The sequence below is a fragment of the Amblyomma mixtum genome, chromosome 2 (assembly GCF_055824585.1).
Source record: "Amblyomma mixtum isolate Tamu chromosome 2, ASM5582458v1, whole genome shotgun sequence".
NCBI classification, from domain to species: Eukaryota; Metazoa; Arthropoda; class Arachnida; order Ixodida; family Ixodidae; genus Amblyomma; species Amblyomma mixtum.
In genome coordinates, this window is record NC_143013.1 from 189,674,004 (window position 1) to 189,818,182 (window position 144,179).

The 144,179-nt window shown below is 49.8% G+C and overlaps 1 protein-coding gene and 1 long non-coding RNA gene across 5 annotated transcripts; both read right to left on the bottom strand.

The window, feature by feature from the left end:
- Positions 1–248: 248 nt before the first annotated feature.
- On the bottom strand, positions 249–109,614 carry LOC149361869 (uncharacterized). Of its 2 annotated transcripts, none has more exons than XM_089569606.1 (6): positions 109,469–109,614; positions 64,291–64,400; positions 64,036–64,101; positions 61,914–61,955; positions 57,851–57,904; positions 249–438 (listed from the first exon to the last, which is right to left on the bottom strand). In XM_089569606.1, exons 1-6 carry the CDS (start codon positions 109,554–109,556, stop codon positions 361–363), a joined length of 438 nt encoding a protein of 145 aa, XP_089425732.1. In that variant the 5' UTR covers positions 109,557–109,614; the 3' UTR covers positions 249–360. The 2 variants fall into 2 exon arrangements, with proteins under 2 accessions (XP_089425732.1, XP_089425733.1); XM_089569607.1 differs by lacking the exon at positions 249–438 and adding an exon at positions 53,329–53,465.
- A 7,076-nt stretch (positions 109,615–116,690) lies between these two features.
- LOC149361870 (uncharacterized) lies at positions 116,691–127,665 on the bottom strand. Of its 3 annotated transcripts, XR_016288453.1 has the most exons (5): positions 127,405–127,665; positions 126,277–126,370; positions 125,660–125,735; positions 123,789–123,957; positions 116,691–116,945 (listed from the first exon to the last, which is right to left on the bottom strand). It is a non-coding gene; the product is annotated as an uncharacterized LOC149361870 (long non-coding RNA). The 3 variants fall into 3 exon arrangements; XR_016288454.1 differs by lacking the exon at positions 123,789–123,957; XR_016288452.1 differs by lacking the exon at positions 116,691–116,945 and having other exon boundaries at positions 123,526–123,957.
- Positions 127,666–144,179: the final 16,514 nt, after the last annotated feature.

The window sequence follows — 144,179 nt, forward strand, 5'->3', positions numbered from 1 at the left end:
CAATGTAAGACCATATTTACTTCATTTCTGCAGGTAAAGCTGGCTTGAGACAAACAAACAATGGTTTTTTTTCGAGATTGAAATCCTTAGTGCTCGCGCATTAATATTTAACTCTTAAACATATTAGTCCACGGTCAGCATTCCTGAAATTGCGGTATTACTGGACGCAACACTAGGTGGTTAATCATGCGGCCTAGCGCTCACACACTCCGCTTTGCTTAAGAAAAAGGTATCTTCATTACCACCTGTTATTTTCTAAGATTCCACTTTATTTATTGCATTCTATGAAGGTTTCAGCTGAAGATAGAAATATATTTGAACCAATATGCCATTCGCGGTACTAAACGGAAATAGCTTCCGTCAACCGGCGATCTTCAAGCCGTATGCCAGTATGTGCTTCGCAACTCTGGTCGTTGACACCGCCGAAGCTCCACATTCCTGCAGAACAAATGTGAACAAGAGTGCAGTACTTGGAGGTGACTCTTTTTACATATAAATCAATCACTGTGACGTAATCAAACGGTGTGCACTGGCTGTGCCGCCATGAAGCCGAAGTAGCCTGTTAAGTACAGCCGATCGAATCTTTAGCTGGAGTATGCGATGGCCGCCTTTTCTGCGCTACTGCGCTTTGCAATGAAGCAAACTTGCGATAATTCAATATTAGGCGCGGGCTAAGTGAGCCTGTGCTGAGATGAGATATTTTGGCAAGTTTGCTCAGTCATGATCTGCGGGAGCAAAACGTGGCCGTCAGCAAGCCACCGAAACGTTTTTCCGGCTGTGTGTTTTTGTACGGTGTCTTTTTGATGATGGCATTTCTCCGGCGGATGCATTGAAACACTGGGTATATTATACATAGAATTCAGTGAGAACAGACAGTTGCAGCGGTGGCATAGCGGTACGGCATCCGCCTCGCGTGGAACGGAAATGGCGCTCGAATCCCGATGCCGCGCAATTCACCAACTGATAGGACGCCTTGCCCATGAAGCCAAGGCTCAGCGCACAACCACGCTGACCTCGCGAAGAGCCTGGCGTAGTGTAGCTCTCGCTACAGGTTTGGACGCTACATGGCGGTTCAGGTAAGCGGGCCCGCGTCGCATCGGTGCTGCAAATTTTGACCAAATTCGACCGGATCATTGTCGCCACCGAATTTTAATCGGAATGGAAACAAATCAAGTGGTAGATCCCCTGTATACAAATTTCAAGTGGTAAGACCATTTTTCGGCTTTCTACCGGACTTGAAAGTTAGTTAGCGGACGCCGGCCCGCCCGCGAACTCTGACGGGTCACCGAGCTCGAAATCGGGAGAGCATGGGTCGCTAACCCTGTCGGCGACGCCGACGCCTAGAATCGACGCCGCTTCAAAGACGAACCATATGACGGAGCCCAGCCAAGCCAAGGGTGCTCCACTACAACCTCCAAACGTCTTTCTCAACGAATTCCAAGATATGGATGAAGATGACTTCGGAGACGCCGACTCGGGAAGTAAGGACGGGATCCCGTCCGACTCATCGTCGGTGCCAGCCGGGTACAACAATGATGCCAGCTGGGAGCTTGCACAATAAAAGCGCCAGAGAAAACTTCAAAGGTGAGGACAACGCTAAGGCACGGGAACTGGCCCGGCCGCCGAGCCTCACGATGGTGAATTACCGGGTAATGCGACCGGCCGCAACAAGAATGGACCGAGGGAGCAGAGTAAGCCTAGGCGGAGAATGCCGCCACTCCCCAGTGGTGACTACAAGATCATTATTAGGCCTAAGAAAGGTCTCATGGTGAAGTCACCACCTACCAAGTAGCGCGCGCCATTGTCATGGCGTGCGGCCAGCAATTCAAGGACCAGGACCTACTTGCAAGGCTTCGCACCGGATCCCACATTATTATCGTTAGTACCCCGCATGAGCAAACGGCTCAGCTAGTGCGGCACATTACCGTCTCAAATTCGACGGAAAGGCTTACTATAGAAACGCTTACGTGGCAGCTCCAGAACACGTCTTCCGCGGCGTGATCCATGGTGTAGACCCAGGTACGCCTCCCGAAGAACCCAATCACACATACGAATCAGAACTAAAGGAGTGATCATACTTCAGTCAAGGATGCTCGGAAAATCCAAGACGGCAGTGCTCAGGTTTGACGGCCCGGTCTTGGCGAAATTCGCCATATATACTACGGAGGTGAAGTACCATGCTACCATTACCGCCCCACTAGGCCAGTGTGCTACGTCTGCTTCCAGCAAGGACACCGCTCCGACGTGTGCCCCACACCGAAGATTATTGTTTGTGGAATGTGCGGAGTGCACGACCCGCTAGACGACAACGTATGCGCTCCCAAGAGCGTAATTTACGGCGAGGCACACCGTACCGAATCCATGGAGTGCCGGGACAGACTAAAAAAAGCAAAGCCAAAACCCAGAAGAGGAAAAGGACGGGGCGGCCAACACGGCCGACCACCCGAGCAATGGCTCAGCTGGGAGGGAGAGACATCGAGGAGCCTATTGAGGTCCAACTGCTACCCGCCTCTACCACCAGCCGGCCTACAGGAGGGAAAGAAGCAAGAGAAAAAGAAAGCAGGTTTCCCAGAAAAGCGGCTGGAAGGTGAGCTGGGCTTCTGCCACTGCTTTGCAGTGGCAGAAGCCCAGAAACAGCAAAGGCAATCGCGTCACAGAACCGAAGGACGCGAATAGCGATGCTCTGAGACACGAGCTAGAACTCGCTCGAATGAAACAAAACTAGCTAGAAAAAAAAGTTGAGGAGCTCACAAAAGCGCTAAAAGAACAACAGCGGGAACTCGACACGACTGGAGCCCTTCCAAGACGACAACCAAAAGCATCATACGAGGGAGACTTTCCAATACGAATGCAACTGTTGTTGCAGCAGATGATGCAGGATATGATGCAGCAAATCCAATCGAAAATGCAACAGATGCAAGCACACTTCGAAAGGCAGGTCTGATATATGAGAAGCTCTTTAAGAAAAGAAAGACATACCGAAAACATTAGAGAAAGTGCTTACAACTGTAAGGAGATAGCGCCACCCAGCGTCGTTTGTGAGGAGTAGACGAAAAAATGGCTGAGGCTTAACTTGGTTAACCCTTGTCAGATGCGAAGCATATTGATGGCTAGGCTTGGTAATACATGGCTTTCCTTGGTTGAATACTTGGTCATTTTAATACAAGCACTAGAAGCCTTCGTCGTGGGGGAAGACAACGGCATGGCTACAGCGGAACGCCGACTAATCCCGAGACGCGCGTTGGGTGGGCGCCTGGATTGCCACGGAAGCCGCGTCCGCCTGCCCGGTGGAGCGAGCGTTTCACCTACACCGAGTGTGAACGCGCGTTCGAAATGCGCGGGAATGCCGCTCGAGGACATTCCGGTGTCTGCGCGATGGCATCGTTCTCCCTCTCCCAGCGCGTGACGGCGATCTGTCGTGACGTCATGTGTCACGTGGTATGTCACGTGGTGTGTCGTCACTGTACCACGTGGTCTGCACGGCGTGCAATCACAGCGACGGCGCGAGGTGGACCCCCATCTTCCTCTGTCGTGACATCATGTGTCTCGTGGTATGTCACGTGGTGGGACGTCACTGTACCACGTGGTGTGCACGGCGTGTAACCACGGCGAAGGGCTGTAGTGTACCTCCGTCTTCCTCTATCGTGACGTCATGTGTCACGTGGTATGTCACGTGGTGTGACGTCGCTGTACCACGTGGTGTGCACGGCGTGTAACCACGGCGAAGGGCTGTAGTGTACCTCCGTCTTCATCTGTCGTGACGTCATGTGTGACGTGGTATGTCACGTGGTGTGACGTCACTGTACCACGTGGTGTGCACGGCGCGTAACCACGGCGAAGCGATGTAGTGTACCTCCGTCTTCCTCTGTAGTGACGTCATGTGTCACGTGGTATGTCCCGTGGTGTGACGTCACTGTACCACGTGGTGTTCACGGCGCGTAACCACGGTGAAGGGCTGTAGTGTACCTCTAGTAATATGCTTCGCATAAAAGCACGAGGAGCGCGTGCGGAGGGGAACGCCGGGACAGGTAGAAGAGGATTACGTGGCAGAGAAGAGAAGAGCGCGGTGGGCGACGGACGTGGACGAGTTCTGCTGGCTCCCCGAGTTCCGGGCTTGGGCCTCAGCCGCAGACATCCATCGGCGAGAGCCTCAACCACCAGGAAGGGAAAACTTTATTTACAGTAATGGTTTTTCCTGTGGTTTGGGGGCTTCTTCAGAGACGTCTTGGTTCCACCCCCAGGAGCCTTCTCTGTTGAAGTCGTCCGCCTCTAATCAGTGGTCGGTTGCCCTCAGTCCAGGGCTCCGCTGGCCACTGCCGCCCGTTGAGCTCGCTGTACCAGACCTTGTTGGTCTTCGCAGCGGTCGCTGGACAGCAGAGTCTCCCACTGCTCCGCACTCGGGTTTTGTATTTTGGGGACCACGTCTATGTTTTGGCAGGCCCATGTGATGTGGTATAGTGTAGGTTTTTCGTCGCACCAGGGACATTTGTTCGTGTATATCGTAGGGTGCATTTTGTTCAGTATATGTAGGTTTGGGAAAGAGCCTGTTTGTAATTGTCTCCAAGTGACAGCTTCCTCTCTGCTGAGAGATTTGTGCGGTGGGGGATATCGCATTCTTCTGCCTCTATCTATAGTTTTGTAGTATGGCCGAGTATTCCCTGGGTGCTGGCGCGAGTTTCGCGGTCTCGTCGGAAGCTCGGAAAGTAATGTATCCTCGAGCTATCCTGTCGGCCTCTCGGTTCCCTGCAACCCCCGTGTGCCCCGGTACCCACACAATTTTGTGTAGGATTTTGTCGTTTTGTTCTTCCCGGTTTTTAATTCTGTCACTCGCTGCGAGGAGTATACGGAGCGCGTGACGACCTATCCTGCCATTCATGTAATTTCGGCAGGCTGTTTGAGAGTCCGTAAGTATTGTTAGTGACCGCCCGGTTCTATAGCCCTCTGCCACCGCTAGAGCAACGGCTACTTCCTCGGACTCTGCAGCTGTGCAGCCTCGGAGAGACGCGCTGGTCATTTCGCGTAAAGACGAATCGACCACCGTCGCTACAGCGATTTTGGTATCTCCTCCTCTCCAAGACGCATCTGTATACACGGTCGTGGCTTGAGGAGCGTATGTTTTCTCGATGAATTCGGCCCTCGCTTCTCTTCTGCCTCGATGGAGGTTGGGATCCATGTTTTTTGGTATTGGCGCTACTTTGAGGGTCTTGCGAAGCTCGTCGGGGATCGTTGCCGTCCTCGACATTTCTCGCATCTGCTCGCGGTATCCGAGCCTCTGCAGGAGCGCTCTTCCTGTCGTTGTTTGCAACAGCCTGAGTTTTTGCGACTCAAGCTGCGCCTCTCGTAGCTCCTCAAAGGTGTTGTGTAATCCCAGGGCCATGAGTTTTTCTGTAGACGTGTTGCGTGCTAGTCGGAGCGCTGTCTTATACGCTTTGCGTAGCAGGGCATCCGCTTGTTGTATTTCATTTTTGTTGAGGCACTGGTAGGGTAGGCTGTACGTGATTCGACTAACTACTAGGCTTCTGACTAGTTTTAGTGTGTCTTCTTCACGCATGCCATGTCGCCTGTTGATGATGCGGGTGATCATGCGTGCGACTTGTGGCGTTGTTGCTTTCAGTAGGGTAAAAGTGTGAGTACTGCGCTTGTTGGATTGAACCCACATGCCCAAAATTCTTATTGTTGTCTTTTCGGGTATGGGCGTCCCATCTAGGTAGACGTTGAGTTTTAGGTCCTCGTTGGTTCGGACGGTCCGGTTTTGCTTGCCTCTCCAGACTCTCAGCAGTTCCGATTTCTCGGTCGAGCATGCGAGTCCTCTTTCTGCGAGGTATTGCTCTACACAAGAGGCCGCTTGCTGTAGCCTTTCTTCCTTCTCTCCGAGACAGCCCGTGTTTGTCCAGACTGTTATATCGTCAGCATACATTGCATGCCTGATGCCTTCGATGTTCTGTAGTTTTCGAGCTAGGCCTATCATAGCTATGTTGAAGAGTAGGGGTGAGATAACTGACCCTTGGGGTGTTCCTTTGTTTGGAGTGCGAATTTTTTCCGATCGAAGGTCTCCTATGCCGATGGTGGCAGTTCTATCGGACAGGAAGGCTTTGACGAAGCCGTGGATTCTGCGTCCGCAATCCAGGTTGTCTAGGCCCTGTTGGGACTTTGGCATCCCACCGCTGCCACCACTGTTGGGACTGAGTGTCCGAGCCAGGAAACGGTCGAGGCGACGGTGAGTCAAATGAACTTTATGTACAGTATGTACAAGGGCTTTTACATGATACAAGGGCCAAGAGCACCACGGGCTAGCACAAAGAAGAAGAGCGGCCCCGGCGGCGAGCGTAGCTCCGGCGTGATGGCTCTTCTGCTGCCCGTCTGCTGCTCGGGTTCAGCGCGGCTCCGCTTTTAAAGCCGCTGGAAACGGTTACGGCAGCCAGCCGTTCAAATCCTCCAATCACTGGCCACCGTTCAAATTAGACCAATGGTCGAGAGCCGGCGAGCGTCTGAGGAGTTCGCACCGACGGAGAGGAGGAGAGGAGGAAGGGTCCGTGTCGGCGCCGCGGTGTCGGGATGAGTCACGCTGCATGTCGCGACTTGTCCGAGAAAGTCTGGGCCTGCTTTGAGCGTCGGCGAGCGCGCAGCGCTTGTTTAGACAGGCCCGCCAGCGAAATGTGGGCGCCGGCACGACAGCACCACCGCCGCCAGACAATGCGCCACGAAGACGAGCTACTTCCGCGTGGCTCGGATGCGGGGCGCGCTCGTACGCCAGGCTCCTCCAAGTTGTCGTCCGGTGTTCAGCCGCAGGTAGCTCCAGGCTCCTTTCCATGAACAGGTCCGGCTCGTCAGGACAGGATCACTGCTCCGCAGCTTTGGGGCCCAGGTGACTGGATCAGCTTCGCTCAGTCCTTCGGAAGTGCTTGCTTCACAGCATCGGTCGTTGATCGTTCTGCAGGTTGCCAAGAACCGACCGACAACAGGCAACACCCAACACGAGCAAGTGCCCTCCGTCACCCGTCAAAACGCCAGACTTAAAGTCTCAAATCTCTGTTGGCTACATTTCTGTCCCCTTTTTGTTCCCTCTCCAACAAGAGACGCATGTGGGATACGAGAACTTGAAAGTAATTAACTCAAACAAAGTGTCAAACACGTAACACGGAATAGAATGAATGCAAAATAAATTCGCTCTCTTGAGATCACTCGGCCAGAACACACAGCTGAGGCCACAAATGAGGACAAATTTTTCCCCGATCTACGAGCGAACTTAAAACAGCTGTTCGCGAAGAGACAAAATGTAGGTCACGAGGAGGCGAAGCCAGCCTTGCTTAGAACACACGGCTTAGTGCGTCTACGTTCGCGTTTTCCTCGCTTCTAACGGACGGTAAACGACACCCGCTACAGCGGAAACTAGTGACTCTGCCTCTTTCGCTGTGCTGCGCTTTTCTCTCTCTCTTTCCCTACTACCGTGGTAGCTAACGTCTCTGCCTCTTTCGCGGTAGACGCGCTTTTCTTTCTCTCTCTACTACCGCGGTAGCTAATGTCTCTGCCTCTTTCGCGGTATACGCGCTTTTCTTTCTCTCTGTACTTGTCTTTCCAGTTTCTATGGGAGCTACAGTACGAGAGCGATTCGCTTTCATAGACTGGCAACTTGTCCCTTTCTTTGCGCTTCGCGCGCCAGTCGCGACGTCCCATAGCAAGTGCGCAACGCTTCCGATGGGACCGTTCTTTCTTTCTCTCTGTTCGTGGGGGCAAGTCAGACCTCCCACGAGTCGTCCATTTCTCGCGCAACTTTTTGCCTCTCCAATGAATGTGAAGTTCGCCTCTACCTAGCCTTTTGATTTTGCGCCTACTAAGTGGCGTCATCTCGAATCGCGGCTTTCTATCGCGATAACTGTGCTTGGCCGAGCGCTTCGACGGTTTCTTGGCAATTTTCTTGCCCCTGTCACTGCGGCCTCGTACTATCTTTCGCTCTTTGAGCCGCACACGCGCTTTCCTTCCGCGCGCGTGCCGCTCTCTGTGGGAGCGCGGTTTCTCCCGTGAATACAGCGGAAAGCGAGAGCCCGCATGAGAGCACGTGCCTTTGCGCGTCTCGCTCTCTCTGTGCTGGCGGCAAGATTCACACTTGTCCCGCTCATTAATTTTTCGCCTCCCGGGCAGCGCTCTCTTGAATCTCGGTTTGCTGCTTTGGTGCACTTTTCCGCGCGAATGTTTGCACGATTTCTTTTTGCAGTTTATTCGACTGCTCAGATCGATGTGCCTTGACACACTGATGCGCTTCCTTTTTCGCGATAGCGACGCCTCGAACACTTCTTTAGCTCTGATTCTGACTCTAGTTTCAGGGCTGACAACGTAACTGACTTTACTGAAGTCATTTTGCCGGCGACGCTGGCGCTTCCGATGGTGGAAACCCGTTTTCGCGCGTTTGCCCTTTCTCTCTTTTGGGCGGCGCCTGTCTTTCTTATACCTGCCTTTCATCTTTCGGCGGCACCACTCTTTCTTTTGCCTGCCTTTCATCGTCTTTCGGTGACAGCTCTCTCTCTCGAGCTTGCCTTTACTGTCCTTTCGGCGGCAGCACTGTTTGTCGGTCACCTTGTGGTGATAGCTCACTTTTCGGAACTGGCTGTTACTTTCCTTCCGGTTGCAGCTTTCTTTCTCGTGCTTTCCTATCATTTTCTCCTGAGGAAGCACATGCTGCTTTCGTCGCCTAGGTTCCTGTTCTCTGACAATGTCACTGTGATACTCAGCCGATTCACGTGCGCTACCTAGATCAGACCTGTCTTTGGCGCCTTTACTAGCCTCCTCCAAACTGCGTTCTTCCTTGTCAGCGTCACTGAGTGCGCATTCGTCCTCATCTTTCTCGGACGGGCTGACGTCTACCGCCCCTATGTCGTCTGGAACGTTCTGTTCTCCACTGTCGTCCAGCACCTTAGTTTCTTCAGGCGCAGACGAACCAGTGTTTTCTGTCGACATTACTGCTGACACGCAGCTCTCGTCATGCTCCTGACGCGTTTCAGCCAATTTCGGTTGAGGGTCGGCTGTGCACTCAGTCGCGGTGTTCCCGCTACTGCAGCTGCTTTCTGGAATGTCGCAAAGCTCAGAGCAGTGCGAAAGCACGGGACTCGTTTTGCATTCCTCGCCAGAGACACTAACGCACAACTCAGCGTCCGCAAACTCTCCATGCGCCTGCTTCCGTTGATCGTAAGTTTCGGGTTTCTGCATCTCTGCCGAACGCGCTGAACAACACGGTGTGCCGTCCTCATCTACATCGCTTGCGTCGGCGCAAGTGTTTTCACTAATGTCCAGACGGACGTCATCTCCGCCCTGTTCGGCAACTTCTCCTGCTTTGGACACGCAAGGAGATTCGCTTTCCGGTAACTCCACCACAATTTCAATGGGCGAGACCTCTGTAAATGCATCGTCCGATGCTGTGACTACCTTATCCGATGGTGTAGAGGCTTTCTCAGTTGGCGAATGCGGGGCAATTCGCACTGTTACAGCAGCAGTTACATCTGCCACGTACGGACTACCTTCCTCTGTGCCGCACTGGGAGCTCTGCTCTACAGCTACGCACTCTACCTCTGCGTCACGATCTTCCGACCCTTCAGCATTTTCGAGCCACTCTAAAATGTCGGCTTTAAACTGGTACGGAAAATCGTTAAACGATGGGGTGCTATTCTCTCGCAGGTACCTTTGGCGAAGGTCCAGCGGTGACACGTTATATCTCGCCAGTAAGAAGCTTTTCAGCTCATCGTAATCCGCCAAGCCACCGTCCAACAGGCGCTTGACAACGTCATACGCTTCGCTGGAAAGCAGGGCTACCAACTTCTGTGCCCAATCATTCCGCTTAACGCGCTTTCTCTCGCAGACGCGCTCGAACTCCGCCAAATATTTCGCCATATCTTCGGCGATCACGAAGGGCTGTGGCCTGTCTCTCAGCTGCTGACCGTTGGTCTCATGCAGAGCGGACAATGTTTTATATCTTTCGAAATCGGTCTCATGCGCTTCAAGCTCTAGATCCATCAGTTTCTTAGCGCGAGCATACCGTTTTATCTCAAGCTGCCTCCGTTTTTCTGCCTCTTCGAGCTCAAGCTGCTTCTGTTTTTCTGCCTCCTCGCGCTCACGTTCTGCCTGTTCGCGCTCAAGCTGCTTCTGTTTTTGAGCCTCTTCGTACTCAAGCTGCTTCTGTTTTTCTGCCTCCTCGCGCTCACGGCGTTCTGTGATCTCTTCCCAGGCCTCATTGGCTTCCTCAGCCGTTACGTTCTCCTTTCGCATGATCTCAAGAATCGCATGCTTTCGTTTTGCGGGGCCCAAATCAATGCCCAACTCTTCACAAATTTCGATGAGTTCCTTCACTTTGAAGTTCTCCATCGCTCACAATAGCCTCTTGTAGTTTGCCCTTTCCTTAGAATTCCCTTGCCGTTCACTACTATAGCGCTACTAGTATGACACGCGCAAGTAATTCTTTCCAAAACGCCTCGTTTACTCCCTCTGCACCAGCTTTCGTTTCAAAGCGCTCCGACTTGGCTCGAAACAGCAAAGCTCTCTACAGTGCTACACACACAGCCCTACTCTAAACTACAATCACGTGTGCTAGAGCAGTCTGGCGAATTGAGGGGAAAACATCAGGCACTCACCGCGCCGAGGTAGCTGACGCCGGTCGATCCCGCAGCTGCCATCCACTGTTGGGGCTTTGCATCCCACCGCTGCCACCACTGTTGGGACTGGGGCATCCCACTGTTGTCACCACTGTTGGGACTGGGCATCCGAGCCAGGAAACGGTCGAGGCGACGGTGAGTCAAATGAACTTTATGTACAGTATGTACAAGGGCTTTTACATGATACAAGGGCCAAGAGCACCACGGGCAGCACAAAGACGAAGGGCGGCCCCGGCGGCGAGCGTAGCTCCGGCGTGATGGCTCTTCTGCTGCCCGTCTGCTGCTCGGGTTCAGCGCGGCTCCGCTTTTAAAGCCGCTGGAAACGGTTACGGCAGCCAGCCGTTCAAATCCTCCAATCACTGGCCACCTTTCAAATTAGACCAATGGTCGAGAGCCAGCGAGCGGCGGAGGAGTTCGCACCGACGGAGAGGAGGACAGGAGGAAGGGTCCGTGTCGGCGCCGCGGCGTCGGGATGAGTCACGCTGCATGTCGCGACTTGTCCGAGAAAGTCTGGGCCTGCTTTGAGCGTCGGCGAGCGCGCAGCGCTTGTTTAGACAGGCCCGCCAGCGAAATGTGGGCGCCGGCACGACAGCCCGTAAGGATCGCTTCGTGGCTGACGTTATCGAATGCCCCCTTGATGTCCAGGGCCATTATGACATTTTCTCCCGTCCGAGGTACGTTTCGCAGGACATCTTCTTGTATTTGGAGGAGAACCAGGCCCAGGCGCCACTCTTCTCCGTCCATCCGTCAGCTGCTCCAAACAGGCCGCCTCTGGCGTCTACGTGGCCTTTCCGGGATACCAGACTTGGGAACCGTGCTGGGAGCCCACAGACGCTGACGCTGCGGTAGCGCCGAAGGCGAACGGAGAAACGCCGGCAACAGTGCATCGACACTGGAACGCCCAGAGACTCTCTGACTGCCCGACACCCAGCCAGTCCTCCCCGCTCGTTGCTCGAACGAGAGACAAGTAGTGTGACTTTCCTTTTTGACTTTCTTTTTCCTGTATTTTTCGTAAGCACTTTGTTCTGTTCCCTCGTGTGTTTTTCCCGTGTGTTGTTGCGTTGCTCTCTTGTTCCTTTCCTTTTTTCACGCCCATACTGAAATTGGTTTCCTTTCCTATAAAAGCCGCCTCGTTTATAGTTTGTACCTTTGTGTTTGTGTAAAATACAACCTGCAATCTCCCACTGTCCTCACAAATTTGGCGTCCACTACGACAGGACGAGGTCTGTTTTTATTTCTTTGCCTGTTGTGTTAATTTAGGAACAGTATGAGCGCTTCAGATTTGGTTGCTTTAGGCGAGCGCATGGGCTTGTGCGGCGCGGAGTTGCGAGCGTGGGTGGAGGACGAGCTTCGTAAGGCACGGGAAGAGAGAGCCGCTGAGCGTGAAGCTGCGAAGCAGAAATTGGAGTTAGAGCGAGAAGCTACGAAGCCGAAATTGGAGTTAGAGGCACGGAATTTAGAGACGGAGAAGCGGAGATTGGAGTTAGAGGCACGGAATTTAGAGACGGAGCGTGAAGCTGCGAAGCAGAAATTGTAGTTAGAGGCACGGAATTTAGAGACCGGGCGTGAGGCTGCGAAGGAACGCTTGGATTTAGAGGCGCGGAACTTGCAGCTACAAATAAGGCTCATGGAGGGTGGCGCGAATCCTCTGAGTGACCGTGGAGAGCGTAGCGTATCACCGGCCAGCTCCATTAACCCGCATAGCCTCATACCACAGTTCAATGAAGCGCGGGATGACCTCGATGCCTACTTAAAGAGGTTTGAGCATGTGGCCACGGGGCAGGGTTGGCCAAAAGAAAAGTGGGCAACGGCGTTTAGCTTGTGCCTTGGTGGCGAAGCACTTAGGGTCTTCGGTCGGCTCTCGCCTGAGGATTCAGTGGACTATGACAAAGCGAAGCTTGCCTTGCTTCAGAGGTTTAGGTTCACCACGGAAGTGTACCGAGAAAAGTTTCGCCAAAGCAAGCCCCAGGATGGCGAAACGGCCTCGCAATATGCTGCCAGGTTGTTTAGCTTTTTTTTTTGACCGTTGGTTCGAGATGCGGGGAGAAGGCCGCACTTTTGAGGTAGTTGGCGAGATGGTCGTGAGCGAGCAATTCCTGAACAACTGTCATTCACGTTTAGCCCTTTTCTTACGTGAGCGGTAGGGAAAGACAGTTGGCAAGCTAGCGGAGGCTGCTGATCATTTTCTCGAATCACAGCGGCAAAATAACTTGTTGTTCTTTAAAGAGCAGGTGGAACATACGTTAAATAAGGCCAAGGACGAGGTTTCGGGTTCACAATCCCGCCTTCGGTGTTTTCTTTGCGAGAAGACTGGGCACAAGGCGTCGGATTGTCGGGCGAGGCCGAAGCAATTGTATTGCACCTGGTGCCGCGAGGTTGGACATGATGCCCAGTCATGCAAAGCTAAGAGACCAGGAGACCGTGAGGAGGCCGCCTCTTGCATGACACCTCGATATTCCCATCCCGATAACCCTGCAGAGGTAACGCGCGTAGAGGGCCAGTTGGGGGAGATGGTCTGTCCTTCCAACCCGGTGGAAACTGCTATGCCCGTGGGGCACGGTGAGGTGTTCGGCCAGCCTGGTTCGGTATTACGGGATACGGGCAGCACCGGCATTGTTGTGCGTGAGTCCCTTGTACCGGCAGCGGCACTTACAGGGAAACAGGCTACATTATTCTTGACCAATGGGACCCGTGTAGAAGTTCCGGAAGCGGAGGTGGTGATTTCCTCACCATACTTTTCGGGTAAGGCCATCGCGCGGTGCTTGTCTACACCCCTGTACCACATCATAATAGGCAATGTCCCTGGCGCTAAACCTCCATTCTCGGTTTACCCGCCAGTTCACACTGATCAGGCTGTTTCCCTTGCCATTACGGGTGCGGTCGATGTTCCTTCCCTTACGGTGACAGCAAAGGTTTCAGAGAGTAGTAAAAGCCCCACTCTGAACACACTCCACTTGTCACGGCCGGAGTTTCGCCTCAAACAGGAAGAAGACCCGACCTTAGAGGTGTGTCGCAGGAAGTTGGGGCAAATATTTCGTGGCAAGGGACAGACCGCCCACTCTTTTGATACAGATGACGGTGTTCTTTTCCCAACATACCAAGTGTGTCCCGGCCGAGTAGTTGAGCAAGCGGTGGTACCGAAGGGCTTACGCACGCAAGTCCTTATGTTGGCGCATAAGAGTGCATTATCCGGCCATCAAGGAATACGGAAAACAATAGCTAGGGTGCTCAGTGAGTGTTACTGGCCCGGTGTACAGGCTGACATTAAGAGTTATGTCAGATCGTGTGATAAGTGTCAACGGACTGTGTCGAAGGAAAGGGAGAACAAAATAAATGACGCCGTTGTTCCATCGGTACCGGCGGACAACGACCGGCACAGAGTGTATAACATCGTAGGACGGGAACATTTAAAATCACGGTGGAGACCGAGGTCGGTTTGGAGAAACCGGGTTCACAAAGGAAAACGGAAGTACTAGCTGAAAGAGTTCTCGGGGCGGTGAAGTGATTTTGATGTGAAGAATGGAATACGGAAGAATGTAGCCCACACCTGTTCTTGTTCGCATTGTCTTTGTTTGTTCATGTTTCTTTTTGAGTGTCGGGTATCTACTTTTTATGCCTTCCGTGTTTCTTCGCCTTCTATGGACGCTTTACATTTCCTTTTCATGTACGCTCTTTGCTGTGTGTGCGAATGTCTGTGTATCGAACATTGACGACCGTCGTATCGTGTGTGGCGTGTAGTGTGCGCGCTGTGGTGTGGTGTTCTGTGGTGCGATCGTCGAACGCGTCTGGGGTCGCTCTCCTGAAGAGGAGTTCTTTCCCTTGGAAAAAACTTCCGAAGAAGGGGCGTTCTGTAAGGAGATAGCGCCACCCAGCGTCGTTTGTGAGGAGAAGAAAAAGCACGAGGAGCGCGTGCGGAGGGGAACGCCGGGACAGGAAGAAGAGGATTACGTGGCAGAGAAGAGAAGAGCGCGGTGGGCGACGGACGTGGACGAGTTCTGCTGGCTCCCCGAGTGCCGGGCTTGGGTCTCAGCCGCAGACGTCCGGGCCACCAGACCTGGGCATCCATCGTCGAGAGCCTCAACCACCAGGCCCAGGCGCCACTCTTCTCCGTCCATCCGTCAGCTGCTCCAAACAGGCCGCCTCTGGCGTCTACGTGGCCTTTCCGGGATACCAGACCTGGGAACCGTGCTGGGAGCCCACAGACGCTGACGCTGCGGTAGCGCCGAAGGCCAACGGAGAAACGCCGGCAACAGTGCATCGACACTGGAACGCCCAGAGACTCCTTGACTGCCCGACACCCAGCCAGTCCTCCCCGCTCGTTGCTCGAATGAGAGACAAGTAGTGTGACTTTCCTTTTATGCGAAGCATACTACTTTAGCTACCACTTCAGCCCTTCACCGTGGTTATGCGCCTCCAAATCACGTGATACATGACGTCACACCACGTGACATGATGACGTCACGACAGTGGAGAAACGGGGGCCCACCTCGCGCCGTCGCTGTGGTTGTGAGCCTCCATCATCATCATTAGAACGTTTATTTCCACCGAAATGAGACTCCTTTTTGGACCCCCCGGCACGCAGGCCTAAGGGAGCCCTACTTAGGAGCCTCGCAAACTAAGGTCTGGTGAAGACACATTGTCTCTTCACGGCCTCAGGTGGATGGCTTGTTGCTGCTTAGCGGGGTCCTCGCTCCGCAGCAAGGTCTCCCAGGCTTCTCTATCTTCTATGTTTTGCTCGGCGCCCGGGCTTCCAGCACATTCCCATATGACATTGTCGAGAGTGCCCCTCTCCCCGCACGTTATACAATATTGGTCTTTCTCCTCTTTGGAGATTGTTATGTATACCCAGAAGGGGCTTATATGATTCCCCCTTGCAATCTTCTCCACGCAATTGCCTCCTCTTTTGCGAGGGAACGGTGGGGCGGCGGATAGACCCTCCTGCTCAGCTTATAATGTTCCGTGATCTCGTGGTATGAAATTAGGCTATCTTTCATGTCTATGCGGGTGGGCTGCTCTGCGGCCGCCCGGTGATAGAGAGCTCGGGCAAGCTCGTGTGCAGCCTCATTTCCTGCAATAGACTCATGCGCTGGGATCCATATTATCTCTATGTTACGTTCTATCGGCCTCGCCTCGAGGACGTGTTTGGCCTCTTCCGAGATTCTTCCTTTCGCGAAGTTTCTTACTGCAGTTTTGCTGTCACTTAAAATCGTCGTGGCCTTGGTACCGACGCAAGCGAGCGCTATCGCCAACTCTTCCGCCGCATTGGGATCTCTCGTGCGGCTCGAAGCCGCTACCGTTGGTACTCCTGCCCCGTCGACCACAGCGGATACAGCCGCGCCGTGCTGTCCGCACGCCGCGTCTACGTTCGCCATCTGGTCTGCCGGTCGCTCCTTCATCTTCCTCTCGTAGGTCTTAGCCCTATGTTCTCGCCTTTCCTTGTTATACACGGGGTGCATGTTCCGCGGCATAGGTGGGACGCATATCTTGGCCCTGATTCCTGCCGGGATGTTTACCATCTTGTGCGTGCTACTTTCTGGCCGGATTCCTACCCATTCGAGTATTCGAGTATTACGTCACACCACGTGACACGATGACGTCACGACAGTGGAGAAACGGGGGCCCACCTCGCGCCGTCGCTGTGGTTGTGCGCCTCCAAATTACGCGACACGATGATGCTTGGTATTCTCCAGGCTAAACCAAGTTAAGCCTCAGCCATTTTTTTTTACTTTCTTTTTCCTGTATTTTTCGTAAGCACTTTGTTCTGTTCCCCCGTGTGTTTTTCCCGTGTGTTGTTGCGTAGCTCTCTTGTTCCTTTCCTTTTTTTCACGCCCATACTGAAATTGGTTTCCTTTCCTATAAAAGCCGCCTCGTTTATTGTTTGTACCTTTGTGTTTGTGTAAAATACAACCTGCAATCTCCCACAGTCCTCACAACAACCATCCAGCGCTAGCGGCTTTCGTTAGCGAAGAAAGCAACATGAAAAAGCGCGACATGATCGAAGAAGGCAACATGAGCAACACGTATCAGCAAGAACAAGATATACTTAGATATTTGACAATAAACGGGCAGAGGCTACCGCAAAAAGCAGGCTCTCATGAAACAACATATAAACACACAACTCACAGCCCCTGATGTAATTGCGCTCCGAGACTGGAAACGAGCCCACCTTACAGGGATACGTGGTTTACGAGAGTCAAAACGAAGGTAAAGCGGCCGTCCTAGTACGCAAAGCCATCACCGCCATAAGGCATGATACCCTCGCCGACACTGACATAGAGCACGCGCTTGCAGAAATTATTCCGAAAAAAAAACGAAAAGGAGGGAGCACGTTCTTGCTGAACGTGCCCAGCCCGCCGCGACAAAGAAAAGCCAAATTCTTCGAACCGTTTCATAGAGCGCACAAGCTGGCCAAAGAAATGCACTCATCATTGTAGGAGATTCAACTCCATGGACAGGAGTTGGGGATACCAGAAACAATACATCAAGGAAGGAACATTAGTGGAGGTAGTGGTATACTTTGGCGAAGAGAATCGTCAACGCCCTGATTCGCAGCCTAAGCGATGACCTCATACAATGTTAACAAACATTGTCATGCGGAGACGGTTCCCGAAGACTGGAAACACGCCGAAGTAATAACGATACCTAAACCTGGTAAAAATCTCCATATTGAAAATATCCGGCCCATATCGCGCACGTCGTGCCTTGGCAAGCTTTACGAACGGGTGGTTACTCTAAGACTGCAAAATTATATGTAAGATTACGAGAGTGTCCCCCATACCATGTTCGGCTTCAGAGCAAAACTCTCGACGCAGGACGTTCTCCTCCGAACATAAGATGTGCCCCAAACGGGTAAAAATGTCCTAATGGCCCTGGACATCAAGGGGCATTCGATAACGTCAGCCACGAAGCAATCCTTACTGGCCTAGTCGACCTGGACTGCGGACGCAGAATCCATGGCTTCGTCAAAGCCTTCCTGTCTGATAGAACTGCCACCATCGGCATAGGAGACCTTCGATCGGACAAAATTCGTACTGCAAACAAGAGAACACCCCAAGGGCCAGTTGTCTCACCCGTACTCTTCAACATAGTTATGATACGCCTAGCTCGAAAACTAGAGAAGACCGAAGGCATCAGGCATGCCATGTATGCCGACGACATAACAGTCTGGACGAACACGGGCTCCCTCGGAGAGAAGGAAGAAAGACTACAGGAAGCGGCCCCTTGTGTAGAGTAATAATACCTGGGAGAAAGAGAACTGCTGCAAGTCTAGAGAGGCAAGCGAAACCCGACCGTCCCAACCAACATGCACCTGGAACTGAATATCTACCTGGAAGGGACGCCCATACCCGAAAGGACAACAATAATGATCTTAGGCATGTGGGTTCAATCCAAACGGCGCACTACTCGCAATTTCAGCCTGTTCAAAGCAGCAACGCTACAAGTCGCACGCATGATCACCCGCATCACCAACAGGCGACATTAAATGCGTGAAGAGGACACACTAAAACTACTCAGAAACCTAGTAGTTCGCCCAATCACGTACAGCCTACCCTACCAGCGCCTCAACCAAAGCGAAATACAACAAGCGGATGCCCTGCTACGCAAAGCGTATACGACAGCACTCCGACTACCGCGCAACACGTCTACTGAAAATCTCATGGCCCTGGGATTGCATAAAACCTTTGAGGAGTTACGAGAGGCGCAGCTTGAGTCGCGAAAACTCATGCTGTTGCAGACAACGACTGGAAGAGCGCTCCTACAGAGGCTCGGATACCGCGAGCAGATGCGAGATATGACGAGGACGGGAACGATCCCCGACGAGCTTCACAAGTCCCTGAAGGTTGCGCCAATACTATGGACTCCAACCTCCATCGAGGCAGAAGAGAAGCGAGGGCCGAATTCATCGAGAAGACATACGCTCCTCAAGACACGACCGTTTCTGCCGAGAAGGAGACACCAAAATCGCAGTGGTGGCGGTGGTCGGTTCGTCTCTACGCGAAATGATCAGCGCGTCTATGCGAGACTGCACAGGTGCAGAGGCCGAGGGAGTAGCCGTTGCTCTAGCGGTGGCAGAGAACTCTTTAACCAGGCGGTCCCGAGCAATACTCACGGACTCGCAAACAGTCTGTCGAAATTAGACGAATGGCAGGATAGGTCGGCAATCACTCCGTATACTCCTCGCAGCGGGAGACAGAATTAAAACCACGAAGAGGAAAATGACAAGACCACACACAAAATTGTGCGGGTAATGAGGCACACGAGGGTGGCAGGTAACCAAGAGACCGACAGGATAGCTCGAGGCTTCATTACTTTCCGAGCCTCCGACGAGACCGCGGAACTCGCACCAGCTGTCGCCCAGACTTCGCGCGCTTTTAGCGTGAGAAGCTCCCAGACACCCTTAGAGCGTGTGGGGGTAGCGGTCTCGGACTCGAAGGAGATGCCCTCGACTCAGCGTGGCAAACTCAGCGGAGACCAGCTACCAAGTGACAAGAGGTTTTTGGGCGTTCGGTGCCCAGCTTTCGCTGGTCGCAAGCCAGAGAATGGGTCGGAGCCAAAGGTTCACAAAACAAAACAAAGTTTATACAGCAATTGAGACGATACAGAGGATTACACAATCACTAGTACAAACACATACAAAGTGATTAACAGAACAATGCAATTCGTGCAAAGTTAAACTCGAGAGAGAATACAATACAAAGGCAATATTGCACCTAAAGTGCACTTACACAAGAGAGAGAGTTAACAAACAAAACACAATTTGTTCACCGGGCACTGCGGCAGTCCGACGACCCGAGTTCCACGACGATGCCGTCCCGCAGACTGGCGACCGTTGCCTCGTTGGTCCGATGCTGGCCGAGTGGTGTTTTCCCGGGAGTCGAACGGGCGCGCTTCGATGAAGCTTAAACGGCGGTCCGGACTGACTGATAGCGGTCAACGTCCTTCTTTATAGGCTCGCTCTCCCGTCTGTTTGTTGTTCGCGCCCGAGTAGGCGCGCACATACACGTAGCATTGGCAGCGCTGTCTCCCTTTCCTCTTCTCACCGGCCGGGCGTCCCCATTGGTCAGAGGTCGGGGGTCGCATCTCGAAGTTTCGAGCGTGTTCTTGAGCGGCGCCGACGCCTACGGGCGAGGGGGACGTGTCTTAGTGCACGCAAGGCTACGCCCTTCCCCCCCCCGTCAGCTGTAGAACCGACTCGTCTGTTCCAGAGAATTCGGTGGGGATGACTCATTTCCTCGGCGCACGCCGCGGTGGTGGAGAGAGAGGCACGCGCTCGGCGGGGGCTTTCCCTCTCCCCCGTCGGGCTCGCGCCGGCGAGACGCCGTGCGCGCGGCTGTTTTTCTTTGTTCCTAAAATGCGCCGAATTTTGTGACACTGCCCCTTCCTTTAAGAATATTGTGTAACAATATTCACAAACCACAAAATTCGCGCGCACATGCATGCGCTCACAAAGTCAGTGGCGAATGCCAAAATACATACATCAATACTTGATGCTTTAAGATACATAATACAGTACAATAGACAGAGTGCACTCCAAAACTTCACAACACTTCAAAACACGCCGCGTTTCGGCGGTACAATTCGCGCGCACATGCATGCGCTCACAAACTGCATGTGAAAATACATACATCAATACCATGATGTTTGTACATGCACAACAAAATGCAGTGTTCCCAATGCGTGCTTTGAAAAGTACGCCGCGATACGGGCAGTACATTGACACAACATTACAAACAGGAGGCACACAAGTATGAGGCATATACTTTCGCCTATACTTCCAAATTCGGCCTACACAGCGGGCTCGGAACAGGGTTGTTTCGCTCAAGGTTTCAGTCGCGCTTTTAGTTCTCTTACGCACGCGACTCTGACCTTTCTTTCTGTCGCGAGCTCTGCTCTTCTTTCGCCTTGTGTTGAGGCTTCTCTTCCGAACGCGGTTATGGCTCCGCTTCCTACTCGTACTCCTGTCTGGTTTCGTGCCCAGACTTCGAGTCCTTCTTTCTTTCCTGTGGTTAGCGCGTCTGATCCGAAAAAATTTAACGCCAGTTCGCTTACGACGGCTGCGCTTCAGGTGTTTGCTCTCTTTTCCGTGTGCGCTCTTCTGTTTCCGTTTGCGCCTCCACACTGAGTCCTTGCTGTAGGCTGGGCTCGTTCCTCTGAGCTTCTTTCGCACTTTGCTGCGATGTTCCCGCAGTTCAGTTGGACTTGACTCAGCTGTCTTCAGCTTAGTTCGGTCTCTGCTCATTTTCTTCCTGAATTTCCTCCAGGGCTTCTGGTTTTCGGCTTCAGCTGCTTTGGTGGTGTACAACTCATTTCTCTTTCTTTTTTCCTTCTTCCAAGCTCTTCTACGGAGCACACCTGCTTCAATGTTAGTTGCGTCATCCGAGTTCTTATCTCGCGATGAAGCCATTGGTCCAGCTCTCTCTTCTTCTTCGTGGACTGAACTATCCTCTCTTTCCAAGTCCTTTTTCTTCTTTCGGAGCCTTTCTTGTGAGGGGCATTCAGAGCATGGCTCATTAGCCCTTGATGACTTATTCTCCTCGCTTTCGCTCAGGGTTGCTTCCTCAGCTTTCTCCGATACTCTTCTGAGCTCCTCAGTTTCAGTGCAGTGGTGCTCCATTCCTTGTACTGCACTTTCTCCTTCCTCAGCGGGAAGAATTTCCTCGTCTTCCTCATAGGCAGAAATATCCTCGCCTTCCTCATCGGGAAAGCTCTCCTCGCTGCTCGAGGGTTCACTCGGAACGGTTTCCGTCTTTTCTCTGAGTGCGCTCTCCTCAGCTAAGACTATGTCGGAGCATTCGTTCTCTACGACATTTGACCGCTCTTCCTCACGGTCCCTACTTCCACCCTCAGGAGTGCAGCTCAGTGATTTGTCGCTAGAGCTCGAACTTCTTTCGTCGTCTTCAGGCGACTTCTTTAAGGTGCACTCCGAATGAAGCGTCAGAATGGCCTTGTCCTCAGTGCTTACTACCTCGGTAGTAGCTACACATTCAGTTTCCTGGGGAAGCGACACTCCGGCCTGTTCTTCACTCTCGGTAGTTTCAGTTGCAGGAACAGGCTGTTCCACAACCTCACTGTCCCTAGTGGAGCTAGTTACAACCTCTTCCGTGGTTGCCAACAAATTAGACTCGTTAGTCTTCCACCCGGCCTCTCCGGGGTTAGGCTCCACTGGATCCCTGACGTTCCTCAAACGCCGAATTGCGCAATCTTCCCCTGAATGATTGCCATCTCTCTTTCAAAAGGCCTTTCGGCCTCTTCCTCTCTCTTTTTACGTTCTCTCTGTTCCTCTTCTCGTTTCTTTTGCCTCTCTTTCTCAGCGGCTTCTCTAGCGCGCTGTCTTTCTTCTTGTTGTTTCTGCCATTCTCTCTCTCGTTCCAAAGAGAGCTTCTCCGCCGCTTCTTGTCTCTTCTGCCATTCTCTCTCTTTCTCTTCCTCTCTCCTTTGCCATTCTCTTTCTCTTTCTCTCTCTTCTCGAGCTCTCTCTCTTTCTTTCTCAGCTCTGTCTCTTTCCTGGTCCACCCATTCTCGCAGTTCGGCTCCAGTCATCCCCATCTGGAGACCGGCCTCTACTAGCTCCTTTAGCTCCTTGAAGCTCATGTTTGGAGACCGAACTCTACATTCAAGGCAATGAATACCTCTCCACGGTGAACCTCACTAACCGCTTCGGCGCGGCACCTCAGAATATCGCTCTGCTGCTAACACTCGTTTACGATTCGTAAACTCCTTCTGACTCTTTCTCCGTTCTCTGTGCTTGCAACACCAAACGTCCTGTGGCGGACGCCAGAATATATTGTCACCCAGACTTCGCGCACTTTTAGCGTGAGAAGCTCCCAGACACCCTTAGAGCGTGTGGGGGTAGCGGTCTCGGACTCGAACGAGATGCCCTCGACTCAGCGTGGCAAACTCAGCGGAGACCAGCTACCAAGTGACAAGAGGTTTTTGGGCGTTCGGTGCCCAGCTTTCGCTGGTCGCAAGCCAGAGAATGGGTCAGAGCCAAAGGTTCACAAAACAAAACAAAGTTTATACAGCAATTGAGACGATACAGAGGATTACACAATCACTAGTACAAACACATACAAAGTGATTAACAGAACAATGCAATTCGTGCAAAGTTAAACTCGAGAGAGAATACAATACAAAGGCAATATTGCACCTAAAGTGCACTTACACAAGAGAGAGAGTTAACAAACAAAACACAATTTGTTCACCGGGCACTCCGGCAGTCCGACGACCCGAGTTCCACGACGATGCCGTCCCGCAGACTGGCGACCGTTGCCTCGTTGGTCCGATGCTGGCCGAGTGGTGTTTTCCCGGGAGTCGAACGGGCGCGCTTCGATGAAGCTTAAACGGCGGTCCGGACTGACTGATAGCGGTCAACGTCCTTCTTTATAGGCTCGCTCTCCCGTCTGTTTGTTGTTCGCGCCCGAGTAGGCGCGCACATACACGTAGCATTGGCAGCGCTGTCTCCCTTTCCTCTTCTCACCGGCCGCGCGTCCCCATTGGTCAGAGGTCGGGGGTCGCATCTCGAAGTTTCGAGCGTGTTCTTGAGCGGCGCCGACGCCTACGGGCGAGGGGGACGTGTCTTAGTGCACGCAAGGCTACGCCCTTCCCCCCCCCCCCCGTCAGCTGTAGAACCGACTCGTCTGTTCCAGAGAATTCGGTGGGGATGACTCATTTCCTCGGCGCACGCCGCGGCGGTGGAGAGAGAGGCACGCGCTCGGCGGGGGCTTTCCCTCTCCCCCGTCGGGCTCGCGCCGGCGAGACGCCGTGCGCGCGGCTGTATTTCTTTGTTTGTTCCTAAAATGCGCCGAATTTTGTGACACCAGCACCCAAGGAATACTCGGCCATACTAGAAAACTATAGAGGCAGAAGAATGCGATATCCCCCGCCACACAAATCTCTATGTGGAGAGGAAGCTGTCACTTGGAAACAATTACAAGCAGGCTTTTACCCAAACCTATATATACTAAACAAAATGCACCCTACGATATACGCGGACAAATGTCACTGGTGCGCCGAAAAACCCACTCTATACCACGTCGCATGGGCTTGCCAAAACATAGACGTGGACCCCAAACTACAATACCCGTGTACGGAGCAATGGGAGGCTCTGCTGTCCAGCGACCGCTGTGAAGACCCAGAAGGTCTGGTACAGCGAACTCAATGGGAGGCAGTGGCCAGCATAACCCTGGGCTGAGGGCAACCGACCACTGATTAGAGGTGGACGACGTCGACAGAGAAGACCCCTGGGGGTCGAACCAAGGAGAGCACGTCTCTGAAGATGCTCCTAAGCCGCAGGAAAAATCACTAGAGTAAACTAAAATTTTCCTTTCACCAATGGATAAAAAAAAAACCCGCGAGTCGATGGAATTCTGCAGCCACCGCGTTCCCTTACCTCAGTGCGATTTGCCCACTATTGTGCAGTACTTGGCCACAACTTTCCGTATGATTACATCAACTATCCTCTGCGCTCTTTTCCCGGCGGCTGTGGAGCAAAAGACCGTGGCGGTGGTTGGACCTATGACGCAGCGGTTGCACTAGTGACGCAGCGGAGGGTCCTTACAATCTTGGGCTCCGGAGAGGCTGCCGTCGGAAATAGGACCTGGCAGCGTTTAATGCCACAACCTTACCCAGTGTGGCTTGTCTGGCAGTGTTATGCGAGGAACTAGCGGGTAATGATTGGGACATTATAAGGATTAGCAGGTTGCGAGGACAAATGAAGGGTGTACAGTGCTGAAAGGTTGACACGTACTATGCTATTCCCATTAACGAACCGTCGAGAAGTAGGTGAGGGGTTCCTTACCAATAATATAAAGATGGCAACATAGAGGAATTCAATTCATTCAACCATAGAATAGTGTGATAAAGATGAAGTGTGGCATGTGCGCTGCACGCACTCGCGCGCACGGCAGAAGACGAGGAAGTGGAGAGAATACAGAGCGGCTTGACCGTATGCTGCGTGTACTTTTTAATTTCTAATTAACCACTCTTACGATGCAACATATTTTGGCGACTAGGGTGCTGTTTTAATTCATGACCTTGACCTGGACCGCTCAAAGTCTGTCATGAGCTTTTCTCGGCTTCAGCCGCCGCCACCCTTCCTGCCGACTCCTGGTAGTGCAGCCCTTCCATGGGAGCAATGGGAGCTGGCGTTCCGGAATTACATGCTGGCCTCTGGTGCCTCTACTCTGGGCGCGGACAGGCGGAAGGCTATCCTGCTGAACTGCATCGGGCTGGTAGGTCAGAGCATTTTTTATACATTGGCGCCGCCGTCGTACACTCCAGCTCCTACAGCTGCTGCATCGCACTCCGCTGACGAGGTGCGCCGCCTTGACGAATTTGATGCGGCGATGTCAATCCTGGCGGAGCATTACAAATCGTTCGTGATTGTAATCGCCGCAGGTCATTGCTTTCGCCGTCGAGCAAAGGCTCCAGGAGAGACAACCGATGAGTACGTCGCTGTCCTTCGCAGCCTTGTCGGCTACTGCGGGTTTGGGAACATGGCGGACGATATGATCAGGGACCAGCTGGTGGAGAAGACCACGAGGTGCCGTCTGCGTAAGCGCCTACTCATAAAAGGCTCCTTCTTGACTTTGTCGCGCGCCGTGCTCCTTGCTCGACAGTGCGAGCAAGCTTCCCGTGAAGCCAGGGAATTCAATGAGGAGGCCGCCCCAATACAGCGTGATCAAGTGCCAGAGTCACCCATCGCAACCTTCTTTTGTAATAGCAGAGCGAATGTGCTATCCTTGCGGGTCGACGGCACACGTGGCGATCAACCCCGCGTGCCGTGCCCGCAACCGCGATTGTCGCCGGTGCGGTAAGATTGGCCATTTAGACTCTATCTGCAAGTCGTCGGACCGTCCCGTTCAAGTTCAGCAAGTCGCAGATACTGCTGACACATCGTCGATGCCGGATGACTCCAGCAGATCGTCTATTCTCAATGTTGAAGGTTTAAAAAAACGGAATTTTTGCCTCGGTCTTCATTGAAAGCAAGTCCATCTGCTTCCTGATTGACACTTGCTCATCCGTGTCTATTCTTTCTGAAGACCTATACCACCGATTCTTCGCTAATATTTTTCCGCTTAAATCAACCGCAGTTCAACTCTTGGACTATTCTAAGCCTCGAATTATAGTGCAAGGGTGTTTTGTTGCCAGAGCAAAGTTCCACGACCGTATCGCCTGCATCCTGTTGTACGTTGTCTCTGGAGGAACAACGCTGCTGGATCTGGATTCCATTGCAGCTCTACAAATGAAGATCAAAGGCGCATTGTTGGAATGTCTTTCCATGACACCTCATACACCTCTGTTACCTCCTGAGCTACGCCCACACTTCGAACATCTCTTTTCCAAGGAACTCGGAGTTGCCCGCGGCTACGTGCACAAAGTCAGAGTGCAGGATTCCATTTCTCCTGTTGCTTGCAAGCTCCGACGGTTGCCGTTAGCCATTCGACAGCAAGTGACCGAGGAACTCCAGAAGCTTGAGTCTCAAGACATCACTGAATGGGTCGACGCTCCCAAGTGACTTTCTCCGATAGTCGTTGCTCGGAACAAGGACGGCTCCATCCAAATATGCGTCGATTTGCGTGAGCCAAACAAGGCTATTGTGGTTGACAGTTTTCCCTTGCCTCAAACGGAAAAACTTCTACCTAACTTGGCCGGGTCACAGAGCTTTTCGAATTTGGACCTCGCCTCGGCTTACCATCAAGCACCGCTCAGCCCTGTGAGTCGGGAATTGACCCCATTCATTACCCATGATGGCCTCTGCCGCTTCAAGCGAGTTCGTTTCGGCCTTGCTTCGGCGCCTTGGGCTTTTCAGAAGATGATAAACTTAATTCTATAAAGGTGCAGGGGTGTTCTCTTCTACACCGACGACATCATAGTCCATGGCACCACCCGGCAGGAGCACCTGACCTACCTTCGTGCTGTTCTCGAGCGCCTGTCCAAAGCCGGAGCCAAGCTCAACCACAAATCTATCTTCGATGTTCCGAAGCTCACATTCTTGGGGCACGTTGTAAGCTGTGAAGGACTTTTTCCACTTTCTTCTGCCATCCAGGCGATTACGAAGGCTCCGGCTTCATCTAGCATCGGTGAGCTTCGCTCCGTCCTTGGTTTATACTCCAAGTTTATCCTGCATTACTCCGACGTCGTTTAGCCTATGCGCGCCCTACTTCGTGGAAGCGACTCATCCTTCGCTTGGACCGCTGCTGCGAATTCAAGGTTCAAACTGCTGAAGTCCATGTTGACGTCATGCGACATGTTGCATTTTTTTACCCGGCCCTTCTCGTGGTTCTAACGACTGACGCTTCCGGATATGGCCTAGGGGCAGTGCTTCAAGAAGACAATCGCTATTCCCTGCAAACTGTTGCGTTCGCCCCCCATACCTTGACACCCCAAGAAAGAAAGTACTCTCTGTATTTGTGGGGCCGGCCTTTTGTTCTACGGAGCGAGCACAGTGCACTGGTGAATTTGCTGTCGACGAAAGGAACAGGACATCAGCCGTTGCGAATTTCCCGTTGGTTGGCTCGCCTGTGGTGCTGCAATTATACTGTAGAGTACCGCGTAGACAATGACAACTCTGTTGCGGATGCTCTGTCTCGCCTTCCCTAACCGACCACCTCATGCAGTGGGCCAAGTGCGTTCGACGCAAGTGACAACGTTTTCGTCTGCCTGCTATCACAAGCTGCGACTTTAGAAGACCTACAAGAGGCAACCATCAGCGACGCGGCAGTTACTCATGCCATTCACATTACATCTGCGACATGGCCGGACAAGAAATCCCTTCCGGAGATTCTCAGGCTGTACTAACTCCTCCGCTCGGAGTTGTCCGTCGTGCAAGGCGTCTTTTACCGAGGTGACAGACTCGTCCTTCCCGAAAGTTTCCGACGACGCTTCATGGACATCGCGCACGAGTCACACCCCGGAATCAGTCGCACGAAGAGTCGGCTGAGAGTGCTCTGCTGGTGGCCGCGAATGGACAAGCACATCGAAGAATTAGGACGGACATGCGTCGTGTGCCAGTCCTGTGATAAGTCGGCTTAGACTCGAAGAGGAAACGAAACTGACTAATGAGTCAGAAGCCCTTCAAGGAGTTAGAGGTAATACGGAAAGTAAAGGAATTCAAGATCTTGCCGCATAACTGGTATTGAGTCTGAAAATAGGACAACGACCTTAATGTTGAAGCACTGACGGATCATCTCACAGGCGTCGTTACGGAGTATAGAGTAGAAGTTGGCGGAAGGATGGCTGGACAGGATACTTGCACTCTCTCTCATGAGACGAAATATCAAATTAAGAAACACGAAAGCATGAGGCTCTAACCACACAGACATCACAGAACTCGGAGAGCCATCAAAGCTAATCAATAAGCTCAAGTTAACCGAGCTAAGGAAACTTAAAATGAGGGCAATCGAGCATGAGCTACTGATTGGAGTTAGTCTGAAAGCGGTGAAACGGAAAATAGGCATAGGCAAAAGTGAAATGCATGAGCTAATATGTAAGGAGGGAAATGTCGTTAACATTATGAGTATGCAAGCTAAAGTAGGCGAAGAGTACTATTCAGATCTATACAGTAGTAAACGTAATCAGGGCGTTAAATACAGCATTGAACAGCAATTCATCCTCCGGGCAGTAACGAAAGAGGAAGTAAATAAAGCCTTAGGAGCCATGCAAATGGGTAGAGCAGCTGGTTAGGTTCAGGTAGCAGCAGATCTATTGAGGACGGTCGGGAGAATGCGCTTGAATAACTAACCACCCTGCATACGAAATATCCTATGACCTCGAGCATACTGGAATTCTGGAGAACGCTAACATCATCTTCATTCAAAAGAAAGGAGACGTAAAACACTTGAAAAAGTACAGACCGACTAGCTGCAAAGTGTTTACTAAAGTAAACGCTCATGGATTCAGGACATTAAAGTTCAATCAACCAAATGTCTAGGCAGGATTTTGTAAAGGCTTCTCGGAAGCAGACCATATTAACACCATCAATGAGGTGATAGAGAAATGCGTAGAATATAAACAACCTCTATATATATACCAGGTGTCCCAGCTAAATGTAACCAAGCTTTTATAAAACACGGGATGTCCTAGCCGTCTCAAACCAAATGAGGGTTGTTAAGAGTCGCGTGACCTAGTCTCCAGCATTCCTTTCCTTCTTCAAGGTTGAATAGTTAGTAAAGCTTAATTAGCTAACTTTTTAATTATTGACTTGAGGAACAAAGTGTCAATGGAAAAGTTGTAGATCACTTTGAGAAGCAGCTTACTGAGACATTTGCAGCAATATAATATTTACGTAAATTAGTTTTTTTACCGGCCTTTAACCCTAACCCGCACAATAAGAAAAAGCTTCCACATGACAACTGAGCCACTTCAACGTCCTAAGACGCGCCTTAAAGAATAAAATATGTTTTTTTCTGAAGTCCTCTCCTCGATGAGACTTTGGGTGCATATTGGGGCAGAGAAGTGAGCGAGCAGCTGGTCACGTGATAACTTTCTTTTAATGCCAATAAATGAAGCTACGTTAATCGTAACTTGACGGAAACAGCTCTACTAGCGGTTTTTCGAGGCGATATAAAACTTTTTCATTGACACTTTCTTCCTGAAGTCAGTAATTAAAAAGTTAGCTAATTAAACTAAACTAATTAATTAACTTTGTAGAGCGAAAAAAAATACTCAAGAACAGAACCAATTGTTACAAGCGCAAGTTAAGGCGCTGCAGGAACAGGTTAGGGCGATAGGCACGGCTTCGCAGCCGATGAATAGCGAAACGCCGCCGGCGGCGGCGCCGCAGAGGGAACACGCAGAGATCTCTAGGGAAAATCCTCCTGCAACAAAAAAGAAAAGAGGTCCCGAGCAGGACCTTGAAACCCGCATGCAAGGTTTCGAAAGACGATTCAATAAGAAGGAACAGGACGATAAAAGTTTCCAGCAGCAAGTTATGGCCGCTTTAGAACACCTGAACGTTGCTATGGAAGAGAGGCGCGCCGAAATGGCGAGGAGAGATGAGAGAATTCAGTGGGTGTATCAAGAGATTCATAACCTTCAAAATGGCTCTGCGTCCCAGTAGAAATACTATTTGGCAGTGGAACTGTAGGGGCTTCGGTCGCAAACGCGCGGTACTCCAAACGTTTCTGACGAACATCGACAAACCCGAAGTAATCGCGTTGCAGGAGTGCGGTAAGAACGCCAAGCTAGCGAGTTACAAATCGTACGCGGGGCGAGGTGACAACACGCGAGTGGTCACCCTTGTCAAAAGAAATTTAACAGTGCTGCAGCACGATACCGGGACTACAAATCTAGACCATATATTCATCGAGATAATCCCGCAAAAGAAAAAATTCAGAAGTCTATTCGTTCTTAATGTATACGAGGTCTGTTAGAAAAATATCCGACTTTTTTTTTTGCGAACACCTGATGGATATGAAACAAGCGCGCTTACAGCAGCCGACCTTGAACCCTCGTGCGCATGCACGAATTTTTTCCCGCCTGCCGATAGCGTCAGTCGCTGGGAAGCAGCGTTTGAGTGAGGCAGTGCGTAGTGCTCTCGTCGGTTTTTTGTTGCAAGGAAAATGGCGGCGCGAGAGGAGCAGCGCTACTACCTCAAATTTGGCCAGAAACATGGCGATAGCCAAGTGTAAACCATTCGGCTTTCGGTGATGATGCTATGAGCAGCACACAGATTAAGCAGTGGTGCAACTGGTTTAAAGACGGCCGCACATCCGTGGAGAGAGAGCCACGCTCCGGTCGGCCATCAAGATGCCGAAATGACCAGGTAATTGCCGAAGTGAACGCTGTGGTGATGCGGGAATGTTGTGTGACTATCCGAGAAATTGCGGAAGAGGTGGACATCAGCAATATTTCTGCACATTCCATTATCACCGAAGATTTGGCCATGGAGAGAGTTGCGGCGAAGTTCGTGCCGAAGCTGCTGACGGTGGAGAAAAAGCAGCTTCGTGTTGAAGTCTCACAGGAGATGCTGGATTTCACAAACAGTTACCTTGACTTTACCGACGCCGTAATCACTAAGGACGAGTCTTGGGTGTACGGGTACGACCCGGAAACCAAATCCCAGTCGTGACAGAGGACGCATTCCACGTCACCAAGACCAAACAAGGCCCGCCAAGTGCGCAGCAATGTCAAAGTGATGCTGAATGCTTTTTTGACTCCCTCTGTGTGGCACACCACGAGTACGCACCCCACAGGGTCAAAGAATGACTAAAGAGTACTACAGGAATGTCCTCCATCGCCTACGAGGTGCTGTGCGGCGCAAGAGACCGGAATTGAGGTCAACAAGAAATTGGCGCATCCCTCGCGGCATTGCTCCTGCACATTCCTTGCATTTGATTCAGACTTTTATGACGAAAAACCTGACTCCTGTAGTTCAACAGGCTCCTTACTCTCCTGATATGTCCCCCTACGACTTCTGGCTGTTTCCTAAAATCAAGATGCCATTGAAAGGAGCGCGATTTCAGAAAAGAATGGACATTATGGCTGCAATGACAGCAGAACTAAATTCCATTACAAAAAGGGCCTTTTCGGAATACTTCCAACAATGGCAGCACCGCTGGGAGATATATATGGAGCACCAAGGAGACTACTTTGATGGTTATTAGGTTTTTAATGCTCCAGATATGCCAGTTTTTTTTCTTCGGGCAAAGGTCGGATACTTTTCTAACAGACCTCGTATAGCCCGCCACGCCAAAAGCGTCAATGCGGCTTCGATGAGCTCTTTGCAAAAGCGCGAGTGATCGCGAAGGGAGGACCCCTATTGATAGTCGGGGACTTTAACGTGCATCACTCGGCATGGGGGTACAGATACACGCAGGTAAAAGGACGCGAACTATGGACCAGTATTCAACACAATGGCCTAGTGCTTCTGACGGATCCCCTGAAACCAACCCAGGATAACAGAGTTTGGATGGACACTTCTCCGGACTTAACTCTCACCGGAGGCCGCATCTCCGCCACATGGTGCAACACGGGCGAAGACTTGGGCAGCGAGCATAAGATTATTGAAATTGTAGTAGACAACGGCCCACCGGTCGTTCGCTACAAGAAGCTAGCGTCGGTGAACTGGGAGGATTTCCGAAATGGCCGCACGGGTCAGGAGGAGGGCATCAGTAACATTGACGATTGGAGTAAAAATGTCATTCAATCGGTCCGCGAAGCAACGGAGGAGGTGGAGGTTGACGAGGACGTCGAAGGAGTAGATAGTCACATGGTCAGTCTCTGGCGTAAGAAGAAGGATCTCGAAAAACGACTCACGCAGAAAAGAGGGCACAGGAACTTGCGAAGGCAATTGGCCGTGCTTAACAAAGAAATCGAAGAGTACGCACTCGCTTTAACGAGGCAAAACTGGGGCAACATATGTGACAAACTGGACCGAAACATCGGGAAGGCACGTACATGGCACTTGCTTCGGCATCTTCTAGATCCGGACAATTCCAAACTGGAGGCCAGACAACAACTTCATAAGCTAGTACATACATTTGACGGGACCACGGCTACTCTCATATCTCAAGTTCGGGACCGGTATTTGAGCTGCGCAAACGTTACAGGACAGCCACTACCGGATTACGGGGGCCAGGAAAACCCGGACCTAGATAGCCCGATAACGGTTGCTGAAGTCCGAGCACAAATAAACAGATTGAGAACACAAGACTGCAGCGGATTGTCACAAAATTCGGCGCATTTTAGAAACAAACAAAGAAAAACCGCCGCGCGCACGGCGTCTCGCCGGCGCAAGCCCAACAGGAGAGAGGGAAAGCCCCCGCCGAGCGCGTGCCTCTCTCTCCACCGCCACAGCGTGCGCCGAAGGAATGAGTCATCCACGCCGAATTCTCTGGAGCATAGAGTTGCTTCTGCAGCTGACGGGGGGAAAGGGCGTAGCCTTGCGTGCACTAAGACACGTCACCCTCGCCCGTCGGCGACGGCGCCACTCAAGAACACGCTCGAAACTTCGAGATGCGACCCCCGACCTCTGACCAATGGGGACGCGCGGCCAGTGAGAAGAGGGAAGGGAGACAGCACTGCAAATGCTGCGTGTATGTGCGCGCTTATTTTGGCGCCTAGAACAAACAGACGTGGAAGCGAGCCTATAAAAGAAGGGCGTTGACCGCTGTCAAGTCAGTCCGGACCGCCGTTTAAGCTTCATCGAAGCGCGCCCGTTCGACTCCCGGGAAAACACCACTCGGCCAGCATCGGACCAACGAGGCAACGTTCGCCAGTCTGCGGGACGGCGTCGTCGTGGAACTCTGGTCGTCGGACTGCCGCAGTGCCCGGTGAACAAATTGTGTTTTGTTTGTTTACCTCTCTCTCTTGTGTTAGTGCACTTTAGGTGCAATATTGCCTCTGTATTGTATTCTCTCTCGAGTTTAACATTGCACGAGTTGCATTGTTTCGTTAATCACTTTCTATGTGTTTGTACTAGTGATTGTGTAATCCTCTGTATCGTCTCAATTGCTGTATAAACTTTGTTTTGTTTTGTGAACCTTTGGCTCCGACCCATTCTCTGGCTTGCGACCAGCGAAAGCTGGGCACCGAACGCCCAAAAACCTCTTGTCACTTGGTGGCTGGTCTCCGCTGAGCTTGCCACGCTGAGTCGAGGGCAGCTCCTTCGAGTCCGAGACCGCTACCCCCACACGCTCTAAGGGTGTCTGGGAGCTTCCCACTAAAAGTGCGCGAAGTCTGGGTGACACGGGTCCAGACGGGACCAGCAACCGAATTCTAAGAAACCTGGATGACGCGTCGATCCAACATCTCGCAGCCTACATGCAGGAGTGTTGGGAGGCCGGTCGGCTGCCGGCGGCATGGAAGGACGCAAACCTCGTGTTCATCCCGAAGCCGGGGAAACGGCCCGGTTTCGAGCACTTGCGTCCCATCTCTCTCACGTCGTGTGTGGGCAAGCTGATGGAGCATGTGATTCAGGCCCGGCTGAACCGGTTTTTGGAGGACAATAGTATCTATCCGAATACCATGATCGGATTTAGACCGCATTTGTCTGCATGCGATGTCATGTTGCATCTAAAAGAACACATCATATACAATACAGCAGTAGACACCAGGGTGGTCGTTGGTCTAGATGTGGCGAAAGCTTTCGATAACGTGAAGCACTCGGCCATTCTGGAGAATCTGGGTGCGTTAGACGTAGGAGTTCGCACCTACAACTACATACGTGATTTCCTCACAGACAGAACGGCAACTATCAGTATGGGGGGACACACAGTGGAGGGTATTCGACTGGGCAACAAAGCTACACCGCAGGGATCGGTGTTATCCCCGACCTTGTTTAATATCGCATGCTTGGCCTCCCCGCACAACTCAACGAAATCCCGGGGCTGAACCACACATTATACGCAGATGATCTGACTCTGTGGATGTGCAGGGGCATTGACGGCCAAATTGAACAGACGCTCCAGCGAGCAGTCGATGTTACAGAAGGGTACTTAGAACCGATCGGGCTAAGGTGTTCAGCCGAAAAATCGGAAGCGCTCTTCCTCCCCCAATGCGATCGCCCCAACGTCCGCGTATAAAGCAGGACGGACCATATAACCCGGGAATCACACTCAGGGTCAACGGTAACATTATACCAACGATGGCAAGCATTAGAGTTCTTGGACTACGAATTCAGGCCAACGGCAGGAACTCGGAAACTATTCAGAGGCTAGAGGCCAGCACAAGTCAAACTTGTAGACTCCTGAAACGGATTGCAAACAAACATGCAGGCATGAAAGAAGCTAACCTCCTCAGGCTAGTCGAATCTTTCGTAATCAGTAGGATAGTCTACGTGGAGCCATATCTGCGGCTTCACAAGGCAGAAAAAGACAAACTCGACATTCTCATTTGTAAAGGGATAAAAACGGCACTAGGTTTACCACCCAATACATCGACGAACAGGATTATGAGACTGGGTGTTTCCAATACCCTCGAAGAGCTCATTGAGGCTGCAACAACCTCGCAATACCAGAGACTGTTGCGCAGCCGTACCGGTCGCACCATTCTGGAGAAGCTAGGGCATGAGCCACGAGCATGCTCCAGACGTACTGAAAAGGTTCCTACACAGCTTAGAGACAAATTAAAGATACCTCCACTCCCAAAAAACATGCATCCCATCTACCATGAGAGCCGGAGGAGGGATAGAGCAGTAGCTTTGCAAGCCCGATTTGATGGCAGACAGGACGTCTTGTATACAGATGCCGCAGAAGGTACCAGGTGCGTTTCGGTAACAACCAGGGAAAACGAGGGCCCGGTAGCGTGCTGCAGCACCCGAAACTCGACCGCAACGAAGGCGGAAGAGCTGGCCATTGCGCTGGCTCTAACTCAAAAACAGGTCAAAATTATTGTCAGTGACTCAAAGTCAGCCATCAGAAACTTTGACGCGGGCTGCATATCAGCTGTAGCAGCACGAGTGCTGGCCGCTGCTCCACCACCGGCAGAACAGGCCGCGCTCATTTGGACACCGGCGCACCAGGGGTTGAGGGGGAACGAGAAAGCGCACACACTGGCCCGAGGATTAGCTACCTTCCGGGATCCCAGGAGCGACTCATACGCAACACCATCCCCCTCGCGAGATGAAGAGCCCCTACGGTTCGATAAGATTCTTAATACATACCAAGAAATTCTAAATCATTACAAATTAGGCAGAGCGACATTTCCGAAACCGAATAGACAACTCACTAAAAGCGTAGAGGTCGTGCGGCGCAAGCTTCAAACTGTAGTTTTCATGAATCCGCAGCTCTATAGCAAGTGGCACCCGGAGATTTTCAGCCCCAGGTGCAAGCGTTGCGAGGGCATAGCGGACATGGTCCATATGAATGGACATGTCCTAGCTTTGGAGAGCCTTACAGAACTACTGAGTCCTGGGAGGCACTGCTTCTGAAAGAGGACGAAAAAGAACAACGCACTGTCATCCGTCTCGCCCTGGCCGCTGCCGAGATCCAGGAGATTCCGGTCGACGGTTAAGGGGGAGGACATGGCTGGGACCGTGCTGCGACTCGGATCCGGGTCAACCTTTTGACGGGTGTCAATAAATGTTATTTCTCTCTCTCTCTCTCTCAAGACTAGGCCACGCAACTATGAACAACCCTCAGTTGGTTTCACTGGACTAGGACACTTCGCCTTTTTTAAAAGTTTCGTTACATTTAGCTGGGACACCCGGTATGTATGTGTGTATCTATATGTATATATATATATATATATATATATATATATATATATATATATATATATATATATATATATATATATATATATGTACACAGGATAGCAACAAACCCGACTTTTTTTAACGTTCATTTTGCCAGGAGATTCAGGACTGGTATTCCCTTCGTCAACGCAGGCTTACCATGAATCGGTTTCGCCAACATAAGGACACAGAACACGCGAGGAGGTATAATATCCGCCAATGAAACAAACTTGAGAATGAGGGCAAGGGACCGTATAATAGACAGCACGACAGGTCTCACACGGGCCGCGGCTGAACAACAACAACCAAAAAACAAACGGGGAGGCGGAAATGGTAAAGTACTAGCAAAGAACGAGTTTGAACAGCACAGAGATAGAAGGGGCAAAACAGCGCTAAGCTTGGCTCACGGCGCACATGGGAGAACGTGCCGAACTTGTAATTGAAGTATGATTCCCTTTGTTCCCAGTAATAGGTTTTGGGGATCTCGGACTGGAGAAGGAATACACGGATATTTTCGAAACTGTGGAGTGGCAGACTCAGGTGCCTGTAAAGGGGTAAATTGGGTAAGGATGACACATGGGCTTTGTGGTTGTTGAAGCGGAAACGAATTGGTCGTACTAATGTACTCCTCCCCACACACCTCGCACTAAAGTTTGTAAATAACATGGCTTGAATCGCAGTCGAGGTCTTCATTTATGTGAAACAGAAAGCAATTGGACTTGAATGTTGCCAGTTTGGTATCTGAAATGTGTGGACATACCTTGCAACGGGGTTTTCCGCATGGGTGGAATACACATCGGGTAGCATTTTTCTTTGTTTTCGCATTGACAAGCTAGTCTCTCAAGTTCTTGACCCTGCGGTACACCACTCGGGGTGGTTCCTTGAATATTAGTGACGACCTATTACTCTGTGCGATTAAACTAAAATGACGGCTTAGAATGTTGTTTACCCTGGGAGCCGTTGCGGAGTAGGTGAGGATTAGGTTTGTTTTGCTGTCTTTTTTTCCTTGTTCTCTGCCAATATGGAAGAACGGTCTAGGTTGCGAGCGCGTTGAGTCGCGTCATCGACTATTTCTCCCGGGTATTTCTGTCGTGACAAAGCGGCCTTGAAAGTACGCGTATGGTGGTCAAATTCCTGTGTTGTTGAACATATTCTTCGGTATCTCTGCGCCCGAGAATATGGAATCCTTGTATTGCAGTGCCTCAGGTGGCTACTGTGAAAATGGAGATACTGCTGTCTGTATGTGGGCTTTTTTGTGGCTTTTTTGGCTGTTCCTCAAGGAAGGGAATTTCTAGTGACGCCATAAAGGTGCTGGCATAGCTAGGTGCCATTTTTGTGCCCATCGCAGTACCGCTTATTTGGAGGTAGTGCTCGCCATCAAACCCAAAATTGTTCGAATATAGGACCAGTTCAAGAGGGACGGAGAGGGTTCCACCGTCCAAATCAACCGAAGAGGTTGAGCTTTCGAAGGCTGCTAGCGTTGCTGCTATGTCGTCTGCGTGTGGGATATTTGTATACAGGGAGCAAACATCCACGGTCGCCAAGAAGGCCTCCTGTGGGGATGGTCAAATTTGAAATCTCCCGAAGAAAATGTCTTCTGTCTTCGATGTACGAAGGAAAACGGGGAGGGAGGTCCTTCATGAGAAAATCAATAAAATTAGAAATGTTCTTCGTCACTGCCCCGTTGCTGGACACAATTGGATTGCCAGGATGGTTAGCATTATGTGTTTTAGGGAGGAGATAAAACCGGCCTGGAGCTAGATTGTTCGGCGACATTCATTTTAACATTGCCTCAGTTATTCTACCGCCCTTAGCGAGTCCAGCAAGAAAGTCCTCTATTTGTGTCACTAATTGACGTGTGGGGTCGTTCGGAAGCTTTCCGTAAAAGTGAGGATCATTAAGCTGGCGGTGGCCTTCTTTTGAAATATTCGGATTTGTCCAGGATTAGTGTAGCTTCGCCCTTAACAGCCGGTTTTATTACGATGTTTTGTTCTTTACGCAATGTTTTCAAAGCCTGCCGTTCTTCATTTTGGTTTGGTTTGTGGGGTTCAACATCCCAAAGGGACTCAGGCTATGAGAGATACTGTAGTGGAGGACTCCGGAAATTTCGACCGCCTGGGGTTCCTTAACGTGCACTCACATCGCACAGTACACGGGCCACTAAAATTTCGCCTCCATCGAAATTTTACAGTCGTTCTTCGTTCAAAAGGTTGTTGCGGACCGGAAGTTCTTTTCAGTATGCCCTAATTATATGCCTCCTGCACCGCAGATATATACATATCAAGGTGTCTATCACGTTGTTCGTTCGGTGTCCACAACTTCTCTGACAGGGGGGTATCGGTTGTTGACTGTCGCTGGTGTGTTCGTGGAAATACTCCCTAAGGCGGTGGTTTCGCGCAAAATTGTCCAGATCTTCAAAAGATTTGAAACCCATTGAACCTACCAGAAGCTGGACAAAAGAGTCAAATCTTTGGAACGGAGGCCTAGCTCGGCAGGTGTGAGAATCTTTTGTGGAAAATTTACCAAGTTTGTGTTTCCACCAGCTGTTTCATAGTTCTCAGGTGCGGACCTCGTATTGACAACACCGCGAGAAATACGAGCAGTTGTGTCATTCTCTGGAGCTGGGACAACCGCATCACGGCCGAGAGCTGCCAACCAAGTATTTTACCCGACGGATGCTGCTTTTTCACGGGAAGCGCACTGCGGGATACGGGTTGAGACAGCCTAGTATAAATAGGGGACGAAGGGCGCCAAGTTGTCTCGTAGAAAAGCCCGACAGGAGAGCAAAGCGAAGAAATGAAGCAAAAATACGCAGATGGCACAGTCGCAGGTTGCCGTTGCGGCGGTTAACAGGTGAGTGTTGGCCGTCTCTCGAACGCGTCCCGTGCAAGCGTCCCAGGATACCTGGTATGAACCGCCCGCTCGGACCCGGCGGTGTCTTGCGGAGGTGCGTGCGTGTGTGTGTGTGCGTGTGCGGGGGGGGGGGGGGTGGAGCGGTATCCGTGTGCGCCGTGAGCCAGGCTTAACGCTCTTTTGCCCCTTCTATCTCTGTGCTGTTCAAACTCGTTCTTTGCTACTGCTTTACCATTTTCGGCTCCCCGTTTGTTCTTCTGGTTGTTGTTGTTCAGCCGCGTCCCGTATGAGACCTGTCGTGCTGTCTGTTATACGGTCCCTTGCCCTCATTCTCAAGTTTGTTTCGAGGGCGGAGATTATACCTCCTCCCTTGTTCTGTGTCCTCATTTTGACGAAACCGATTCATTGCAAGCCTGCCATGACGAAGGGAATACCATTCTCGAAACTGGTGGCAAAACTGCTGGCAAAAGAACAGTCGCGTTTGTCGTTAACCGTACTTAAACTAGTAACCTGGGCCATTGGACCCATACAGAATTATATATATATATATATATATATATATATATATATATATATTGTATTCAGTAGGGGTTCCAATGGCCCAGTTTACTAGTTTAGGCACAGTATTACGACAAACGCGACTGTTCTTTTAACGTTTATTTTGCCAACAGTTTCGGGAATGGTATTCCCTTCGTCAGGGCAGGCTTACAGTGAATCCGTTTCGTCAATATAAGGACACAGAACAAGCGAGGAGGTATAATCTCCGCCCTCTAAACAAACTTGAGAATGAGGGCAGGGGACCGTATAATAGGCAGCACGACAAGTCTCAAACGGGCCGCGGCTGAACAACAACCAGAAAAAACAAACGGGGAGGTGGAAATGGTAAAGTAGTAGCAAAGAACGAGCCTGAACAGCACAGCGATAGAAGGGGCAAAAGAGCGTTAGACCCGGCTCTCGGCGCACACGGAAGCCGCTACCCCCCCCCCCCCCCCCCCCTCCAAATACGCGCACACCCCCGCAAGACGCCGCCGGGTCCGAGCGGGCGGCCCGTATCAGGTATCCTGAGACGCTTGCAAGGGACGCGTTCGAGAGACGGCCAACACACACTTGTTAACCGCTGCAACGGCAACTGAGGGCACAGTAGCAAGTTGCCGTTACAGCGGTTAACAAGTGAGTGTTGGCCGTCTCTCGAACGCGACCCTTGCAAGCGTCTCAGGATACCTGATACGGGCCGCCCGCTCGGACCCGGCGGCGTCTTGCGGGGGTGTGCGCGTATTTGGAGGGGGGGGGGGGGTAGCGGCTTCCGTGTGCGCCGAGAGCCGGGTCTAACGCTCTTTTGCCCCTTCTATCGCTGTGCTGTTCAGGCTCGTTCTTTGCTACTACTTTACCATTTCCACCTCCCCGTTTGTTTTTTCTGGTTGTTGTTCAGCCGCGGCCCGTTTGAGACTTGTCGTGCTGCCTATTATACGGTCCCCTGCCCTCATTCTCAAGTTTGTTTAGAGGGCGGAGATTATACCTCCTCGCTTGTTCTGTGTCCTTATATTGACGAAACGGATTCATTGTAAGCCTGCCCTGACGAAGGGAATACCATTCCCGAAACTGTTGGCAAAATAAACGTTAAAAGAACAGTCGCGTTTGTCGGAATACTGTGCCTATATATATATATATATATATATATGGTTGGTTTGGTTTGGTTGGTTTATGGCGTTTAACGTCCCAAAGCGACTAAGGCTATGAGAGACGCCGTAGTGGAGGGCTCCGGAAATTTCGACTACCTGGAGTTCTTTTATGTGCACTGACATCGCGCAATACACGGGCCTCTAGAATTTCTCCTGCAAAGAAATTCAACCGCCGCGGCCGGGATCGAACCCGCGTCTTTTGGGTCAGCAGCCGGGCTATATATATATCAGAGAAGTCAACTTATAACGAGCCCCTCATTCCTCTTCCCCTCACACACACACACACACACACACACACACACACACACACACACACACACACACACACACACACACACACACACACACACACACACACACACACACACACACACACACACACACACACACACATATAGCCTTCATAGATTACAAGAAACCAAATGATTTAGTACAACCCTCAACAGCCATGCAGCCATTACGGAATATGAGTGTAGATGGAATTATATTGAGTTAATTTTAAAGTGCGTTTTAGGAAAGGATGGCGCATGGTCCTGGGAGAGTGTTAGAAGAGCAGGCAGAGTGATCAATGTTTGCACAGTCGTCAGTCACATCACATTCCTCTGATCAGGCTTCTAGTAAAGGTATATCATGCAAACACGGCTTCGGCATTAGAGTCAGTTGCTAGAAGGGAGCGGTAGTTTAGTGAGCCTTATGTGAAAATTCTGGAATGTCTATGAAGGCTGCATGGCAACCATAGCACTACAGAAAATCAGCGAAAATTTGGTAACGAAGAGTGTCAGGCAGAGAATTACGATCTCTGCAATGCTATTCACCGCCTATTTACTGAGCGTACTAAGGGGTCTTGATTGGGAACTGTTGGCGACAAGAGTTTGTAAAGAATACTTTAGTACTCCACGATTCACTGATGACATTGCCTTGCTATGGTGTTATGGGTATGAATTACAAACCATCATCAATGTCTAAGGCAGGCAGGTCAGAGCGTTGGGACAAAAAATAAGTATGCAGAAAACCAAACTAATGCTCTACAAACTCTGAAAGGAGCAGCAGTTTAGGATTGCTAGAGAGGTTGAGAGGACGTGTATGGACCACAGATCCGCACCACGAGAGTGAAATCTCTAGAAAGCTCAGAATGGGTTGGAGGGAATTTTTGGTAAGTTCAATCAGATTACGAATGGCAGTTTACCAATCTTCCTGAAGAGAAATGTATACAACACCTGTATATTCGGGGTACTCCTTTATGGGGAAGAAACAGGTAGGCTAACGAAAAGTGTTAAACTTAAACTGAAGACAACACAGCGACCTAGGGAAGTGGAAATGATAGCTGTAGCGTTAAGGGAGAGGAGTAGGGCAGAGTAGGACAGGAAACATACGCTGGTTAATGACAGCCTACTCGAAATCAAGAAGAAATGAGCTACGGCACGACTTGTAATGCGAAGGAAAGATAACCGATGTTCGTTTAGGATAACGGACTGGATACCAAGAGAAGGAAAGTGTGGTAGTGAGCGGCAATAAGTTAGGCGGGCTGATCAGATTAAGAAGTTTTCTGGTGTAAGGTTGGCCGCATCATGCACAGGACAGGGTTATTTGGAGATATATGGGATAGTCATTTGCATCACAAACAAAGCGATAAAAGAGCGTGCCGGAAGCTTTGAAGATTAAACAAACAAACGAACACTACAAGATTCGCGTCATTGCTCCCCTTTCAAGGAAGCATCACCCGGCTATTTAAAAACAGGATGACTACAAACAAATAACACGGATTTCGCAAAAAATGAACACTGAGTGTGGAAACACAGCGTCCCTTAGCGCTCATAATTTGGCTTTAGACGAACGACGTGGACAACTCCTGGTAGCATGCAGCGTCGCTGAGATGCAGTCATTTCGTCAGGGATGGCTTCGTAGACCAGTTCACCTAGCCGACCACCTGTAATCCGCGGCCGCGTATAGGTGCCCAAACCCAAACACGGTCTCCTGGCTTGTATTCCGCGTTGAGTCTTCGTAGGCTGTAGCGTCTGGCGTCGGTACGCTTCTGGTCTATGGTCCATAATCGGGCACGTTGAACATAGGCGGCGGCGTCGACCCTATCTTCTTCGGTAACGTTGGGGAGCATGGCGTCTAGCGTGGTCGTCGCCTCCCTGGCATGGATGAGCGTAAATGGCGTCATTTGGGTGGTCTCCTCCACTGCGCTGCTGTAGGCGAAGGCGATGCAAGACAAGATGTTCGAGGTCTTGAGTTCGGCATCGACATACATAGTGTGCACATGGGCGATAGTTTTGTTCAGGCGCTCGGTCCGTCCATTGGTGTGCGGGTGGCATGCAGTTCACCTCCGGTGGCTAGTTTGGTTGTAGCGCAGGACGCCTTGCGTCAGTTCCGCCGTGAATACTGTTTCTCTGTCAGTGATGAGCAGATCAGGTACGCCGTGTAGCAGAAAAATGCACTCCACAAAAAATTTGGCGACTTCTGCAGCTGTTCCGTTCGGCAGGGCGTTTGGCTACGCGCAGTGGGTCAGGCAGTCGGTCACTGTGATGATCCACTTATTTCCAGACGTTCACCTCGGGAAAGGGCCAAGCGAGCTCGTGCCGAGCTCCTGAAGCGGCCTTGAGAGGGGAAGGGGGTCAATGGGTTTTAGTAATCCTGCTGGCCTGGTGGGAGGGGTCGTTCGTCGATGACAATGTCTGCAGGTTTTCACTTAATGTGCGACATCGGCAGACAGTCGAGGCCAGTAGTAATACTTGTCTTAAATGTGGTGGAGGGTGTCGAGAAAACTCGAGATGTCCAGCTGTCGGCTCGTCGTGCGAAGCCTGCAGAGCTTGTTTGCGCAGACCTTCCGCAGACATCTAGGAGGTAGGCTGTTTTGTTCGCAGCGAAGTTCTTCACGAGGGCATAATTCTGTTCACCGAACGAAGAAAATCCTCGCTTGAACGAGGCGGCGGGGTGAAGAAACCTTCGTTTCCAAGTATTCAGTGAGCGGTCTTAGGTCGGGGTCTGGACGATGCTACTGTGCAAAGAGCTAGAGCTGATGGGTCCGAGGCGGCTGGAGGGGTCCTTCAAACTCGCAAGCCAGCACAGTTCGTGGAGATCGCTGTCCACCTTGCACGGTCGTTCGTACAGATAGGAGAGAAATTTCGACGAAGCCCACATGATGGCAAGGCACTCCTTCTCAGTTGTCGAATAGTTAGCCTCGGCCTTGGACAATAAACGGCTAGCGCATGTGATTACTTTCTCCAGTCCATCGGTGTTTTGATCGAGGACGCCGCCTAGACTAAAGCTGCTTGCGACGGTGTGAATTTCAGTCTCGGCTTTTTCATCGAAGTCCCCAAGGATCAGTGGGGACTATAAACAACGCTGAAGTTCTTTGAAGCTTCCACTAGCGGCGCTTTCCTTTTAAACAGCACGTCTGCCTTTCTCAGTTGGGTCAGAGGCTCGGCGATGCGCGAAAAGTTCTTCACAAATCGTCGGTAATACACGCTCAGCCCGATAAATATGCGTACAGCTTTCTTATCTGCCGGTGGTGGAAACAGTGCGATAGCTGGCGTTTTCTGCGGGTCTGGGCGTAGTCCCCCTTTGCTAACGATTTGACCTAGAAACAGCAGCTCTTCACAGGCAAAGTGGCACTTCTCTGCTATCAAGGTTAGGCCGGAAAACTTCATTGTGGCTAGTACTGTTCGGAGGCAAGACAACGACATCACCTAAATATACTAAATTTACCACTGCAGGCCTGCCAGCACTCTATCCATCACTCGCTGAAACTTCGCTGGTGCGGAACAAAGACCAGGTGGCATCATCCGTAACTCTAAGAGGCCATCCAGAGTGATGAATGCGTTCTTATCGTGATCCATTTCATTGACCACAGTTTGCGAATAGTCGCTCTTGAGGTCGATCGATGCGAAATACTTGGCGTTACAGAGCCGGTGTAGTGTCTTGCCGATGCGGGGGAGGAGGGCGTAGAGGACCTTCTTAGTTGTGTTGTTCAAGCGGCGGTAACCAGCGAAGAACCGATGTGCGCCGTCTTTCTTTCTCACTAAAAGAACTGGTGCCACCAAAGGGCTCTTTGAAGGCTGGGAGACGTCGTCGGGAATTTATTTCTTCCACATGGTTTTGGATGGCTTCTTGTTCTCGCGTTGACACTCGGTAGGGGCTCTGGCGGAGTAGTCTGGCGTGCTGGTCGGTTATGATGCGATGCTTTGCTAGCGGCATTTGCCGGACCTACGGCGATGACGAGAATCACTCGCTATGGCTTCAAAGCAGATTGCAGTTCAGGCCTTGTCTGTTTCGGGGGAGGGCTGGGTTGTTATCGAAAGTGCGCGAGTTCTCTTGGTCGGCGAATCTTCTGCGGATGAGCTGACGAGGGCGAAAAAATCTCGTACGTCGGATATTTCGCCGAAGAAAGCTTTTGTCGTTACTCTGTTACGGGTCGGTATTCTTCGCTGAAGTTATTCAGCAGTGCAACAGTTGGCCATTGCTGAAATATGCGATGCCTGTTGCGATGCCAATTCCTCGGTCTAGGAGCAACTGCATGTTCCATTCAATATTGGCTTTAGTCTTATTGGCTTTCTTAACGCCAGTTATGACGATGACGCTTGAGCGGGGTGGGACACTCACGTGTTCCTCCAGGACATTCAGGGAAACGTGATGTTCCTTAATTCTCATAGCAGGGATGACCTCACCTGTCGAAAGCATGATCAGCTTGGATCGTATGTCGATGATCACCTGATTCTCATTAAGAAAATTTAGGCCGAAGATCACTTCGCGGGAAGACTGCCGCAGCACAACGAAGTTTGCTGGATAGAGCCACTCGCGCTCTGCGTCACCCTGATGGCATTATGAGGTCGCCCCTTGCAGTGCGAATTTGTGCGCCGTCCCAACCAGTCGTGTCTTTCTTCAGCTGCGCAGCGAATGTTTCATTCATCAGCGAGTAATGTGCTCCTGCGTCGACTACAGCGGCAAATTTCCGGCCATTGTTAACCACTTCTAAGTCGGATGTCCTTGCTCTTGCGCTGCACGTCGTTACCGACATTGTGTCATGCCTTTGTCGTGTAGGCTTTTTGGGTGGCGGCGCGGTTCTGAAGATTGTTAGTGTCGTGGTCGAGGTAGTCATTGCATGCGGCGTCGGCATGCCGGGGTCTGCGTATTCATGCGGTATGGTCGTTGGAGGAACTGCGGCTTTTCGCTCGTGAACAACCTCACCTGCAGAAATGGCTGTCTTTAGTTGTCCCTGCGGGGGCTGAGAGACCTTCCTCTTATCGCGGCTGCGTAGCTGCGGTGTGGCGACGCGAAACGCGAGTCTTATGGCGATGGTGAGCACGAAAGACGGTTCCGCGCGTACTCTTCTCGACGCAGGTACTCGTCGATTTCTTGCGGATGTTGGCCTAAGCGTGGTCCTGGTGCGTCAGTGGCAAAGCCACGAAGACCGATACGGCGGTATGGGCAGTCATGGAGTATATGGCCGGCTCCACCGTAATGGAAGAAGAGGGGGCGGTTGTCTGATGTACTCCAGGCGTGGAATTTTCTGGAGCTTGGGCGTCATTCATAGGGAGGGCAGGCCAGGGCAGGGGGCGGGTTTCGGGAACGGCTTGGTCACGTCGAAAAGGTGGGCTTAGGGTATGTCGCTGGGACTCAGGACTGCGCACTGGAGCGGCGTAGGTCAAGGCTGGAGCTTCAGCTGGAGGCGTCGATGACGGGGAGTCAAGCGCATGCTGCACTTATCTGCGCACGATTTCTTCGAGCGTCGCTACTTGAGGCTGAATGGAAGATGGTAACAGGCAGCGCAGCTCTTTGCGTACAATTTCGCGAATGACATCCTTCAGGCTTCCTTCGAAGGCTGTGCCATCCGAGAGGGTTGTTGAAGTCACTTGGAGCTATCGAGGGAAATGGGGGTCTCGTGCTTCCAAAGTTTTGTCAATGATGGCTGCTTCGCTGGTGAATTCAGTGATGGTCTTCGGGGGAATACGGATCAGACCAACGAAAAGTATCTCTTTGGCGCCACGCATCGAAAGCTCCTCCTTCTTATCTTCCGTCATGTCAGGATCGGCACGTCGAAAAAGGCGCTTCATGTTTTCTACGTACTCGGTACTGTCTCATTACAGAGCTGGATGCGTGACTGTAGGAGGAGCTGAGCCCTTTCTTTACTGATGATGCTTATCAATGCCAAGGAAGACAGCAAAATAGGCTTCTAAACAAAACTTTTTATTTGGGGTGACTTGCGGTTGCAATGAACTGAATGAGTCGGCGGCGGCGTAGTAATAAGCGTGCTCGGCGGTCGTAGAACTGAATCTCCGCCACTCTCGGCCGCGTTCTTTTTAAATGTGATGCGAAGTTTCGAGCTAGAACGTAGAAAGTTACTAGAAGATTTTGGAAGAACGTTGAATCGGCTCCGCATGTATCCGATCAGTCGAGATAAATATGGGCGTGTCTTAAATCGCAAACAAAGCGGTAAAGCGGCGTGCCGGAAGCTTTGAAGAGTGAACGAACACAAGAAAGATTCGGTGCAATATGAATGTTTGTGCGGGCACCAAGGGATCGTTCATGTCCTCATTTATTTTCGCTGCCCTCTAGTGCTATAAATTACCTTATGCGAGCAATGATCCCTCACTGTTGAATTTTTGTTGTCCGTCATTGAGTGATGAAAGAAAAAAGAATAAAAAGTGAGGCAATACCTGCATAACCACGCTGTCACAGGCCAAAACCAATTAAAATAAATGCTGAATCTTTATGGCCCAAGGGCATCAGTCGCCAAAGAGAGCCATGACAAAAAGTTTTTTCTTCTACTCAAGGGGAGGTCAAAGGCCCATTTCTCAATGATTTCACCCTGAAGACGCCGAGCACCATTGAGGAGAAAGCGTGTACCTCTGAAGGTGACCGAGAAGGTGACCGCGGCCACATTGATTTGAGGGCTGCCTTAAAGGAGATAGCGGCGGAGCGGCGGCATCAGCATCCGGCCGGGGCCAAGGTCCCAGGGTATTCTCTAGCGCATGCCTCGACACTCGTCCTCTTTAGCATTTTGCCACTGCCGGCCGCGCGGGACGCTGCAGAGCTCCCCCCCCCCCTTTTAGTCGATACGTGGAGCAGGAATGGGCATCAGCGCTGCACAAAGTGGTTGCCACAAATCGCTGGCCAGTTTGTCAAAAGAATCGTGCCAGGCGTCCGGGGTCCGGAGTGGTTCAGGCGGGCGACACTGGCTGTGGCGCTGTGGCTGATCTTTGAGTGGGGGTCAAGAGACGCGCAGTGGCAGGTGAGGGATGTGGATCAGCGGGCTATGTGGACCCAGTACTGGAGGTTCTGTTGCAGTAGTGGTTGCTAGGCGTGTTGCAGGCCGCGAGATTCGCGCAAGGGTCGCTGGCTCGAGCTGCCCGGTAACCCGGCAGGCGGCTACTGGCGTCGAGCCGTTCATAAAGAAAGACACCGACGAGGTAGTGGCAATCGGGAGCGGCCTCGGCACCGTGGCAGCAGCTGGGGGAACGCCCGCGGGATTAGTGAGCCTGGGGATCTTGCTAGACGACTGTTGATGAAGGTATAGCGGTGTCCGAACCTGAATCTGCTGTGCGCGAGAGGTGCTGGGCGGTGGTCTCCCTTGGAAAGCGCGTTTGGTGGCGGCTAAGCCACCAGTGTCAGGCTTCTTTGAAGATGCTAACACTGGTGGGCAGTAAGAAGGGCCCAAATCAGTGAAGTGGTTGGGCTTGAGAGCAGGAGCTGGCACCGGTTCAGGACCCGCTTCAGGAAAAGTAGGACGGGTGACAATAAAAGACCTTGTTTTGCAGGGCTCCCTGGACTACGACGTCATGGCTCTCCAGGAGACCCGGATCCCTGCAGAATCCTCCCGTCTCCCAGGGTACACTGGGTACTCGGGCTGCTCCTGCTGCTCCCTCCAGGACTGCAGTGACGCCCCCTGCCTGGACGACGCCCACCCCCAGGAGAGACCCCGCACGGCCATCTATGCCAGGAATGGGATCCCCCATACTGTCCTGGCAGCCAGTGACCCTGACCTGGGTCACCTGGAGATCTGTGCTGTGCGCGTCCGCATGGGCAGCACGGACACCACAGTGGCCTCAGTCTACCTCCCACCCAGTGTGCCTTGGGACCCTTCCTGCCTCACGGCCCTTCATGCACGACTTGGTAAGGACGTTCTAATCTGTGGAGATTTTAATTCCCACCACAGGGATTGGGACAGCCGTACCACGTCCGCCAGAGGCAGGAAGCTTCTGGATGCCATCACTGCAGCCAGTCTCCGGGTCCTGCAGCCCAGGGCCCCTACCTTCATCCGACCGGGCCGTTCGTCCATCATCGACCTAGCCTTGCTGTCGGATGCCTGCCACTACACCTGGGATAGAGCTCCGGATTCCCTGGGCTCGGACCACTTCCCCATCCTTCTGAACCCTTCCTCCCGAAGGCGCAGGAAGAAAAAAGTGTACAAAATCACTAAGTGGCCCGTGTTCAGGGACAAAGGACATCCCCCATGCAGAGGACTTCCTGACCCTGCTGGGCAAGTGTGCACAAAGTGCTACTGTGTCATGCTCTACCTCAGTGCAGGCCCCTGTCCCCGACCTTCGCCTCCTGGGACTCCGAGCTGCCAGGAGACGAGCCGAGCGGAAGGCGGAGAGCACGTCGCTCCCAGAGGACTGGACGGCCTAACGGCGGATTGATGCTGTCTGCCGTCGCCAGGCGAACCGCCGGGGTAGGGAGGGCTGGGCTGGCGTCTGCCAGTCAATCCGCTCGGCACGGCAGTCGGCGACAGCCTGGCGACTCCTGCGGTCCCTCCTCCAGGTCGCAGCAAACCGACACCCAGTCCTCGGTGCCGCCATTGCCCGGGGGGTGTCGTACCAGGCACTGGCGGAGCAGCTGGCCGACCACCTCACCAAGGCTGCCCACCCGAGTCTAGCCCCACTGGGACCTCCATCCCAGTGTCCAACCCAACTTCCGCCTGTCCTTGCAGGTACTGTTGGCGTGGCCTCCCTCTGCACTGATCCGATCACCCCACACGAGCTGCACAGGGCCCTCCATCGGTCCAAAAAGAAGAGCGCTCCTGGGGCAGACGGGCTCACATTGCAGATGCTGCGGAACTTGGATGCCCCGGAAAAGGCCCGCCTGCTGACCGTGTTTAACGACATCTGGTCGAGCGGCATCCTCCCGGAGAGCTGGACCACGGCCATCGTGGTCCCTATCCTCAAACCCCGCAAGCCCTCCAAGGAGCTGTCGTCCTACCGACCCGTCTCGCTGACCTCAGCTGCCTGTAAGACCATGGAGTCGGTGGCACTCCAACGCCTCACCTGGATTTCTGAGGCTACTAACTTTCTCCCCGAGAACTTGACAGGTTTTCGCAGGCACCGCTGTACCGCAGACTCCATCGCGGACGTGGTGTCATCCCTCGAGGAAACGAAGTTCCACGGAGACGTTGCCATCCTTGTCCTCCTGGACGTCCAGTCGGCCTTCGACGGTCTACCCCATAGCACCATCGAGATGGCCTTGGACGAGCTGGGGGTGACAGGTAACCTCCGGCGGTTTATAACCTCCTTCCTGTCCAACCGTTCTATGCAGGTTCGGGTTGGCCGCACTCTGAGCAGTCCTCGCCCCATCACCACCGGGGTCCCTCAGGGGTCTGTCCTCAGCCCTTTCCTCTTCAACCTGGTCATGGCAGGCCTCCCTCGCTCCATCCAGCAGGACCGCCGCCACAGAGTTCTCTGCTCTGTATACGCGGACGATGTCGCCCTCTGGGTCCGAGCTCCGAGGAGGCAGATCACCTCTGCCAGACAGGCCCTCCAGCGTGCCCTCAACGGGGTGCAGCAGTTCCTGGCGACCAAGGGGCGGTCTCTCTCAGCCACGAAATCTGAGGCTTTGTTTATTCATCCGAGGGGAGCACGAGCCACGGCTCAGATTGCTACCCTCAAGATTGACGGCACTAAGCTCCCTTCGAAATCGCAGGTGAAGTACCTTGGTCTCACCATCGACCACCGGCTCTCCTGGATTCCTGCTGACAAGGCCCTCCTGTCCCACATGGAGCGAGTCGGCCGAGCAGTACTTTCCATCGTCGCCCGAGGCAACGGCTGCACCCCCACCTGGGCCATCCGACTCTTCGAGGCAGCGGCGACATCAGCCATCCTTTACGCCCTCCCCTAGGTACGCTCCGGAGCACCCGCCTTAATCGCATGGAACTCTCTCGCAGGAAATGGATCCGCCGCTTCCTGGGGGTTCCACCGCGATCGCAGGTCCCGGCCACGCTGGCAGAGGCGGGCATCTTCCCGCTGGACCTTTTGCTCCTGCAGATGGGCCTGACCCACACGGACCGGCTCGCCCACGTTCGTGATGGTGGTGCCCTCCGTGCTCGCCTGCAGGCCAATGCCAACTCTAGGATGGGGAAGCTCCACGCACTCTACGTGGAGACACTTGGCCCTCCCCAGGGCCTCCCAGTCCTCCCCCCCCTTCCAACCCGACCTCCTCTGCAGGTCACCCTGGACCTTGACGGTGTGACCAAGCGCCACTCCCCTGCTGCAGCACTCCGCCAGACCCCTGCTGCCTTCCTGGAAGAGTGCAAAGGGACCACCCTCCTCTTCACCAATGGCTCGGTCCTGCCAGCCACAGGGCAAGCAGCAGCGGCTCTGGCAGTGCCTCAACTGCAGCAGACCCGGTCCTGCAGACTTTCCTTCCAGGGCAGCTCCACGGCAGCTGAGCTGGCAGGTCTCCACCTGGCAGCAGAATTCATCGGGTCCACCACACCACATGGCCCTGTCGCTGTGCTGTGTGACTCCCGGCCTGCCCTCCAGCTCCTGAGCAGGCCCCACATCTCGCAGACATCGGCGAGTGTTCTGCGTGCCCACCTGCATGCACTTGAGGATGCAGGCTACCAGGTGTCCCTTCACTGGGTACCCTGGCCACACCGGCGTTCAGGGCAACGAGGACGCCGACTCCCTCGCCAAGGCTGCCCACAACGATGGGTCGCCAGTGACAACCAAAGTGGCCCCGCATGACTTTGCCCGGCTGCTACTAAAGCGAGCGGTAAGGGCAAAGCACCCTGACAGGCGTATCTCTGCGTGCAGGCCCTTCCACCGGCTCCCAGACAAGATCCCCCGCAGAGAACGTGCCCTCCTGCTCCGACTTCGGATCGGATGCTCATGGACGCCGACACGCAAGTTCGTAGTTGGTATGGCCTCCTCCCCTGCCTGTACATCGTGCGGGGATACAGGCACCCTGGGTCACCTGTTGGGTGCATGTCCTACTTTTGCTCTGCCTCGTAGCCGTCTCTTTGCAGGCTACCGTGCCCTCGGCCTGCCAGCAGACACGGAGGACCAGCTGCTGTTCCCGGCCCGGAACCCCCTGCCCGCCTGCCTGCTCCTGCTGGCCTACATCAAGGAGACCGGCCTGGACATCCTTCTGTAGCCCGAGGAGCCTGGACCTGCAGCCCAAGGACTGCGGCCTCCTGGACCTGCAGCCTTGGACCTGGACCCTTCTAGACCTTCGGCTCCTCCCAGCCACATGAAAGTCTAGGAATCTGCCTCCCCAGCCCGGTGCTTGCACACTATCCCAGTGCGCCGAGGCTTCCCCCGCGAGCTGTTGTTGCGGCGGCGGCGCTACTCCAAGATCCCTCCCCCTGCACGGACATGGACCGCTCCCGTCGCGGCGACGACCATACCCCCTCCCCTCTCCCCTCCCTACATCCCCCTACCCCTTCCCCTGGTCCCCAAGAGTGGTGCCACCAACTGGCCAACATACGTCGGGACCAGTATCCCCTCCCAAGAATACCCCAAAGTAATCAATCAATCAATTACCGTGCTTAGAACTGCTGTCACCGGTTTGGCCTTCTTATCTTGCTCAGTGGGACTTGCAGTGCGGTTGCGACCTTTGCAGGGGCTGGAGTTGTGGCTAGCAGGCTAGCCGGAGAGTTCTGTAGCATAAGCCAAAGCAATACGTGTGGCAAACTCCTACTGAGCTTACCTGGTGCATCGTGGAGAAGGACGGGCGGGCAGGATACGCTGGGCAGGAGTGGCGGGGAGGCGGCCAGAGGCCATAGAGTTTCTTACTATTACCTAGAGGCGAAAGCTGGCGGCGCTGCACTTCAGCCAACATGGACGCTCAAAGCATCATGGGGCGGTGAGCTACTTGTTGCGGCACAGTCGTAGTTTTTCGGGAACACGGAGTGGCACTACTGAGACGTTTCATTCCGAAAACGCTGTTCATGTGTGCGCAGACGACTTTCGCGCGAACGCAGTGTGCAAAAAACAGTAGTAAAAACGCATAGACACACGACGCCAATAAAAAGTTTCACTTTTCCTTAATGCCATTAAAAACTTTTTTAAAGTATCTAAGCAACAACATTTTTTTAAGAAACATATTTACTTTTAAAAATGCGTTTGTTAATTACGAAATATTAGTTTTTATAGTGTTCATTACTTGGCCAATAGGAGAGCGAGTAGTCTCTTATTTTGGGCAAACTTCGCAGTTAAATGCTTTTCTGCTTGTTTGTTGCAATCATTAGACAAGATATTGAATGTTAGGACGTTTGTAGTTATCAAACAGCCTTATTTTTCTATTATTTTTTGGCCAAAAGTTGCAGTTCCGCAACAAGTAGCTCACCGCCCCATGATGCTTCGAGCGCCCATGGTGGCTGAAGTGGTCACGAGGGGTCTCCATGCAAACTCCCATAGACGGGCTGCCAGCTTTCCCTCTAGGTAATAGTAAGAGACTCTATGCCAGAGGCGGCCGAGGCCAACATTGTGCTGACAAAGGGTGCGTTGGCGAGGGTGAGGCTGGTGCGGGGCCGGATGCTTGCGGCGGCGAAAGTGGGTTTGCAGTGTCGTTGTGCAGTAGCGCGACGTAGCAGGAGGTCCGCGAAAACAACCGCGCGAGCTCATCATACGGCCGACAACCCAAGGCATAGCAGGTGAGTCGACGCAGAAGGGCGGGCGAGAGGATATCGCAGACGAATGCGCGTTTGAACATGTACAGCGCACATGTAACATGTACATTCATGTACAGCGCTGCCTCGAACTGAGCGGACCATCCGGGGATGCCTTGGGGCCGGAACGCCGGAAACGGCGGGTCGAAGTCGTAGTCCTGCTAGCCCGTCATCCTGGAACGCCGCTGAGGGAGAAGATGCGGCTCGTCGGGGCACCAGGATATGGAGGTCGCCTAGAAGACGACCGTGGCGACATTTATTAGACGGCTGCCGTAAAGGAGTTAGCGGCAGCGGCAGTGTCCAGCTAGGCCAAAGTTGTTAATGGCGCGCACCCACTGCGGAGGTTTGGCCAAGACACAGGCGGCGACTGACAGGTGTTCAGAAGTTTAAAAAATGAAATTAAATGAAATAAAAAATAATAAATGGATAATGAAAACAACAATAATGATAAGTAATTAAGTAAAAAGAATTCAATTTGTTAATTTAAATGACCAAATCAAACACTGAGATCTGTGGCTGAAAGAGGTAACGGGGCTTAACGTGTCGTCTTCGAGAAGCTTTGGATAGAGACAAATTTGAAACATGAGAAAGAGTTTAGGACAGCAGCCGTTTTGTGTCTAAAATGAAGTTCGAATGGCGGAGAGCACATTCCAGTTACTGTGCCCAAGGCAGGCATCTTCAAACACAATCTGAATAGATGTATAATTTGCACACAGCGGAAAGATGTCCGAAAGGCGGATGTTTAAGAGGTCAAGGAGCGGTTGCACAAAGGAAATCAGTGGAGTATGAAAACGAGACCAGCTGTCGTTGAAAAGTGGCCTAGGCTGACGAAGGAAGATCAAATTTGAGGCATGAAGCGATGAATCGCACATTTTTGCAAATATTTGGACTGTTAAGAGCCGAAATCTTGAAGGCAATGATTGAATACGCGCTTCCAGGTACAAAACTGAATTGGCTACAAATTTTGGAAGGCCCAGACAAGGGCGCAACGCAGCCCGCTCCAGAAGAAGGGGGCGAAGTTCATACGCAGGAGCTCCAGAGAATAAGACAGAGCTGAACTCTAATACTGGACGGACATATATTCTATAAATCATCGGAAGCGAGTGTTTCCTTATGCCGGAACGAACGTTGCTCAGTCTGCGCAGCATACCGACTGCTCGGACTCCTTTCGCACTGACCTGATCTATATGGGCCCGACAGGAAAGTGTAGGATCGTAAATTGCTCCGAGGTGCTTGATAGTTTGAACTTGAGGACTAACAGGGTTCCGATGGACAACATAGATATTACCTGGATAAGAGAGCGAAAACATCAATAAAGCGCATTTGCTGACAATAAGACACAGGTCAGTGTCCCTGACCATTGGTCCAGGACAATGAGTTAAGACTGTAAGGACTGATACATAGAGTATATGTCATTCTCGGGAGCAAAAAAGGCGATGTCATCAGCATACAAAACGCCCCACGACGTTCTCTAGCCCGTGCCAGTGACACCTCGTCCTCTTCGGCATTTCGCCCCTGCCGGCCGCGCGGGTCGCTACATACCAATTTCCCTCACCGGTGTCCCCCCGACGGCACTGGGTATTGTTAAAGATGAGGTAGCATGGCCGTGCGCCGGAGAGGGAATGAAGGACGTCGGAGACGAGGATGCGGGAAAAGACATGGAGAGAAGACTTTATACAAGAGAATTTACACTATTTACAAGTGAGCTCGGTAACGAGACGCTCACTGCTGGAACGCTGCATGGGGACAGCACATGTTGAGACCATCAGATGAAAAAGAGCCCGATGAAAAAGCCCCTCGGCCGTACCGCTGCCGAGGTTTTAAAGAGTTCCCTTTCTCTCGGTTCCCTACATGGGGGCCGGCCTGCCGAGGAAGGACGTTCTCAGTGGCACCAATCACAAACACACACACACACTCCCGAGGGATAACCGCCGTCACGCGCTGGGAGAGGGGGAACGATGCCATCCACGTAGTACAGACGCCGGAATGTCCACGAGCGGCGTTCCCGCGCATTTCATGCCTCCGAACGTGCGTTCGCAGTCGGTGTAAGGGAAACGCTCGCTCAACCAGGCAGACGGACGCGGCTTCCGTGGCAATCCAGGCGCTCACCCAACGCGCGTCTCGGGGTTAGTCGGCGTTCCGCTGCAGCCATGCCGTTTGCTTCCCCACGACGAAAGCGAAACGTAAGACTGCCCCGCCGGGGGAAGGAGAATCCTATGGACAGAGGACAGCATCCGCGGTCCGGAGGGATGTCACCTGAGGCTGGTCTTAACCGGAGTCGGTGGTCTCTCGGCGGTTCTCGAGCTCAGCGCACCCTGAAGGCTTCCTTTGGACGTGCAGGCTCACAAAGGGCACTGCAAAGTGACTCGTGCTCCGCTAGCGTTAGAACCTCGCCGAAAACCCAACCGCTCAGTCAGCAAGCACGACACAATCCCCACTAAGCAATGCCAGGCTCATTCCCTCTCACAAAGCCAATTAATCCCTGGGAGTAGTCCAGCAGCACTTAGGAAGTGTCCACAAATTTGCACATTGCACAAGAAAGCGCATCTCAATTTAAAACAATAAACAAAACCAATAGGTTCAAAATCCTACATCAGGAAAAAAATCACCAGCAAACAGCAACTATGATGCTGACTCTTGCGTTAGGGACCTCAACTTAAGCTATCGGCATTACCTTTGAGGCTCCCCTTTTTGTGATGTCTTCCGATTCGTAATGACCACGACAATTACGAACGCGCTTGTTTCCACTTCATTCTGCATGGCAGGATACTGCCGTCACCTTGCATAACCGTGCAAAGCTTAGCTCAACATCGGAGCCATTCCCCACGACGAAGGCGAAACGTAACAATATTGAACCACGCATCTACCGCATGCGAAGCTGATGCTCAAACGTCTGGGCTACCGCTGCTATCAATGAATCTAAACAAGAACGGCTAAAGAAAAAATAAAAGAGAATTTGAAATCAAATGCCCCTTAGAAAATGAGGCACGACATGCCTTGGGCGGACATCCAAAGCGTGGGCCAGGAGAAGAGCACAATATGTTGGCTAATGCGAGGAATGAAAGCTATGGGTGGCAGGTGGCAGGCACACAAAAAAAATGAGATGACAGGTTAAGTTGTGAAAATGCAAGAACAACTCAAGCCACGCGAAAAACGAAATTACCAAAGAGGGCAGGAGAAGGAACGGAGGGAGGAAGGAAAGAACAAGGATGGAAAACAGCGAATATAGGCAGTGAGCCATTCTGTTTCACGAAAAAACTAGCTTTAAGCCCCCCCCCCCCCCCCCCCTCCTCATTTTGTCGGCGCCGGCCACAGGACCAATAACCTTACAGAGTTGTGAAGGAAGCAAATGAATCAGAGAAAAAAAGTGACTGCCAAATATGAAGTAGGAGCGCTAGCAGTTTGGTTTCGACTTCGTTTCCGGTGTTCGGATCTTTTGCTCACGCGTGCAAGCTCGAAGTTGTTCGAATGCGGGAAATAGAAGCGAGCAAGGACAGGTAGTCAAAGGATAGAAAAACGCAAAAAGATGGACGAAGATGCAGAATGTATTGGAATGCCGAGAGCTGCTTGGTCGCGACATATGAGGGTGCCAGGCATCTGTTTCACATTGTGACTCGGGGATTGGATCGGGAGACTGCAGCGGGCCTGCGGCATGTCGCACGTTGATTTTGACGGACTGGATGGCGCAACCCGCTAGCATGGTCTGAACCCGTCCCTGCCAGCGGCCGCTCCGCATACTATGTCACGTCAATCTAATTGATCGCCTACAATTTTCCCGTGCCGGCCTCTTCCCCGGCTTAACGAGATATACTCGCGCAGCAACCGTCTCCGGGCCATGCCTTTCGCTTTGACTGCTCCCGATAACTCTGTTGTGCTAACGCGATCCCACGAATCCTTCACATTCTGCCACTTCACCACCAGTCACAATCTTGAGAGACGTTTGAACACCTGCTATATGCTGTTTCTGTAGAACAGATACAGGCTGAAAGCATGTTGTGCACTTATTGGATAACATTTTGGTCACCCAAATTTCTGTGAATAAGCCGCCCTGAGTAAGTTGAAGCCAGTCGTCCTGTCTAAGCTTTCGCTACTCTCAGCCTGATCATATTGACCAATGCGAATATTTCTAGCGTATAACGGGGGTATATAATGAAGTTGAGCAATTTAAAATGCTGCAGAAATGTAGGCCACTAGATTGCATCTCTACTGAACTTGAACTTGATTCCTATGGTTCTACTAAAGATACCGTACACTTGAGCCTTTCATAGAAAGCTGAAGAGTTTCTGTGCTTCGTTTTTTAACTGAATTTTGTCTGAATAATTATGTTGCTCCAGAAAGGCAGTCAAAAAGTGCCCACTGCCGCCAGAAGTATTTCAAAATTTCTATTTTCTTGGGAGAGAAAGAAACCGGTCCACTCTTTTCTCCAAAGCAGCGTCTTACGAGGCTATAACGCGAGAATACAACATCATTAAGTTGGGGTAGTTAATCACACATCGTACTAAGAAAACAGCGCGGTGACATCACTTAGGAGGAGAGTGAAGTACTCTCATTAGTATTCGCCACACAATTATCAAGAAAGGAGGTTGAAGAGAAAATAAAGCCATAATGGATTACGCACCGCTGCTTCTTCAACTATTTTCATTTGCTCAATGGGGACCATCTTTGTTCCAAGCTGAAATAAAGAAAATACCATTCATTCTGTAGCAAAAACTGCACGCTGTCAATGTAATTTTCTTAATTTTATTCTACTCAAGTCTAAATTGACCTTTGAAAGTGATAGTGTAGTGAGCGTGAGAAAAGAAGCGTTCATGGCTTGGGTTGTCAACGCCATTACTAACCGAGAACTGTTAATAATTTTCAGAATTGCGCACCAGATTTCGGCGAGCAGACTGCTATTCAGCTTCTCAAAAATCAAGAGCATATACATCAGGAGATAACATTCATATAAAAAGCGTAAGTTCGGAATGCACAATAGGCTCAAATTTATACAATAAGGTTTTCGCGCTCCAGGCAGAGTGTTGTTTGGACGCGCCGGGATTCGGGGCAGATTGTTCAATTTGACAGGCTAGCTTTTTCCAGATTATAGGTGGCAGGGTTTGCTTAATGCCCCAAAGATTTAAGTACCACCACGGGGGTTTCCAGTCTGTCCCGATATACAACCGCGATACACTTTTGGCGCAGGAGAGGCATTATCCATGTTTCCTTAGCGACTAAATTAGAATCCGTCATGCGGCACAAGTGGTGTTGGTGAGGCTTCCATCTATGAGCCAAAATCTACGCTCTCTCGCTCATTATTCGCACAGCCCTTCATTTTAGACTTTTATTTTTTACGGAATTGGGAAAGTAAAAGTCAGACAATATTTTCTTGGGTGAAATGCCGGTATAAATTGAGTTATTGAGCAAACAGTATCCTTATCACGAGTTTTTCGTGTCCTTTTTGCTGCAGAAAGCTATGTATTGAGAGCTATTTTCAGTACAAGATCAATGCCGCATGTTTTGCTAAAACCTCATCAAACAATGGAAATGACAAGTTGAGAAAAAACTGTTTACTAATATATATTTTAACTCATATATGGCAATTATTTCATCGTGTACATTACCAGTGTCCTACATTGCTCTTAGACTACACTGCAATCTCCTACAGTGCTCTGCCTTTACACTGTGAAAATATGCATACAGGACCACAGCGGCCGCTTTAAATGAACAAAAGCATCGGAGAAGGACGACTTTAGCCGGGATAGCGCTTGATGCAGAGAGACTGTCGGTATATGCTAATAGGCTTCGCCCGCATCAGCAACGCCAGGTCAGTCTCTCTGTCTTGATCTCACGTCTCCAAAACTCACCTTTAGAACTTATCTCCAAATTAAGCGAAGACTCAGATAAAAAGCATTAAAAGAAGCTTACAATCACCAGTTGCCCGAAAATACCGCTCCTAATTAAGTACAAGATATCGGATCATTTTTGTGCGATGCCTGCCGCGTTATGAAAAAAAAAAATGTGCGTTCTCTAGATGTCGCATTTTCGGCTAGAATGCAGATTTGGCCAGATTTTTAGGAAACCTCTCATGGATGGAAGAATCAGGCGATATGGGGCGTCACCAGAAAACAAACGCCCCTAATTAAAGAGGAGCGCGCGTACTTCTTAGAGCTCACATTATAATTTTTGATGACTGAGCCTCTGACGATTTTGTTTCGCTTCGGGGTGCTACAACGAGTTCTTTATGGTATAATAAAGCTATAGGTATTTATTTGAGCACCTTGTGTGCAGCTGCTTTGCGGGCAGCGTCTCAAAAGTGTTCTTCCTGTCTTTCACCCGTTGCAAGTTTTTAGCCGCGGCTTTGTGCTTACATGCTGCGCTCAAAATCACGAGGCTCCACCGGGGAGCATCTCTGGCCCTGCCGTAATGCGAGTAATACTCGGCGTCACCGCTGGCGGCCGGTTCATAACAGCGGCGGCTGATAATGCGCCGGCCAGTAGTTGCACCCTACACCGATCACTGCAGGCTGTTTTCATAACAAGCGTTTAAAGGAATTTAAGCGGTGTCCTTCTTCTAGAACACATACCTTTGGGCTAGTGTGTTCATAGCAGAGACGTAGAAGTGCAAAAAAACACGGACAGAGAAGGAGACTTGGACCGCATGAGCGCTCGTGTTGTTCAAGTCTCTTTCTCTGTCCGTGTTTTTATGCGCTTGTTCGTGTCTCCTTCTACTTTGACGAAATGTCTCGAGCCGCAGGCTGTGGGCACGAGGTGGTAAGGTGATCGGAGACACATGATAGTGGGTGTCGATAAAATTGGTTTAGCACCTCACATTGCCAATGCTGATGGGAGATTCAGTCTTGCTTTTGTTGTCTGAGTCGCCTGAGTCACTTTGGGACTTTAAACCCCCCCCAAACCATAAACCGTATGGCAAATAATCGTGTGGCGAATTTTGGTCGGGGTCATGTGCAAACGGTTTGATCACACGACCGATCATGATGGGCCACGGCACCTTTCTTTGTTACCACTTCGTGCGGATGACTACCACTAAGTAAGATATAGGGATTATTGTGAAAACAGCTCAAGCTGCAAACCGCACCTTCACCTATCTCTGCAGGTATATCGAAATGCTGTATTGAATCTGGACTTACCAGAAAATAGTTCCAAAATACACTGGTGGCAAGTAAACCCTCAATTTCAAGTAAAAAAAAAACATAACCATAGCATAAAATAACATAAATAACATAAACATATGCCAACTACAGTAGCATGGTGTTATGGGCCAGTTTGTTGCTATCCATGGTATGAAAAACGTTTTCACCACCAATTAAATGCACACACAAGACCAGAAACAAACAAAAGAGGACAGGGTAGCACTTTCAACTCATTTTATCTGAAAAGATTAGATGTTTAAATACATCGGTAAGAATGTTGTGCTCTGTGTGTGCGTTTTATTTCTGCTGCCAAATTTTCCAACAGCGTGAATGTACAAACTGCTAGACATCACATTTAGGTAAACGGCGGGCACATGTTGGATAGTGCCGCTGCCTTTTATTGCGTGGTTGTCCTAGATGAGAAAGCCCTTTCATGCAGCGCGTAACCGAGGAGTCCAGCGTTCTCTTAATTTGGGGATTTCATCTGCGTTATAATGTCACTTTAAAATAATCCCACTGTCGTGGTGCTTCGCTTTTAACGCGGTAACTTTAGAGGTCCCGTCGCATAAAAAATCCGGTGGTGTCAAGAAATTCTCAATGGTACACAGTGTCGTGGTGGCCCGGGTAAGTTCAACGTCCCACAACTATAACACAGTACTACGGGTATGACGTGAACAAACAATTCATCATTGCTCAGCAGGGTCGTGACATCATGCAATCACAATTTTTTACTGCCTCCATGGAAAGAAAAGAAACTGTGTTGAAGAGGAATACGGTCGAGCCTGGACTCTAATAGCTCTCTAGTGAATCGTGAGCCGGAAGCGCTACCCCATGACCACCGAGGAACTTTTTCTTTCTGTACTTCACGGAAGTACACCCACCCTAACAGGCTTCAAGTCCGACTTAACAAGGTCGCATCTCGCAACACGTCATATGCAATCACACCAGCATCCTGGTCTCACTCTGCCCGCACTTCAAAATTCCGGGAGACACACACGTGCATCGAGTAAAAGCAACTAGACAGGATGTCGACTCTGCACAGCATATACCCCCCGCACCATAGCATGCTGTGCTCTGAATGCAGACTTTGATGAACGTGGCGGTTCTGAGTGGCGATCTGTCATGCAGCTCTTCCACAATCTAAACAGCACCATGAGCACTAAAAGACCACATGGAACCTAAGAACCTTCCACTCTGAGCAAAAATCTGATCGTATACGGTGTAATCTTTTGGGGCTACCTTTTGACAGGTAAGGTTGACTTGTGATGTTTAAAAAACGTTCCTCGCTGGTCGATCGGCCGTAACGGCCACTGAGGAACGTTCGTTCAGTACGGTAGTTGAGCGGCTTTATTCGAACACCTCATACCGCATAACAATGCTATAGCGCTATACTGTTAAGGCTGCTTAAACGCACACAGAAATTTTATTTCTCGCTTCCATAGAGATGTACAATTCTAAACCTTGCGGTCTGGAATGAGATAAGCTGCGCAAAATGAACGGCAGGTTCCCCCATGGAACTCAAGGACTATTTTCAGAGATTTTGGCAACTTACCCATCGTGCCCACAGCCACTGCCGTGCGCAGGGTATGATGGTCTGATGAGAAGAAAAATATTTTTGATATTTTCATTCAAAGTGCAGAGAAGACGCAGTGCCGCTTCGGTGCAGCTTACTTAAAACAGATTGCACTGTAGAGAGACAACGATATTATATCTGAGTTCATCAAATTAAACTTTTTTAAAAGCACAAACAATTTCTGAGGAGGTTGGTGGCACGGCCATGCCAGACTTTATGCACAATACCAGCGAATGCACATCAACATATTAAGCCGCAATTCAGGTACCCCTTCCCCACTGCCACTAGATTCCCACTCTTATACTGCGATTGCAAAGCTTCACTGAAAACATCTACAGCAACAGCAATTATTTTGTCTATTCTATCCACGGGCGGGAAAGTACAAAATATAACGATCCGATTCATTTTCTACAAGGTGTCATCGACTTAAGTCCTCACTCCGAGAAGTAAGGCTGAGGCTATGAGCTTTCATGAACTGACTGTGCAGACTCTTTATAGCGAGCAAGCTACGGCAGCGTGAAGTCCTGCTCGCGCTTATGCGGAGGTATATCGCTTGTTTGGCTTTCGGCAAGCAGCGAACAGCCATTTTGGGCATTTCTCAGTGTGACAGCTTCAGTAGCAGAGTGCCTAACACTTCTTTCTTGTCTGTGTGTTTTTGTTTTTCTACAGATTACCTTTAGGTGTTAGGAAAGTCGAGTTCCTCTGCCAGTCCGCATGTCATCGTCCGTCCATCGTCTGACTACCCGCTATGACTCCAACGCCAAATAAACGAGCACCTCGAAAAGTGAGGTGTGCAGAAGGAAGAACTTAACATCTTTACTGACGGGCTATGTTCGTTTTCGTCTCAGTCGCCTTCTTTAGTGAAGCTTATTTTGCATTATTATACACCTGGCTTAAATGCGTCTTGAAATCTGAACTCCATGCAGCGGGCATTCAGAACATTCTCCTTGGGTAATATTTGATAATAAACAGCTTTGATATGGCAGAGGCTAGCGGAATAAAATGAGAGCAGAGGGAAAAAGGCGACCGCGTCAAATGAGGAGAACAATACCCATGTGGCAGCGATGACAACAAAAGGTTCCATGCGCTTACGAAGGACGACACCAGTTGAGTGGAACCAAGGAATGCCTAAAGGAATGTTATATTTTTTATTGTGTTGTCGACTTTACTTTACAGAAGATATTAACATGTTCCAATGCCAACCGTTTAGTATGCTTTCTGCTTGTATTCGTCGGAAGTCTGTCGCTGTAAGAGAAAGGTACTTCGCTTTGCTCTTGCTTTTAATCGCGCAAGCCGATTCCATTTCCTTCTCGTTTTTACTTTTATTTGAGACTTTTTTGGCCTATTGTTATAGTTGTCGTGTTTATAATTTATAGCTGCGTTCTAATAATGGGGCTGAGTGCCCTTATTTCCCGAAGTTCGGCAACCTGGAAACGAACATCAAAACGTGCACCCCCCCCCCCCAATAACGGGAAAGCAAAGACAAAAAGTAGCTCCGGACATCTCGACCAGCTGGGGTTTTTAACGACGAACACTGCCTCTAGAATTTCACCTACATCGAAATTCGACCACCACGGCCGGAATCGAGACCGCGTCGGTCGGGTGTCGGTCTGTCGAAGGTGGCGCCTCTGTTGCGAAAATATTGCTGTTGGCGTGAATGTGCTGATTTTCAAGGATGCATGTTCCCCACAAAGCAACTGAGATTATTTTCTGCTATACTAAAGTGTTAAAGAAGATTTAGTACCCTCCCCCACTGTAATGCCGCTTGGCGCTGTGGGTAAATAAATATGATGTTACAATGAGGCCACGACCACTTTTCTTTGCTCTTAGAATAGCAGGGATAAAATGCTACTCTCGCATCGCTTTTTCGGGGCCACAAAATAACGACAATTTGTCCAGTGCACATGCACATGTGCCGCTTTTTGAAAAGCTTGATAACGTAACAAAAATGCCTAAAAAGAATGCCGGGTCAGAGACGAAGTAATTCCATCGTTTTGTAAAAAGCCAGCCCGATTGGTATAAATATGGGTCGAGGTGAGAGAAAAGCAACTACGTCATGCTGCCACTTAATGAGTCGGTTGCAAATAAGGTTGTGACTCACCTTAAGATCCTGGGTGTGGACAAGGGGTTCGCATACATCGATTGCATCGCATATGCTTTTCAGGAACTGAATAAAAAGAAACAACACCTCACAATATCGGGAGGATTATAAGTGGTTAAATGTGATATATGCGCCTTATTCTAAGGTCAAAATGGCAATGCACCTTTTTTTTCCTCGCCGAAACCTGAGGACTTAAATTCTCTGCAGAATGTGGTCTATCCGGCTTCTTTATTACGTGAAAGACAAAGGGCGTACCTTGACAACCAGTGGAGATGATGGGTACGGATTCATCTTGAAGAGAATATTTGCACAGGTGCTGAAAAAATGGCTGGTCCCTCGCCCAATTTCTGTCGAGACAAACAATGCTGGAAAAAAGGCTAAAGTTACCAAGAGCTCGATATAAAAACATGGTTAAGAAAACGCAAGTTATAAACAGGGCCCTTTAAGCACAATTACTTTTTTTTGCGCTGTCCTGGATTTCTTGTTAGTGAGTTTAGCCTACTTACTACCCACATAGCAGGAAAAGTATTTAGTTAAAACGCACGCGAGCTTCGGCTGAACATTGGGACTATGCACATGTCCTCAAGGTTTTAACATATAAAACACTCATTCGCCCAATCCTCGAATATGCTTCTGTTGTTTGGAGCCCCTATAAAGCTGTATGAGATAAACCAACTAGAATCTGTGCAAATGAAGGCCGTGCGCTTTGCTTGCAGGAGGTTTGATTAGGATTTTTCGCCTTCTACTTTTCCTCCTAAAATGGGTATCGCTACTCTTGCGGCACGTCATCGTCTTGAGTGCCTGAAATTCATGTACACTTTAGTCAGTTCACCTCGCTCTTCTTCGCTTAATATTTACCTGACATTTTCAAAACCTTTTTCTACAAGGAGCCACGATGTCCTAAAGATGGTGGCTTTCGCCCTTCTATGCTCGCACTAACTTCTTTAAGTAGTGTTTTTTTCCTCATAGCATTGAAGTTTGGCATTCCTTAGCAGGCAACGTACCTTCATTATCATTAGAAGAATTCTCGCAAGCCTGTTCCTAATGTTGTATGATTGCTTTCTTTACTTCTTTGTATATCCCTTTGTATTGTAGTTTCTTTGTATTTTACCCCACTCCTGCATAGCCTCACTAGAGGTTTCAGTATGCATAAATGTAACAAATAAAAAATATGAGAAGCGCCAGGAAAACAGAAACGTACTCCCTCAATCAATAAAACTGCCTTTATGAGCGAATCTCACGTTTTATTTTTCTGACTCCATGAAAATAAAGTTTAAAGAATATATTGCTGCGGGAAAGAATATGTTTACAAATATTTACAAATAGAAAAGAACAGCTGCGAGTGGCACCGAGAATACAGTCCGAACTTCGTTGTCGTCTTCTACTCTTCCCACTCGCGCCATCGCTCTTTGTCGTCGTCGTCTACCCGCTTCAGGACCCCCGGCTGCTGAAACGCCGTCTCGGCGTCAGCGCGGCGACGTATGAGCGTCGTGATAAGGTTTAAGGTGACAGACGTGGACGATGTCGGTGGTAGCGCCAGAGGACGATGGCGAGGTTTCAAGTGGAGCAATTTCATAGTTCACGTCGGTAACACGGCGCACGACACGGTAAGGGCGACGGTAGTGCGGAAGGAGCTTCTCGGAGAGACCGACGCTGCGAGAGGGCGTCCAGAGAAGGACGAGTGATCCTGGGGTATATTCGACGGCCTGGTGACGGCGGTCGTAGGCTGACTTCTGGGAAACTTGAGAGGCTTGGAGCCTACTACGTGCTATTTGGCGCGCCAGCGTGGCCTGGCAGATGGCGTCCCGAGCGTAAGCAGTGGTGGGGACTGAAGAAAGCGGCATGAGTGTGTCCAAAGGCAAGGTGGGATGCCTACCAAACAAAAGGTAGAAAGGACAATAACCTGTTCTGTCATGAAGGGAAGAGTTATATGCAAATGTCACATAAGGCAAGGCTGCGTCCCAATCTCGGTGGTCTGGCGATACGTACATGGCTAACATGTCGGTGAGCGTGCGGTTGAACCTTTCCGTAAGCCCATTGGTTTGTGGGTGGTAAGCTGTCGCGAGCTGGTGCTGCGTGTCACACGAACGAAGAATGTCGTGAACTACTCTGGATAGAAAATAACGGCCGCGGTCGGTGAGCATTTGACGAGGGGCGCAGTGGTGAAGGATGACGTCTTGCAGAAGAAAATCGGCGACATCGGTAGCGCAGCAGGACGGCAAAGCACGCGTGATGGCGTACCGAGTCGTATAATCAGTTGCGACAGCGATCCACTTGTTGCCGGAGAGGGACGTCGGAAAAGGGCCAAGAAGGTCGAGGCCAACACGGTGAAAAGGTTCCGGAGGTATGTCGATGGGTTGCAGAAGACCGGCAGGCAAAGTGGAGGGCCTTTTCCGACGTTGACACAGGTCGCAAGCGGCCACGTAACGCTTGACGGAACGATAGAGACCAGGGCAAACGAAGAGATGCCGCCCCCGAGCGTACGTGCGAGACACGCTAAGGTGACCGGCTGTCGGCAGATCGTGCAGTTCTTCAAGGACAGAAGAGCGTAGACGTTGGTGTATCACGAGGAGGAGCGGAGGGCCATCGGAGCGTACGTTGCGGCGATACAAAATGCCGTTCTGGAGCACATAAAGGTTCCGAGACGGAGATCGGTTTGCAGAACGGATGCTATCAAAGATAGGTCGTAAAGATGAGTCGTGGCGCTGTTCCTTGGCAATATCGGCAAGATCAGAGATAGCTAAGAGGCAGGGCAGGGTCTCAGCGTCCTCTAGGTCAGGTGGTTCTACAGGGTATCGGGATAAACAGTCAGCGTCCTGGTGATGGCGCCCTGACCTGTACACGACGGAGTATGAGTATTCTTGGAGGCGCAACGCCCAGCGACCAAGGTGACCGGTGGGATCTTTTAGTGAAGACAGCCAACAGAGAGCGTGGTGATTACTGACAACAGCGAATGAACGGCCGAACAGGTAGGGTCTGAATTTAGCTACTGCCCAGACAAGGGCAAGACACTCGTGCTCAGTAATGGTGTAATTTTGCTCTGCGGCTGAAAGTAGGCGGCTGGCATAAGCGATCACTCGATGTTGACCCTGTTGACGTTGGGCTAGCACGGCGCCGATTCCATATACGGAGGCGTCGGTGCGAACCTCTGTGGGAGACGACGGGTCAAAATGTGCTAAGATGGGCGGAGTGGTCAGCAAATGGACGAGGGATCAAAATGAGTTCTCTTGAGCAGTGCCCCAGGTAAAGGGGGTGTCGTTCTTAAGAAGATCAGTGAGGGGACGAGCGATGCCGGCGAAATCTTTCATAAAACGGCGAAAATACGAGCACAAGCCGGCAAAGGAGGATATAGAAGAGGAAAGGCAGGGAGGTTAACCAAAAGAATAATCGGTTTGCTACCCTGCATGGGGGGAAGGTGGTGAGGGGATAAAAAAGAAATAGAAAGGAGAGTAATAGAAAATTGAAGTCACTATAAAACGTCACTGTTCGTTAAAGTCACAGCCTATCGTGCAGGCCAGAAGTTCTCAAGAAATGGAGCAGTGCCTTTTGGCCTAGCATTTAAAACGCTGACGTAATCACCAATTTAAATTGGGACGGCCTTCAAGCTCCTCCGCAGCGTACAACGCTAAGTGGGGGACACATGATGACGTCATCGAAGGTATCGGTACATTTCCAACGCATAAACGCCTGCTTTGAAAGAAAAAAACCAACGCCACCGAAGGCAAAGCCCGCCGAACGTTGTTTGGCCGCGTCCAACGAGGCACGGCAGGGCGTGGCTGACGGCAGCGATAATTCGAAATCATACCTTCCGTGACGTCACACTAAACTTCCCCGCGCTCCTCCATTGCTTTGAGAAGTGCAAAATTTAATCGTCGATTACGTCACTATTTTAAATGGTAGTGCAAAAAAACTTGGCATGTTTTACCTACAGCCTACATAGATTTGAATCCTTGAGTATCTCGATATTCTCAAAAAGTGGCGCAGTTGCCCTTTTACGTGCACTGACATCGCGCAGCATACGGTGCCTTTTGCGCTTCGCCTCCGTCGAAACGTGTCCCCCGGGGCCGGGTTCGAACCCGGATGCACAGAATAAGTAACCAAGCGCCGTAACCACTGAGCCACCGAAGTGGGTAGTGCAACATATACTTCTGTAGGCGCTCATTGTCTAAGACAGCAGGTTCTAAATAAAACCCCTCACGATGCAGGGCAACAAAGAAAAAAAATGGTTCAATGGCTGTGGAGCTCGGCTGCTGATTCCAAAAATACAAAAACCAGCGTGACGCCGAAAATCCCCAGCTGATCTCCGTTAATTTGGAGCCCTCCACTACACCGTCTATCCTATAGCCTCAATGTCTACTCGACACGTTAAACCTGCGATATTACTACTAGTATTACCAAAAGAAGGATGTATAAATTGGTGCAGCTTCTTTTTTTTTGGAATCCGCATATTCTTGTTTGCAGCGAGGGAAATAAGCAACGAAAGGCGGGTTCTTGGCAACGGTGGATATGCACTAATAAGAAAAAAAAATTAAATACCCAATAATCAAAAGGGCAATGCGGAAATATATGCGCTCGCTGGCATGCGTTAGTGATCACGCCCAGAAAGCATAGCTGCCAGAAAGGGGTTGTTTGTAATTTTGAAGATATATGACTGAAACAAGTTGGTGGACAAATGGTGCACGCCAGATTAACCATTCTTTATCACTCTATCAAGGGCGCAAAAAATTCTGTTGACGCAAAGGTTCCCTTTGATAGCGCCCCAGGAAAAGTCTCAAACATTCAATGTAGTGCAAGTATATCTCCTTCTTCGAGCAATGCTGCACTTGCAAGAATGCTGCAGCTCAACGTCGCAACAAACATGTTGCCAATTTCTTTGTTTTGGTTTGGTTCGGTTTGGTTTGGTTTATTGGATTTTAACGTCCAAAAGCGACTCAGGCTATGAGAGACGCCGTAGTGAAGGGCTGCGGGAATTTCGACCACCTGGCATTCTTTAACGTGCACTGACATCGCACAGTACACGGGCCTCTAGAATTTCGCCTTCATCGAAATTCGTCCGCCGCGGCCTGGATTGAACCCACGTCTTTCGGGTCAGGAGCCGAGTGCCGTAACCACTGAGGCACCCCGGCGGGGCTGTTGACATTTTGTGTCCGTGCAAACACGAAGCGTTCTCAACCCATCCAAGCGTTCATTTTTTATTATACTATTTTTATCAGAAGAGAGGAGGCTGACGTCATCATAATAAGTCAATGTCGTAATTTCTTACTGTACTATATTGAGAAGCCACGATTAGCTCTGTTTTTGAAGATACTGAGCTATAGGGGTTCGGGATATATAACGTGAGTCACAAAGGTGATGTCGAATAGGTGATTTAAATAAAGTATGTTTGGTAAATTCTGCAAGTTAGGGAGAGCCTGTGCTCCCACGAGGTTCTCGTTGGGCGGCAGATGGGCGGTGGAGGGATTCTCGCACATTTTCTTACCATTTAGTAAAGGAGGGGGGACTGGCAAGTCGGTTTCGGGGCGACGGAAAGGTGTCCGTCTGTATGTAGGTACCGATACATGGCAGTTTCTTTTCTCAGTATTGCGCGGGAACGTAGAGGGCGCGTGCGGCGACAATCTTGGGGCCCCGTAATTACACTGCGTACGAGAAAGTCCCAACTGACTCAAGCTTCAAAAGAGACCTACTACTCGCGCAACGGGGTCTCCCAAATTGCTCAAGCAGGAGGGTCTTGTAGATTGAAAATCCACCGGCTTTTCGCCTTACACCTCATAAGGTGGATTATAGCGTATACATAGCCGATTTTCATCAATTACGAGTTCATTTCATTTTGCGGCTCTTGCCGTAAATTCGTCTTTGCTGCGGACAATAAGTAAAATGGGTAAAGCGAGAACATCGCATCAAACAATCTTTCGTGCTTAATTAACGCAATAAACACACGACAAAAGGAAGACGGGAGACGACACGAGTGCTGACTAACAGCTGGTTATTTTATTCTGGGAAAAGTATATAAAGGCGCAGGACTCAAGGAACAACCCTAAAAACAGAAGAACAAAGGTTAAAACTTAAAAATCATACTGCGCATGCACATCGCAGTTGAGTCATGACGTCTTTTTCAACGAAATTCGAAGACTTTCTTCCATAATAGACAGTAATCCGCTATCTCCTGGACCTCACACGATTGCCAAGAAAGCCTTACTCCTTATCTACCAAATTGATAGATGGCGAAGCAACACACTCATCAGCTTCCTTCCTGGTCATATAGGCCTCGATCAACTCCCTACTTATGCAAACAGGGTTATTAACACGACACTTGTCTTATCTACGGGGTAAGCAATCGCTGCACTCGCTGCAATGCAAAGCCAACTTGTACGACACCGCTACTTTTTCACCCATCTCTGATGTTCGAACAAATGCTCATTGCTTACCCATTTAGAAAGACAAGTCTCCTGCTTATTCACCCGTATGGAATTTGTAGGGAGATAGTGGAGGCCTTTATGATCAGGAAGGAAGCAGATGGGCGTGTTGCTTCACTATCCGTCAATTTGTACAGAAGGAGTCGGGCTTTCTTGGCAACTGTGTGAGGTCCAGAAGATAGGGAATTGCTGTCTACTATAGAATATAGTCTTTGTATTTCGTTGAAAAAGGTGCCATGACTCGACTATGCTGGGCATGCGCAGTATGGTTTTTTTGTTTTAATATTTGTTCTTCTGTTTTTTGCATTGTTCTCTGTGTCCTGCGCCTTCATACACTTTTCTTAGAATGTAACAACCAGTTGTTAGTCAGCGTCTATGTCGTCTCCAGTCTTCCTTTGTCCTGTTTATTGCGCTGCTTAAGCATGAACTCTTACCAGCTAGCCCAGTTTTATGTTCTCGTAAATAAATCTTTTCATTTTTTATTTTGTATACCGATGTGCCGGAAAAATGAAAACGCATAGCAGGGTTGACAAACACATCTGCGTTCAATTTTTTTTTGTCCTGAACCTGTTTGAACCGGTTCGAACCGGTTCGGGACGGTACAAACCGGTTCGAACCGGAACGAAATGGCCCTCTGGAGCCGAACCCGGAACTGAACCCAAAAGGCGTGAACCCGAACCCGAACCGAACCCGAAAAAATGCCGGTTCGACACCCTGTATGCAGGACTATCAGCCATACCGATTAGAATGAGTAGTGGTTGGTGAAAGCTACACCAAGCCAGAGGCGACACAGCAAAGTTTCTTCTCGTCTTGGTAGGCCTGATGGTAGCCGGAGCTTCAGATCTGGGTCCAAGGATTGTAAGCGGGAATTGCAAAATTGGCCGGAATTCCACGCGGCAAGCGTGATGTCCCGCGCAAGTGCGCGAAGCCTGCTCGCTGCATCCGATCTCGAAATGGGGATCGACACAAAATCGCCGTCGTTGTGAGCAGTTCGCGCGACCTCATCCGCGCGGTGATTACCTGCTATGCCGCTGTGCCCCGGTAGCATTGGTAGACAATGTCATGTCCTTTGTTGATGGCAGAGTGATGTAGCTGTCGAATTTCAGCGGCCAGTTGTTCATGGGCTCCACGGCGAAGAGCAGCTTGTAAGCCTTGGAGGGCAGCTTTCGAATCAGTGAAAATAGACCACCACTGAGGGCACTGCTGACTGATGTATTCAATGGCGACACGAAGAGCCGTGAGTTCTGCACCCGTCGAAGAAGTGCGGTGACCTGTCCTAACTCTAATTTCTGTAGTGCTTGCGGGTATGACGACGGAGCCAGAAGAAGAGATAGGGTTCACTGAGCCGTCGGTGTAAACGTGCACCCGGTTTGCATGGTGCTCATGTAAATATTCAAGGGTGACTTGTTGTAGTTCTGTCGGCGATAAATCTATCTTCTTCCTGATGCCAGGTATCGAAAGAAGCACACGGGGATTGTGCAGGCTCCAAAGTGGCGAGGATGGTCTAGAGGCGGGTGTAAACTGGGACGGCAGAATGGCGGGATGTGCGTCAATGATGTCTGTAAACGATGTGCGCGGCCTGGTAATAGGAAGACTGGCAAGATGGTGAGAGGGAACCCGGGAAATGTGTCGGAAATGTGCCGTCAGTGCGTCAACTGTTAAGTAGGTAGAGATTGGATGCTCCTGGGCGATAAGTACAGATGCGGCCGTAGAGGCACATTTCGGCAATCCTAGGCAAGTCCGGAGAGCTTGAGCTTGAGCGCTTTGCAGACTTCGTATGTTCGTTTTTCGAATATTTCCAAGTACAGGGATTCTGTAGCGAAGAAATCCCATGAATAAGGCGTTGTAGAGCTGCATCATCGACCGCACCGACGCTCCCCACGACTTTCCCCCAAGAAAGGCGAGAACGTGAGAAATCGCTGTGAGTCTCTTTTTCATGTATGAGATATGAGGGGTCCATGATAGATTTCGGTCGATGATAACTCCCAGAAACCGATGGCTCTTTACGTAGGGTATTGCTGTGCCGTTTATGCACACGGTATAAGGAGACATGTTCTTTCGTGTAAAGGCAACCAGCGAGCACTTTTCGGTTGAAATCTGTAGGCCTTGCTGGCGAAGGTAGGCCGCAAGAATACTTGACGCCTTTTGAAGTCTCGCTCGAACTTGTGGGCGCGTAACTCCGGATGACCAGATACAAATATCATCCGCATATATTGAGAGTTGCGCCGACTGTGGTAGTATATCGACAAGCCCGACATGTGTAAGGTTGAACAGCGTTGGGCTGAGCACTCCACCCTGCGGGACTCCACGGGAAGTGAAATGAGAAGATGTTGGGCCTTCCTCTGTCTGCACAAAGAGAGATCTGTTGGATAAATAACTACGTATCCAGCAGAATACGCGGCCACCAAGCTCGGCAGCTTCCAGAGCGTCCAAAATAGCCTGGTGGGTTACATTGTCGTATGCGCCCTTTACATCCAGGAACAATGCCGCGGTCAAGCGCTTCAAATGTTTTTGGCGCTGGACGGATGACACTAGGTCGACCACGTTGTCGATTGAAGAGCGTCCACGTGGAAACCCGGACATTATATCTGGATATATGCGGTAGCGCTCCAGGAACCACTCAATGCGTGTAAGTACCATCCTTTCCAGTACTTTGCCAACACAACTAGCCAGCGCAATTGGACGGTATGATGTCAGGTCAAGAGGTGATTTCCCTGGTTTCAGGAGCGGAACTAGACGACTGGACTTCCAATCGTCTGGATCTGTGCCCTCATTCCAGGACTTGTTATAATGCTCCAGAAGGACACGCCTAGCTTCTTGTCCAAGGTTTGCAAGTGCAGTGTATGGCACACCGTCGGGTCCCGGCGATGATGATCGTCTGCAACAAGCCAGCGCGGCGTCAAGTTCCTCCACGGAGAAGGGAAGGTCCGTCCGAGGATCCCGAGAAGCAGGAACATCGCTGCAATGCAGCGTCGCAGATGGGGCAGATGGTCCTGCTACCCTAGCGCAGAAATCCTCAGCTACCTCGACCTCGCCACGTCGTTGGAAGAGTGCAAGAGACTTGAAAGGGTGCAGCTGGTGTGGGGATGTTCGAAGGCCACGAACTACATTCCAGATGCGTGACAACGGTTTCCGTGGATCAAGCGTTTCACAGAATGACCTCCAACGTTGTGCCTGTACTGCTTGAATTCTGCGCTGAATTTTCTTTTGCATGCGCCTCGCATCTCTGAGGTCAAGGCGCGACTTTGTGCGTCGGTACATACGCTCGGCCCTACGCCGCAGTGATCGCAGGCGCTGCAATTCCATATCGAATTCCGTGTACTTTTTAATTGGGGTGAATAACCGTGTCGCGTTCTCCATGGCCTCCTTAACTTTCTCTTCAAAACTTGCGGATGAACCTTCTCTGGATGCATCTTCCATAAGTGCTTGAAACACTGTCCAATCGATGCGTCGCATGCGTGTGGCAGAGGTGCATGTGGAAAGGCCAGTAATGGTCAAATATGTAGGGATATGGTCACTGCCGCGGGTTTCAATATCCGAAAACCACCGTACATTGCTGATAAGGCATCGAGAAACGAACGCCAAGTCAAGGCAGCTGCTGTAAGTTGTCCCTCGAATATAAGTTGGGGAGCCGTCATTTAAACAATGAAGATCATGGTCAGAAGCGAAGGACACAAATTTCCGTCCCCTAATGTTCATTCTAACGCCTCCCCACATTGTGTGGCGAGCGTTAAAGTCACCCATGACGATCCAAGGGCCGGGTGCAACCGCGATCAGGTCACTCAGTCGTGCGGCGTCAAATCGACTTGATGGAGACATATACGCACCCACAAGCGTAAACGTGAGATTACGCTTCTTCACTGTTAGACAAACGTACTGGTTGTCGTTATTAGGGGGAACTGGATGAAGCACATATGTAAGTTCACGCCGAATGTAGATGATGACTTTACTGTTCCCTCGGTGCGTGGGAGATGCAAACGCCTCGTAACCTGACAGTCGCAATATCTTCGGCACATTAGGCTGACAAATGATAAGGATGGGGAAATTGTTTACGTAAACATACTGCCGAATATCTGAAATTCGGGGCTGAAGTCCGCGGGCATTCCATTGAAAAATGAAGGCTTGCCTCAGCTGCTTTTGAAATGTTAATGCTGGGGGAGCCATTGTTCCTGCTACTGTAACGCCGCTAGGACTGGTGTTAGCGCGTCTAGTACTTGCAGCGCATTCTGTGCCGCTGGCGTACGCAGGCCTGCCAGCACAGCGCGGATGGCACTCAGGATGGACTTCAGCATTGCCATAACCTGTAGTTCTTGGCCATGGCTGAGATCTTGGCCTTTCTCCGGATCAACAGTAGGCGCCGAACTTGGAGATGGCATTGACTTTCCTGACCCAGTGGATGTGGGAGGTTTCGGGAGTGACGGCCAGGTAACGGCCGATGCAGCAAGTCCGGCCTCATCAACTGTCGGGCTCCCTTGGTGTAGTACGGCAGGCGGAGGAGGAGGATAAGTTGCAGCAGTGCTAGAGGCCTCTCTGTCAAAAGTGACGGCTTTCTTAGAGGACCTTCGACGACCCGAACGACGTCGTCGCACCTTAGCAGCGGCCTCTCTGTGCGTGGAATGGTCTCGAACTATTTGTTTCAACACTGCTCGTTCATTCTTGAGGCGTGGCCAGTCTTTCGAAGAGGAATCGTGAGGGCCACGGCAGTTGGCACACTTCAGGGTAGTCGCGCGGCAAACGTCGCCGCAATGTCAATCAGAGCATCTAGAGCACACGATGTTGTTCTTGCAGACGCCACTCACGTGTCCGATCTTCATGCACTTTCTACATTGCAGTGGCTTGGGCACGAAAGGTCGAACTGGGTGGCGAAAATGCCCAACTTTCACATACGACGGTATGCAGTCGCCCTGGAATGTGAGCTTGATGGACTGAGATCTTCCAAGGCGCTGAACTGCCATTATAGAGATGCTGTTGGACGCTGGCTTGATTAAAATAGGCAAATCAGCGTCAGCGATGGAAATGTCGACGTTGTAAATGACACCTGCTGTAGTGCCGCTGTCTTGGAGGACATGGGAGCGTACGCTGATGTCGCCGAGTTTCGTAACGGCGGACAGATTTTGCAGTCTGTCCAAGCCGGCAAAGCTGCGCACATCTTTCGACGACCTTGGAAGAGGAAAGTCCTTCACAGCTTGAATTTTGACGGGATCTGGGCGTACACCAGAAGCGTCAACGAGGTGTCCGAGAATAGTGAGTTGGCGACGACCGAACTTGCATTTCGATGAGTTCCGCTGAAGTCCGGGGTTACGAAACACTGTCAGAATATTGGAGAGGCGCTCGAGGTGCGTGGCAAAAGTAGGCGAGAAAACCACAACATCGTCTAGGTAACAGAGGCAAGTGGACCATTTAAAGCCGCGAAGAAGGGAGTCCATCATTCGTTCGAGGGTAGCCGGGGCGTTACAGAGGCCGAACGGCATGACTTTAAACTGGTATAATCCATCAGGCGTCACGAAGGCGGTCTTCTCGCGGTCCTTTTCATCAACGGCAATTTGCCAGTACCCCGATCGAAGATCAATTGAAGAGAAATATTTGGCGCCGTGGAGGCAATCTAATGCATCATCGATCCTTGGGAGTGGATATACGTCTTTTTTTGTGATGCGGTTGAGGTGCCGATAATCAACGCAGAAGCGCCAGCTGCCGTCCTTCTTTTCACCAGGACGACTGGTGAAGCCCAAGGACTTCACGAGGGCTCGATGATGTCTTTTGCGAGCATCTTGTCCATCGCTTCAATATTTTTCTTGACCTCATGTCAGGACACTAGGGGTCGCAGGGTTAAGAGTTGGCCGATGCATTTTGCAGCTTTAGCTCACTCCAACACGCGCACATCTTTTTCTCGCCAAATATACTTGAGACATTGGCCGCGCATTATACTCTTATATCAGGGGAGAGTGTCAGGCTAACGGTCCTACCCTAATAAGGAGAGAAGACAATCTCTGTGCTGCCCCTCCGCCCTTCTCAATTTTATTGTTTCAACCAAATGCCTCAGCAAAAGGATACTGAAGAGAGCTCTACCCAATTATTTTTATGACTAAAAGTCAATTTTATGGTTCCTTTCTGCCATGTTGATACTCTCTTGGCAGCAACCAAATGCTCCGTCGCTGAGATAATTCGACTGGAACAATTAACATATTTTTTCCGGCTAGCCTTTTGAGACCCCTACCTATTGTCAGAGGCGAACCTCAAGTTTACTTTAGCGTTCTTTTAAATGCCGTAGAAAGTTCTGATCGCGGACATCATGTGGCCTACATAGTTACAATTATCCCTGAGTCGCAGGTGTACCTATAAGTTTTGAGGTATGGTTTTTTACCACATCGACACGCTTTATTTGCCCTAAATTATGCGGCACCGTTATCCCTGAAAAATCGAGTTAAGTATTCGCTTGCATTCATAGTGTATGAGTGGCTGGAAGGGCGTTAAGTCAAGGTATTGAGCTAGATTAGTCGTCCTTATGCCCCTTACAGTCTGCAGCATCCTTCCAGCTCTGTCTTCAGCCACTTTCACTCAGTATCTCATCTGTGAAAGGTATGCAAAAATCTGTGCAAAATGCGCGTGCCCGTGGAGCAAGCGCCAGCTAAAAAATCTCTGGAAACGAAAGCGGCGAAACACACCCAAGACATATATGTGGTAGGCCACCTGCCTTGAATGCGAAAGGCACTGGGGTTGAATTCCTGCATAACTAGATACCACAAGTTTTATACTTGTTAGAAGCAATGCTCTTAAACAGAAAGTAGGCGTTCCGACGAGTTAGGCGCCTGAGGAAGAAATTTGCACACGGGTCATGAAAACTAATGCAAGAAAGCTTGCGATGGCACTTGGTTTCGCTTAATTCGATGCTTTTACTCGACTGCTTTTACTCTAAGCGGAGGCTGCCGGTAGTGACACAATTTTTTTCGATGTTGAAGGTCGCCGGAGGTGAGTGCGAGTGGCTGACCGGAACTTCTAAAGGGTGGAGTTTCTTGGAGGTGGACCGAGGATGGTGGATGATGGGTGGCCAGCACTCTACCTAGGGCTGAGGTAGAGGGGTGACTGGTGCTTCTCGAGAGCAGCTGACTTGCCTGCTGCGCCGTTCAATTCGATGTCACAGTTGGTGTTTGTTACTGCTGCTGCGTGGGATTCTCAGTAATAGTAATAGTTAAAATTGCAACCCTATATTTTGGTTCACTACCTTGCAAGTTATATGGATTCACATGCTTGCTCCCGTCACTCGCGATTGGTATTATTATGCAGTTAGTATAGCTGTGATACCTATGCGTATGCGAATATCGAAAATTTCGAATTGCAATGAACTAATCAAAATGCCTATTTCAGAATGGTTACTCTTTCTCTGTCATAATGGCAGCTTTAGTTACACATACGTAGAGACTTTGCACATGTAAACGTGAGAACTCCAGATGGGATGCGCGTATGTCGTCTAGAGCGGTTTTCAATACATCTGCGCGACGTACGCTGCAAATGGCACTGCGGAAGTATTGAGCTCACGTGGAATTGCTCGCGTATGCTACTCCGCGCCATCTGTCTCCAAGTATGGACAATGGCACAGCCAAAATCAATCAACATACTTTATTTTCACAGAGAAGAGATACATTGAGAGAAAAGGGGACACGGAAAAAAGCTGCACAGCAGCAGCTTGACAGCGCTCCACCACCAAGGCATCAGTGACAAGGTGTTCGTTACAACTGGTCCTTTGATAACTGTTATGTACAGTACGCAAAATCAATATTACAGACTGGTTCACGGTGAAAACAAAAGATGGCACGGAAAAACTGTGTTGCAATTTTTCCAGACACGATGCTTACAGAAATATTTTGGAAATGTCGCTTTTGCTTAGTTCAATTACGGCTACTTGTGGCTTCATGAAGTTGTTAAGTGTGCTTGGGAGGGTGTGAGCAATTCGTTGACGGGCCATAGTGTGTGGGAAAGGAATTTTTCATGGTGGCTGATGGCGATGAGATTAAGCGTAGTCCTTTTTGTGCAGATTACAGAGAGTGAGAAATGAATCTAGCTTCCCTTCTGCCGTTCTAAAGTAACTTATGAGTTTGCACTTGTATATATTGTCACCTGGTGTTGTCAGGTGGGGCATGAAAGGGACGACGTTGAAGTGTAGCGCGCTGGCTAGCTCTCGTTTTCTGCCTGCCAGTGACCTGCCAGTGACCATCGTCCGTGACATATTTCGGTGGAGGTGCTGGCTAAACATCCCTCCATATGTCTCTTACTTCTCCGGATATCCTGCGCTCTTGTCCTTCGATTCTCGACACCCCTGTGCACCCTGCTAGCCGGAGAAATCAAGGCCTAACTCCCGAGCACGGGCCTTTTGAGTTTGCCAGGGCACCACCCATTGACCTGTCATGCAAGCTGTGGCCTACTGCACCTTACAGAGTCCGCGACTGCCCAAACTTTTCGACAGCAGTCAGCTCAAAGACGTCGAAGACTGTCTGGTCGAGTTTGAACGCGTCGCCTCGTCCAACCAGTGGGACGCCCCTGCCAAGCTTCAAAACGTCTTTTTAGCCTGGAGGATGGCGTACGTACCTGGTACGAGAACCGAGAAGGCGCCTAAACATTATGCCGCGAGTTCCACCGAAGCCTGCTGGAGACCTACATTAGCACGGATCGTCGAGAACGGGCGGAACGGGCTTTGCAATCTGGCATTCAGATGCGGAACCAGACTGTAACTATGTACGGGGAGGACATGACCTGGCTCTTCCGGCGAGGTGACCCACCATTCCCTAAGAGAAAAAGGTACGCCAACCCATGCGCGGCGTCAAAGAGCAACTGTTCGCTGACCTCGTGCGCAGTCTACCAGGGACTGTTGCAGAGTTCCTTACGGAAGCGATCACGATGAAGAAGATGCTCCTGCGGTGGTCTGCCACCTACGACAGGCCGGTGCTCGCCGCTTTGGATACAGATCCATTTCCCACCTTCGGGGCTAACCCTGATCGCCGCCATCTGATTCGCGCCGTTGTGAGCGAAGAGCTCCAGACGCTTTTGGGGCGCTCCCTAGCCAACGGTCGGCTCTCTCACTAGCCTCGTCGGCGATGCTGCGGAAAACAAGACCGAACTGCCTTGTCAAATGTGAAGAGGTACTGAATGCCGGTTATATTATTTGTTGCGGCATAAGAGCTTCATCGGCCACGTCTGTTACAGTACAAAATTTAGATTGAAGCAGAAGGTTTTAGATTGAAGCAGAAGGTACATTTCAAAAACGTAATTCACAAGGTTATTTTACACAACAAACTCTACACTGATGAGCTTTTTCTGGGATGTTATTCACGCCCAATTTAAGAAGTTGCTTTAAACACAAAATGAGTTGCTCGAAGCAAGGGGCCTTGCAGCCGCACGTACAGTCTTTGCCAAAAGTAGCCAGGCCGCATGGTTTGCTTCTCATTCGTATTGTAGCGCCCTGACAGCGTCCCTGAAGATCAAAAAAGTTCTTTAAAGGTGAGAACAGGGGTTCTCCTTACCATACAGAGACTTAGGACTTGAGGGCTGGCATAACAGCATTAATATACGGCTGAGAAGCAAACCGTGCAGCCTGGTTAGTTTTGCAAAGACTGTACCTTTTGCTGCCGCTCTTGCAGGTGCTTGCAGCGCCCTTTCACACGAAGGTTTCTTAGCACCTTCGTTCTGAAGGTCATGACTGCGGACGGGCAGGCGCTTAGAAGGAACGGCCGTCTTCTTGAAAGGCCTTTTGGATGGAGTCCACGTGTCTATTAACACAAGGTATATCAGTAGCATACTCCTTGTCCGAGAAATAGAAATACGCGAATTCTTTAATTGCGGTTAAAGAATGTAGTGCGAAAAGACAAGGACAATCGAAGAAGTGGACAGGACTGACGCTGACTACCAACACATTTATTCCCAGAATTGGGCAACATTTATAATGCCACCCAAGACCCACGTGACCAGATAAAGCAGCAGGCGCGATAAAACTGTGGTAAAAGTGGAAGCAAAGCAGAGTCAAAGCAGTTTCGCGGTATTGTTTTTGTTTTGGCTTTTCCTCTTCGTGTCTGCCAATTGGCTCACGCTGAGTGGACAGTAAAAGTCGATAATTCATTCTTTAATTCCTGGTTTCTTTTGATTCCTCCTGGTAATTTAGTCATTTAGTTTTTTTTTGGTTGGTACGGCCCCACCGCGGTGGCTGAGTGGTTACGGCACTCGGCCACTGACCCAAAAGACGCGGTTTCGATCCTGGCCGCGGCGGCTGAATTTTGATGAAGGCGAAATTCTAGAGGCCCGTGTACTGTGCGATGTCAGTGCACGTTAAAGATCCACAGGTGGTCGAAATTTCCGGAGCGCTTCACTACAGCATCCCTCACAGCCTGAGTTGCTTTGGGACGTTAAACCCCAATAAACCAAACTTTTTTTGGTACGGAGGTGACGTTGCGTCGCCTCGATGTCCTGTTTCTTCGATGTTCTGTGGACGATGTGTATCTGTGTTAGATAGTTTTCCCACACTTGCTGCTTTATCTGGTCACGTGGGTCTTAGACGGCATTATAAAAGCTACTCAATTCTCTAAATAAATGTGTTGGTAGTCAGCGCCAGTCCTGTCCACTTCTTCGTTTGTCCTTGTCTTTTTGCGCTGCATTCTTTAACCTTGATTACTGACCAACAAGCCCAAATAGCCACTTTAGTTCTTTAATTGCGCCAGAAGACCACACATTTTTGCTCGCCTAACATGCCAGGATCGCTCTGAATGCAACAGCGCCAAATGTCTTTGCCATCGGTCATCAATTTTTTTTCGGACATGCCTAAGTATTATAAAATTAACCGTGAAGTCTAAGACAGCACTAAGGCCGCCAAAAAAAACAACGCTGCTCCGTTTTCAATACTAGAGTTCAGTAGACTAACCTTGTTGTTAAGTATGCACCGTGTTCGCTCAGTATTCGTCTTTGCTGAGGTGCTTTCAGAACGTGCCAAAAATAAACACAAGAGTACGCTCAAGGAGATCTTAAAACGTATACTTCAAACGATACGTTGCAGCTAGCGCGCTAGCGATGTTTGCAGTACAAAGCCGATCACACATGTATAGAACGCTCGAGATGTGTTTTGTGGCGGAAATAAAAGTGAAATTCTGAAGAAGTCGCTATGATACTTGAACTCACGGTGAGGAGAATGCACTTAGTCACTATCTTCGCCATGGTTTACAGCTCTTAGCGAAGTAGCTTTAATAAAATTTGAGTGTATGTTCTCCCTAGCAACACGCTCGAGCGCTGTGTACAAGTATGGTCGGCTCTGCACGTCGTTCCTGAAGTACGGTTTCCGTTCGAAAGGCCGAAAAAGCACGCTTAGCTATTGTGATCCAGAATAGGTCACCCGGCCCGAAATGTTCACTGTATACTGTCATTGGTTCAGTAACGCATTTACCAATTCGAAGCATCGTCGCCCATGTCTTCCTCCTACGGCGGTCCGAAGGAGACGCGTGACGGCTTATCTTGCCCCTCATAGAACGATTGGTGCACTGAGGTACCGAGAACATCCTGTTGCTGTTCTATGCCATTTCGCTCATTTCTAGACACTATTATAGGTGCTAGACCAAGGAAACAAGAAGCATAAAACGCGTTAAGAGCACAAAGTCCGCGAGCGCCGCGAGCTCTGAGTTCCCGCAGTCAACACAAAGCGTTGATCACCGGCTCGAAGTTTCGAGCGATCGCCGTGTGGCGGCGACATCATCTGTGAATGTTGCGAATAACCACAGAGCAGGGCCTTATTGGCCGGGGCCTGCGCACTGACCTCCCTCTATTCCCTTATCCCACTAACCGAAGGGTCACCCTATTAAAAAAAATTAGCTGTGGCTTAGCTGTGGTTAAGCCTGAGTGATTGCGAGAGCAATAGCTACCTGGCTGCGCTAGGCTCTGCTGGTGGTTTGGCATATAGACGATTCTTCGGCATTCAAAGAGTCCATGAAACTACTCTCGCTTACTGAACTTGTAGAACGCCGCCGGGCTCGCCATTCTGCGGCATAGGCGCGTTGCTGACCCAACTGCTCTTGCCTTTCTTCATCTGTCTCCTCGGCACGGCGCCTTTCGCTGCAGCGACGCCTTGTACAACTCCACACACATGGCTAAGGGGAGCGCGCCTGCGGCGCCCCGTTTATCCTCTCCTAGCGAGCGCCATCACGCGGCGGGCCGAGGAGGCCGTCACGTGGTAGCCGCAGCGCTGAGCGAAGGAACGACTACGGCCGAAGAGACGAGTTGGGGCCCCTGCTCTCATCTGGTCGTGACGTCACGCTGTCACGTGGTCGTGCGCCGCAGCTGCGCCGGAGCGAAGGAACGACCTCCACCGACGGCAGAAAAGTGCTAGCAGTATGGCTTTCGCAATAAAAGTCTATTACAGGGAGCTCAGCCACGGCAGCCATAACACCTGATTCCCATAACACATGCAGCTTGAGCACTTCTTAATTCCTCATGCAGCTGTCACGTACGAACGAAGAAACCATTGCGCGGTGCCTAGCACTGCGGCACTATACAGCAACATTACGTATCACGGATGCGTGGCGCCATCGCTGCTCAGCGTTCGAAACTAGCAGATGAGCCCTTTGTAGCGAAAATATCTATACTCCGCGACAACGTCTGGAAAGGAAGCGGCCTCTACAGTACCGAAAAATGCCCTCTTTTTCTTCGCAGCGGAATAGCTTCCGCTTTCAGTCGTAATATTAAGGCGGAAGCCTTTTATCCCTCATCGTTGTCGACAGAAGGTTGTCAGCAGAGGTGCCACACTTTTCGGTTGGTCGAAATGGTTATTACGTCAGAGTGCGGGGATTCGAACTAATGAGCTCACCCACGGATGCCTGGGGACCCCTATTGGAGCACATTGCAACAAATAAAATAGTTGTCGTTCGCTCTGACAGTGGACGTAAGGTGTCGTTGGATGACCACATTACATACCTCATTACTGCGAACCAGGGATGTTACATATAAAGTCTTCTGGAGTGGAAGTGACGTCCAAAAAGTGAGGCCAACGTGCCGCCCCAGTCAAGCGCGCGGCCTGTTTACGGATATTTCTTTACTGCATAGCCATATTCTGCGTTATGGCCATGCAGTGACAGAGAAGCTGATGACAGAGAGGCCTCGACAGAGAAGCTGATGAACATGGGGGTGTACGGCACCTATGAGAGCACAGCGAAACCATGCTCAGATTTCAACTGGAAAGAGTTAGAAGAACAGCCGCTGGCCGCGCACTACTGGTAAAGCTAGGATAGCCGGCAGAAGACGAGGGCGAAGACAAGACAGACATTGACAGCCAAATTAGGAGCACTTTATTGGTTAAACCAGTGCCCAGAAACATGGACCAGAAGAACCACGAAGGAAGACGGGCGGCGAGATCATTGGAATTGGACGTGTTCCTAAAGAAGAAACAGATTATTTTGTATGTTGACGCGTCCAAGTACAGAACGAACGAAAATGCTAGGACGGTAGCAGTAGTGAACGCCAAAGGGAAGATAATTACTGTTGCATCAGAGCGCACAAGGACTACACAAGCAGCGGAAGAGATCGCCATAGCCATAGCCCTGACGGATTCTCAGACTGCAGCGAGGGCACGCAGAGATGGAAGGATCGGCCGAAAAGCCGCGCGGATCCTCTTCGAACAAAAACAACGCAAACATGGATCAAACAACACAAACATTCAACACACCATCATTTGGGTCCCTGACACTGGGGTTGAGAAAAATCTCATGGTAGACACCGTTGTCCGAGGGTTCACGAACCGGAGGGCGGGTTTGCCGGTCGAACCCTTCAGCACGCCAGAATCTTACGGAGAGGCAACGAAGGCGTTGTTGGGAGCGCACAGGAAGTACTCGATTCTGGCGGATATCCTCAACAGAGAGCAGGCCACCACGCTCAGACGATTACAAATAGACACCTACCGAAAAAGAGCCATGTATCATAAAATGTGGCCGGACAGATACGCGAAAGAGTGCGTGTGGTGTGGGGGCTGCGCCACAACGTAGCACGCCACCTGGCGCTGTGAAAAAAGGCCTTTATTACCAAAGATAAATAGCCCTATAGCTTTCCTATGTAGCCGTATGGCTGCGCTCAGGTGGATGTCAATGCGTAATTACTCCCTTATTATAAATAGCCCTAGTCTAGAGCAGTGGGAGGCCCTCCTGACTGACTCCGACCCGAGCACACGGCTTATGCAGGTGACGAGGGCCAAGGCAGCGTTGGAGGCAAACGGGCTCCTGGAAGAGGGAAGACCGACCACTGAAGCTCCACATGTATCTATCCCCCACACCCTTTTCCCTAAAACTTACTTTTGCAACAATTAATGTTTTTACTACTACTTTACTGCATGGCGACACCGCTTGGATTAGCGTTGGTGTATGGTGTCATGAATGGTCCCTGAGCATACTAGTAGCATTTTGACAGATCATGGTCGGTTCGTGCGTCGCATTCGGCTGTGTTAACCGTGTGAAAACACCGGGGATAACGTTTCACAAGTAAGCCGAACCTTTTCTTTGTTTGCTTTTGAGTGGAGCCTGTACGTACCTTTGCGGGTTATATACCCTTGTTCTAGTGTTTGTGGACCCTCAATCTCGCCTGCTCATGCTAAGCGAGCGCTTGCACCTTCGCTGCGCTCGTAGTATACTTATTTTCTTTACGTGTTTACGTCTATGTAGGCTTCTACGGTCACGCATTGCCGGTGTTGCCTTGATCTTATGCTCGCTGCCTTGTGAAGAACTTGATATTTTAGTGTCGGTCCCGTCGTACTAGCACTGCGCCTGGGTTCGTTTTTAACATAAGTTGCTTTCTCGGCCGGCGCGACGTCCGCTGGAGGTCGCTGGTACGATGTTTGCTTACGCAGTTTAGAGGCCGCGCTGTTCATATTCATATACGCTACATTTGATTAGCACCCGCTGTTCACTGGCAGCGAAAAATCGAAAAATGCCTGTGGATCTGATACATGTAAATTCGAACAACGCCGTCAATGCTGTTTAATGCTCGTGTCATATCTCCATCCTCTACAAATGCAAACCCTCTTTGCAACGTTTCCCCTATTACAGGTTTCCTAAAGGCGCTACTGTACGCTATTCATGGGAGCGGGCTGTTCGTCGAGAGGGTTGGAGGCCGAAAGACGCACACCGCCTTTGCTCAGTCCATTTTGATAGCAGCTCTTTTGACAGAAACTGGGCAGACAACAAGGCTGCGAGAGGGCAGCATACCTACCGTCTTCTCAACGTATCCAGCACATTTACAACAATCGGTGAGTGACTTAGTAATTTTAAGGGCTCATATTGATGGTAATGCTACTAAATAATAAGAAAGAATCAAATGACCTGTTGACAACTTTTTTCGAGGAAACTTTATAGTCAATGGAGGGAGACTTATTTTTTTTATTCATATTGCAGCGAAGAAGCACACACACACAGGGAAGGAACACGCAAAAAAACACGGAGGAACGCTGCACTCGTAACTGGTTTACTGCGAAAAGATTTCGAGCTTAAAATGGCTCACGCATCTGCTCACTACAGAAAGAAAACCATAACAAACACGTGCCAAGAAATAACATCTTATCATATTGCCACAAAAAGGTTGAATTCCGAAGCGTACAAAAAAAAAAAAACGGATGCATCACTAATGCAGCAATCTGCTTTTTCCTTTATGTGAAAGGCCTCCAGGAGTTCACGTGCCGTTTTATATTTGCTTCGGCCTAGGAGACTTATTTCGTTTATGGTTTGTCATGTGCGGCTAAAAAGAAAGCGAAATCCTCCCAAGACTCGCATGATGCCATCAGTGCCTCATGCCAGTGATGAAGAAGGAGAGGAAGTGGATCCTGCACCTGTGTCAGCAACAAAAGACTGGTACCGGCAGAAAGCTAGAGATTCTGAAGACCAGGTCGAGCAGTTAAAAAAAAAGTGAAGACACTCCAACAGTGTAAGCGAAGATTGGCAAAGCGATATAATGACACACAAGAAGCACTTACAGAACTTAAAGAGAAAAAATTGTTTTCAGAAAAAGGACAGGAATTCTTTGAAGCATCATTTTCACTTGACATCCAACAGCTTCTTTCAAGAACGACAGACAACGGGAGCCAAAAATATCCGCCTGAGTTGCGCACCTTTGTATTAACTTTGCACTTTTATTCACCTGCCGCATACGAATATGTGCGCAGAAAGTTCACTAATGCTTTGCCCGCACAGCCAACACTGCGCGATTGGTACATGTCTGTCAACGGTGAGCCTGGCTTCACAACAGAAGCATTTGATTTTCGAAAAAATGTGGATCAAGATCGAGATGAGCCTCTGTTTGCAGCACTCATGGTGAATGAAATGTCTATCAAAAAGCATGTACAGCTCGTTGGCAACAAAGTTGTCAGATACGTTGACTTTGGCACAGAGATGGCTGATGACAGCCTGCCAGGGGCAACAAATGCATGCGTTTTCATGATTGTTGCTCTAAACATGAGACTTAAGGTGCGCGTTGGGTACTTCTTTGTAGACTATCTCTCAGGGCAAGAGAGAGGAGACCTGACAAGACAGTGCCTCTGCAAGCTGGCATCAGCAGGAGTTGGTGTTGTGTCACTAACTTTTGATGGAGTGCCATAAAACATCACGATGGCGAAATCTCTTGGCACTGACCTCAACCTCCGGTCGGGCAACATCAAGACTTCCTTCAACCATCCATCAGATTCTTCAAAAGAAATATACATAATCCTTGATGCTTGCCACATGGTGAAATTAGTTAGGAACTGTTTAGGGTGAGCTGGCGAGCTCATCGATTCTAAAGGCTGTCACGTTAAGTAGTCATTTATCTAGGCACTCGAAGCATTGCAGCCAACAGAAGGACTACATCTCGTGAACAAGTTAACAAAGGTGCATCTGGAATGGCAGAAACAAAAGATGAAAGTTAAACTTGCGGTACAAACTTTGAGCTCTTCTGTCGCTGATGCACTGGACTTTTGTGAATTAACCTTGAAGTTACCTCAATTTAAAGGTGCACATGCCACAGCAAGGTTCATTCAACTTTTTGACTGGCTGTTTGACCTTTTGAATTCGAGGAACCCGCTCGCACGGTCATATTGATACAGCTCAGAAGTGGACGAAGAAGAAGTGCTTCGCCATCTCGCTTGTGACGAGGAAGAAGAAGTGGTTCGTCTTCTTGCTGGTGACCGCTCGGCAGACTGGAGCAGTTCTTGTGTCTCTGTGTGCTGTGTAATATTCGTGACAAATCTGGTGGAGGTGCGGGGTACGCTTCCAGACCCGCGTAGGCTACCGACCAATACGGATCTCACCCCAGTTCACCAGCGCCGCGGCCGCCGCCTCCGTGGAGCGTCCCCTGAATTTGGACTCCTTCCAGCTGCAACCTGGGCGACGCAACCCCGGCCTTCGGAGGCACCAGCTGCCATGGCAACTGAGACCACGCTCCCGGCGCACATCCTCTGTCATCAACCACGAACACCCCCGTCGTTTCATGGCGACGTGTTCGAGGACGCCGAGGATTGGCTCGAGATATTCGAACGGGTTGCCCGTTACAACGGCTGGAGTGACAACCGTAAGCTCCACAATGTCTATTTTGCACTTGAAGAGTCGGCTCGGACATGGTTCGAAAATCATGAAGCTTCGTTTACGTCCTGGGAAGCTTTCTGCCGCAATCTTAAAGCCACTTTTCCGAATGCAGACCGTCGAGAGCGAGCAGAAGCTGCGTTACACTCGCGCAACCAGCGCCACAACGAGAGTGTACGCATGTACTACGAGGACATGACTCGCCTTTTTAAGCGCGCGGATCCCAACATGACAGAAGACAAGAAGCTTCGCCACCTCATGCGGGGTGTCAAGCAAGAGCTCTTCGCAGGACTCGTGCGCAGCCCACCAAGCACTGTGGCAGAGTTCCTCACCGAGGCGGCAACTATGGAGAAGACGCTGGAACAGCGAGCCCGCCAGTACAATCGCGACGTCAACACCTTCGGGCCTGATCCCATCTCCATGCCTCCCGGTATCGACGCGGCCTTTCTACGCGAGCTGGTCCGATCCGTCGTCAGAGAGGAACTGCAGGCCTTCCGTACGCCGTCCGAGACGCCATCTTTCACGCCACTGAGCGAAGTCATCCGGGACGAGGTGCGCCTGGCAGCACAACAGCACCAAATTTCCGAGGTTCCTCGCCAGCCTGATGCAAGGCCCACGTATGCGTCCGTCCTGCGCCAGGCCCCTGGGTACGACGTCACTGCCGCGACTCCAGCAGTGCTCTCGTCGAGCTCCCCTCGTGGTGACGCTCCGCCAGCCTATCAGCGACCGCGAAAGAGTGAAGTGTGGCGTGCCCCGGATCGTCGGCCCCTCTGCTATCACTGTGGCGAGGCGGGTCACCTCTACAGGGCGTGCCCATACCGCCGCGTGGGCCTGCGTGGTTTCGCGCCGGACGACCCGTGCCCTCAGAACGGGGAACGACCGCAGGAGATAGCATTCCATCTGTCGTCGCGCCAGAACCACATCACGTCAGGCCACCAGGAGGCTCGATCACCGTCGCCGCGACGCTACCGTTCTCCAAGCCCCCGTCAAGCCGCAGGCTACTCCGGACGCCGTTATCCCAGTCCACGCCGGGAAAACTGATTCCAGCGGCCTCTGGAGGCAAGGCCGCTGATGCCGGGACTTGTGAAGATCCTCCTGCGCCACTACCACGCGACGATGTTTCTCCGGGAGCGAGTAGCGACAGCATCCGACGCGCTACCTCCGATTTGTGCGTCAAAATTGACGGAATCGACGTGACCGCTTTGCTGGATACTGGTGCCGACTATTCTGTCATGTGCCTGGCCCTTGCCGTACAACTGAAGAAAGTATTGACGGGGTGGTCGGGGCCTAGCATTCGCACTGCTGGGGGTCACCTGATTATCCCTGCCGGCAGGTGCACAGCTCGTGTCGATATCCGTGGTTTTGTGTACGTCGGCGAGTTTGTAGTCCTCCGTGAGTGTTCGAGGGACTTGATCCTCGGTCTTGACTTTCTCCACACGAACTGTGCTGTCATTGACCTCCACGAATCACGGGTCACGTTCTCGACGAAACGGGCCGTGGCACGCACTGACACAGACGATTCACGCTTCACTGCTCTGCGACTTGTTGACGACGACGTAATGGTGCCACCCCGGTCCAGTGTGCTAGTTCTCGTGAGGAATGATTTATTCCACGACTACGAAGGTGTCGCTGATAGTCACGTACCCCTGCTGCTCGAGAAAGGAGTAGCCATCGCTCGCGGGCTCGTCCAACTACAAGACGGTTGTGCTAGTGTGCTCCTTACAAATTTTTCCAACGAGTTGCAGCACCTCGCCAAGGGCACGGCTGTCGCCTTCCTGCATGACTTCGCTGTGGTGCCTCAAGTGTGCGCCCTGGAGACAAGCCCTGAAGACCAGGCCCCACCATGCCCTGTCCTTCCGTCCGTCAGAATCAATCCCGATTTGGCGCCTGAGCAGAAGGCTCTTCTCTCGGCGCTTCTAACCGACTTCGCGGGTTGTTTTGCCACAAGCTCCAGGGTCGGTCGTACGCCTGTCGCAAAGCATCGCATCATCACCGACGAGACTACACCACCCGTATGCCAGCGCCCATACCGCGTTTCTTCGACGGAACGCGAAGCCATTAAAAGGCAAGTGGACGAAATGCTCGCCGACGATGTCATTCAACCGTCGACAAGTCCATGGGCGTCACCGGTAGTCCTCGTGAAAAAGAAAGACAACACCCTGAGATTTTGTGTCGATTACCGCAAACTGAACAACGTGACGAAAAAGGACGTTTACCCGCTCCCCAGGATTGATGATGCACTCGACAGACTACGTGATGCCAGGTTCTTTTCCTCCTTGGATCTCAAAAGCGGCTACTGGCAGATAGAGGTGGACGAGCGAGACCGCGAGAAAACTGCTTTCGTGACGCCTGATGGTCTATACGAATTTAAGGTGCTCCCGTTTGGACTATGCTCAGCGCCGGCCACTTTCCAACGCATGATGGACACTGTCTTGTCTGGGCTCAAGTGGCATACGTGCCTCGTATACCTGGACGATGTCGTCATTTTCTCGCCCACCTTCGAGCAACACTTGGAGCGGCTGCGCACAGTGCTCCGGGCGCTCCAATGTGCGCAACTTACGATCAAGCCCGAGAAATGCTATTTCGGTTTTGAGGAGCTTCGTTTCCTCGGCCATGTTGTCAGCGCGCGCGGTGTTCTCCCAGATCCCGACAAGACCGCTGCTGTCTCCAGTTTCCCGCGTCCCACTGACAAAAAGACCCTTCGACGTTTTTTGGGACTGTGCTCTTACTATCGACGATTCGTCCAAGATTTTTCCAAAATAGCTGAACCCTTAACAGCGCTGACCAGAGACGACACACCCTTCTTGTGGGGAAGCGACCAAGAGGATGCTTTCGTGGAGCTCAGATTTGTCACGAATATTACACAGCACACAGAGACACAAGAACTGCTCCAGTCTGCCGAGCGGTCACCAGCAAGAAGACGAACCACTTCTTCTTCCTCGTCACAAGCGAGATGGCGAAGCACTTCTTCGTCCACTTCTGAGCTGTATCAATATAAGGCTGCACTGCAGAAAATGTAGCTTCATGGAAGGCATTCCTGCAGAAGGAAGAAGACTACATCATGCAATTAAGTGATTCAAGGGAGCGTTTGATAATTGAGGGGACGAAGAAAACTGGATTTGTCGGCTTGCTCGTGTGCATAAAGAGCACTGAAGCATTGTTTAATGAACTGATAGCAACGAAGAAGATGACATAGTTGTTAACACACAAGATGTCGCAAGACCACTTAGAAGACTTCTTTGGCTCGATAAGGGGAAGAGGTGGGTACTGCAATAATCCACCTGCCTGCCAGTTTAAAGCAGCTTACAAGAGCCTCCTAATTCAGACGGAGGTTCGCCCTTCTGATGTAGGGAACTGTGCTGCTGATGTTGTGCGTCAGGTTGTGTGCGTCAAAGTGCATCAAGTTGTGTGAATGTAGAAGAATCAACTGCCGTCACACAGCGGAGGTGTACTATACTGGACTCAGTTGACGAGGAACACGACTACGCAGACCGTGTGGATATTCCAAAAAGCTTGTCACCGTTTGTTCGGTTAGTAGTACCTTACGTTGCAGGATTTGTGGTGCGGAAGTTTGCTGCGAGCACATCTTCCGAAGAGTGCCTTGCTGCCCTTCAGCCCAGTAGGCTTCCAGCGCTCACCCAAGCAAAGAGCCGTGGTGGGCTTGTGGTGCTTCAAATCTGTGAGGCTGCTGAGAAGGGCTTTCGAGTATTGGTGGCAGAAACTAAGAATGCCAAGCTGCTTCATGCCAAGTCTAAGTGGCTGGTCATGGAGCTCCTGGCTATGGTGTTTGAGAGAGCATGCTTTTCACAGCTTCATGCGCACCTTTTAGATTGCAACCCCATGGACAGCCATATATACAAACTCTGAGAAAAGATTGCAGAATGCTACCTGAAGATCAGGATACATCACGGTACAAAAGAAATAAACCTAGCAAACTGTAAAGAGAAAGTGCGGTCAATGCTCTCCAGACTAATAATATTCAAAAACCAGCGATTGAGTATGTTTTTTGTTGTTCACATTCTCTTTTTTCTTTTGCTTTCTGTATTATTAGTGAATGGTTTGTAATTGAATTTTTTTATTCTAACATCTGGTGATGCACATACAATAATATGTGTGCCAAATAAATCTTTTGGCTGTTAACCTGTCTCAAATTCTTTTCTGTAGTGCCTTGTGCTGTTAAGCTTCAAAAGCTACAGGAAGTTCTAGGTTGCATATTTTAGTCAAAATACTCCGCAGGACGTGCATTGTTGGATGAGAGTGTTATGTAAGCAAGCTCACATTGTATAAATAGTTACGATGAGGAGTGTAAAGGAGGTGTAGTGCATCTATTAGTATCCCTTTTGAGTCATAAAAGAGAGAAAGGCCGCGTGTTTTCAGCTATCAATCAGCAAATTTCTGCAGTGTCATGCTAAAGAATGCGCGTATTACAAGGGAGGCTAAGAGGGTTCCTTGCATGGATTTTTCTTCTTCCTTCGGGAAATAATTATTGCATTAACACATATTTCAACCCTCGCATAGCATGCATGTCAACATAAGTCTTTCATCTGCAGATTCTTCAACTTGCGGCAAAGCGAAAGCATCCGCGTTTTCCGTGGAGACGAACCACCGCGGCCTGCTTTTGCCCCCCCATCCCCAGGATTCCGGCCCATGCGCCTCGGAAAACCGGTCGCGCCATCTCGCGACAGCCGGCGGCGCGGCGGCGCGTAACTGAATGGCGATGAAAAATAAAAAATCAATATCTCATCACGCATAACAGTTACAAGCGAGCTCTGACCCTGAGGGGTTAAATACCTCATAAAGTTTCTTTTAGTAAAGTTTCATGACTGTGGCTTAAATATTGCGTTTACCCTGCGCGATGAGATATGTTCACATGATGCCTATGACGAGGTCGCGAAAAAAACCCCACTTGTCCTCACTTGATCACTCACCGCTGCCATGATTTACAATATATCGGACTGCTCTAGGAGCTTTAGGTAGCGAAATGTCCCATCTTTTAATTGATGTAAAGTATTTTACATTTGAAAGAGGCAGAATTTTTCCCTGGCTATTTTTCTATTCATCATGCATCCTCAGCATCGGCAAGAAACGTGTGGCGCCCTCTCTTGGTGCGTTTGGCTAGGCGCACGTCTACGGTTTTTTTGCTTGCTTTAAGGAGATCAAGTCATGCCTTGTGAATGCGCGCTTTTATTAAAAGTGTCCCCATCGGATGTAGGCACACAAACATGGGCCGCTACAAGAAAGTGCTCGCCATGTATGGGTATTATAGAGGATTATAAGCAAACTCCGGAGCTTTACAGACACATTTACTATTGCAAACGCATACAGTGGCTACTTGAGGATGAGTGATAGTGGAAATGCGTGCGCATTAACTATACAAAGCCACGAAACTTAGGTATTAGCGCATTAATCGCTACATCTTAAAGCTCAATAGCGTTCAGCTCTTCGAAAGTTTAGGCGATGCGGTCAAAATGCAGCAGGGATGCGTTGAAATCAGTGTACCTCTGTAGTCTCTTTATTGAATATAAAGCTATTTCTGTAAGGGTACAAGCCCAATCAAGCCGAATTCGTTTGGCTTCTTGCTGTACTCCTGTCATCTGTACATATATAGACGCCCATAAGCTTGTACGTTGCAAGTACTGCAGGATTCTATGCAAGAAACCTGGTGCTCCGTTTCGTGCCTGTTTCACTACCTCATTAGGCAATTTGTCCAGTGTAACAATTCGTAGTGTGGTAATTCACAGCATTTCTTCTAGGTTGTTAAAGTGCCTCAAGTTATTCGATCATTCGCCGTAGCTAAGGGCTTCGCCATTGCCGTAATCGCTGCTAATTTCCGCGTTCATGTCAAAAGTGTGTGCAAACTATGAAGCGATAACGAAGAGTTCACAGAACGGCATGTTGTGAGCTATTCTGACAAATCTGCCATTTGCTGTGCAGGAAGCTACGCCTTTTCCCAAAGCTGCAACCCAGAGGCAAATCCAATTAAAATTTTATGACTATAATTTGCATTTATTTGAGAAGTAAACGCCAGCCAAATAAGTGCTTGAAGGATAACACGACGTTTCAAAGCCGGCTCTGTTTCTGCTTTAAGGCGGCAGCTGGGCGCTCCACCCGGGCCACTTGCGCAATGCGCCGCTCGCGCTGTCCAGTAGCGACAGGACGCTACGTGCACGCGGCCTAGAATATGCAGTTAATTTACGCGCGTTGTAAATGTGTACAATAATGCTTACGCACTAGCTTGCGAGCGGCGCGAACTTGATACTTTTTTGCATTTTGTGAATTGTGTACAAAGCTTCCCCGTCTTTTCTGCCGGTCGCTTTCCTCCGTACTTTTCCTCGCTATCCTCTCCCTGTGACTTCCCCGGCTCTGAATTCCGTGAATTCCACCGGCTGCAGCTGTCGTGCTTCCTTTTTGTATTTTTTTTGTCAGTAAACGATTACTACTACTTCTTGAAGGTGCGACTGCGGGCGCGTTGCGGAGCCTTTTTTAAGCCCACATAAGGTCGACCGCAGGGTCACGAAGCTTAAACCGTGGATGTAGGAAAAAGGAGTGGTTCCCAGAAAACATTCAACGTTCTCCTCCGTCATGACTCAAGTAGAAGGCTTCTGCGCAGTTTGGTTCGGTTTCCACCACAATAGTGCCGTCAAAGTCACCCCTGTGGTGGCATGGCTGGGAAGTACGGCCACTGCGCTTCTGTTCATTTGCTTGACATAAGCTTTGTGCTGCTTCACTCTTTCCGTCATATTGTTGGTGTCCCCAGCCTAAGCCTCGTTTACATGAACCGGACTGCGGTAGATCGAATCGGGGGGTCAAGTTGTGTAAGGTCAGCCCGACTCGACGATTGCATGTTTACATGAACTAGATTTTAGCGAGTCGAGACCGGTTCAACTGCAGCGATACCAAGCGTCGAGCAGCGCAGCGGGTGAGGGCAGTGGCAGCCTCCAAGATTGCGGCACGGCACCGGTGTCTCGCAGGCGCGATGGCGCAAGCGTAAAAACAGGACAAGATTGCGGCACGGCACCGGTGTCTCGCAGGCGCGATGGCGCAAGCGCAAAAACAGGATCGTAATTTATGCTCTCCACTCCCGCTAACTCGACTCTTCGTCTCTATCCGGTTTACGTGCTATCTTACGTTGGGATTGAGCGAGTCAACCCCCCCCCCCCCCCCCCCCTGCAGCGGAGTTGACTGGACTCACTTCCTCGACTCCCGGAACCGACTGTGCGGTGTTTATATGAAACCGGCTTTCAACTGAATTCCTCAACTAAACCCCTTCAAGTAAACGCCGCTCTCGACATCATGCACTCGAGCAGGGTTTTTGCGTACCACGCCTTGCATCTTTTCTGTAGGACGACGGGTCTTCGGGACAGGGGAGGAGGCGCCTGATAATGATGTCCGGCTGGTACCCAGTTTCCACCGCTTCCTTTCCGCGAATGCTGGCCAAGGTTTTGCTGACGCCTTTTACGTACAGATTGCATACGCGTTTTTACTCCTGGCGTGTACTTAGCCTACGCGTAGAATTGTTTCGTTGCGTTTTTTTTCATAAGGATGTTTTCTTTTGCTGACAAGTTTTAATGGTGCAAGGGCCGCCTTGCACCAAAGAGCGCCATGGAACAGTGTTTTCTTCTACATAAGGTTTGGTGAAAGACATTTTTCGAGTCAATTCACCTCAGAGAAACCACGAAAAAATTTGTATGCATTGGAAAGCGATAGGTACCCGGGGGCACTGGGAATCGAACAACCGAACCGCCCGCGAACCGCATGCTCAAAGCGGGAGTGGGCATCGCTTTCAACCTAAACTTGCTTGAATTTCAAGCTACCCTTCCGACACAACTCTTTGACAATATGTTCCTCTCAGAAAGGCTATGACAACGCGACACATGATTCGCAGAATTAAATGGATGACGAACACAGGGAGAAAAGGGCGTTATTTTCAAGAGGTACGTAGGTGACCGGTGGCGGGGGTAAGGGGGAGGAGAGAGCAAAGGGCAGTAGGGAGAGGGCGCTGTCTGCTGCTGTACCTTTCTGTGTGCCTTTCTCCTTTTCCCCTTTTACTTTTCCTCGAGCCGTGGACCGCAGGCCGAGCTTTCTTCTAAAGTGCGCTGTTTTTTTTACTTCCGACGCTGAAGAACGACAAAGCTGGCGTGTCTGCCAAACCGGTCCTGAAAGGTCTCATGCATGAACGCATCCTTGCCGGCTCACGTAAAAAAAAAAAAAAAAAACCCTTACAGCTGCTAATGTGCCACTCCTGACTGATGCGGTCAAACATTTCCCAAAAATCCCATCGGAGTTTTTGGAGAGAATCAGTTGCATTCTCTGACGTCCTGGTTACGCAGGACTGCCACCAGCTTTGTGAAGAGAGCAGTGCACGGCACAAAGAGTGGCACAAAAATAAATTTTGGTCCATTTGTCGTGGCTACAGCAAATGCGAATTAGGTGTGTTAGCACTGCGGTTTCGATATTCGAATCCACTGATCACGGCTGCAAGTTGATGCAGAAGATGCCCAAAGCACAGCGCGAGAGACGGGTAGTTTAGGACACGGGATGTTCGGCTGCGGTGATGTAAGAGCGAGTGCTGTGCTGCTGAGGTGTGTCGTATTACGTGTCATGTCGATCTGCTACTGCTTTCCATATGGTTTGAACATGGTTCATGTACATAGAACAAAAGGCAGTGATGTAGTGGTCTGATGCAGTGGCCAGCAAAACTAATCTAATCGCGCCGTCCGGATTCGCAACCCACTCAGTCCGTAAGGTATTTTCTTTTAGTTAATTTTATTTAAAGGGGCACCGCGATGATTTCCTCAGTACCAGTTAATATCATTAAATAGATTCGCCATGCTTTCCAGAGACCAGAGCAAAAAGAATTATTGAAATCGGAACACGCAAACGAAAGTTATTCCACTCTGAAAATTCAAAATGAAAAGCTCAGGCGAAAACGCATTCCACTTGCCCATTTAACTCACCCAGTGCCGAGATTGGGCGCTACCAATCAGAACCGCGCCTAGCGCACACGCAGCGGAAGCGTGCATGCAGTTGTTGCTTTGTCGGGGCTGTAGACAGCCGCGCATTTTGACGGCGTCTCCCCCCCCCCCCTCCCCCCTCGTATACGCGGCACCGTAGTCAGGGCAGGGGTGGCTAATAACAAAGGAAGCTCCCCGAAGTTTCTTTTTTAGTCGGACTGGAAGTCTGTCGGCAGTAGCCCCCTCCCCCCCAAACTCGACTACCGTCTCCTGTCCGGCCTTTCTCTTCACAATTTTGGGCAAGGTGTGTCGACTGGCTTTTTTTTCGCTGCCGTCTTGGTATGGTCACGGCCGGTCTCGACGCGCGCGCTTCCTGGTTTGAGCCAACGTTTTTTGAACAGCACTGGCCGCCACGAAGGTTTGAAGCGGAATGGAAAGTGTCGCCCCTAGCTGTATTCTTGTTAGTTTTCGTTCGCTTTCCCTGCTTCTTTCCAGTTTTTGTGGCATCCAAAAAGCTTTTAGTACTCAGAGACATAATATTTTGGATCTATTTCGCAAGTATAAAGGAACAATATGCAAACTGGACGCCCAACCAATGAGAACGGCAGCGCCCTATCTGGATGCCACCTCATTTCCGCTGCCACAAATGGCCGCCGCGTTGCGACGCCATCGGCTCGAAGCAAGCATTTCTGGCGAAGATTAAAATATCAAATATTATGATTTCGGTGATCTCATTGCGCGTTCAAGACTCACAATGTCCCTTACTCTGCATACAAAGAATAAAGACCCCATGCTTTATCTACGTCGCAGGGTACCTTTAAGGTCAAGAAAACTCCAGACATAAAGACGGACCTAGGCGAACACTAAGAAGCCTCGACCGGGTAAAAAAAAAAAAACTTTGATCGCATCAGGTCGCTGTTGTTCCACTGCCATGGGGAGCAAGACCTTTCTGCGGCCACGTAATTGGTGGAAGCTTCGGAAACCACGTGTCCTCAGCCTGTGTGTCAACAAAACCAGCCGTATTGCGTTTATTTTTTCTTTTCTCACCCAGCGTGTTCAAGGCGGGCTGGCTGTGCGGCTGCCCTCCGTGCTCCCTTTGTTGGCGTGCAAGAAAAGGAAAAGTCGGGTTGCGGCTAACAGGGCTCTGTGCCTTCTTCGTGCGACTTCGAGCGATGATTTGTCAAAAATTACTGCAAGTATACACATCACATAAGACCTGACTAAACGTCCCATAAGCGGCACAGAACTTTTTCGAGACAACGGGACAAGATTTTGCTGCGATAATCAGAGAGCGGAGCCCTAAAAGCCTGACAGTTGCTATCATTAACAACATGGTCGGGAAGGTATCTAAACTGTGAAGGATGAGGTAAATGGGCATAGATAGGACGAGATAAGCTCACGAGCCTGGACAGTGGTTAGATGGAGAGTGAACTGAACAAACAGCCACGAAAAAATACATTTGCGTTGAGGAGCCAGAAATTGAGGTAGCCTCGTTATTGCGTTTAGTAAACGTCCTACATAACGCTAATTGTTTTTTGTGTTACGAAAGTAATTTTTAACTCATTTTTTTTTGTCTGAAACTAGTTTCTGCACGCCAGAAACGGTTTCAGAATCAGCCGGGGCATTGTCATATCGGCTAACAAGAAACATGTGTCATAAGCTTCAATCTCAGTTACAGCACGAACACCTTAAGACACAAGCCTAGTGTACATGAGCATAAAGCGTGGAATAGGAGACTTTAGCGCTGCACCCAGCTTCTCCCCCTGGGACGGTCCGCCTTGCCATGGTAAAGGGGCTTTTGCTCTGAAGAAAAGCTGACGCACAGAGTTTTGCTTAGGGCCTATGCTTACTTCATTTTTTGGTTTGCCTGCGCGATGTCTCATAAAAGCCCTATCGCAATTGGCAGATCACGCCGTGCGCTTTCCATGCTGGAAGAATGTGCTGATCGCACTTTCAAGATTATGCTAAGAGCGGCGTCGACTGCTCACTTCCAGAAGGTGAGCGCGCACGCTTCATTCAGAACGCGCTTGGCAGCGCTACAATGCAGTAGCGCGAGAGCGCAATGAAGTGTTTTTTCTTTTTCATATTTAGCGAGCATTCCATGAAAACTCGAAAAAAGGGCCACTTACGTTGCTACAAAAAACTGGATCGGTTCTTTCGTAACGCCCCTGTACAACTTAACAAAATGCACGTTCCCTTACAGTAAACGTTAAAATTATGTATAATTGATCTTAAATAAGTAACTAATTAAGCGAAAATAAGAAATACTCTGAGGAGCGCCACACAGTGAGCAACAACATGTCGTTGGTTTCACCTAGCTACGCAGCAACCCTTTTTTTTTGTAATCTTTGGTTCAAGTTGCGTGAAACACCCTGAATAGATTTGGCCTGCAATTGCCTCTATCTGGAATGAGGCAGGGGCCCTTGTGCTTGCCTCGTCCTCTGGAATAATGACACACGCACCATATGGCGCCTCTTGGAAAGCGCTTGGGTGCTTTATTTCGTTGCTAAGGCGTTTCACTAAAAAACCTAGGGTTCCGTGTTTTCAGTATTTCTTTTTTTTCCATTTGGGGGTTATATGGTGTTTATTTTTTCTCTTTGGTTCGATGATTTTCGCTTTCTACTTTCAATGCCGGAGAGAAACCGGCGTTTATCGGGATAGGTGTTGTAAAGCGGCTGTATAGTTACTGGAGAAAATATAACGCACCTGAATTTTTTTATTAAACACATTCCAAACACCCTACCCAAAGAATTAATGCCCAAACGAGTAAAAATAAAAGAGAAATGCTATGACAGCAACGGAACGCTGCACGACATAAGGTTATTCAAAATTTTGGCGCGAATGTAGTTGGGAATATTGCCACCGCATTGAGCCTTTGCCAGTGATGGCATCGCTTGGATTGTCTGCAGTGTATGTAGTACATACACACGCAAATACTTGGAACGACGAACGCACGGCGCCGGATTTTCTCGTAATGGAACTATAAGGCTTTAAAGAGTATAAAATGTTATATTTACACGTAGTGAAAAAAAAATGGACACGTACATTGAGAGATTTGTCAGCCATCGGAGGAATGCGGTCAGAAAGCACACGTTTTACATTTGCGCTTGACGGGGGGACGGCTAGAAAATCAAGAGATGGTTTTAACAAGACCGGCCGTACTTTACAGCGCGCTCTCCATAAGCTGTGAAAGCAAACGTCAGCAGATGTAATTTTGAACAGCGATTATTCTGAGATCCTTCTTTCAAAAACGGGTGGTCTGCAGAGCTCACAGCAGGCTAAAATAATCCATTAAAGACTTCTTTGTCATCAATTCCTGCTCTATGGACGGGTCCACAACTTGCACTTGATGCCATAAGTCATCGCTATCAAGTGAGTTTTCGCGGAAGCTGCGTATATATTTCTCGCGGACTTCATAGCTTCTCGAGTAGCGAATATATCGGTCTTCGCACCAAACGCTGACCATTCAGGAAGGTATTGACCAGTGAAGGTGCAGGCTAGATGAACCAGGATTGAGTACACGCGGCAGACAAGTGCCTCCTCTGATTCCAATGATTTTATTGTTGTGTTTATTGCTTCGATGTTCTATACCACGTGATTACACTTCACAAAAACTATATATACAGTCATGTCTTCGGGGATAGCGAGTACTGCTAGCACGCTCTCGAGCTTTTCACCTTTTGTTTGATTGTTCTCCAGAAACCAAGAACATGAATGAACGCTAAAAAAAAAGTACCAGCTCTCAGGGGAACCACAGTGGCAAGTTGCCAAACTGGCAATGAGAGAGACGTGCAGGCAATGTGAAAATCCCGCCGTATTCCCCTGGAGCCTGTAAGCACTGCTGAGCGGAAAGAGCAGAAGATTTTGTCGGGTGGGGAGCTTGTCCTGGGTACTCTCGTGTCCTGTTGCGTTCCTTGTTACAGGAAACTTATGCCTGACCTACACACTTGAAAACCGTCACGCTTGTAAAGAGAAGACAAAGGAACGCGACAACAGAATTTGGTTTCGATTGAAAGGAATGGTACCAAGGACAGTTCAGTGCGGCTGTGTTCCGGGTGAACTAGAGAAAAAAAAAGTAGAGTACATTTCTTCACTTGAAACTGGCATTCTTTTCTTCAAGGACGGCTGAAAATCAGTGTTTATTGGTTTTCCAGCATTCATATCAAAATGCCGCGAGGGTCATTTTTCGGAATTTAACGGAGTTTAACGGATACCGAAAACACGACATCTCTACTTGTAACAGGGTTAGTTCGTGCGATTGCAATGTTAGAACTACGCTCACTTCAAAAAACCGGCCTACACTTATTCGTGTACTACCAGTGCGTGTGGGTCTTTGTTCTGTACAGTCCAGCCAGCGCAGCTCTAACGCAATATGTTTTCCTCTTTCCGACTTTCTCACGGGAGCCAGATCGTTTTCAGCTTAACTTCCACACTTTCACGCAGATGCGGCGCGGCTTCTAGAACGGATATGATAAAACGTTCCGCTGACAAACCACTTGCCCGAGTGCCCGGCATACCGAAGTTTACCAAACATGAACCGATGCTGCAAGCAGTACAGCGACGGCGTACGCCGAACGGGCGCCGAAAAAGGGCATGCACCTCCATGTTCTTGGTGCTGGCTGGCTCCCCCTCTGAAGCCGACGGAAGTAATTTCGAGCCGTGAAGAAAAGAGGTTGGGTGTTCTGAAGGGCAACTCGAACCGCGAAAAGTTCTGGGAACCTGATAGAGCTTCAAGCCACAAAGAAAAGAGTCGCCGAGAGCCCCGCTGTCCTCCGAATGTCGTAAACCGGACCCCGCTTCCTACGCGTGCGCGAGCGCCCGTGCGTTCCGGTGGTGGTCCGGTGACGTCTCCTATAGTGCGCATGCTTATACCGGTTCTGTGGCATTCCAAGAGCGCCCACCTTGAGCGCGTACGCCAAAGAAGGGCCCTTGGAGCACAATTTCAGCATATCGAGTGCCCTCAACAATTTTTCAACCGAACATTCTCGTTCGAAAAATGAGGGGGGAGATGTCCCGTTTTCAATATAAGACAGAAGTTGTGGAAAGGATGTGAGGAGCGGGTCGGGACAGGTACTTGTCAAGAGAACGCATCATGGTAACCTTTCGGCAACTTCTTTTTACACTATCTCGATGGCTGGAGGCGTGCGTCGAGGCTTCAGGTTCCGGCATATTAGGGAGCAGCCCCCCTCACGTTCTTCCAAGAACGATACAATGGAGGGCTACTGACTCATCCCCCTTCGCGCTAACCCCTTGAGCCAGCCGAGCAGGAAGTGGAAACGCGGTCTGTGAACGAGGGTTCTTGGTTTGAAGAGACCTTCATGTAAATAAGCTTTCCTGCAATTCTGCAAGTTGTCCATTTACTTCAGACACAATGAATGCCGGCACGTCGAGAGTATGCTAGGGTGCGTCAGCGGACATCAAGGCCGCCAAGCGACCCACAGTGAAAGCGGGTATCTTCCACGGAGCTGCCTTCGTTGTCTGCATTCTCAGTGCACGCTCTGCGACGTATTAACATCGACAGCTGTTGAGGGCATGTTTCTTGGTTGTGCATCGTCGGTGTTGGCGTTGACGTCTGAGAGGTACGAGCACAGTTACATCACGAGTGAAAGAATAGTGAGGCCATGCGTATTGAAAGCAATATGAAAATAAATGCCAATAAGAAATACGAATTTCATCACCTGAAATCTCGCGTTCTACAGTGTTAATCACGTCCTGTGATTTTTGTGTTCTACTCTGAGCGTTTTCTTTTTGTTTTTGATATAGTGACATTGGAGCCTCGACGCTTTGTCGTCGCCAGATGATCTCTGGAGAAACGGAAAGTTTGCTACATTCGACTGGTTTCTAGCCACACAAGGCGAGAACACGTGGTTTTTGAAGCTTTCACCAATTACGTGGCCGCTGAAAGGTCTCGCCCGTTCACAATGGTTTGTTTTATTTGATACTGCGCACAAGCCATAATAACACAGTGCACGCACGTTTAATGAGAAGGAACGAAGTAAAGGCTCTAGGAAAAGCCTTTCAGCATGCCGTATTTTTCAGTAAGTGAGCAGACGAGAACCACGGCCACTCGGTGTTGCGGTTCCATCGAGCGGCCGTTTTTTTATCAACCGCCACCTCCACAAACTGGTAAAACAACAGCCAGCTGACGGGGTCGCATTTTTTGGTGCGGCACTAAGGCTTGAATTCTCGATTTCGACGTGGTCTGTCTGTATGTCTGAAGCCTGCTTCACCTGAAATAAAATAATCGAAAATGTTTTACGGCCGCGAGTGGGTTTCGAACCCGGGCCAGCGCGAACAGATCAATTTTAGACAACTACATCGCCGCAACCGAGCATCCCGAATCCTAAACTACCAGTCTCTTGCGCTGTGTTTTGGATATCATTTCTTCAACAGCATCCGTGCGCAATGGATCCGAACACCGCAACCTCAGTGAAAACCGGAGTGCGGGCGCACCTGCGCATGTGGAGTAACCGCGCTAAATCGTCCGAAATTTATTTTTGTGCAACTCTTCGTACCACGCCATGACCACGCGCTCTGCTTATAACAAAGCTGGTGGAAGGCATTAAAGAATGTAACTGATCCTCTGCAAAAGCTCTGATGTCATTTTTGGGAGATTTCTTTCGCGCATGGAGTGACCCTTCGCCAGGACTGACACATTACGGGTTGTAAGATTTTTTTTTTTTTATGACAGCCTAGAGACAAGAGTGCGTTCATGTATGAGACCTTTCCGGGCCGTTTTCGGAGAGGCGCCGATTCAGTCCTGTTTCACTGTAGGGAGCAGAAAAACAGCGCACTCCAGAGGCAACCACGGTCTGCGCTCTACGACTCGAGGAAAAGTAAAAGGGGGAAAAAGAAAGGCAGGCAAAGGCACAACAGGAGGCCCCCCTACTGTCATTTTCTCTCCCGCCCCCTTACCACCCACGACCGATCCCCCGTTGCAAAATAACCGCTCTTAAAAAATAACACCAATTTCTCCCTACCTATGCAACAGCTCACATGAGTCACATCATCCTTCGCCCTTCATGGTACTACACCTCCCTCTTCTTCATCAGTTCCCTGCTGGAAAAAGTTGTATGTTGCAATAAACTCATACAGTTTGTCATACAAATATCATATACTTATCATACAAATCATAGAAAATTATCATAGAAATGACATACATTTCTGTAAAATCACACAGTCATCATAGAGATGCCACAGAATATCATACAAATTGTATGATATGTCATAAAAATTGCACGATATTCTATGATGAAGCCTCTATGAGGTTATTGCATCATAGACCTATTTTCAGTAGGGTTTGATGTTGCGAACAGTGCGTCTTGTTCTTGTAGCCTTTGTAGGAAGAACACTGCCAAAAAGTCATGTCCGAAGGGTACAGTGAAATGCAAGCAAGTTTTGATTAAGACGAAGTCAGCGAAACCTTGGCCAGTATTCTCAAAAAAGAAGGGATGTAAACTACACACAAGCCGGTCACCATTATCGGACGCCTCCTCCACCGTCCCAAAGACAGTCATCCTAAAAAAAAGGCCTAAGGCGTGGTATGTAATACCTCGCTTCAAGTGCTTGGTGTCGTAGGCTGTGAAATATGGGGGTAAGGTGAAGCAGCACAATGCTTACGTCAAACAAATGAACGTAGAGCGAAGCGTGGTGGCCTAGCCCTTCGAGGCGTCTGTCAACAGGACTGACTTCCAACAGAACCATTGTGCTCGAGTCCGAGTTAGACTTGCGCAGAAAGAAAATAGTCAGCCTAGTCGGTGACGCCGCAGTGCGATTTTCGCACAGTGCTTTCACATGCAACGCGTACCCAGCGAATTCGGTCGGAGGGACACGCAAGGTTGGTCGATGTTTGCATAGGCAACCCACGATTAAACTCGACAGAAAGGCTGCACGGAATGTGTTGACGATGTTATGACCAGCGTGTTTTTAGATGCAAGGCAATATTTCGTATGTTGTGATTAGAATAAACAGTTTTGATTACGCCGCGGGAACAGCTCCCACGTGACCCCATGCCGAGACGGCGCGTGACGTGATGTCACGTGGGAGCTGTTGCCGCGGCTACACGCGCGCCTCGAGACCGGCCGTGGCCGCGGCAACAGCTCCCACGTGACACGCGCCCTCTCCGCGCTGCCCATTGGTCAGTCGCAGAGCGAACACACCGACGCTGCGACTGAATTCCAACCGGACGGAACTTGGTCGCAGGCCGTCTGCGGCTGGACCGACGGCCCTCCCCAGTCACAGCGTCGCAGGCGAGAATCGCATGCATGTGAAACGGCCCTAAGTCATGGCACAGTTAATTTTTTTGTGTGTGTGATGGAACAGAGTAAAACACCGGAACACCGGTTTTTGCGCTGTTCCATCACAAATGCAAATGAATAACCAACATGCCCAACCTGCTGCCCTGGCTGATTTAAAAGTCGCGGGGGAATGTTAATCGTTCCCTTGAAATAGCTCCCTGTGCTTAACCCGCGTTTGTGGGCTTAAAAAGAACCTGCAACTCCCCTGCAGTCCCTCCTTGAAGAAGTAGTAGTAGTAGTAGTGGTTTGCCAGAGGCAACAACAACTGACAAAAATACAATAACGAAATTAAAAATGTTGCCGGCCGCGGTGATTGCTATCTAATACCTTTGCCCTGCAGTGGGTGTAGTCAGGCTGATGATGATGATGATGACCTCAAACATTGGAGCTGCGCCGGTGGAATTAAAGGCAAAGGGAGAGGATAGCGAGAAGTACGTAGCGAAGCGACAGAGAAAAAAGGCAGGGGTAGCTTTGCACAACATATGCAAAATGCAAAAAAAAAAAAACTATATGTTCGCGCCACTCGCGTGCGCGCGCCTAGGTATTGTTGCACGTATTCGCATCCGTGACGGGTAAATTCACTGCATATTCAGGGCCGCGCGCACGTAGCGTCCTCTCGCTAATGAATCGCGCGCGTGGCCCACTGCACAAGCGGGCTGGGTGTAGCGCCAAGCCGCCGCGCTTGAGAAACCCAGTCAGCTTTTAAACGTCGTGTTATCTAAAATAACTTCTCTTCATTTCTCAAGAAATTTAAATCATAATCAACAACATTTAACTAAGGTTTGACTCTTGAGTGCTGCTCTGGGTAAAGGCGTAGTTTCTTGCCGAACAGACGGGAAACGCTTCGGAATAGTTCCCAGCATGCCGGTCTATGAAGTCTTCTTTAGCTCTTCATAGTTTGCGTACACCACTTGAATATTTTCCAAAACTTGCATCGCTTGCAGCAGTGGTAAAGCCCTTATCGACGGTGAACGAATAATCATCGGAGACACTTTACCAACCTAGAAAAAATGTGAACTACCACACTACTAATTGTCACATTGGATAAATCACGTACCGCGCACAATGAGTCAGTGAAACAAGCATGAAGCGCAGCATCAGGTGTTGCCGCTTATTATACTGCAGCACTTGCTCACTCAACGCATTCGTACTGCATTTGCACCACATCGACAGAAGTTTCGAAGAGCTGACTGCTATCGAGGCCAATAACATGAGTGTTGAAATGCAGTGATTAATACACGATTTTAATATGTTTAATGCACAGAGTAAGAGCCACATACAAGTATTCGTGAGTGAGCTCTAAGTATGAGCGTCGGGAATTACGCATTTCACTGCTTGAACGAGTGTCCCTGGAAGTTTCATTGCTTTCGTATTGTTAATGCGTACGCAATATCAGTGTCACTTATGCCCATGTGGTCACTGTACGCGCTTAATAAAAAATGTACCTATCACGCAAAATAGTCCTTGTAATCTCCTCTATCCACCCCGGGCGCGCTCTCTAGTCGCAATTTATGCAGCAGCCCATGGTATAGCCTCACTGCGATGGGAGCACTTTTGATTAAAGTATGCATTCATGTGGCACGACTCAACCTCTCAAAGCAAACAACCAAAGCATAGCACGGCCGGTCTCGACGCGCTCGCTCACGAGCGAGCGCGTCGGGACCACATAAAAAACTTGCTTTCGAAAAATATTTCGTAGTTAGCAGGGCTAAACCGCCCCCAAATTTTTTGACGAAGTTGGCATGCGTACACCGCACTAGCCACGGTCCGGCTTCTTTTCTTTCACCCCAGCAAAGAAGGGAGCGAGTAGGGGAGCGACACAATCAGCGCGCCTTGAATACGCTGGGTGACAAAAGAATAAAGGGAATCTCTGCCGGGGCCCCGAAAAGCTGGGTTCACGTGAGGGGAGCGCACACAAAGTGGAGAATGCGGGAAGGTGAAGGCATCTCTCCCCCAACCCAGGAAGGAGGAATGTAAGAGGAGAAGGAGGAGCTCAACTTCATGCGGCGCGTGGTGGCAGATTTGTGAACTAGGGGCGCATGAACCAGAATCCTGGCCATGATCCCCAATATGGCCGCCGACCGATTCTCTCGGCGTCAGCGGCTTGCATAGGTGGCTATGGGGACCTGCCACTCCAGAAGTTTCTATATATATAACCTCCTTGGTGGGTGACCACATACATACCTCATTACTGCAAACAGAGCCATGGATAGAACCGAGCTCATCAAAGCGGAGAGACAGTCGTGCTAAAGAAGCAGTCAAAGTCGGCATTCAAAATGTGTAGTTGTAAAGTGTAGTCAAATAAAGCACTAGTACAGCACAGTCTCGCAGTCAATGCCAAACAGTGCGCCAGGAAAGGCCTTCGCCTTGCAGCACTTTAGAGAGCCAAAGTGGCCCCTGATTTTTTTTCTTCTAAAATACATATGTTGTGAGAGTTCGTTATTTAAACAATATTTTTAATATGACTGTGGAATTGTGACGATAAAAAGAATAGGAGGAAACAGTTTTCTTGACTACAACGATTTTTCTAGGCATGCCTTTTACAAGATGATTTCATTCATTGCAACACCTACTGGATTGACGGATAGAAGTCCTATGGAGAGCGCAATGCCTGAATCAACCAAGCGCACCATCATACGGCTCAACTATACAGCGAAATGGCGCAGTTACGGACGCTCCGCCTCTGTGGCTTTCCATTCAATGACAAGAAAAGCTGTTGCCGAGTGTAGCGACGGGGTCTAGCGCTGGAGGCGCGCTCCTTCAATTTGCTATATAGTTAGCTTCTCGTCCAAACTTAATGAAGTTAATTTAGACCACATTATGGGCACATTATCAATGAAACTCTTAAAGCACGGCTCATTTCATTCGATGACTACGATCTGCATGCCCCAACTGAGCGTGTCTGAGGGACAAGTACAATTGAATGCCGGTCATTTAATCAGCCCGCGTCTGGTACATAGAATAGCAATTGCTGCCGTAGCTAGACTCTTAGTTAACGCTGTGAAGGCAAACTACAATGCGGAGAGCAAGGTGGTAAGGACGCGTAGTTCATATTAGGCGGTTACTGGAAGATGAGGCAAAACACCTCCGTTAATGAAACTAGCAATGAATGCAGGCAATTACGAGTATGCGATATCGCGCCTATTTTGTGAACACGCATGGTATGACAAATCAAAGCAGATCGTACAAACACCAGAAGCAGCGAGCCAACCAGCAATCCCTTTGCATGTGTAGAAATCGGCGCTGATTCTACGTGTTTGGGCTAGAGGAAATCAGAACATTCGTTCACACTGCATACATTGACTCTTGCTCGCTGACACGAGCACACACGCATCTTCGCTTCTCAAGACACTCTGAGCAACCTGGACGCGCGATGAAAATTGGAAAAGAGGTGTCATTCTGCTACAGAGTGTTCTGAGGTCCTATCCTACCTTTGGGGCGTCCTAGATGCTGAACAGCCAGACGTGAACGATAGGGCATCATTGTCGCAATAACCGACTAAGGCTTCAGCCTCAAATTAAGAGCAGTCGTGGGATCGACAAGGTATTCGTTTCAGGATACCACCCTCGTTCCCCTAAACACCCCCCCCCCTCTCCTTCCCCATCGGTGGCTGGCATGTTTTCGTGTCGGAACACTCCCTCTTCTTCCCTTGGCCAGTATCCCCGGAAATGGTGATTGGGGAGGAGAAGGAAGTCTCGACGAACAGGAGCGTTCAGCGCGGGTGTTCTGCGGCTGCTACTGTCCGAACAGTAGTTGCCTCGCCGACGGCGCTGCGCCTCGGCTTTTTCAAACAGGCCACTCCTATACTCCGCAGCCCAGGAGAAAGCGGGGCAAGGAACAAGAGAGGGTGCTTCTAGGGCTGCTTTTCGCTGAATGGTTCGCGCTCAGCAATATGATCTAATGCTTTCACAGGATATTGATATCTGAACTATATTGGTACTGGACTTAAATATTCGCGCATAGTGCACAATTTTCCGATAACCGGGAGTATATTACCTCACACTGTGCCCAGTGAATCAGTATACTGATGCACACGACTTAGGTACTTTGACAGAAAATAAATGTGTCAATTTTCGAGAGCCCGTGTTCGCTTATCACGTGTCGCTGGGCCTTTTAATGCTGCACTTTTAGACGTAGCCTACGAAGTATAAATCTAGAGAGAAGACTGCGTCATATATAAATAAAAAAAACGAAGTTCGCAATTTAAAATTACATACCATCCATAGGGTCTGATTTGCAGCACTTGCCAAGAGTGTTCATGGCGAATAGAAGCGTAAATGTAGACCAGTTCAGTTTGGCTCCCATGGCGCCGTCCAAACCAAAGACACTTTTAAATGCACGCCAGTTGAGCTACAAGCACTTCTTCGGACGGCAGCCACGAATAATGCTTCCACTGGAAGCCAGGCCCTCCGCTACGCAAAACATGTCTGACTAAACAACACAAGCGCGATACATTCATGTCTGCTTTATGTACTGCTAGCTTTTCTCATGGCTACGCTCCCGCTGAAACGCACCGATAATTAACGAGGAAGCCAGCAGCGTGGCACGCGACGAGGCGACGGCAGTAGAATCAGCTGACAAGCCATTAATTTTTCGGACAGTTGGACAGTACTACGCTTGCCTTGATAGTGCAGCTGCGGCTGTAAGGAAAGGGAGATGGACTGTGGTCGCAAAATTTCACAATTAGTTAACGTGCGTTGCCTGATATATAAAGCATGTTTGGGTTGATTGTGCAGGAAGCTCATCATAGTACGAAAAAAAAAGTGCTTGAACAGCACGAGCAAAGGGAAAAAACACCTTATTCAGTGCCATCACTATCTGGTTTCCCCTCACAAGTCCCGGCCCTGGCGATCTGCTTAGTAGTTTTAATCTTGTACTACCCTGTGCGTCGGGCGCGAATTCTACCTTAGCGCAGGTAGCAGTGCCTATGGATTTACGTCTGGAGCGTGCATTAAGGCAACGAGTGCGCTTTACCCACAAGGGTTTGCCACTTCATCCTCCGCCGTCGGCAGCCAACGCCACGAACTTGGTTTCTCTATAAGGACAGCCATTGGGACATTGTGGCGCAGCATTTTCGCAATCGGGGCTCATGGTACGAGATGTAAGACTGTCCACTCCTGGACTGGTTGTTGCCTTTTCACAGGGGAAGACTGGTGCGCCATCATAGGCAACTCTGTTTGTTGGCACTGTCTACCCTCCCGCTTTCGCCATTTCCAAGTATTAATGCATGGAAATTCTTATACAGTTCAATTTCATTTTTTGGTATCCTGTCTCAGGGTGTCTGTTCTATTTGTCCTCTCCCCACTGCCTTTCAGTCCATTTCTCTCTCTTTCTCTTAATGTACGGTCTACCATGCCGGCTGATTGATAGTCCGTCCATTGGCACAGATGCTGAGATGCGACTGAGCAGGGATGAATCGACCTGTGTTTAGGTAGATGAAACCGGTGGCCAGGATAAGTATTCTTCTCTACACCTTTCCGTGCGCCGAACGTCGAGAAATGGGTAAATGTAAATTGTGAAGATAGTGAGGTAATGCATGGGCTTCAGCGGGGTCCACATCACCGACTTAACTGTAAGCTGATCTTGATAGTAGAGAACGGCCTGTGTATTTTCAAGCATAGATGGCAACCTAAAAAAAAAACTATCACTTATCGAGCGCTCATTGTGGGACCTTGCACGCCAGGTCGATGACCTCGAAAACAGAAGTAGGCGATCGAACCTAATTGTTTATGGCGTAAAGGAGGACGAGGATGAATCAATAGACAGCCTGGAAAAGCAAGTGATAGAAGATGTAATAAAAAAACTGTGCCTCTCCCGTAACCGAGAGTAGAGTAAGCATGAAATGTTTACGGGCATAATGCGAAGCGCACGCGGACACGACGAGACGCAGGCCTGACAAGAATGTATATGCAGCGCGTTCGAAACTGTCCGAAGTGCGTAGAGGCGAAAGCGTTTTGAGCACCACTTTGCGTATGTGACACTGGTGATGTTACCACTGGATTACGTCACACATAATTCATGACGAAGTAATGACAAATTACTGATTAGTGTGTAATGACTGATTAATGACTAAATACTAATAAACTGCTAATTAATGACGCTTAAGCTTCGCCTTTAGGAGTGGAACGCGACAGCGTGTTATAGCGCTGCCAGGCAGTCCGCGGAACGCCACCACCCGTTCGGCGTGATGCCTCGTCCTTTGAACGCGATGCTTTTTGAGGAAAGGAAATTACGCAGTAATTTTCTGCAATCTCGGTGGACACCCGAGCCGCACCTTACAGGAAGGTAGGAACGCCACCACCCGTTCGGCGCGATGCCTTGTCCTTTGAACGCAACGTTTTTTGAGGACAGGAAATGGAGCAGTAATTCTCTGTCATCGCGGTGGACACCCGAACCGCACCGTAAAGCATTTCATGCTCAAATATTGTGGCATGTATGTGCTTTTTGCACGCGTTATTAGAAATCGGAAATTATAATTCCGTGCATTATCAAACGCACAGCTCGACTGATATCTTGATAAACATTGAGAAGGCACTGGCAGCAGTATTTTTTGTGACTCGTTTGGAGACCAACCGGCGCTTGCATGCCGGTCGCGTAGAAGGGCTTAGAGAGTCTCGTTAAATCTCGTTAAGTCTCGTACGGTGCCCGGATGTTCTCGTTTCAGAGCCCGGATGATGGCTCTCGGTCTCGGCGTGACGTCACCACACTGCCGACAACGGGAGCTAAAAGCATTTCATGCTTAAAAATACGTTACCCTTTTTAACAGATTTGAAGGCATGACTGTTTATTTCCGCACCAAGGCATTGCCAGAAAAGACATGGAAAAAGCTGTACTCTTTCTGTACTTAGCTGTACTTAGCTTTCCCTTTACATAGCAGCATTGATGGTAGCGGGAGCAAGATATGGAAGAAAAAAATTATAAAAAGCGCATGTATGCTAAGCATAGAGAAACATGAGCGTACGCGCGTTATTTATTAAATCTGTGGTAAGAAAAGAACTAAATTAAAAAGAGCATGAAATCATAAGAGTAGGAATGGTACGGTCGTATTAAGAAATACTACAGGCAGGAGGAAAGAAGTAAAAGTTGTGTGACTGACATGAATCAGCAAAATGACAGAAGCGAGAAATCTATTACGCGAATATTTGGAGCAATTTTTTCAGAGAAGTATGCGACAGGGAAGGGTTGTCACGAGAATACTTCCGATACAGTAGTGTACGAAACGCATGTCGCATCATTTGTCAGCCGTAATTTGCATGGATTTCTCAACATATCAAAACACTAGGCTGCCGGTGTCATACATTGGTTTGTTTTCCTCTAACTCAGAAAGTGTAATCAAGGTCTCATTGTTTTTCATTATTGCTAGTTTATGTTTATGACAGAGCCTAGAGATTATATTGACTAGATAACAGCTCTGTTAATACAACCACTACGAAAAGATAGTCGATGCATCGAAATGTGCTCCATGAAATGCACTCGGATTATCCAGGCAATGCGTGGATTAGCTTCCAAGAATTTTGTTCTTTCATGGCAGTGGCTTTCGAAACCATATTCTTATACGGAGACTACATAAATAGAGAATAAATCCCCAAAGAAGGACGCTGAAGGGGCGATGAAAATATTTCAAAAACAATGAAGAAGCAAATGTGAGAACAAGCACCTTCTTCGCTCTTTAGCCTGCATCTTACGCACGGTAGCCACTCCCTCACTGCCGCGCTCCCATCTTTTGTTTCTTCGGTCTTTCTCCGTGCAGAAAGGCAGAATATTGCCGGCCGCCACGTGATATTCTACGTTAGGGTACTTCAGGTTCAAGCGGATATTGCTACCACTAGCAGCAGCGGCAATGTTCTTAAGTCCGTCGACTATAGCATTGTTACCACTGCAATAACGTAGACGCCTATGCGGAAGAAAAGAGAGATCGCTCCACCGTCGCTCGTTGAATCCCAAGCGACATGCACTAACGTCCCCTCCTCGACGGCTTTTGCATTTTCTGCCCTTGATGTCCCCGGTTGGAGGAGCTTGGAGGTTCACGCGAAGTAGCTCACAACAAAAGAATTGTGAGCCACTCTCTTTAGCGGATGCACCTAATGTAGGCGTGCACGAGTGGATGACCCACTGCAAACGGGCTTGCCGATGCAACAAGTCGGACGCATACAGCAAGCTCATAAGCATAGTACTCTCGCTCACTGAGAAGGGGGTAAACATAGTGTAAAAGTCACGAAGGTGCCTATAAGAGCTGGCAGTGCCATTAGTATTCATTCACGAGGTGGTGTGTAAGTACTACACCAGGGCTTAAGAGGTAAGAGGACGTGTTGTCAGCTCGCGTCGGCAGGGTCAGACCGCACTCCTGGAGTTATGAAAGATTTAAGGCGCGGCACGTATCACGCATAGAGCCCGCGAACCCGCAACTCACCACTCCCCGGTAGAACCATAAAAGGATCGACACTCGGATTATGTTTAACGCGTTGGAGAATTGTGCGGCATCAGAACTCGACCCGCGACCTTCTTGCGCATCAGACGGACACTCTTCGCCATCGCGTTTAGAAAAAGTTTGAAATAGATGTTAATAAATTTCTCAGTAATCTCTTATTTGTTGCTGACACTGTGTTTCTAAATTATTCCGGTGACAACTTCCAAAGCGTAATTGAGGGCCAAGGCAGCCGAATCAGAAAGGTGAGTATAAAATATTATAAAGAAATCTAAACTGCTGTTCTTACGTCACAAAATGGCGCAACAGTTTACGATTTGAAGAAAAGCATGGAACATAGATACTAAATGTATCCCCTTGGAGAAAAAGAAAGAGCTGGCCTGCACCAATTTGTGAAATAGCTAAGGCAATAAGATTGGGCTGAGGTGCATTTCGGAAGCACTGCCCGGTAATAAATGCCATGTTACCCGTACCCCTCTGTAAGAAAGTATAAAACTGCTGCATCTTGCCAGTATAGCCTACGCGGCGGAAACTTGGAGGCCAGCGAAAAGTCTTGAAATTAATTTGAGGACAGCGCAGTGAGCCATGGACTAGAAAATTATGGGGGTAATGTTAGGAGACCAGGTAAGAGCAGAAAGGGTCTGGGAAAGAAGCGCTAGCCATTGACATCGTTGTTAAAATCACGAAAAAATGGGCAGTTTCTGGGCATGTGATGACAAGGTAGCCCAGCCGATGATCTCTTTTGGTAACGGAATATATTTCAAGCATAGGCCAGTGTAGCAGGGGTCAGCAGAAAGTTAGGTGGGTGGTTGACATTCTGAAATTTGCGGCCATCGGTTGGCCAGAGCAGGGAGATAACTTGAGGAATAATTTGTCGAAGTGGACTGCAGGCCACTTCCTGCAGTGCACGTACTTATGCCGATGATGATCATCAGGACGAATGCTTTGGGGAATGGAAAAGTGGCTACTGGTTTAGCGACTTATGCGCGAAAATTTCAGTCAATAATCCACTGGCTCTAAGGGCTGAGCATAGCGGCGAGGCATGCCGTAGTACATAGATCAAGTACTTCAGCGAGGCAAGACTGCCACTGACGTGAGTATCAAGCATTGGTGCTCGGACATCTCGCAAATCGGAAGGACTCGGACTTATCTGCCACTCTGAATATAATCTGCCCCAGTTTTCAGTAAAGCATGCATTTTAAGGCCATAAATGGCTTTTGCAATGTCAAAAGATGCAGGCGTAATGCAAATGGAGTATGGCGCTGAGGGCAGATTGCGTTACCTCTCAGTGACGTGACAATGGTACAGCCGAGATCGGGTGCACTAAAAGAGGCACAAAACATTTCGCTGCTCCCAGAACGTTGGAATTGCTGAAAGAGCACATTTTCGTACCCCCGAATAACTGGTCTAATAAAAATATCGCATAAATTCTCCCTGAGCAGATGATCACGATACCATTTAGATCAAAGTGACCTGAGAGTTGTTCTGCAAAAACTCGTTCGCCCTGTATTTCGCCTGTAGAGCAACGGCTGGCGATTAATAGGCGTTGACAAAATGACTACCAACATGGTCAGCAAGATTGAGAGAGGGTGTAGAGTGATGCTTAAGCCCTAGCCAAGGAGCAGGGAAGCTTCATTAGTAAATGTCCAACGACGTGAAAAAGGCTCTCCGAACCCCCGGCCCCCAATCTTCAGCGGCTGCGGTAAGAGTAACCGAAGTGAGGGTCACAACCTATGACATAGAAGAGGATACTAAGAATCGGTGGAATTGGATGAGCCACCTTTGGAAGCTGAACCTGGCAAGGTTTCCCGCAAGTACTTTAACTTATCAACTGAGGTCAGCCTGTAAAGACTAGTCTCAGTCGGTGCAGTTCGAGATGTCAGACATTAAATATTATGTAGCAGGATTTCCGGGGAAATAGGTTAAGGACAGCTAGTCAAAATGCCTGTCCGAGCTTCGGTCATCAACCCAGCGATCCCACGCCACGCGTTGGCAATGCGGCTGCCGCCGCTGCTCATCTTCCTCTTTACAATCACCCCCGGCTGAAGGCGAAGCCATCCTGGCGAGTCAGGGAGACAATAATACACACGGGTCATAGTACGGCTTCAGGCGTGACACATTAATAGTCTAGCGGCTACATCTGCGATGATCTGTGGCGCGTGTCACGGGGTCGATAGTGTAGGTGAACGAGGAAGTGCGCTCTACGATGCGGTAAGGTCCGCGGTACTTGGGGAGAAGTTTGGAGGAAAGGCCGGGTGTGGTAGACGGCACGCGAAGCGGGACGAGAGAGCCGGACAGAAAACTGTCAGCAGTGTGGCTTGTGTCGAAACGGAATTTTTGACGCCCCTGCTCGCCGGATGTTCACGACCGAGCGAGCTGACGGCACTCCTCGGCATGCACTCTTAGAACTAAAGGAGTGCAGAGGAGTGCCCAGAACACACTTTGAAGGAGTATTCGCTTGTCCCATATTCCACTCCTTTTTCCAGAATAAAATTACTCCCTCTGGACAAAGAGTGATCCAACACCTACTCAAGGAGTACTGTACTACTCCTGCAATAGAGTACAGGCACTCCTCCGAGGGAGTAAAGCTACCACATTGAAACAGCATCCTACTACTCTTTCAGGTAGAGTTCCAGGACTCCGTTTGTTAGAGTGACTATACTCCTTCAAGGAGTATCAGCCCAGATCTTATTTTACTCCTTCAAAAGGAGTTTCACGTGTTTTGAATGTATCGTACTAATTTTCTTATTTCACATATTCTTCAGAGCAAGTTGGTCATATGTTTTGCAGGATCCACCTGCGCTACATCTACAAAAGAGTAATGAGCAAAAGGGATTATAATCTTTGAGTAGAATAATTTTTGCTCATACAACTACTTTATGGCTACACTACAGTTTGCACATTAGTATGGTGCTCTGTCTGCGTTGGGAATAACAATGGTTCAAGAAATAATGACACAAATGTACAACACTGATAACTTTTATTTCTCAAGTCATTGCTGTGATTGCTGTGGCTGCCCAAAACACGCTCGGGAGGCGCTCGCTAGGATCAAGCCCCATTAGTGTCTCAAGCAGCAGACAAGCCCGCTTTGTTTTTGGGGTGTACTTGACATTAAATGCCAAGAACACTGCCAGAAGCAAAGTAAACCCATCTACCAAATCCACCGCAGTGAGCTGTAAGCGCTCAAAAGAAACTAAGATGCTGGATGATGCCGTAGCTTGCTCGGCTGAGTGAAGGAGCTTTGGCTATGAGTGCATTTCACCGGGTGCCTGCAAACATGAATGAAAATAATGCAAGTAAGAGTCAATTCCAATGCCCTTTTCATACTATCCTGCATATAACCCCATGAAAAAAAAGAAAGAATACAACTAGAATGTACTGATCGTGTGTGTCATGTCGCCACTAGTGTGTACCTATATTGTGACCAAGTGCAGACACCTTTCATTGGAAACCTTCATTCAGAGCTACAATTTTATGAAGCCCAATACAATTATCCCTATGCTAGTCCTTTCAAAAGCTGTGTGCATGTAAAACAAGCACATATTTACTAAATGAAAATTTTAACATGAGCAAGCTCTTCTGCAAGTATCATGATCAGCCTGACTACGCCCACTGCAAGGCAAAGGCCTCTCTCATGTTCTCCAATTAACTCTGTCCTTCGCCAGCTATGTCCACCGTGTTCCTGCAAACCTTCGCCCATGGAACATTTTGCTGCTTCCTGCTACGCCTGCCTTCTCTTGGAATCCACTCCGTTACCCTTATCTTGCCTTCGTCTTACATGCCCTGCCCAAGCACCCTTCTTTCTCCTGATTTCGACTAGGATGTCTTCAACCCGCGTTTGTTCCCTCACCCACTCCGCCCGCTTCCGATCTCTTAACGTTACGCCTATCATTTCTATTTCCATAGCTCGTTGCGTTGTCCTCAACTTAAGCTGAACCCTCTTCGTTAGCCTCCACGTTTCTGCCCCATAGGTGAATACCGGTAGGATACAGCTGTTGTATACTTTTCTCTTGAGGGGTATTGAAAAACTGCCATTCATGATCTGAGAGAACCTGCCATATGCACTCCACCCCATTCATATTCCTCTAGTTATTACTCTTCATGATCCGGATCAGCGGTCACTACCTGCTCTAAGTAAATGTATTCCCTTATCACTTGCAGTCATTTCTAAAACCACACCTATTGTGTTTGACGATATCTTGTCACATAATACATTGTGCAGTTTAAAATATAGGGTAACCTTGAATCGGGAAAACACTTAAACCAATGACAGTTTTCTTGCTGTTTCTCAGATACCATTAACTGAATTTCATGCTCTAAAATAGTGAAGGAAAAATTCAAAATTTTTCATCTCAAACAGGCAGACAACAAATTTCAGTTTGGTTTGGGTTGGTTTTTGGGGTTTAACGTCCCAAAGCGACCCAGGCTATGAGAGACGCCGTAGTGAAGGGCTCCGGAAATTCCGACCACCTGGGGTTCTTTAACGTGCACTGACATCGCACAGTACACGGGCCTCTAGAATTTCTCCTCCAAAGAAATTCCAGCCGCCGCGGCCGGGATCGAACCCGCGTCTTTTGGGTCAGCAGCCGAGCAAATTTCAGTTGCGCATTTTTTTTTGTTTTTAATGATGCATAAGGCGTTACTATGCACGGATAACCACACAGTATTCGCCTATGACTGCTAAATAATTTGTAATTAAATATCTTCTTTCTCCTGCTTCACTTTTAAAAACTGAGCAATGGCAATGGCATCAAAGGTCAGTATAAGCCAGGGGAGGCATGAGGAAAACTGTAATATAATTGCGGCTTCGTCATTCATTGTGATTCCGACTCTTAAGGCAGGCTGGCTTTAGCATTGTAACTAATTAAAACGATGAAGTAGCGATATCGTAGCTTTTTTGTGCCTTCCATAACCTATACTGAACATTGATGTCATAGCAATTGCTATGCTATTGAAACAGGGAAGAAAAGAAATCTGGTTGTAATTATTTAGCGATTGGAGACGAATACTATGCAACAATTCTATGTATACGAATGCCCAGCACGTCACTACAAAGAACACACATAACCAAAAATTTGGTGTTTATACTCATTTAAGGTAATACTACTTCCCACGCAAGAACACGACAGCCATGTGTAAACTTTTTAATTTCATAGTAATAAAATCTATCCAACGACAAGTTAGGCGCAGCATGCCTGCTCTTTATAAATATGCAATACTGACAATGTTTGACACTAGCATTTGGCATGAACGAGATAACTGTGATTACTTCGCACATTACGTGCCAGTCCATACTATTATGCACAATTTAGATTTGCAAATGTAATGTGTAATTCTCTATGACTGCCCCGTTAGTGCACTGCAAACCAATGAAGTTGTCTTGCATTTGCAATGTTCTCACTACTTTTATGCAACACTGATCACTTCAGTATATCTGCATTGTTCTGTTAGACGGCCACGGGATAGCTAGAATTAAGGCTATTTTATGTGATGGAAACCATTAACTAGACAACAAAGAAGAAAAGCCTCAACTACTGTCCTGGTGCTGGGACTAGTGCACTGCACGGGCTCGGGCCGGCCCGAAAGCCCGGGCCCGGCCCGGCCCGCGGGCCGGGCCGGGCCGGGACATGATTTGTTTTGCCGGGCCTGGGCCGGGCCCTGGCCTGAAGTTGCGGGCCCGGGCCGGGCTCGGGCTTAAAGCTGTGGACCCGAGTCGAGCTTGGGTCCGTACAGAAACGGCAGGTGTCCGACTATTCATTCACTATTGCAGAGTGAAGTATACAACTGGTGCATTGAAGCAGCGTCACGGTTGAGGTATGGGTTATAGTACGCGCTGAGAAAAAAGTAAGCTTTATTCATTGACTTATTTATTTCCTTATTTCCACGCCGCGGTGGCTTAGTGGTCAAGGCGCTCAATTACTGAGCCGGGGAACCAGGGTTTGCTCCTATAGCCTCGGCGGCCGCATTTCTATTTAGGCGGCAAGCGTGACAGCCATGTACTTTGCAGTATCATTGCTCGTTGAAGAAACCCAGGTGGTCGAAATGATCCGGAGCCCTCTGCTTCGGTGTCTCTCAAAGCCTGACTCCCCTTGGGCCCTTTAGCACCCAAAACATAGCTTTTATGTTATAGCTATATTTTTCTCATGCGAGAAAATTCACAAACTAAAGCGCGTTTGGTTTTCTTTTTGATCAGCTGACCGAAACGTCTCGTATAGTCTCGTAAATGAAATAGCCACAAAAGCTCGCGAGAGTTTATAAATCTCATCTCATAACCACATCTATTCCTCCTCGCTTCTTCAGCCTGGTTGTCATGACAAGTGTTTTGCCCTCTAAGTTACCACGTGGTTCACGCGTTATCTTCTGCTCCACCAGTAAGAGTAAAATTCAACCGGTCTTGATTGGCCATTAATCGTTCGTCATCCCGAAACATACCCATACACTATTAAAAATGCATTCGCGAAGAAAATATTAGTTTAGGACGCTTATAGTCTACAAAACGCACACCTTAAAATACTCAAGCCTTTTAGCTTTTCGTTTCTGCTGAAAGGCGACCAGTTAGGCTATGAATTCAACCTGTGAGATCGCGTTCACTAGAAAAATGTCATCCCACTGCTTGCTAGGCAGCTTTAATGTTTATACTTCGCAGGTGGCAAAATATAACTGATTAAAACCATGGGGGAATGCAAAGTAATCTATTACGCGCGTATGCAGCCCTTTTTATTTGGCTCTCGGAACTTCCGAGTTTATCTTTGCGCACCTACACGAGATCACTGTCCAAAAGAGGGCCTGGCGAGCACTGCTATTAATCACTTCCTTCTTGGTTAAAAAAGAACCATCTTTCTGCAAGCCAAACTGTGGTTTCAGAACCTTTGTCGGCCAGTTTCTTATCGGTCTAGTAGCAGTCTGTTTACTCAGAGTGAGCAGTAAATCTCAAGCGTTACTGCGAAACGAGCCGGGCCGGGCCCGGGCTGGGCTTCACTCCGGGATTCACGGGCCGGGCCGGGCTCGCTAGAGCGATAATTTAGCGGGCCTGGGCCGGGCCCGGGCTTGAAGCCGCGGGCCTGGGCCGGGCTCGGGCTACAGGTCTCGGGCCCGGGCCGGGCTTGGGCCTCAGATTGAGGCCCGTGCAGCGCTCTAGCTGGGACGTCTAATAAGAGCTCAGAAAGACTCTGTTTCAATACGCCAAACCCTCCGCATAACATTACCCTGTGCGAAAATACCCCACCCCACCCTAGCTTAATTTCTGTCCACATGCACCAAGGCTCACTGCACCTGTTATAAATATTGCCCTAAATATTGCAATCAAGCTGCCCGTGTATGCATAGGCTATCTGTGCATCGAGAAAGAAAGAAGTTGTTAGGAATGTTTCACACCAAAAACAGAAAAAAAGGCAGCCTGTTTCTCAGAAACAGCTAAGAGCATGAAATGGTGTGTCCAAAAAGATTAGGCTGCTTTGTACTTATTTATGACAACGAGAACTGTCAGAGCTGCGCTTTCAAAAATTCAGGAGCTTTGTGCACAAACGTAGCTTCCGTATGCACGTCTTGCAGCACCAACGCTTCCGAATTGAAACGACCGATGAATATGCACAGGAAAAAGCAAATAGAGAGCGCTTGAATTTAAAAGAAAAGCTACCTTGCACAATCAGAAATTTCACGACAGAACCTTCCAAACAGTGACGTGTACTGGTTGCGGTATACCGAATATATACCTAGCAAATAAGTGTGCGCTTTGTTAACGAGCGGGATTCTGTGGCGGCAATGCTACAGCTCCAATTCCGAAAACCTAATGCTGCAAAAATTGAGTTTGCAAAATACGTGCGAATGCACGATACACTTTTGCACACATTTAGAACTTTCAGTTGTGAAACACAGACAACGAATCTTGTATATGAGTCTTCCTTGGCTGGTAAAAAAATTCTATAAGTCTCCAGTTTGCCTGTGTACTCCACAAATTCTAGGATCCCTGTCCGCTACATGTCAAATTTCACTGAAGCGAAAGTAATACAACCGACAGCTGATGATCTGCTAGGGCAACAGAATTTCAAAAGTTTGAGAAGGGCAGTGGGAGTCCAATCCAGGTGGAGTAGTGAAATTTGACTAGTAACAGACAGGGATCCTCCAATCTGTGGAGGACACCGGCAAATTGGAGACTTACGGAGGAATTTTTTTACCCGCCAAGGAACACGCATACACAAGAAGAACCACAGAGGACTTCGGCTTTTACCAGCCCTTGTCCTGTGCGGTTCTCTCTTGTGTATGCGTCTTTTTTGGCTGGTAAAAAAATTCTTCCATAAGTCTCCAATTTGCCTGTGTACTCAACAAACCGCAGGATCCCTGTCCACTACTAGTCAAATATTTCAACTCCACCTGGCTTGGACTCCCACCGCCCTTCTCTGTGGAGAAAGGGTGACAGCAGCTGGCAAAGGACAAGGTTAACTGCAGATCAACTGGGGAAGCATTATCCTGCACTGATTTTGACGGCAGGTTCACAAGACAAACAAAATCAACTCGAGGAGCGGGGTGCACATCATGCGACTGAATGTCAATGGCCAGTGAAAATGGCACCAGCACTGTGGAATGCACATGCAGAAAACGAGACGCATTTTTTTGTCAACTTTGAGTAGCAGTCTACTGCAATTTTAAAGAGCAAAGCTCTCAAGTATGGCAACACTGGCACTTTTTGTTTTACTGAAAATAGGAAATCAGGAAAATAGGAAAGGCAGGAGTCCAGTGGATGATGGAGGTAAATAAGAAAGATAGGAATGCTGCAAAGAGGTTTTGGGAGCACATAAGGCTACAAGGGAAGAGAACAGAGGGCATCCAACACACTCTGTCCACACAGGATGGAAAAAGGGTAGAGGGAGAGGAAGCACAGGAATTTATCAGACAAACAATTGAAGCAGCATTTGCAGAGCCTGTGGCGGATGGTCTAGGGGAGAGCAGGGACAGCAATGGGGTAGAGGAGGAAGAGCCTAGGGAGAGAACAGCAGGGGACTGGGACAGAATAGAAGGCAAGGTTCCCATCGGAACAGCGACAGGACCAGACGGCATACCTATGAGATTAATTACCATACTAGGCAAGAAAAGCAAACCGAAATTACGACAGATCATTGAAAAAGTGGTAGAGGGAGGAGACGTTCCAAAAGACTGGAAAGTGAGCAGGATGAGACTAATATACAAAGGCAAGGGAAACAGGGACAACATTAAATCCTACCGACCAATTACGGTCACATCAGTTATTTACAGGCTAGCAATGCAGATGGTGAAAATGAGAATGGAAGAATGGGCAGAGCGTGAGGAGATCTTGGGAGAGTTGCAGAACGGTTTCCGAAGGGACAGACGGTTGGAGGACAATCTATTTGTCATAACGCAGTGTATAGAGATAGCTGAGGCAAGTCGGAGGCCTCTATGGATGGCATTTTTAGACATTAAGGGGGCATATGACAATGTGAATCAGGAAAAACTTTGGGACCAATTGAAGGGATATGGCGCTGATAGAAATCTGGTTGAATATCTACAACGTATATATTCAGACAATGAGGTCGTGGTAACCTGGGAGGGAGAAACCACAAAACCAGCTAAAATTAAGAGAGGGTTAAGGCAGGGCTGCCCACTGTCACCTCTACTTTTCATGGTATATGTGAGCCAAATGGAAAAGAGGTTGGAAGAGTGTAGGGTAGGAGTTGATGTGAGCTATATGCAGGATGGTCAGAGGGTAAACCAAGTGTTGGCTGGACTAATGTATGCGGATGACATTGTTCTACTAGCAGACAAGCGAGATAAGCTGCAGGAACTAGTTAAAATCTGTGGTGAGGAGGGCAGCAAGCTAGGACTCCAGTTCAGTAGAGAGAAGTCAGGGATAATGGTCTATAATGATGAGAAGGGAGACCCACTAGAAATACAAGACACTATGATAGACCATGTGAGTACGTATAAGTATCTAGGTGTATGGCTAAGTGAAGGAAAAAAATATCTGGAAGAGCATGAGAGGATTCTGAAGGATAAAGGAAAAAGGAATTCAGACATTATGAAGCATAGAGCACTATGGAACTATAATAGGTATGAGGTGGTTAGAGGGGTATGGAAGGGAATCATGGTACCGGGCCTCACATTTGGAAATGCAGTCCTGTGCATGAAATCAGAAGTACAGTCAGGGCTAGAGGTCAGACAAAGAAGTGTAGGAAGGCTAGCCTTGGGAGCCCATGGGAACACTCCGAATGAGGGAGTCCAGGGAGATATGGGTTGGGCGTCGTTCGAGGTTCGGGAGGCCATCAGCAAACTGAAATATGATCAGACACTAACTCAAATGGAGGAAACAAGGTGGGCAAAAAAGGTGTACAAGTATCTGTACATGAAAAGTATTAACACAAAATGGACTAATAGAACCCGAAAGCTAAGAACGAAGTATTTACGGGTGAGGGATGGGACGCAACAAAAGACTAACGTGAAAGTGGAGGTAAAGGAGTCGGAAAGAAAGATGTGGAAAGACAGAATGCAGGAAAAATCGGCACTAGGCATATATAGGACACGAAAACAGGACATCAAAAAAGAGCGATTATTCGATAATTCGCGGGGCAGTTCACTGCTTTTTGAGGCTAGGACAGGGACTCTGAGAACAAAAACATATAGGTCCAAATTTGAAGAAGTGGATATTTTGTGCTCTGCATGTAAAACGGAAACGGAGACCATAGAACACTTGGTTCTGAGGTGCGCAGAACTCCGCCCAGCCCTCCCAGAGGGGACAGCAACGACCATAGAGATAGCGCTGGAATTTACTGGGGAGGACGGGCGAGTGGATGGGAAAAGCGTGACATTGACGAAGGGGAGGTTGGAGGATTGGTGGCGGAAATCAAGGGAGGCGTGAATTTCGAGGGTAAAAGGATAGACAGATTAGATATTGTAAGAGCGAAAGGGAAAAGAAAATTAAATTAACAATGGGGGAAGTATAGGCTAGGTGGCGAAAGCTACCGCCCGGTACAAAGGGTAAAGCCATTATCATCCATCCACTGGGGTGAGGGTCGTCGTGAGGGTTGAAGTCCATATTTCTTTTCCATCCACTGTGTTAATTGCGAGCTATGTTTACCTAATAGGGGCTGGGCATCTAACATCACCGTTATTTCTTTGCAGCAGTTAAAACAATACAGCATACATTTTATAACATGCTTAACGAATTTTTGGGAGCAGCATGCTTTTACCCTTCTACTATTTGTTGCTACTGAATCAGTTTGGCGTTGACAAAAGATCTGTAATAAGGAGTAATTACTCATTGACATCCACTCGAGCACAGCCAAATGGCTACAAAGGAAAGCTATACAGCTTTCACAGAAACTTCGTAGTTAAAGAAAGATTCGTCCTGGTCCGGTGTTCGAACTCAGAACCACCACTTCACTGGAGCAGTCGCTCTATCAATTTGTCCAACCTGGACGGCAAGCTTATGGTAGGGCGAGAGCGAAGTGATCAATAACTCGAGTGGGAACTGTGTTGGTCCAATGTTTTAGGACCCCAAAAACATTGAACAAACTCAGTTCCCGCTTCATGTTACCTCTAAAACATTGGACAAACTGAGTTCCCGCTTCATGTTACAATACTGAGTCACATTTTGGTCTATACACCAGAAATACCGGTAAAGCATCATGACAGAACACAATGTTTTTTAAAGGGATAAAGGAATATGTTCGCCCTTTCAGAGGGCACATATGCATAAGAGGCAACATGTGTGAAATAGTCTCTGCACCTGAAGCAGTGTAAATTCCATTATGTTAACAGCAGCAGTCAAAAGCTTCATGAGCGACTATTTCATACAGATCATGTAATTACATTCATGTAATTCAGGATCAGATTCATGTGATTATACAGGGAGGTACTGCTGCTAAGTGCACGTAGAGCTCTGCATGCATTTCTAAACCCGGCTGTGAGCCTATGTCTACGAAATTTTTCTAAATAGGCAGGTAAGGTATGCATCACTGGAAAACAATACCTACCACAAACAGCTGAGGAGAGATAGCACAGCCAAAAGCTGGAAGCACGAATGGCCCAGTAGATACTGGCAGCTGGCAACTGCAAATAAATGTCAGAGCAACTGTTGTCAGTGGCCGTAGCAATGTCATGAATGACAAGAGAAGAAATTGTCTACTGCTTCATAAATTAGAATAAGGTAGTAACATACCAACACAAAAAGCAATGAGAGGGCCCATGACAAAAGAAATGAACAGATTGTATGTGATGCACCAATATACATTTTTTCAGTAGATTTACATGACTGTCACACCCGCATAGAAAGATGAGCAGGCTGGAATACCACTATTTTTATGCATGATGAAAAGAGCGTAACTATTCGAATATAGCATGCACAGGATTTTATTACTACTAGGGTGCTTTGCAGCAGCACCGAAGGTATTTTTAAATTGAACGTAGCGACCAGTAGACCCGTCTGCTTTGCACAAATGATGAGAGGATGGAAAAGGCATGCATTCATTAGCAAGAAGCACGATATCTCACATCACAGCATGAAACGAAAATTGGTATTGCATTTAACAAATCTGCCCAGAAATAAAAACTGCCTAGTGGCAATGCAAGTAAGAGCAAGGGAAAAAAATACCGAAGAAAACTGGTGAGTGTGGTGCAGGGAGGTCTGTGGGTAGGGTCTCGTGCCTGGGAATAGTTCCGAGCGCGGAGAATCGCCGGCAGCACAGCTGGTGGCATTCAACCAAGAATAAATAAGAGAAAGTGAAAATCAATAACAAACCATCACCCATATAGCGAACGACTTGAAAGCGGGCCGCACAAACGAGGGATATAGCAAGAAGCTTGAAATCCTAAATAAGTGCGCAGTTGCATCCCTAACAGTTCTCAAAATCTGAAGGCGAGGAAGCATCGACACCTACACCTCAGGGCAGACGCAAGAACGATCTAACTTTGACATAATACTGTGTCAAATTCTGTTCAATGGGGAAGCACAGATAAAAATTTACAAATGACTAGGCAAGGGATATGCCCCAGCCTTTTACACGCGATCATTGTCCCCGAAAAAATTGTATGACAAATATTAAGGCGTAAGCACTAATCCCACGAGTACACACACTGAGCACTGTCTGTTGGCAGCTGGCCTAGCGCGAGTGCTCTGTCGCGCGGCACTGCCGCTCATCGTCATCTTCTAAGTAGCACAAATCAATCCGACGGGCACCAGCCGCGAGGCAACTCGGCCGTTGTCAGTTCCCTTGTCTGTCCGCAGCTGGCCTAGCAAGAGCGCTCTCTAACGTGGCACTGCACGCTCATCATCCTCTCCTATGTAGCACAAATCTATGCTATTGGAATGTAGTAAACATTGTCTGTTGTTTTTCGCAGCGCTAGCAAGCGATCGCATAACTCTGTTGTGATAACTGGTGGCATTTTTATTTACCGCGGCACCCGAGTACTAAACGCAGATAGAGACTATGGAGCAACAGTTGCCATGCGGCCTATACGCCCGTTCTTTTCTGGTAAAGGCCGATTCACACGATTTTCCGTTCGCCCGCTGCCGCGGCCGACAGCGCGCCTCTTAATGTGGTGACGCATGAATACGTAGTGCGCGGGCCGCGGGCGAACGGACCGTCGTGTGAATCGGCGTTAACGCATTATAGCTGAGGCAACCGCACGCAGACTGCCTGCACTGCCATCCCTATATAGGCGCACACTAATAACGCGTGCGAATAGAGATCAGAAGTAAAGAAACGTACACGGGACTCACCGTTCAGACGGCTCATCAAGGCTTAGCAAAACCGCACATTCTTCTTCGTTGCCTCTCCAGATGACAAGAAGTCGTAGCGCTACCTTTCTTCAGGGCTTTACCCGTTCAAAATCACCAGTGTTGACAGGGCGTAATTCTCGTCGTTGGTTTCCAAAACACACTTGTGTTCTTCATACACGTCCACCGCACGAGCACTCAAACAATGCTACGAAAACCCAAATAACACAAAACGTGACGACGGCTGCAGTTTTGCTTCGTTGAAAAAACCTACAAATGCGCTTTTTTTATTACTAATATTTGAATTCTGTTGGCAACAAAAACAAATTATATTTTTTCATTTTATTTCTTTATTAAATGCGAATACCAAAGCGCTTTTAGATACTTTTGCTGACATGTCGTTTGTAGAAGCTGCGATCCTGTGATCCCATCCCCGGGTGTCCTAGCAGACGACGGCGCAGACGACGCTGTTGACGGAATGCAATTTCGATTGACGGCAGCGAAAGTCCCTTAAATGCGACAAAAAAGGCAAAGAAACGCACCGTATCGCAAACTGGTCCATATCAAGGATATGTTCGACGCGAGCGGTAGGACAAAGAGCAGCTGCGATGCATTACTCTACGCGACACTGGCATGGTCGACGGAGATCTACATGAAACAGAGCTTAAATGTGACCCGTACAAGCGGATTACTGTGATATCAACTGCGTTACGGAACTACGACGATACTTGCTTCACACTTTAGCTTATATGCAACAGCGGCCCGCACTCGCCGCATCCTGTTCGAGTGTACTTTCACTAGCAAGAGCCCACATGCATGGAAGCCGACAGAAGCAACTGTCTTTTCGAGTTCAGATTGTTCCGAGAAATACGAGCAGCTTACTTTAGCACGTACTCGAATTCAAGTTCTCAGCCTGTGTGTCACGTACGGTGACGATGGCGTCGAGGACGAGCTTAAGAATCGCCTTAACGTGGCCGCAACGCAGCCGGTATCCCAAGCATTCGTGCGCTAATTGTTGTTCATCTGTACTGCGAACGTGCGCTCAGTCGCAGGCCAGCCGCTAGCTGCTCGATTTGCCAGCCTTGCGAGTACAATTCGCAAGTTTCTGAGCTAATCTTTGAGCGAGCCGAGCTTTCAGCTATGACGCTGCTCGCGAGCGCGCCGCGCGACGAGCTTCGGCCTGCTCCCTGGCTGCCGTATTCGTAGCTAAGCCTAGGAGGTTTCACTTCGATGCCAGAGCTGAGAGCGCTTTGAAACTGGCTAGCGCTGAGGTGCTACTCTTTGCATTGTAAGTACGTTTTATTGTGAACTATGTCTCGTAGTGAAATAAAGATATGTTCGGGTCCACCCGAACGGTGATGATGGCGTCGAGGACGAGCTTAAGAATCGCCGCAACGCCGCCGATATTCCATGCATACATGTGTGCTAAATTTGTTCACCTGTGCTGCAAACGTGGGCATAAAGGCTCGCTCAATCGCAGGCCAGTCGCTGCTCGATTTTCCAGCCTTGCGTGCGCGATTCGCAAGCTACGGAGCGAATCATTGAGCGAGCCGAGCTTTCGGCAACGACGGCGCCCGCGATCGCGCCGGGCGACGAACTGTGCGCTGCTCGCTGGCTGCCCTTGTCGTCGCTAAACCTAGCCGATTTCACATAGATGCTGTAGCTGAATGCGCTTCGAAACTGGCCAGCACTTAGGTGCTACCCTCGGCACCGTTTTACTCTGAACCCCGCGTCATAGGGAAATAAATATATGCTCGGTTTCCGCGACCCCTTCAGGAGCGGAGCTATAGCAGAGGCCAGGCGAACTCCAGAGCAGCAGCAAAGCGGCTATGGGAGGAAATTTGTATGGCTGTTATCGCTTCTACCAACAACTCGACATTGGCTAATGATACTCTATCCCAGAGCTTTGGTCGTGAACAAACAATACCAGTGCATTTTTCTGACGCCGGCATCCAGGCTGGCAGGCCGGCCCCGAGAAGCTAGCGCGCCCTTACGATTGTATGGCCGTAAGGGCGGAGGAGTAAAACAAGCACTGAACTCCCTAGGGGTATGCAGGAGTGGAAATGCCATATTACTCTTTTGTCAAGAGGAGTGAACAGGACCTTTCACTCTTTCTCGTGTGTAGAGAGAGTAGATTGAGGCCTGCAGGAGTAGCGAGGCTCTTTTACTCTTAATGCAGGAGTAGCAGTTCTTAGAGTGTGTTTGGAAGCCTCCGAAATAGTGGTGCACTCAGACTCGTCGGGCCGGTAAGGAAGTACTGTCGAGCGGTGAGGAATGTTTTCGCCCGTAGAGGAGAAAAAACGGCGAGAAGCCGGTGGTGGCCTGCGTGGCGGTGTTGTAGGCGTACGTGATGAAAGGCAGGATCCGGTCCCAGTCGGAGTAGTCGTTAGACACGCACATCGAGAGGATATCGCCTAAGGTGCGGTTAAACCACTCCGTCAAACCGTTAGTCTGAGGATGGTAGGCCGTGGCAGTATGGTGAGTGATCTTACACTGTTTGAGAAGGGATTCCACGACCGCGAACAGAAAGACGCGCCCACGGTCGCTCAGCAGTTGCCGGGGCGCTCCATGGCGAAGAATGAAGTGATGCAAGATGAAAGAGGCAATGTGTGGTGCCGTAGCAGAAGGAAGAGTCGCGGTTTCTGCGTAACGCTTGAGGTGGTCGACGGCCACAATAACCCAGCGGTTGCCAGCAGCAGTGTAAGGAAGGAGGCCGTAGAGGTCAGTCCCAACTCTGTAAAAAGGACGGGAAGGGCAAGGGAGAGGCTGCATCAGGCCGACTGAGTGGTGAGGAGCCGGCTTGCGACGTTGACAGCCAGGACAGGAGCGGACGTATTTGTGGACGTAGGTGAACATACCGCGCCAATAATAGCGCAGACGGAGTCGCTGTATGTTTTAAAGGCACCGGCATGAGCAGACTGCAGTTCATTGTGAAACAGGGCGCAGAATGTCGACCGCAGATGCGCAGGGTAGACCACTTCCTGCCGGTAGAGACGTGGTTGCGGCGGTACAGGAGACCATCACGAATGGCGAAGTGAGCAGCCTGGCGGCGTAGGGCACGAGGCGTGGGTGCCACCGATTAATTGGAGAGAAAACGCACAAGCCAAGATATCCACGGGTCCTTTTGTTGCTTGCTGCCCAGGCATCTGTTGGAAACGACAGCGAAGGGCAACCGACTGGCAAGTGGCAGACAACGTCTGGCGGCAATGGAGAGCGGGACAAAGCGTCGGGGTCGTTATTTTTTCGGCCGGAGCGATAGACGACAAGGATATCATATTCTTCTAGGCGTAGGGCCCAGCGAGCGAGGCGGCCTGTAGGGTCTTTCAAGGAGGCCAGCCAGCACAGGGAATAATGGTCCGAGACGATATCGAAAGGGCGGCTGTAAACGTAAGGGCGAAACTTTCCGAGCATTCCTTCTCGGTTATTGAGTAGTTAGATTCCGGTTTTGTCAGTGCGCGGCTCGCGTAGGTAACGACATACTCGGGAAATCCGGGTTTACGTTGCGTAAAGACAGCACCGAGGCCAACGCCACTGGCATCGCTGTGAATTTCAGTGGGAGCAGTGGGGTCGAAGTATCGTAAAATGGGAGGCGCTGTGAGCAGCCGGCGTAAGGTGATGAAGGCGTCATCGCAGTCAGGTGACCAACCGGACAGGTCGTTGGCGCCCCGATGAAGATTCGTAAGTGGCGCGATAATAGAGGCAAAATTTCGGACGAAGCGTCGGAAGTAAGAACACAGGCCGAGAAAGCTGCGAAGTTCCTTCAGAGTCGACGGCTTGGGGAACTCTACGACGGCCCTAAGTTTGGCTCGGTCAGGAAGCACGCCGTACTTATAGACGACGTGATCTAAAATTGCTAGTTGGCGGGTGTCAAAGCGACACTTTTTGAGAGCACGTTGGAGCCCCGCGGCCGTTAAACATGTCAACACCTGCTCCAAGCGGTGAAGGTGCGTCTCAAAATCACGCGCGAAGACGGCAATGTCGTCTAAGTAGCACAGACATGTTGTCCACTTCAGGCCGCGTAAAATGGAGTCCATCATTCGCTCGAAAGTCGCGGGGGCATTATAGAGGCTGAAAGGCATGACGGTAAATTCAAACAGGCTATCTGGCGTAACAAAAGCCGTACTGGCACGGTCAGCCTCCGGCACAGGGACCTGCCAATACCCCGAACGCAGGTCTAAAGAAGAAAAGAACTCCGCTCCTTGGAGGCAGTCAAGGACGTCATCGATGCGCAGCAGCGGGTAAACGTCTTTGCGGGTGATCTTGTTAAGGCGCCGATAATCGATGCAAAACCGTATTGTGCCATGTTTTTTCTTCTCTAGAACGACACGAAAGGCCCACGGACTACTGGAAGGTTGAATGACACCTCGCTGAAGCATGTCGTCCACCTGACTGTTGATAATCTGGCGTTCGGCTGCCGAAACTCGGTACGGGCCTTGACGAAGCGGCAAGTGGGCTCCGGTTTTGATCTTGTGGGTCACGGTAGACGTGCGAACGAGTCGGTTTTGAGCTATGTCGAAAGAAGAGCGAAACTGGTTCAGAAGGTGAAGAAGTCGGGTGCGTTGCGGTGTGGCAAGGCTGGCGTCGACGGAATCAGCAAAGGCATAGTCTGTGGGCAATGCGGGAGATGCGGGCAAAGTAAGAGAATTAGTAGGAAGAGAATATGATTCGGCGCAACATTCGGGATTAAGCAAAGAGTCGACGGGCTGAATATAGCCAAGGCATTCGCCACGAAGAAATTAGAAGGGGCTCAAAAAAGGGTTCGAGATCGGGATGAGGCTGCAGCCGTCTTGAACAGTGAGCACAGCGAATGGCAGAGGCAGACCGTGTCGAGAGATGAAGGCGTCAGATGGTGTAAAGACGACGGCGCCGTTAGACGCAGTGAGGCAGGAGACAGGGAAAGGAAGAGATGAGCATGGAGGAATCTAGATGTCGTCAGCCACAGACAGTTTGCTCCTCCAAGATGACATATCAAGTGAGGTAGCACTGCACGGAAGAAGTTCGAGCTCGGCAAGAGCGCAGTCGATGAGGGCCTCATGCTGGGAGAGAAAGTCCAAACCTAAAATAATACCATGCGAGCACGGTGAGAGAACGACGAATTCAAATGTATATAAAGAACCGTGAACGATGACCCTAGCTGTGCAGCCATCTAAAGGCGAGAGTCGCTGCGCATTAGCTGTATAAAGCGAAAATCCGGATAACGGCGTCGTCACTTTGCGAAGTTTGCGGCACACTTTCTCATTCATCACAGAAATAGCAGCGCCAGTATCGACAAGCGCCAAGGCGGTGAGGTTCTCTGCAGTGCAATTTGCAAATATAGTAATTTCATTACCTTTTGTGTGCTGATTCTTTCAGTTTGTTTCCGTCCCCATCGCGCAGCCCATTGTTTGTAGAACTGCTAACTAGCACTTATTTTTATCTCTGTTTTGAAGAATATTTTCGTCCCTTCAAGAAAGAAAGTGGTGGGCTTTTAACATATTAAAACTGATTAGACGTGCGAAACTAAGGAGAGCAACCCTTTCTTGAAAGATGCGAAAGCAAGGAACGTTGAGGGTGCCAAGGACACCAAAAACACAAATATAAAAAATTACTAGGAACTGATGTGGCGAAAGGCGAAAGCCTGAGTGCTGCATTTTGCTACGCGATTGTTCAATTCGCATTCTGTTGGTGCATTAATTACCTGTCAATTAATGACGCTCAATCTTTGCCTTTAGGAGTGGAACGCGACAGCGTGTTGTAGCGCTACTAGGGAGTCCACGGAACGCCACCATCCGTTCGGCGCGATGCGTTGGCCTTTGAACGCAACGCTTTTTGAGGAAAGGAAATGGCGCTGTAATTCTCTGTCATCTCGGTGGACACCTGAACCGCACCGTATAGGAAGGGATGAAGGGTAGTAAAAGACGGAAGATAAAGAGGGGCTGTAATGAAGAAAATGAAATTTGTATTTGAGGAAAGGAAATTACGCAATAACTCTCTCACATACATGTATCTCTGTGGTCACCAGCATGAAGGAGCGCGACCTATGTCGCCTCATTCATGCCTTTGTCCTCAGCCGTGTATTGTACACTACCCCATATTTACAACTATCCAAACATGACATAGTCGCTTTGGATGCTTTGATTCGCAAGGCATTCAAGGTAGCACTTCATCTTTCCTCAACACACCCAGAGACAGATCACTAGGCCTGGGCCTCCACAACACGATCGGGGAACTGGTGGAGGCCCACCGACAGGCCCAATACATCAGGCTCACAAAAACTTCCACAGGTCGGTATATCCTGGACTCCCTGGGAATCAAAATACCGGCCAACGACCCAACCCTCCTCGCCATCCCACGATCCCTTCACCGAGAGCCTCTCATCAGGCCACTCCCGAGGAATATGCACCCGTCCCACCATGAGCAGCGCCGCAGAGCCCGAGCGAAGGCACTCCATCGAGCGTACGGCCCCGAGCCGGACGCCGTATGGGTGGACGCTGCCTGCACGGGTGATGAAGCGGCAGCAGCTGTGGTCGACTCCTCTTACCCTCCTCACACTACCTCTCCTTCCAGACACGTCCCCAAAGGCTGCAGAGGAAGCCGCCATTGCACTTGCTATAACCCTCACGGAAGCCCGGTATATTTTAACTGCCTCTAAAACTGCGATTATAAATTTTGCTCGGGGCCGAGTTCATGTCCCTGCTTTTGACATACTGGACTCGCCCGATGCACCCCCGCCCCGCCAAGTGGAGCTGATATGGGTGCCTGCGCACTCCGGGAATCCCGGAAACGAGGCCGCCAACCTTTTAGCCCGAGGTTCTTTAAACCGGGCTCAGGTGGCCTCGGATCGGGGATTTACGAAGGATCGCATGCACTCATTCAGTGAGCTGACCCAGGCATACAGAGCCTCTCGCCAGCTCTACCCCCCGCCTCACCCCTCCCTAGATAACAGACACGCAACACTCTGGCGCCGATTACAAACACATACTCTCCCCTCGCCCCTTACCCTAACCCACTATCACCCCTCCTTCCCCACTCCTGCTTGCGCCCTATGCCCAGAACCCTTCGCTTCTTCCCTCCACATCCTTTCCCTCTGCCCGGCGGACCCTCCCCCACGGGACCTAGAGAACCTCAAGACCTGGGAGGACTGGGAGACCCTGCTGCGCTCGGAGGACCCGGCCGTGCAGACCATCGCCACCGGCCGTGCTGCCAGTGTTATGAACCTTAGGAACATAAACACTTGAGTGCAGTGGGGTCGTGCGGGGACCCTGGGGCGTGCCCCGAATTCCTGTTAAATTAAAGTTTTTCTCTCTCTCTCTCTCTCGAAAATTGTATTTGAGGAAACGAAATTGCGCAGGAACTGCCCCATATATCGGTGGACACCCGTCATAATTCGCGCGCAGGGACGTCACGACCATTTCGACCAACGCTACCCAGCCCCACACAAAAGGCTCACCAAAGAGGAGGCGGTAGACTGGCACAGACTACAAGCCGCTACCTACCCACACCTGCACAAACTATACAAGATTTTCCCTACACAATATGCAGACGAATGTCCGTGGTGTCAGGGTAAACCTACACTAGAACATGTCACATGGACCTGCCCTAAGGCAGACTTAGAGCCAAGAATAAACCCGAGTGTGATGCAGTGGGAGCACATGCTGGCGAGCGAGGACGAGGAAGCGCAACGATTTCTCGTGCGCCGAGCCACGATGGCAGCAGTCAAGTGCGGTATCCTGGACCAAGGATCAACCACGGCGCCCAGTGACCCGTAAGGGTCAAGAACACCAGTTTATTAACAATAAAGTTTTTTACATCCATCCATCCACCAATCTGAAACACGGACAAATTTGCTAACACGTCTTGGTCACGACAGTACGAGCCATTAAAGCCTTTCGCCTTAATACAAGGCACATTACGTACAACACGGGCAAGATACGGACAAACTACGGTATGCAAAAGCAATCTTTCCTAATTCCAGATTTTCTAATTCATCATCCTACCTTTCGCACTATGGTAAACAAATCGTCATCTCTAGGAAACTTGAAAAAAAAGTTTGGTTTGGTTTGGTTTATGGGGTTTAACGTCCCAAAGCGACTAAGGCTATGAGAGACGCCGTAGTGGAGGGCTCCGGAAATTTCGACCACCTGGGGTTCTTTAACGTGCACTGACATCGCACAGTACACGGGCCTCTAGAATTTCTCCTCCAAAGAAATTCCAGCCGCCGCGGCCGGGATCGAATCCACGTCTTTCGGGTCAGTAGCCGAGCACCATAGCCACTGAGCCACCGCGGCGGCTGAAAAAAAAAGTGAACTTCTACTTGTTATCGATTCAGACATGGCTGTGTACCATGAAAGTGCAACATGCTTTCACTGTTTCTGTTATTTGTTTGTACCTTCCATTTTAAGTGCATGTACATGCTTTATGTAGTTTGATTACCCTGTGTTGCTTGAGTGTTTTGTGCATTTAGAAAGGGGACTGACACTTAGGCATTCGTTGCCTTTTTGTCAGCCTCCAGACAGACTTTCTTTGTATTTCTTTCAAAATAAACATTCATTCATACATTTATTCATTCATCAAGCTCACTCTCCCATTGGCTACTGCTGCGCGACGCTCCTCCGAACTTACCTGAGGTTCCTCCCATTGACTGCAAATTGCGTGATGCACTTCCTAACTAACCCGAGCTTACGCGAGTCCCTCTGAGCGTTTACACAAGATTTTTGGTTGCAACCATGTTAACTAGTGTTTTCAGATTTAAAAGCATCTGGTCCATTACAGGCACCTGACTTTCGTAATACATGCGCATTCGAGTGATTCGGTGTGCAGGTACGGAGATAGTTAAGGCTCAATTCTGATTGAGAGTATAGGACTTTATGGTATCTAATGGTTCACCCTTGAAGGTTATGATTAACATTTACCTTCGGTGATGACGCGAAACACTCGCTGTAGTTTCGAAACAGGCTACGGATCTAGTCTTGTCTCTTCCAGGGCAGGGCTGGTTTGAAGTCGGAGATGTGCTTGTGATCTTAGGTGAATATTCTGGAAATCGATCGGAGAGGGCGAAGGCGCCGCCAACATCGGATAGTTCGTCCAAGAAAAGAATTGTCGTTCCTTTGCTAACATGTCAGTATTATTCGATGAAGTTCATCAGCAGCATTTCAGCTTGTCCATTGCGGGAGTGAGCAATGCCTCTTGCGATGCCGGTTCCTCGCTTTAAAAACGACTCCCTGTTCCCATCGATGAGAGCTTACATGTTATTGGCATCCGTAGCTCCTACGGTGAACATAACTCTTGATAGGGATGGGATGATGATGATGATTATGAAAACGTTTATTTAAAGCCACAATGTCTTAGCAGAAGGGAAGGCTGATCGGGTCCCCAGTCCGGGACGCCGTTAGTAAAAGCCGCAGCCCATGCTCTGGCAACGAGGGCTCGTTGTTCCTCGAGGTCCGAGCTGGACAGGGCCGCCTCCCAGCCCTCCCTCGTTTGCTGATTTGTGATGCCAATACTGTCATTTTTCTGACAAGCCTATACCATATGGTATAGGTTTGCCTTCTGGCCACAAAATTTGCACTGTGCCGAAAATGACTCGGGCTCAATGGCGTGAAACGTACCTGGATTATTGAAAGACATAGTTTGTAGGCTGCCAAGGTGACATTCTTCTCATTTACTAAGAACCTTGGCGGGCCTCGGGAGTGTCTGCCTTTCAAGACGCAAATGTTGTAATATTTCTGAATATGTTGTTAACGGAGAGGGGTAGCCTCAATCAGTAAGGGAGGACGTAGAAGGATTCCGGGGAAGAAAAGCTCAAGCCGAAAAGCTCGGGATGGGACGTTCAGTTCTTCACCCAGGACACTCAGGGAACCATGCTGCTCCATGATTGTCATTGAAGGGATCAACTCTGGTCGCCGGTCGATTATCCTTTGATGCTCAATACGGAACTCCATGCCCACGATCACATCGCGGGCACAACGCTGTAGCACAACGAAGCTCGCAGGATACGTATGTCCGTTGACGTTCACTCAGGCTGTCATCGTCCCAATAGCATAATGAGGTGGACTCCTCCGGTGCGGATTTTTGGCCGTCTCAAGCAGTTGTGACCTTTCTTAACTGCGCGGAGATTGTTCGGCTCATCAGCGAATAATTGGCTCCTGTCTCGACTAGAGCGCTAACTGCACAACCATTGACAGCTACTCCCAAGCCGGATGTTCGTGCTGTTGCGTTGGACGTTGTCCTCGGCGTCTGGTCATGGCTTTGTTGGGTATGTGTTGGGTATGGCGGCTTCATTGTGAAGTGGGACCGCGTCGTGGTTGAGCTCCTGTTTACATGCGGCATAAGCGTCTTCCTACGGCAAGGTCGCTGGAGGATTTTCATCGTTTCCTCGCCAAGCAACGTGGCCTCCACAGGTTGCTCTGTTTAGTTTTTCTTCCGCTGGCTAGGGGCTTTCCTTGTACAGCCGCGGCGTAGCTGCGGCATGGTGACGCAAAACGGGTCGTGGACGGCGATGGGGAGCGGGACCGATGGCTTGACAACACGTAGGCCCCTCTGCGCAGGTGGTCGTCGATTTCCTTTGGTCACCTGCCGGGGAGCGGTCGTGGGGACTCGATAGCAAAACCCCGCAGGCCGATAGGTCTGCACGGGCAGTGGCGAAGTATGCGCCCTGCATAGCCGCAACGAAGACACAGTGGGCGGTTGTCGCGAGTCCTATAATCGTCGCATTTCCTACAGCCGTTGCGTCACTTGTGAGGTGGGCGTGCAGGAGCTACGGGCTGTCGTTCTTGTAGATCTGGTTCCCTTCAAAGAGGGCTTCGGGGGTCTTGTTGGAGCGCAAGACTGCATTGTGGTGGCGAAGGTCATGGCTACAGCTTTCGTTGGCGTCGGCGGTGACGGGGAGCCAGGCGAATGTTGTATTACATGAATGATATCTGTGAGCGACGCCACGTCTGCGGCCTCTGCTGTGTTGGGAATTGCAGAAGTCGGCGGAGTTCTTCCAGAGCAGTTTCGCGTATTAGATCTCGCAGGTTATCCCTGCTTGCACAGGTATCATCAAGCATGGCTTGCCGTCAGCACTTGAAGTGGTAATGACGGTTCCGGGCGTGAAGGATCTTCTTTATATTAGAGTCTTCGACCACGAACTCGGCAATGGTTTTTGAAAGATTGCGGATCAGGTAGGAAAACAGTTTATTGATTTATTTATTTACATAGAGGACGGTGAGGTTCCTTTCTTCAGCCATGTCAGGATTGGCGTGCCTGAAAAGAAGTTTCAGTTCTTCAACATACGCAGTCACGGTCTCGTTTGGGGGCTGAATTCGTGATTGCAGCAGAACGTCCGCTCTTTGTTTCCATCCGCCACTAGTGAACGTTCCCAGTAGTTGCTTCTTGGAGGTCGCCCAGGTAGTGAGGGAAGATTCGTGGTTTTCAAACCAGGTTCTTGCAGGGCGGTACAATAGAAAATTGACGTTGTAAAGCTTGGCCCCCTCGTCTCAGGCGTTCAGCGCCGTCTCACGTCCGTACACGTCCAGCCAGCCTTCTACATCTTCGCGCGGTTGAACATGAAAAGTCGATGGCTTACGGGACAGGCGAAGCACGACGGGCATTGGCTGTGCAGCAGGGTCTATTGTGGGTGGCTTAGCAGGATTGCAGGTCAGCATCTCCACCAGATGTCACGTAGTGATATATGCAGTCCAGAGAGCAGCAAGATTGCAGATATGACTTATAAGATCACAAGATCACGGCACGCTCTATTAACCGCCCCACTACGAACGTCCTCCCGGCTTAGTCACGGTAACCCAGTAGCACGCATCAGTGGCCACACGTCTGCTTACAACAACTCATTTTTCCCCAACGCAATAGCACTATGGAATTCACTGCCTAACGACATCGCTGCATGCACTGATCACAAAACATTCCGCGAGAAAATAAAAATTCACCTCACATAGATCTTGATCACTTCCGCGCTCTTTGTAGCGAGTATTGCTTGACATATCTTTAATAAATGATGTATAACCTGCTGGGAAACCCTGATATGACTACAACCCCTTTTATGTTTGTTTGTATGTTTGTTCTTTTATTGTTATTCATGTTCCCATCATCGCCGTTGTAAACAGATATATGCCCCCCCCCTTATGTAATGCCTTCGGGCCTTTAAGGGATCAATAAATGAAATAAGCAGAAGACTTGATTTGGGCGGACTTGCGTCCACAAAGGACATAATGACTCGGCGGGGCTAGATACAAGCGCGTGGCCGGTCGTCGACAGAATGCCCGCCGCTCTCGGGCGTGCTCAATTTAAAGCTGACAGAGAACATTCGAGATAGGGCGTGAAAAGCTACGACAACATTCTGGCACAGCGCAAAATCGCCTTCGCCATTTTAAGATCAAACGAGATAAACCTGGTCGCGTCTTGAATCACACACGAAGCGATAAAGCCCAAGTTCTTGGCGTTAGATGCCGATAACAGAGTCTGAAGTGACTAATTCCTCTGGGTGTCGCGACGTAAGTGCACGTTAAAGAACTTGAGAGCGTTGAAATCATTACGCAGGCCTTCACTAGACCACCCTCGTTGCCCAAATGCAGGCTAGAGGCATAAGTCCACAGGCACCGCTGCCTGCACCTAGGCAGAATTCGCAGTAAACAGCGCGCCTGACGCTAACGTGCACTGAGTAGTTTATGAATGAAACTACTATGGCAGAGCGCTAGGGCCGGGACTTGTGAGAGGATGCAAGGCAGCGATGGTTCTGAATCAAGTGTGTTGTTTTCTTTGCTCATAATGTTTATACTTCTTTTCTACGCACTATCATGACCTTTTTGTGCGTTCTAGCCAAACATACTCAATACATTACGCAACGCACGGTAACTTGTGAATTTTCGCGACCACTGTACTTTTACCTTTTCTTTCAGCCGCAGGTGCACCATCCAGGCAGGCGTAGCATTATCCTACGCTACGGAAAATAATGACTGGGCAGCTGATTCCTCTCGCGCCGGCACGTCGCATGCCGTTGTCGCGTGTCATAGTAGTTAATTGTCAATGCTCCTCAGCTCGAGCGTACTCCTGAGCAAAGCTAATGGTTCAGGAAGCATGCATGAATATATGGGGTTTGTGTTGTTTAGTCCCATATACTGCGCACAATGCATAGACCGCCCTCCGGTGACAAATTACTCACGGCGGCTATCTAAAACCGTGCTTGAGCTGAACAGTCAGGCATTTGAAACTCGCTCCGATTTGGCCGCCGCAATGGCAGCCAAACTGATCTCGTCTACACTTCTTCTATTCGCCACGATCCCATTGGGAAAGTGTTGCAAATCAGACCCCAAGGATGGTACGTAATTTTAAAACGCTAATTTTCCGGTCCTGAATTTATTGATGGTGAAGTTTTCTCCACCGAATCGTACTTGTTAGGCAAAGTCCACAGGTTTTGTATTCAAGGACACAATTACAACTGATATGAGAGAACACGGGCTCTCGAAAATTGACACTTGCCATTTATACCCTGTCAACGTTCATAAGGTATCAAGAACAGAAGAGTACTAAATCACTGTGTACTTTGACCGTAATATTATCCCCGTGACTGCAAAATTGTTTACTTCGTGCCAATTTTGAAGTCCAACACTGCATTCTCGCATGGCATGAAATCTATTTGAGAGATCAATATCCTGCGAAAGTATTCATTCACCTAGGCTGTTGTGCCTCTCTATGCTTCCTTCTGGGCAGCTCTTTATAGGAACGTCGTACTTGAAGTCGGCCGGCAGCGGCGTCGGGAAGCCGACCACTATTGGACCAGTAGCAGCCGCAGAGCGAAGGGCACCGATTTCTCCTGCTCGCCGAGGTTTCCTTTTCCTCTCGAACGGACACATCCGGGGATTATGGGCAGGGCAGGAAGTTAGAGTGGCCCGTAACGAAAACAGAAAGATGTACCAGCCACCCACGGAGGAAGGAAGGGGGTGGTAGTTTTGAAACGAAGACCACGTCGAAGCCACGACTCCTCCAGACGTGCCTCAGAGGTTGTACCAGAATTAAATGGATGGCAAATGGATGGCGAATTAAATGGATGGCATTCGCTATACAAGTCGCTCAGACGCGCTTATCTGCTGCAAAGTGATCGTGTTTATGGAACGAAATACGGGCTGTAAATAAACGAGACGTGATGAAAACTAAACATTTAGACAGGATTGGCTGTCTGGTTTGGTTTTATATATTGCCACCTAGCATTGCCAGGTGGCGCATAGCTGCTGACGACGAAGAAGTAGGGCTCGCGCCGTGTGGAGTCTGTCGCCGTGGCCTTGTCTGTCTTCGCTCTTGTTATTAAAGCCCCCGTCGTCAACAAGTACGTTACAGTCTGGTGGAGGTGCGGGGTAACCGTGAGCCCATGCAAGAGACCCCTCCAGGAAGCCGTCGCGCCAGCCCTGTACCACTTGACACCCCGGTACATCGCTTCAGTCGGAGGATCCAGGGACTGCCTTCGGAGGTAGGACTAGCCGAGAGCGGCGCCATGGAGACAGCCACTCGTCCTCCTCTGCAAACTGCTGCTGCCGCGCCATCCCACTACACCTTGCAGTCTCCGCGGATTCTCAAGACGTTCCGTGGGGAACTTTTTGAGGATGTGGAGGACTGGCTCCTTCATTTTGAGCGCGTAGCTGCGTTTAACCAATGGGACGACGCAGCCAAACTCCGGAACGTTTACTTCAGCCTCGAGGATGGCGCTAGCACCTGGTTTGACAACCGAGAGGACGTTTTAATCACGTAGCATGAGTTCCGTCGTCGGGTGCTGGAGGCCTACACAAGCGTGGATCGTCGTGAACGAGCTGAGCGTGCACTACAATCTCGCATCCAGTTGCCGAACGAAAGTGTCCAGATGTACGTCGAGGACATGACGCGCCTCTTCAGAAGAGCTGACCCGGCCATGCCGGAAGAAAAGAAACTCCGACATTTGATGCGTGGCGTCAAAGAGCAGCTTTTCGCAGGCCTCGTGCGCAGCCCACCATCGACCGTTGCAGCATTCCTTACAGAGGCCACAACGATGGAAAAGGTGCTGCAACAACGTTCTGCGACCTACGACCGGCCCGTGCATGCTGCTGCTGTCACCGCATCGTTTGCTACCTCCGGGAGCCACCCTGACTATCTGCGTGAACTGATTCGCACCATCGTGCGTGAAGAGGTCCTGAAATTTTGCAGCCCTTCGCAGCCAGCGCTAGGTTCGATTTCTGCTCTTGTTCGCGAGGAGGTGCAACAGGCGTTCAGAGCTCCTGCTGTCGAAACACCTCCTCTACCAGGAGACTGCCACCGCCCCACCTATGCTGAAATTGTGAGGCGCCCGGCTGCGGTTTCGCCGCCACCATTTCCGGTAACGCCTCCTGAGCCGCGGCCCTCAGTTCCACCAGTGCAGTATTTCGACGATCGCCGAGCGCCCTTGCGGAAGGCCGATGTCTGGCGCACACCTGATAACCGGCCACTCTGCTTTCACTGCGGAGAACCAGGACATCTCTACCGTAACTGCTCTTATCGGCGCCTCGGTCTGCAGGGCTTTCGAGCCGATTCGCCCAGACCCCGGTTTGGCCATCGGCCCCCTGCCATTGAAGACTTCCTAACGGAACAGCGAATTTCAGCCCGCACGCCGCATCAGCCGCGCTCATCGTCTCCGAGGCGCTCTTCCCCGAACCCCCACAGCCCCTCGCGAGCAGCACAGGGTCGCTCGCCCAGCCCTCGCCGGGAAAACTGAGACCAGCGACCTTCGGGGGCGAGGTCGCTGGGAGTCGCTGCGCTGAAGACCTCCCGTCGCCGCCGCTACGTTCCGACCGTGAACAGATGGCACCGTCATCCGACCTAGACAGCCCCGTTTCTTTGGACATACCTGTTCTTCTCGACGGTCACAGAGTCAGTGCATTAGTGGACACCGGGGCCGACTATTCAATTATGAGTGATAAATTGGCGACTCTTCTGAAAAAAGTGCTTACTCCATGTTCTGTGGTGCATCTTCGTACAGCCGGTGGTCATCTCGTTACTCCAAAGGGCATTTGCACGGCTCGCGTTCAGATTCACGGATCTACATTCGTCATCAGTTGTGTAGTTCTGTGCAATTGCTCCCGCGATCTCATTATCTGCATTGACTTTCTGCGGGAGTATGGTGCTGTTATCGACCTCCGGCAACGAATCATCACCTTTTCGACCAGTCAAGCCACCCACCTCACCGACTCTTGCCACCGCAGTGCCGCCCTTCGTGTTTCTGCTGACAGTGTCACGTTGCCGCCACGGAGCAGTGTTTTGGTTGAAGTCACCTGCAACGACTTGCATGACGCAAAAGCAGTCGCCGAGGCTAACTGTTCACTCCTGCTTGCTCAAGGCATCTGTGCCGCTCGCACTCTACTGACGCTTCGTGGTGGCCGGTCTGCGGTCCTGGTCACTAATTTTTGTAATGAATACCGACACCTTTTTCAAGGAACCTCTATTGCTTCTGCCGAACCTGTTATCGATACTCCTGTTTGTTTTGCGTTCGCGGCAGCCGGCACTGACGAGCCCTCCCTTGAAAACGTCGACATAAACTGCCACCTGCCTCGGGAACAACGACTGGCTTTGGAGCAGCTGCTGAAGGAATACAAGCCGTGCTTCGCTTCTTGCTCGAAGGTTCGTCAAACATCCATCACGCAGCACCGCATCATCACCTATGACGACGCTCGCCCTATACAACAGCAGCCTTACCGTGTTTCTGCTAAAGAACGGGCAGTTATTCAAACCCAGGTTCAGGAAATGCTTGATGATGGCGTTGTTCAACCTTCCCAAAGCCCGTGGTCTTCGCCTGTCGTACTCGTTAG

Coding starts and splice junctions, on each gene's coding strand:
- LOC149361869 (XM_089569606.1), bottom strand. CDS start 109,556: ATGGGAGCCAAACTGAACTGGTCTACATTTACGCTTCTATTCGCCATG. Junction 64,102..64,290: donor CATCTCCACTGGTTGTCAAG/GTACGCCCTTTG, acceptor CTTTTTATTCAG/TTCCTGAAAAGCATATGCGA. Junction 61,956..64,035: donor TCCACACCCAGGATCTTAAG/GTGAGTCACAAC, acceptor TCTTCTCATCAG/ACCATCATACCCTGCGCACG.